The sequence below is a fragment of the Apis florea genome, unplaced genomic scaffold (assembly GCF_048593485.1).
Source record: "Apis florea isolate Af1SG1 unplaced genomic scaffold, ASM4859348v1 contig_3360_pilon, whole genome shotgun sequence".
Lineage (NCBI taxonomy): Eukaryota > Metazoa > Arthropoda > Insecta > Hymenoptera > Apidae > Apis > Apis florea.
The window spans coordinates 1-116,311 of NW_028256742.1; the positions used below are offsets into that span (position 1 = coordinate 1).

Sequence of the window (116,311 nt, forward strand, 5' to 3'; positions counted from 1 at the left end):
TTTTGTCCAAAAATGCGACTTTGTATTAGGAGAACATGATACGATAGGAGGTCGTTCGAAAAATTTTTCCAAGAAATGACGTCAAATTCTTGGAAGGTTTAACTTTCTCGGTTGTGACGTCTAATTCCGAGAATTTCTAATCTTCCTGGAACTGACGTCAAGTTCTCGGAATTATTTACCGAATGAGTGGAATTTTCGGTCCTCTTTTCTTAATCGGGGGATTATAATTTAAAAGGAGTTTTTTCATATTTATGGGACATTTACGGTTCTTCCACTTTCTTTTTTATCATTTCTCGTTTTTGTCATTTTTTTAGGCCTTTAAATCATTTTTTTTCGCAATTTATATAAGTTTCGATATCTCCTCTTTGCACACATTTCTTTTTATCATGAAAACTGATATCTTTGTGCGTTTTTTATCATTTTTTTATTTTTTTGATAATTCACGCAATATATCGTTATCACTTGGAAAATCTCGATTGTTTTTATTATGGTATTGAGTAATATACTATACTCAGCATCCGAATAGTATTATCTGCTGTATCACGCTTTTTTGTGGAAATATTAAAAAATGTTTTAAACAAAATTTGAATGATTTCGAGGACGGTACATCTTGATGTTATTCATTTTTTTATATTTATAATGGATTTACAAATGTTATTTTTGTTTTTTTAATTGGAAGTACATACTTTTTAGTGCTTCTATTGACGTGTCTTGTAAAAAAGTATTAAGCCGTAAATAGCAAAAAACATATAGTTAAAATGTTGTTAAATATCTTTTAAACTAATGATTTTTTACTATATCTGGTTTAATAATTTTTTACGGACAATACCATGGTGCTTCGATTGATGCATTTAAAATTATATGATTCTATTTAAAAAAATAAAGTTGAGGTAGATAAGTTTTTTATGAATGCATCTGAGAAAATACTGAGGCCTCTAGAATGTAGCCCTTTCGAAACCATACTACTTTTATTACAAACATTTCTCAATACAATGAAAAATAAAAGAGATATTTAAGAAAAAAGGATAAAATGAAAAATCGATTAGTGATAGAAAAATATTTGTCCAAAAATGCGACTTTGTATTAGGAGAACATGATACGATAGGAGGTCGATCGAGAAATTTTTCCAAGAAATGATGTCAATTTCTCGGAATCTCTAGAATCCTTGGAAATGACGTCAAGTTCTGAGAATTTCTTAAATTCTTCGAGCTGACGTCAAATTCTTGGAAATTTCCGAATGGATTTCGACCGTACAATACCTTCGTCTAAAAATTCGATTTTCTATTAGGAGAAAATACTTCAAAAGTAGTTTTTTTACTTTTAACATATACTTACCTTTCTCGTATTTACTTTTTACCATTTTTCTTAGTATTGCAATTTTTTTAGGGTTTTAAAACGTTTTTTTTTTCAATTTAAATAAGTTTTGACATCTCCTTGTCACACTTACCTTTTTACCATCATGAAAGCTGTCATTCCTAGTGCGTTTTTTTTATCATTTTTTTAATTTTTTGAGAATTCACGCATTTTACTTTTTTCATTTGGAGAATCTCGATTGTTTTTACTAATCTTTTATATAATATATTATACCGGATTTCCGAATAGTACAATCAGTTACATATTTCTCTTGTTTTTAAGAATTTTGAAGAATATTTCTAATAAAAATTTAGTTGTATCATAAAATGCATAATTTTTTATAATTTTCTTTCTCGTATAGTATCCTACAGAGTTGTATGAAACTTAACTCTCTGTATTTGTATATATTTATATATTTTTTAGTATATATATATATATATATACAAATAACATGTTATTTTTTATAAACAATATATATATTTTTTAAAAAAATCTTTTAAAATTTTACAGCAAATATTTATCAGATAATGAAGTATTGAATTATTATTTATTGCTCGAACTAATTATTTTTTCAACTTTCTATGGTGTTTCCCTTTCGTACGACGAAAGATATCGTACTGAAAGATTCTCTCAAAAACCCAGAATCGTTCACCAAGTCTCAAACAACTCGGCAACATTTTCGAGTACACCTTTCCAGGAACAATCCCGTACCACGAATCGAATGTCAATGCGGAGGATGACGATTAACTCGACCGGAAGAGAAAAACGCGTGGTTAGCATGGTTCCCGAAGATTAAAGGATCCCGCTCCTCTGACCTGTGAGCAATACCGCGAGCATTAAACGCCATGTGTTTGACAACGTAACGCTCCGCGTCGAGATCTGAGGAGAAAGGCCGGCTTCGAATATGGAACACATGTAGGTTCGCAACTACGATCGTTGCCTGTCTCTCCCTCTCCCTCTCTTTCTTTCTCTTTCTCATTCTTATCCCCCTTGACTCTGGCTACCGACGAGAAGATACTTGTGTGTCGGATGCACCGAAAATAAAGCTGGCTAAAATTAGGCTGGCGCATCGCAATAAAACGGGCAGAAGACCGGTTCGGTAACGATGCAGGCCTGCTCTCCTCTGTATGCGCCTAATAATTGGACACCTTGAGTGGATGTTCGGATGAAGATACCGGGAATTCGTTGCCATCCTTCCTCCTCGCTCGTTCGAGAAACGCCCGGTGCGTGTATACTCGCGTGTTAGAAGGCGATACACGGGAGGATGTAGCCACTTGAGGCCTGCTTGCTCTTGGCAAGTTTCACTTCGAACCATTTGGAAGAGTGTTAAATGGACGGGAGGGCTGTGGATTTTGATCTAGATGGGTTGGGGGGTGGATGATGATCGATTTCGTGAATGGGGCGTATAGGGGGACCACGATGGAAACGCGAGAGTGTGGTATATTATTTTCAAGAGGTCAAGAATCTTTGGTGGTTTATGGTCACATGTGTCGGAGGCTTGGAGAGCTATAAAACGACGATGTTTCAGAGAGGATGAAAAAGTTTCTCGGCAATGGGTCAGAGATGCTATAACTTATCCATATGTGGCTTGAGGTTTCTAGGAGGAAGTTTTTGGAATTCGAAAGATCGATGGGTTTTAATTATTGAAAATTCTTCTTCTTCTTTTTTTTTTTTTTATCGAAATATCTGTTGGTGCTTCGTTAATGATTTATAATTATAGAATGTGGAAATTGTAAATCTTCCATATATAGAAAATAGCGTGATAAATGCTTATTACGCACTAAGAAGTAAATAGAAAATAAAATTCACGTTGTTCAAATCAAGGAGAATTAAGTCTAAACCGATTGATTTCAGATTTATCTATCAGCGGACGTAAGAAAAGGAGCGAAGCACCAACAGATATTTCGACAATTAACCACGTGGCGCGATAAAATGATCCCATCGGATCCCCAACAGGAGAAATATAACATTTCACGTGAAATTAGACGCGTCGACGAGGCGTGACAGGATAAAATATCCAACGCATCGGACGTCCAACATTCGGCGAGCATTCGATTATGTCGCGCTGGTGGGTCGTCAATGCAGACAGCAATTACAGGATGGAGGCGTTCCCGTTCACGAAAAACGCTTCGCGTACCCCGATGACACGTCGCGGGCAAATATTTGGCAGAAAATCCATAGGCTGCCGAGCAAACATTTATCGCCCTCCCCAACCCCTTCGAACAATGAGCGAATTACCGAATAAAATTTCCTCGATATAAACGATTTTTAACATCCGGCACCGGGCGTGTGATCGAATGTAAATAAAGAACTCTCGTACCCGTAGCTCGAGCCCGTGTGTAAATTGGAGAAATGTTATTGATTTCGCTCGTCAACGTGACCAGACCCAGTTGGAATTCAATCTGCGCGTATTAAAACGGAACAATTCCAGACTCTCTGCAAATGATGCTGCCATGATTTTCACGGGTTTCCGGCGAAAACGGGTTGCGGTGTGTTTGTTTGACAAATATGCATAAACCGCGAAGGAAATAACTGCGAAATATTCGCGCCTCCCCGTTTCTATTACATTTTACGATCGTAAGACGCGTTTCTGAATTATTTACGGACGATTCTGTGATTACAGATTTTCGTATGGAAGAGAGTTTAATGCGACACGAGATATTTTTAGAGATGGAAATCCAGAGATATCGACGAGATTCAATTATCACAGCGATTTATCAAAACGGTTACTATCCAACCCACGCTATCTCCTTCCCCATCTAGTTTGAAAACGGTCCACCTGCCTTTCGGAGTCAGGTGCGGCCACGTCCCGGCGTAAATCAGAAGATATAGCCAGCCATGGGAAACTGACCTTCGAGGAAATCAATATCCTCCCCAGCCACGAAGGGACAACGGTTTCATCGAGGATATCCATTGGGAGAAGAAGAAGTAGATACATGCTACACGTATATACAAACTCACTACCGTGCATTGTTCCATGGTTCCAATTAGTATCCTCGAAATAGGTTAGTTTGTGATTGAACAGTTACAGATTGATCCAAAATATTTCATTTATTTATAATTATCCTCTTACAATAAAATTTATTTACATAAATCATTTTCGTACAATTCGTTATTTGTTACACATTTGTTTCAACAAGTTTTACAAAATAAGATAGACCAGTACTAAATTTAATAGGTTTTACAAATCTATATCCCTCAATGAACATTCAAGCCTCACAAACTCTCTAATACAATGAAGTACCAAGCGGCTGCTCGACACAAGACACCAAAATCCTCGATAAATTGAAATTCAAGAACAGGCCGCACTTAGACCACTACTACAGTCTAAGTATTCGGTGCTCGTTTCATCCCTTCTGCGGGGGTGGGATGAGTTGATCTATGACTCAGTCAGGAAGTACGCCTCGACGATGGCGGTGAAGTGAACCTGCCATCCCCCTGGTTCGAGGAAACCACCTCCTTCCCCCTTCTTTCTTTTTTTCCATCGAATCCCCAGCTTTGTTTCGAGGAAACGGAGCGCCTCGTGCCGGAAGCGCGATCCACAGGGCCACGTGCCCCCTCACGACAGCTCGCGGAATCGTGCTGCGAAGAGTGAGTGATGGGAATGGAGGCGACCAATGGGGGATGATACACGGACTGTCGCAGAAACTGCACGGTCCAACGGCCGATGAAATAAAGTATCCATTAAGAGCCCGTTCGATGAAAGATAGGAGTTCTTCTTCCTTGGTTTCGGTGATCGATGCCGCGCTTCCTCGACGAATTGGATGTTTTTCCGGGGATCGTTGATGGAACAATTAGAACTCGTTTGGCAGAGCGTAAAAAGGGTGATTCTAGGGGAAAGAAGGAAAAATTGAAATCAATTCTTTCTATTGTTAACTGTTGAGCAGCAGAATTCTAATTTTAATTTTAGCCTCGAATACTATGAGCTGCTCTTTTCCGTAAAAAGAATATACGTTTTTTTTTTTTTTAGATAAACTCAGAATTTCAAATGATAATCATTTACAAATCTATGACGTTCATCTTATTCGTGACTATATACAATACTTGATTAAAACTCCATTTTAGAATAATTTCCGCTCTAACCAAACGAGAAACAACAACTCAAGAGATATTAGATATTCCCTGTCGTAGTCTGGTGATCTAATTCCTTTGAATATTAAATCGTATTTACAGAGACCGAATTATGTTTCAAACAACCGGTACAAATACACGTGCAAGCGAAAATATCGTAAGTGAACGAAGGAGAGTTTCTCGGTTGGAGATTTTCCAGGTATGGTGAATCGTGAGCCGTGTGGGGAGGGGAGGAGGGGGAGGGAGGAAGCGAAATTATTTTCTATCTTTTCCCGACATCTGAGCACAGGGAACGAGAAAAACAGGGAGGAAAGCGAAACCGGCGAAAGGGCGAGAGTGAGTGACGAGCGTGGAGAAGCCAATTTAACTTTTTTCAAGGAGAGAGAGAGAGAGAGAGAGTGATAGGCGAGCACGTTCGCGACACGCGAAACACCAGATCCCGGATAACCGTAATTGAATAACTGTCAAATTAAACTAGCATCCTTTTAAATCAGCAATATTCGAGGAAAACCGATTCAGATTCTGTAACTTCGTTTGGACGTAATTTATCAGGACGACGTTAGGTTCGTGTACCTCTGATTTGGAAATCAGGCTCGAGGGGTGTTTTTTCATATTGCTTAAGAAAAATTTACAAAATAGAAATCAAGTATAAATATTTTTTTACTTTTTTATTATTCGTAAAAATTAGACGAAAGATAGAATTTAAATATATTAATTCCTTATATTAATTACTCCTTTTTGAACGTATTTAATAAAAATACAATATAAAAATATACAGCAAAATTAGAATTTGCAGGAAAATAGAAAGGTTCTTTGCAAAAGTCACTTACTGACCTGATTTTATTTCCCTGCTTCTTGCATCGTAACTCTCCATCGATCGTGAAAATCGTGCCACGAGAACCAATAAGAATTTACGATCAGTAGGACCTTCAAAGATCAACGAATCGTTCTTCCTGGATACAAGTAGACCGCGTAGAACGTCCTCGTTGACAGGGAGGGTTCACTGAGCCAGAACCGAGGGGTGGTAAACGGAATCGGTGCCACTTTACATCGCTGACATTCCACGGTGACAATCTATACGTTGATACACGTTATATTATCGCTTATTGCCCTTTCTCGCGGCTACGAGGGTGTTCACTGTTCCATTGAGAGGGCAAATTGAAAAGCTCACAGCGATCTCTCGCGATGTTGTTTGATGAAATTGCAGTCGACTATCGTCGACGTTAAATTACAGAGCGATTAATTAAAACGGACGTGAATATTAACTTTCGCGAAAATTTGGTGAGTATATTCGTTCACGAGTATGATTTTAATAAAAAATAATCAGGCACCGGAGAACGTTGAATAATGAATTTTCCTCTTTTTGGAATAATTGTAATCGTACGTTTGATATTTCATAATAACTCTAGAAAACTAGATTTTCTATTTTTGCGATTATTTAAAACGTACGTAAGTTTTGGAAAAGTTTTTAAGGATTCCTTTATCACTTTAATTTTAAATCATTCATTCATTCTAATAATTGAAAAAAATTTAAATTCTATTCAAATTCCGCACCCGAATACCTTGTTCAAAATAATTCAGCCAAATTTGTTATTCCATCTACTTTATCAAAATTCTAGGTGCATAAAGAGCGTAGATCCGCACGTGCAGAGCTCAGAGGCAAAAATTATTCAATTTAACCCAGAGCCCGGTGCAACGGCGTCTAATAAACCCGGTGATCCCCTAATGTCGTCGTCATTACCGTCCAGCTGGCGTGGATCCTTCTCGCGGCAAACTAGCCGCCGCCTGCGAGGCGGAAGTGAGAGGACAATTTCTGGCCTACGCGCGTCGGCCCACCTCCGCCAGGAATCAATTCTTCTATTCTGCATTCATTACCAACCGGCTTAATGACCCTTCCTTCTTCCTTAATGACCGCCCCACGTTACACGGAAATGATGCGAGGAAACCCTGAAACCCTGTGATTTATTATCAACGGGGGAGGAAAAAAAAAAAGGCGAAAAGAATTAAAAAAAAAAAAAAGGAAAAGAAAAAGTAGAGAACCCTCTCTACTGACGAGAGACGGGTGACGAGGCGAAAAACGAGGACAGGAGAAGGGAAAGAGCGCGGGGCGAAACTGTGGAATTTTTCGAGACGTGACGACGCCAAGTTTGGGGGATTCGCAACCCCTCGAAATCTGCCGACGACGACTAGTGGCGAACAACGGGGTGGAGGAAACTCCCTACGGGGGTCTGTAAACGCGACATTAAAATCAGCTTACAAATCGCTTCGTCTCCGGTCCGCTCGCGAAACGGATTGAGACCCGCGAGAGCGGTGGACCGATACTCTATCTCTCCTCTCCTCGATCGATCTTACCGATTTCTTCCGGAACCTTTACGGGAAAAGAAGAGGAAAGATTCGCTTTCAAAGTTGGAAGAGGCTGAAGAATAGGGAGAGAGGGAGAGAGAGAGGGGGGGAGGGTTTCTGCAACCATAGCGTTTTCTTTTCTTGCGAATCGACTGTGTTGGAAAATTCCAGGCCGCGAACATTGCCTCCTTTGTGCATATAATGATCTTCCCCGACTGCTTCGCTAGGCTTATTTCAACGACCTCCTTTGACGACCCTCCCATCGCGCGCCCTCGATTCTTTTCGATTGATCCTCGCGGCCCGGCCTCATTGTCCCTCCGTTTTCAGCTGTTTGTACTTTTCCTCGATTTTGTTGCTGGCCCTCGGGATATACAAGGTATATTGAATCAGTTTCGTGGAACGAGGTCTTAGGATTCTTGGAAGAGGCGATCGATTTTAATCGAGAAGGAAGTTTAATCGTGGAATTTTTTTCTTTTGTATAATGTGCAACGTGACGAATAAGAATGGACAATGTATATTTACTGCATGTCTTTTGGGAATATTTGTAGCATTTTCTTCAATTTTTTTTAATCTTAAGATTTTAAAATACAGGAAAAATCGTTTAATATTTACAAAGTTAAATTTGGCAAATCTGAAAATTACTCCATTACAGAATTCTAAAAGAAAAGACTATCTTACGTTTGAAACTTGAAATCAAACTATCGCAATATTTTCCAAAATTCTCCATCTATTTTTGTTCGAAAATAATTCCAGATCCACTCATCTCGATTACAATCTCTTTAACAGTCCCCTTACCATCCACCAAAGAACCATTCGGTGTGGCAAGATGTCTATACTAAAGTTTCGCGGCCGGTTTCAGGGAAGGAAAAAGATACCAGTGGCCATTGAAAAGACGCGGTAAGAAGGCAGCGCGTACGCTCGAGCAACGAGGAATCGAGATAAGTAACAGTACGTAATCCTCGGTTACGTGATCCCGCGCCTCTTCCATTCACCATGGATCCGCCACTCTCTTTCATTCCACCTTTTCGACGCAAGGTCTCTGCTCCCTGGTCCGCGTGGGGTTACGGTGAATACCAAAGTAACCAGCCCTGTCTATTGACCAGTCTCGAAGGGATACAAGCGAGGATCGAGATGCTTATCGAGCCAGGAACGTAGGAGCCATTAGTAAACGACTTTGTACATGTTTGGCAAAAACAGAGATATAATATACGTGTATTATATATAATCCCGAAATTCAATTTCATCTGAAATTAAAATTAAATAAAAATTTATTTAATTGTTAATGGTTTGCATTGAGTTTGAGCCAATCTGTGAAAACAATAAAAAATTATTAAAATGATTGTAGTTTTTGAAATATAATTTTTAAATCAATTTTTAAATAAATAGAAAAAGGATAATGAGTTTTTTTTTTTCACTAGTGAAAAAGCAGAATGTGTGATTAATAATTTCAACACCCATAAAAGCAGTTATATGTGAACGACATAAAATATTCTAAAAATAACACTGTATATCTTTATGAATTCATATAATAATAATGAATATTTTTTCCGGGACTTTTATTAGCCGAATATTTTTTTCAACAACCATTTCCTTTTTCCCCTTTCATGATATACAAAAATATATATTTTCTTCACTGTATTTCATTCTGACTCAACATTCTCACATATTTATATCGTAATATTTTAATATTTAAAAAATTTCATTTTGCTGAAAAACTTTTTAGAATTAGTAGTGGACAGAAGGAGACAAAGAATCGGAAAATTAAAAGATCCACGATTTTAGAATACAGGCTGATAAACACTATGGCTACGCGAATGCATGTGACTACGTGCCGGCAAAGAGATCTCTTGTATCTCTTTCTTTTATTCTCTTCTATTTCTTGGTCGGACAGGATCGTCTAGAGTCTAGAGAGTTTCGAGTGGAACGTGAGGAAGAAGAGGCAAAGGAGAGGACGGAAGAAGGAAAGCCGCAATCCTCTCGAAGAGATGGCAGACTCGAACTTGTACGAGTGCGCGTGTCTATGAAAAAGGATCCTCGACGAACACGCGACTCTCTTAAGACTACGCGCGTAAGGAAGCTTAAGAAGAGCTGAGCCGTAAGCCAAACGACCAATCGGTGAGCATTCGTGGATTGCGTATATGACGGACTTCCTCTTCCTCCTAGCTCTGGATTCGGAGGAGTTACCCCGTAAAGTCGAATAAGGCTGATGCGATTTGTAGTTTCGGTTGGATTGCATGGACGCTTCTCCTTTTCGGTGTTTTGTCGGATGTAATAAAACGTGGCATTGAGAAAGAAGACGAATTGAATTTTGAGATTTTTATTTTTCGGCTTGTGTTTGAAATAGGCAGAAAATTTTACCGTTTCTATCCCGTCATTATTCTCTGAATTCGACAAACGATAAATTTTATTATCGAAATAAAAAGTAATTTCGTTTTGCACGTTATCAGTATATATGTAGACCATTATGAATTATTCACGATTCTTTTATTAATGAGGTATCATTCGTTATTTTCGTTTCTTAAATATAACAATATTTTAAATTATTTAAAATATTAGTTCTATTATCCTGCTGTGAAAAATATTTCCAGGCAAAATTGTTTACAAAGTGACAAATACGGAGAAATGATAAAAATTTGAACGATTTCATAAATTCAAAGAGATTTTCTACATATGCACACGAATTTTTATTAAAATTATACGAAAACTTTCATTGACTGTATTCTATTATTTATTATACGATATTTTTGAAGAGTAATTAGAATTTTTATTACAAGTGGCATTTTTACAGGAAATTTACGTGCTACATCATCTAAAATATCATAAGATATTTAACTGTATTTACTATTCTTATATTCAAAAAAAGAAAAAAAAAATACTTTTGAAATAATCAAATAACCAGACTCAATCGAGGAGATTCAGACAACTTAAAACAACATCGTTGAAAAACGATTCCGGAAATTATTTTCACCCATTTGGCGGGCCGTCCAAATCCAGTCGTTCCGAATGATTAAATTAGAATTCGTCCTACGAATCAGGATCGGATCGCAACCAAGAACTGTTCCACGGTTCGTTATCTCGATCACAGTGTTTCGTTCGGTTCACGAGCGAGGATCGAGGAGAGTAGGAAACCTTGAAGACCGGCCGATTCGTTTCTTCCCCGGCGTAATAAGTTAGTTTCCCCGAGGATATACCGACTTCCATTTAGCCTTGGAACGGGTCTTCGCTCGCTGCGACTCGGAGGTCGACTCGAAACGAAGGCAATTACGCGGCATGGCACTCGACATTATCGCCTCTTGGGGGCCGCTCGATTTCCTGTTCTCCCCTCCACCCTTCTTCGAAACTCCACCCTTCATTCTTCGTTGCTTTCGCTTTCGCACAATCGATACAAAGCCGAAGGTCTCTCTCGTTCATTAAAGTGTCAATCCAGTCTCGAGGGGACGGGGCAACCAAGCCCACCCTGCCACGATCGAGGCCGTGAAATAAAGCGAAAACTGCGTCTCAGCCTACCCATTCTACTTAACTCTTGTTCTTCCTCGACTGAACTTTGTATCGACGAATAAAGTGGGAAGGGCGCCGTCTTAATTCGCGCTTATCGCCGTCTGAATTGATGTCCTCGCGATGCAACCCGGCCAACCGTTAACGGCCAACCACCCCCATCAGGCTCGGTGGCACCCGATGGCAGAGAGAATTTTCAGGGGAAGTTTCAAGCGGAGAAGGATAATAGAATGCGTGGAACGGGTTGATTGGGAGTTTCGTCTCGAATTTCGTTTGAAATTGGAACGACTTGAATTGATATTAATTAAAATTTATACGATATGATGAATTATATTATTTTTTCTTGTTAAGATGTTAATTAGCGAGTGCATTGGTTCCAAAGTATATAAAAATTGCTCGACTTTGATCGATCAGTATAGAGCGTGAAAAACTTGATAGATATACGATCTACATTCCTTGTTTACCGGTAAAAATATCCCAGAAAAATGTTGAAAGTATGTTGAAAGTATGTTCGTTCACATTCTCTTCTCTAATTCCGTATATTCTTTTTTCCTTGGTATAAAGAGAACGATAATACACGTAGAAACTCACCGACAATTCTAACTATATACGTTCTACAGGATGATTCTCTCGCGACTTAAAGACACTTTACTCTGATATACTCTGATCTAAAGTCTCACTTCGTTGCAACTAAGGCTAATGTGCCTTAGGGTATTACCCCGTATAACTTTAAATCCAACCTAACATTCCTGCTCTTTGAACTCCGCGTCAAACAATTACACGGGAAAAGGAAGCGTATCCGGAGATGACACGGCTTTTCAAAGTGCAGCCGGCTGCTTTAGAGACAGCCTGTATACACGTATGCAGGAAGGAGAGGAGGTAGCGCCAGCAATTACGCAATAAAGCGGCATGCATTATAGGCAGCGTCGAGTACAAGCGTGGCCCGTGACTCGAATGACAATTCCTCCGGCCTCCGCGCAATCCCACGTTAAACGGAGGACTTCCGATTAGGCTCGATTTTTATGCCGGTAAGACATCGAGTACGTCCGGTGCCATTTGCTCGAATCAACCGCGACGTGTAATTTGCCCATCATTGACATGAGAGACAACTCTAATTAAATCTGTTTCGGTATCCTTCTATCGATTATTCTTCTAGAGACGAGAATGGTAAAAATAATACTTTGGAAACGTGATTTTTGAGAAAATGAGTAACAATTTGAACGTATCGATATATGTTAATTGTTTACACGAATAATTAAATTGAAATATTCGAACAAGACTTTATAAGTAGAAAGTAATATCAAACATTTAATCAATATTATATACACGATATGTATATAAGAATTACATATATTTTTCGTAATAACATTCTCTACTTAAAAAAAATTAATTTGTCGACTGAAAATAATCACAAAATATAATGGAATATATTAAATGCTTCGGTATAATTTTGGAACTGCTTCTGTCTATGCATTATTCAAAATTTCTATGAATATTGTATGTTGTAATTAGAACTTGTACTTGAATACGATCGAATTTTTAATTATTACTATCGGCATACATGCAAAATATATGAATTATATATTTTACATAAAAATTTGTATAATTTAATTAGATAACTATCAATTTTCAGAACAAAAAAATACAGTAAAATTAAAATTAACTTTAAATCTTTGAAAAGATACAACAGAGAATAGTCTATACGCGTAGCATCCTCGAGGCCTTTCCCTCTTTTTCTATCCCGCTTCTTCCTGAGCTTATTACAGCGGAGCGCAACTTCCCTCCGAACTTTGATAAAGTTCGTCGATTAAGCGCGTTGCACGCGCCACACACAGCTTCCGTATCCCCTCGACGGACGCGTGCGCAGCTCCGCGCCGTTTCCTCGGGGCGTTGAAAGCCGCGCGGAAGACGCGGCTCGACGAGCATCGCGCGGTTCGCGCCCTGTTCATTATAACTTGGCCGTAGGACGTGGCGAGAGAGGCCTCGTTGTTTTGACGGCGTTGGCGCCCCAATTATACACGCGTTGCCGCTAACTAACCTTATTTGCAAGCCCCGAGGGCGCTACCTGGCTGCGCGCCCGCACCAACGCCCCCGCCACGCGAACCCCACCGATTTAATTGCAACTTGACCGAGGCAGCCGACCGTGGCCTCGGCTTTTCCTCTCCTCCCTCTGCGTGTCGTCGTATGAGCTTCCTTCGCCCCGAAAACTCACGGCTAAACGCGTTCCGTCCCGAGACGAGAGGACTTCCGTTCGGTGAGAAAACTCGTTGATTAGGGGAAGTTATTCTGGTGGAGGTTGAGCGAGAGAGAGAGAGAAAGGAGTTTTTAGGAATAGAGGAGAATAGATGACAAGGAGGTAAGGTTTTTCATCGATTGGAAGGGGAATTAAGTATTGTTGATTATACTTCTTTCGTTCTGATTGAGGAAACTGGTAATAGTGTAGTTGTTGGTGTAAGTGAATTGCTTGAAATTCTGTAATAATATATAAAAATGACAATATAAGGGTAAAAAATTTAATGTTGCTTATTCTGAAGAGGATGTAATTTGTAATTGAAAGGATACTATTCTTGAAAGTTAATATAGGGTAACAAGAAATTGGTTTAATAATTTATAATTATTAAAAATTATGAAATTTATCATCAATTCGTATAAACTCTGGACAAGTATTTAATATTCAAATATATTATGCGTGTTTAAAGGCAATGAGATTAATCTCAATTTTCGCAGCGTTATGCAACTGCATTTTATTACTTAAAATGTATCAATATCAATTTTGATTTGATTGGAATAACATAAATAATTTGCAATAATGAATTTTATAATACAAATAAAACAGCAATATCAAGCAACGTTATAAAAAATTTTCCAATAAAATTTGGCCAAATTTATTCCTATGGGTTTTCAATTTTCATTGATTTTTCTCTCTCTCTCTTATAACTGAAAGTATTTTCAATAAAAGTAGTATTACAAGTATAAATTTCGCCAACGTATAACTTCTCTTGAGAACTATTTCCAATATATATTTTGCATAAAAAAAATGTCTATATTTTTACAATACCATTAGTTTTTAAACACAGTTTATATTTTAAACCTAACCGAATATTAGAATTATCAAGCATGAAAAACATTAATCATTTCTTCCTCCGACAGATTAATATATCCCCAATTATTCCTTATTGCAAATACATCTAAATCATTACGATCCCTTCTCTCCAAAATAATTGATATGAATTTTTCACCGCAAACATATCTCGAAAACTGATTTCCTCCCTTCAATTTAATTTATTTTTAATCACCCTATCCAAAATACGATATATTCCAATGAAAACCGTGACGGTTACACGTCCACAGTCTCGCGTGCCTGCAATAAATCTTCCAGAACCACCGAAACATCGCGATATCCGTATCGAAAGTAATTCGGCCATCGCGCTTTATCCCCCGATATTCGAAAGGGGATCTAATAACATAACGATAACGATATTCCTCTGCTGCTAAAGGGGACTAATGACTTCTGTGCTCGCCAGGGCCGAAGGCTGCAAATTTAAACGCAATTTGAGCGAACCACCCGCCCGGGGTCGCGCAGCCGGCGAGCAGAGGCGCGAGCGGTGGTCCCCCAACAGACGTCATATTTCGCCTTCGAAATGGCCGCGTTACGGCCAACTTCGGCTTCAACCTTCCTGGACCACGAGCAACCGTGGAAAGGGGATGAATTTTTTCCCTCCTTTTCGAAATTTTCGCGCTGCTTTTATCTCTCGAACCGCTTCCGCTAGATTCGAGAACCTTCGAGTATCGAAGTTGAAAGAATTAACATTGACAAATTTTTATTGAGAAAATAAGATCGTTTCGGTATTTTAACGATGTTAATTTTGATTATTCGATAATATTTTCTTAAATATAATTACGGTACAATAATATTGACAAACGCTCGTTTCTAATATGAACTTTCAATTTATCCTTCCTTAATACCCGTTGAAGACAGTGACACTGCCGTATCAATAAAAAATTTCAAAGGAATATTTCACACACACCAATCAAGAAATCCATAAATTAAAACACGAGAGACTTCCCTCCGTATAAAAGCTACACGAAAACGACATTCTATCTAACCACGCATTAACATTCTACCCACATTCGACTCTTTTCATCCGAAACAAACCTCTGTGGACAGTTTTCCTCCATCAATCCCATTTAACTTCTTATTCACGATGGGGAACACCGCGAAAACATTCGTTCACACCCCGACGTAACGAGCTACGTAATAGCCGTTATATGCTAATAGAATGAAAACGATAATAGATATTCTATTACGAGGATATCCACCGCTCGTGACAAATAGCGTGTCCAAGGAGCGGCGGGTCTCGCGCAATTACCCCTCCCCCCTTTCGTTCACTGTCCACAGGAGCTAATGTCCGTGGGAGGATAGGAAAAAGGCGACGGTTTTATTGAATGAGAAAGAACACTTTCTGCCGCTAAATCACGCCGCGGGTAGTCCGGTTGTTCCGACCGGAAGGGGCCTCATAACTTCACGCGGCCAGCCACCCTTTCTCCGCCACCCTTTTTACCTCGAACCTGTGGCCTTGCCCTTCCTTCCCATTTTCTCAGCGCCGGAACCGTCGAGCGCATGAAATATTAACCTCCGCGCCGTTCCGGATGTCGGGCAAAAAGAAAGAGAAAAAGAGATAGAAAAGTGGTAGAGAAAGAATGGGCGCCTTGGAATCAACAATTTCATCCAAGCGGTGTCCTTTGGCCCAACTGCAAATTGAACCGTGGTTAATGGCGCATTTGCAGGCTGGCGCAAGGTCTCTGATGCAAAATTCAGAGGCAATTTGCGGATCCATCGATGGAAACGCGTTTAAACGCGTAGGGTGGTTTCAATGCGATTTCTTCTTGGATTTTTATTAAAGTGGAATGTATGTTCTTGGCCGATAGAGATATTGACTTCTTGGATATATGTGTTATATATATATATAGAAGGAAGGCTTTCAGAAAGGCTTTTAAAAATATATATATGCTACTGGTCTCTCTTCCATTTTATCCATTTTCTTGCTCTTATATTAGATCGTAAATAATACATGTATAATGTCTTTTCATATGTCTAGTATTCGGTTGCAAAGAGTCATTTATAAAAGTATAATGGAATATCGAATTGCCCTTAAAATTATCCTGGTTTAACATCAGATTATACATGTAAGGAAGGCAATGAGAGGAAAAAATAATAACTGATATTAACATATCAGGCAATTAAAATATTATACTTTTTTAATTTAAAAAATTATTCCATTCATTGATTATTAAATAATAAGTTCTTTAACAGATTAAATAACACAAATATTTAAATTGTTATTTCAATTGAGGAGATAGAATATCTTCCGAGAGGAAAATCAAAGTAAATCTCTTACAAGTTAAAAATAAATGTAAATATCATTCTTTTCCAGATAATCTTAATAATTCAATTTTTTCAATGTATATAGTTTCCTTTTTAATTTTCACAGATACAATAAACCTTATAATTACTTTGCAATCACCTCGATAAAGGATTCTTCCTCTCAAATTTCTTCGCGCTCTCTCCAATCTCATTGAATCATTTTTTTCCCCTCTTCTAGACTTTTCTATTCTCGATCATCTCGATCCAAAGATCGGAATCATACGGGAGGAAATGGTAATCTTTTCATCCTCGCAATCGAGACGCGTGATATTTCTATTCGACTCGTCGAGTGGCGGGCCGTAAAAGCTCGACGATGAGAAGGCGTCGGTTCGCAAGACCCTTGAAAGAATAATGCCGCTACGTACGAAGGACCGGCTCCTCCCACCTTTCGTCTGTGTGTCTCCTCCAGTCGGTAAAAGCTACGACCGCGTTTCCGAATCGTACCTTCCTCCACCCCCTCCTCTACTTCTCGTTTCACCATCTCTCAAGGATGTGCACTTCGCCACGAGGACGGATGTATGCCCCCTCCAGGCTGGTTTTAACGGGCCTCCATTGTCGACCAGCCGCCCCATTAGAGGAAGTTTCATCACTCGCTTTCATCGCCGATTATCGTCGCAATTATAACCGGTGAACGTCACGTGGATGCTTCATCGAGATTCACGGCTCGTTATAGTTAGATAGATATAGAGCAGAGATTTTCATCGTATGAATCACGTTAGATATCAAGATCATCAAACAGAGATAGATAATTCATTCATTTTTTTCTATGTATCCCATTTATTTATTTAAATCTAATTAAATACATCTAACTGATATATATTTTGTTTAATCTAATATAAATTATTGGGATAACATGATTGTAGAAAGATAATACAATTTTAGATAATAAAAATACATTTGAATTAATAATTTCATTAATTCACAATATTAGTATTAAATAAAAATTTTTAAAAAAGATAATTTATATGATCAAATTTCTAATAAATTAATAATTTCGAAGTGTTCGTAATAAATTGATCTTCCATTAAAAGATCATAATTTAGAGAAACTTTGCAATCTCGAGTCTCACGTTACGATGGACCATAGTTGGAATTATCACACGCAGTTCGAATTTCGAGGTTGATTTGAACACTTGTAAAGCACACGTACGAGTAACACGCGAATCTGGCTCGTTTGAATTAAAAGAGGGTCAGCATATCAACATATTCCTCGTTAATTATTTTCTTTTATACGCTGACGCAAGTTTCCCTTGTGTTTTCTATTGTTTGATTTGCAGGGTAATTAAATCCAGATCGAATCTATTGAGGCTGCCAAACACGTTTTCATTTCCCACCCCTACGTTTAAACGCACGTAGGAGTGGCCCTTTCTCCATCGACAAATGCCCCATTCCAAACCCCAATTATTTTAACACAAGCACGAAACGCGGTCTAAACTACGATCCCAATCCTCATAATCGCGTCTAAACAAGCGGTCCAAGCCGACCTCCAATCCGCAACCGTTACACGCAACAATCAACCCCCGCCGCTCACTCCCCCACGTATCGAGTTTCATCCATCCGAAATTCTCATATCGGAAACGTTATACCCCTGTTGCGTTGAACAACGTCGCACCCCTTCTTCAACAAGCACTTCTGCCGGCATTCAATTCAATAATCGAGAAAGGAACAAAGAAACGCGAAGGTTTCAATTAAAAATGTCGCTCCACCATTTCCATCCCTTCCTCGTTTAAACGTACGAAAAAGACGGAAAGATGGGCTTGAAGGCGGCCTCGCGACAATTTCAGAAGTCATTGTATACAAAATGAGCGTCAATAGAGTCGGTGGCCACGATATATCTCTTGGTCCAGCATTAAGAAAGTTGGTAGATTCTTCTCTCTTTCTTTCTCTCTCTCTCTTTTTCTCCCTCCACGGCTCTTAAATTTAATCGAAATCTCATTCGTGGCCGTGTTTGTCTTGCTGCTACTAGTCGCGGCTTCCGCCACTTCCACTCTGATTATGAGTTTCTTAACGTTCAAACTTCGTTGCTTCTCGAGAAGGTAGCCACAGCTTTATGTCCGCGAGCATAATAAACCCATTTCCCTCGCTCCGTCTTTATCTTTCCCCCTCGTCTCGGTTACCTTGGTCGCCTCGGATGCTTGGACTGCGCGAAAATTGCACCGAGGAAAACTTGAGTCCGGGAATGGAACGATTCGATGGAGAATCTCGAAGTGACCAAGTGCGGAGAAAATTTTCTTCCGGATATTTGCCGGAAAGTTTCGCATTTTTATTGTTTCCTTTGTATGTCCAGAACTTCTAATTTGTGAAAAGTGCTAATTTTAATATTGCTTTTCATATAAAGCAGTTCTTTTTTGCATTGAATATTCGAAATATTCGAGAAGGTAAAAGTAAGGATGGAAGAAAGTGCATGGTGTTTAATATTTATTTTTCTGAAGATTTTAGTTTTATTTGTTTTTATCTCGAAACAACTGATATTCATTATATTTATCATTTTATTACAATAAAATGCTTGTAGTAAAAATGTGTAATTGTTTATAACAGAGTGTTAATATACTTATTAATTTTGGAGAGAGTTATTTTTAGAATTCAAAAAAAAAACGCAAAAATTGATAAATTGATAAAAATATTTATTAATTTATTTAAACAAATTTGAAGCGAGACGACAATGGAGATAGAAGTATCTCATTCCATTTCATTTCATTTAATCTCAATTACTTATAATTAAATGAATAAATCTCATATTTTATATAAATTTTTGTGATTATATGTTATTTTTTTTATGTCTCAACTTTCCAAAAGTGTTCCATTAATACATTAACATTCCGTATATATATATATATAGATGTAAATATATTTTTGTGAAGAATTAAAAGATTTGGTTTAATCATTAATTCATAAATTAAATATCAATTTCTCGTTTATTTATTATGTATTTCATTTATAGGAACGAGATCGTGAAAAAGAGGGGAATTTTTGGGAAAAGAGAATGGCGCATTGTCAATTATACATTTGAATATAGATGAGAGTGCAGATACGGTTGGATTAAAAGGTGAAACGGAACTGGGTTGACCAACGATGGATACAGTGAAACAAGTAATTGCGTGGCGACAGTTTTTGGACCTCCCCAAATGAAACTTAAATTCAATTTCGGGCTGTCGGGCGACACCAGCCCCGGCTGAAACGTATTTATAGCGAATTATCGAAATAAAATCACTTTCCGAGGCAATTTCATCAATCTACCGACCCCGTTTTCCGCGTTATTCTCAATTCTATTACGTTACAAGCGCCTGGAAAAACCGATGCATTGTAATTGACTGGTGCTCAATATTGACACGTATCAAAATGATCCCATCGCGACAACTTTAAAATAGAAAAATCAATCGACAATCTTTATTTCAAAAATTTAACAAAAACGATTCGATATAGATCCGCACGTGTGTCGATATCAATCTACTATAAAAAAAAAGGGAGAAATAAAATTGATCGAATAATAATATCAGTCAAATATTTTTTCTCATTCTTCTATTGGTTCTACATTTTTCGACTTTTTAGATTTTAACAATCTGGTTTTTTAAAATTTATCAGACTTTATCAAATCGTAACACAATTTTCCTAACTAAACTACCTAACCTTTTGTCCTTTATTATATTATTACAAACACTCTCAGAGACTTTATATTTTCTCGACATTCTCCACACACGCATTTTAACACAGTTCATTCGTTTCTCATATATTATTAATATTCATTCGATTTCTTCACACTTTCTCACACTTTTCACTTTTCTATTTCCAATCATTACACGAATACACAGCCGAACGAATACCGTCTTAAAATTTCAATTTCAGGGTATACGCTCTAACGTACACCCATTCCCCGCACGGCTATTATCCCCCATTATCACGATCCTCGCTTCTAATCCCCAAACAAGAAATCCCATCCAGCCCAGAAATCCCCGGCATCTTAACCGTGTCGCGAGGCAACTGCAATCGTTAGCAAATTAAGCGACGATTGTCCGGAGCCTCGGCCTCGATCTCGAGCCTCGCGCAAATGAAAATATAATGCCGTGCTGGCCGCGTAGGTTGTCGCGAATTTTCGGTTAGGGGACCTTAAATCTCCCTTCTCAGCGGGTAGTCGAGACGCAATCTCTTCTCCCTTTCCCATCCCCTTCTCCTTCCTCCCCCTTCACCGATCTATCCATCTTCCTTTCTCTCCCATCCTCCCCCTCCAGATACGAACGTAAGCGTGTCTCGCGAACAAAAGATTTATTGGAAATTGCTGAGAAGAAATGGAATAGCCTCGTCGAGGACACGCGCCTCCTCCTTCGCTCATCTCCACGAGCCGTCCTCGTTTCCTCGTCACCATGACGATGCTAGGAGGCGAGAATCCGCGCGTTACACGCGGAACGATTTAAAACGTGCAGCGCGCCACTTTGCCCGTCTGAGAATTTCGTCGCATTAGAATATTACTTTCGCTGAGCGGGGATGTAATATATTATTTCTGCGAGGGGAGGGGAGGGGAGCATACGAGCCGCGGGTTACTATTGTATCCGGGGATAATTTACACGGGCGGAGGATATAGAACGAAATTAGCCGAGTCGTTTGTATTTTTCCAAACTCGTAAATTTGGGGGAAATTATTCCGGTTTAATTTTCGCGAATCCTGCGTGGGTGTAAAACTCTCTTTGTAATATCCCAGGGTTGGTATTCGTCTCTATTCTTGGTAATGTTGGGTGAAGGGGAAAGTGATTTCGTATAAATACGATAATAAATTTGGAATACCGTTTTGAATAAGTAATGGTAGGAATTCATATTTATTTGTTTCTTCTGAATTTTTTGAGTGCAAGTTCAAGGCTCGATATAACAATTCTTTTATTATGCGATGGGAATTTCTTGGGAAATTTTAAAGAATTATTTAGAAGCAATTATCTTGAATATATGTAATAAGTGATGTGAAAGTTAGTAGAAATAATGTATGCAAAGTAGTGATTCGATCGCATATGATACGTCATCAAAAAGTTGTTCTATTTTAACGACTCGATACCGAAGCCATAGAATCGCTTTTTGTGTAGGCATATCATCCTTTCTACGCCGAAGGTACGAATGCGCAAATTATCTCTCTGAATAAAGACATGATATGAATATTTCATGACACGAATATTTTAAACTACAATGGCAAAAATAGATTTTATAATGAAATTGAATTCTAAAATAAATGCTGATATGATAAAAACATATTATATAATTTATCTTCGTATCTTTATCCCAAAAATCGATTACCCCACTTGATAATCCTTTAATCAGCCCTTCTTCTCGTTTACACGGTAATTATGGATCGGCCAATTAGTATCCCTAGACTTTAATCCCCGTATCGACAATAATAAATAGATGTTTTTCTATCCTTCCTTTTTCTTTTCACTCATTTTCCTCCTCCACGAAAACGTGCCGGCAAATTATCACGAGCCGCGATGCACAGCCGGCCTTGGAAATGGCGAGAAATTACCTGCTCATCGACGCCGCGAAACTCTAGGTATAATCATGGATTCCACTTCGGATGGATCGTCGTCACGAAGTCGATAAGAAGGCAGCGACGAGCGTTGATCGTGAAATCCGCCACGCTTCGTTGCGCGATCCTCATCATCCGTGGATAGAGGAATCTTCCTCTCACACTTCCCTTCCTCATCCTCGAGGAACGTCTAATCAGCCGGATATCACTTTGTCTTTGCCGTTTTGTTGCTTGCTATTCACGCTTAGTCGCAATCTTAATTGCATAGAGAGATTAGGAATAGTGGGAAACTGGTTCTTGGGTTTTGGTGTAATTACGATCAACAAATATAGATTATTTTTTATATAAAAGATATCTGTTTATAAAAATTTTTCGTTTCGTATTTTTAAATGGATAATTTAATTAATCGTTTAAATTCTTTGTTCTTTATTAAAATTGTTTTTATCAATTTTTAGGCATTTAAACATGAATTATAAACTTTATTTTCAGTAAAGAAATATAACGATTTTTAATTTTATTACATTAAATTATATTAATTTTATTACATTAAAAAATGAGAGATAAATGAATAGTGAAATATTTTATTAATGCAATGTATAGTAGATAAAGAAACAAATCCAGAATACAAATAGATAAACGATTGAAACAAACAAAGTAAAACACCAACGTTCTATATTTCATTTGTGTACCTACCCTAAATATTCTATATGAAGCAATTCGATTTTCGAATGAATTTGAAACATGCACTGTTTATTTTGCATGATTGTGAATCGTGATTTTCATTGATTGGTAAAATATTGTCTGTACAAATTGTATACAACGATCGAAAGAAGATAGAGTTTCGCTCGTTAAGCTAAACGAGCGAATAAATATCGCGTAGCGTTTTGCTCGTTTTCCACATTTTAATAAAAAAATCATCACATCCACTTTCCTAGGTCCGTGTATCCGGCTCTTTCTATTTACGAACAGTCGGCGTCGCGCAATTACAGCGCAATTTATGCGTACACATCCCCAACATTTCACGCGGTTCCCGTACGCTCCGTCCACAGTAGTTTTTTTTTTTTCTTTCTTTTTTTTCGAAAAACGACGCGATAATACATAATTTGAAATTATTCGTGAAAACCGTGATTTCGTCGAAACTAAGTCGTGTTTTTGCTTTCGAAACGGGCGAATAACAGACTCTATTATGCGGCTACCTCGTCATTAATGACCACCGGAGCCAATAATTTGAAATTGCTTCGTCGATTGGAATTTCTACGCTGCAATAATTTTACTATCTCTATATACATGAAATGATACGGAACTATCCGAGTGGATAGAATATTTATGCAAGGTAAGTGGAAACTAAACGGTCGAAACACTTGTCGACTTATGTCTAAATAGCTCTTTTTCAATGTTTCAGAAACTCTAATCTTTGTATACCTTAATTAAGTACTTGTATTTAACATTCTATTAACTTATATTAGAAGAGTAAGATAATTGGTAAAAACGGAATGTTTTATCAAGATACAAGTCGATAGCAAAAAAAAAAAAAAAAATTTCCACAAATTTATCTATCTATAAATCTATAGAATTTATATATTTAGTGATCTATATTTAGTCATCTATGATGAAGCTCTTAGAATTGCCTTCACGACTTAGATTCTAAATAAAAGAAATATGTCAATATTGATCCTCAACCGATTTAAATCATTCGACGTGTTAGAAACGTGCCGCTCGATATATATCTATCCAAAACAATCAAAGTTATACAATGTTTCGGATAGAAATTCATATATTTCTATATTCAATATAATACAAAACATTGCAGTCATCTAAATCTCTGTCACCATCAAAATCTCTATAACTCTTTTCCAAAGCCATTCTATCATCACCAGAATTTCTGTTAATAATTCCAAAACCTCATTCGAGAACGAAATCAGAGGAAGAAATAGCAATACGAACTAGTAGTACACGGAACAAGTTTCCAACAAAAATCAATATTCAATTTGAAAAGCATTTGAAAAACATCGACGATCCAAAAGATTATCGTGCATCAAAAAGAAGAGACAAAAACTTACGATCCCCGCGCGCATTCCAAGCATTCCTCCACTCCGTGAAACGCACCACCCTCGATCACGCATCGTCGTTGCCACGGAGGAGATCCGTGTCCAATAATATAAATCCCTCCTTCGTTTCCTTCAAACGATTCACCGCGAGGCGTCCGGCCTCGGTGTTCCGGCGGGCACCGTGGAATTTTTATGAGGTCCATCGGCAATTTACACGAGATTCTGATGACAAGCCATGAAGACATTTCACGGAGCCGGCCTCCGCTTCCAGCTCACGTACGGATAACGACCATAGATGACAATAACTACCAGCCCCGTACACGCGGCATATCAATTTCCCCCTACCCTCCTCTCCTCTCGCCTCTCATATACTCGAAGTGTATGAAATGAAGCGAGAGAGAGAGAGAGAGAGAGAGAGATGAAGAGAAGATTGGTAATCATAGCGCGGCTACCTGGCCGTATAACGGTGAAAAATCACCGATCGCGCCATTAACGAGCCGTAATTTCAATACAGCCGGGCTTCCTGTGTTACGATGCCTTGGACAAGCTCTCTCGAGGCGACCGACGATTAACTTAATTGGGATAAACGAATAACAGAGCACACTCCCTCGTTCCGCGATTCCCTCGCGCGAGGAATTAGCGTAATTGTGGCCCGGCTACGAGCGGGTCGTTTGTAGGTTTCACGGCTGCTTCATTAATTTACCTCTTTTGCCGCGCCGAATTCCGAGTTTCGTTTTTTCGACACGAGCGGCTCTTGTTTCTTGGCTTCGCGGGAAATGGTGATATAACGGCGGGGATTTTTGAGACACCTGTTGAGCGCGGCCGCTTACCAATCTCGAAGATCTCTCGATGATTCGAAGTGAAATTTTATTTTCTCTTAGGATGTCACAGGATGATTTAAGCGGTATTATTTATTTGTCGAATAAAATACGAAAGAGGAGAATCTAGGGAAGGAAGAAATTCGTCGATGGTTTTAATTTTTATTCTTTCAAGTTTGACGTTAATTTTGGATATAGGAGAAAAGAATTCAAATTAAAATTAAAGTTGAGTAACAATGTTTCATACATACTGCTATACAGTTTTTTATATTTTTAACGACGATGAGAGAGGAGAACGTTGATCCATAGCTGACATTTACAGAAAGTAATTGCATATATCTTTTTTTTCTAATAAAATGTTTCTTTAATCACGTTTTACATTTCATTTACTTAAATAATAATTAATTTTTATAATCGTATGAGATTAAAGTTGAACGAAAATAGTTAATTAATATTTAAATGCCAAGAAAATTTAGTAATTCTGATACAATTAAAAATCATAATTTTCTTAAACATCAATCATATCACTCAGGAAGAAAGTTCATACATCCTCTGGTTAAAAGAAACTCTTTTGTAAATTTCATTACACTATTTTCATTATCTTCTTTTATCGCCTTCCTCCACAAGCAAGTTTTTCAGGAGAAACAATTTATTTTCCCGTCGATGTACGGACTTTTTATTCCCCCGCGTTATTTTTAGTCCCAAGCTATTCAAGCCCAAAGAATAAGAAATATAATTGCAAATTGCAAACGATTAATTCGTTTCCCCAACTTTTGCCGGTATACCTCTTACTATTCAACTACGATCAATCGGCAACGAAGAACACCGAAGAAACGAAACAAGAGACGCGAAACAATACCAATTCACGCGAATAACAGTCGGCTCGCACGAGTTTCGAGAGAGACGATTAATCAACCGACTATTCGGCGGTTCGTTTATGATAAATCGGCGGTGGATAATCGACAGGACACCTTAACGCGCCAACGTATCCTTATTCGGTAGATTAACGTCGAGACTTTAGCGGTTCCGAATGCTTGGCGATATATCGCAGCGGCGAGTTCATACGTAAGCGACCCTAATGCCTCACGGGACTGTCGGCACACGTTGACTTCGGCTTATCGCGATTGAACAGAATTAATGGTGATACCCGTGCTAATGTCTGCGTTCCATTTGCCCGCGCGCATTTCCTCGATTCGCACGGGTATTAAATCCGTTGCCGACTCAGCAACCGAGAGCAACCCCCTCCCCTCCTACTTCCACTCTTTTCGGTTAATTAAAATTCGTTTCGCGTGCCGTCGAAAATTACTGAAAGGGGAATAATAGAGAAGAGGAATAATAGGTATGTCGTTGGGCCGAGTGAATCATCGCGTCGAGTTTTTAAATAGACGCCGTTTCTGGCGCCGTTCGCGTGACTTGGAGGTGACGAGTTTGTTCTTTGTGACTTCTTCTGGGGAGGGAGTTTATGTAGGATGTTTACAAGGTGGGAAAGTGGGACAACAGGTTTGTATTTTTTGGCTTTGCTTGATTTATTAATCGTTCGGTGACTCTGTTGAATTTGAGTTATCTGATTAGGGGTTTGATATCGTGATCGATTGAAAAAGTGTTAGGGAAATAACTCTGCGTACAACTCTGTTCAAAAGTTTTATTTATGGTATATTGATTGTTAAAATTAAAAGGAATCGATTATTAATAGATTATACGTTAGTAGGAAATATTAAAAATTATAGTTAAGAATCTGTTATAGAACCTGAGAAGCGAATCTAATATATTTTTGTAGCAAAAAGAAGACAAGGCTAGAAATCTTAGATGGACTTTAGAAACTGAAAATAAAATTCTCTGACTTTAAATATAGAGAAAATGAAAATTAAATTTTTATGTAAGCAAACTTAAGTATTCCAAACATAAGAACAAAATTTTTTTAAATTAGATAAATATATTATATAAACTTTTAACAGAAAGAATTACAAATAAAACACCTCCTAAAACTTTCGACTAAGAGTGTACAACGAGCGTTTATAAATTGCAGGATATCAAGAATTCAATAACTCAACGAATTTCGCGAATACGATTTGCGATATCGAAATCGAAAAACAAAGAAAAGAAACGCGTAGAGAATGCAAATTCAAAAAAGAATTCAATAAAGAAAAAATACAATTCTAAATAATCTCGAAATCCCAAAACTAACTTCACGCTCCAATTTTCTTTTCTCCCATCCTGTACTTCTGCCAAACTCGAACTTTCTTCGGATGACGAATCGACAGGATTCGCGCCCGGGGCGGCGAATCACGCGTGCGTCTACCGCGTGAAAAGCCGATCGAGCGCGCGCCACTGAAATTGGTACAATTTGCTCCGGTCACGTAGTATGTAGAGAGTGCACAGGGTGGGACGCACACGTGTCGGGCGCCACGCGTCAGTGGCGCCGTCCCTGGCGCGACTTCGACCCTCTCGAAAAACTCGTCGACGAGTTTCGATGCGATTTGACGCAAATTAGTCTTAATGATCGTGGCGCGATAAAGAGACAGACAGAGAGAGAGAGAGAGAGTCGCTTCTTTTTCTCTCGCTTCTTCTCGCCACATTCTCTCTCTTTCTCTCTCTTCCTTCGTTCCTGTCTCACCGCTCGTTCCAGTCTCCCATCGCCGTGATCGGCCCCCTGGGGCCCCGAAATCCCCCACGTTCCGCCGCTGTCGACCGATTACGAAAGAATCTCGAGGATTCGGCCGGCACGACTTAATAGCAGGCCGCGGGGCGTCCCGTAAATCGCGTGGCTGAAGAGCGGTTAGGTGGGATTTAATTCGTTTTAATTGGATGTCTTCAGCGGCGAGCATTCCTCCCGGACCAATTTTCGATCGCGGGGAAACAGGTTGAGGAGAGGATCTCGCGTGAAAGGGCGCTTCTTGAGGGTAAGTGGTTTCTTTGGCCGGTTCAGATTTTTTTCTCCCGTTGAATGTTGTGCATTTGCTAATTGCGAACGCAAGGAAGAGAGTTTTATTGAAGAAATATACCGAATAAATGATCTGTTTGTAAAAATCCGTATAATAATTTTGGAAATGATTGCGAGTTTTAAGAAAATTGATAGATCAGAATATTTCGTGTGCAGGTATTTTACAGGTGGATATTTTTATAAAATAATTCGAGGGAATTTTGGAATTTGTGTAAAAAAAAAAAAATATTGTGAAAAAGTTCACACGAGAGCAGTGTACAGTAACTGTCAGCTTTCGGCCATACTATACTTTTATTATACGTCGTTGAGGTAACGAGTTTTTGAAAATAATAGGTTATTGCACAAGAACGGTATGCGCCGTAGTTCAAAAAGCTGCAATGTTATTAAATTTTTTTGGGAAAGAATTGTATTAAGCCGTACATAAAACGTCGCTTCAATTTATTTGCACATCGATGCATATATATATCCTTGATCATATTACACGATATCGAATTTTTCTTCGACAACTTTTACATCCAAGCCTCGTAATTTAAGAATATATCGAGTATTTTAATGTACCTTCAACAAGGTAGATAGTAACGTGATAACTTTCGCTCAACTGAAAAGAAGATTTTCTTAGACATTGACAATATCGACCTGAAAATCGTCTTACTAAACATTAAAGAAGAATGCTAACAACTCTTTAACCTGAAAGTGAAAGCTTTGCCGATCGAAGGTTTAAGAAGAGATTACATTTTTCCAATATTTTTTTTTCTTCGTTTTTACAAGCACACTTTTTCATCTCCACCACTAAACTTTCCTAACTATTTCAAGGATTACAAACTCATAATATATAATTCAGAATACGATAGAGAAGATGGTATAAGAAGTAAATCTTACATTCACGTTCATTTATATGTATTTTTAAATATTCCTTTCATAAATCAATCGTGAAAGAAATATTTATATTTATGAATATTTATAAGTGTAATATCAAAATCACAATATTGTCGATTTATTTTTCAGATCTATAATAACAGAGATAGATTAAAGATGATTTGCTGCAATAGGTTTATTCTCAATTCAGATGTTCAATCTTTAAAATGAATACACAGAAATCAATTTTATTAAAGATTATAATTTAAAGATTAAAATATTTTGAAATCGATAATATTCTATCTCACTTTTTACACGATAATATTTGAAAATAATCAAAATAAGAATTCTTCAACGTAAATACATATTGTAAGAATCAAGACGACATTCATAAATTTAAATTGAAAACTTGACCAAAATACCAGACGATTCATATATTTGAATAAATCCTTGTTCAGATAGAAAATTAACCAGGAAAAACATTTCACAAAAAATTTTGAGAAACTGTTCGATGTCGAAGAAATTCGATCATTATATTACACCATGTCGATATAACTGGACACGTATGACCGTCTTGGACAGACTTCATCTTCCAAACAACTCAAAAAATATTCAAACTTGCCGAGCCATCTTAGACACGGTTCCAGGGTGGTCGAAGCACCGATACTCGACGATATAACGTCACGCACGAGGTAAATGAAAAATTCGTAAACGAGACTCGCGACCCCCATGAATACTGCATCGCGAATGCTGGTCACTAAACAGGATAACACAAGTGGAGGGAGGGGCCTTGCTGAATTATTCTCATCGTGTCCCGTTCGAAAGCGTCGTCGTCGTCCTGGCTCCAATCTCGCGACGCCGCGTTTACCTCGCGGAGATTTTTATGGCTATCGCCTTTTTCGACGATATTCGCCGATAGGGCGCGCCTCGGCCCGGCCTATGCACGGCACGTTTCGGAACTATGCATCCTATGGATTTTTAATGAGTCTTTGGCTATCTTTTTCCCCGGATCGTTACCGAGAAACGGGAAGAAAAATAGCCGCGCCCTGGGGCCCGATGTGGCTGATTTACGAGAGACGGAGAGAATATTGGGGGTTGGGCCGTTTTCGCATGAAACGACCGTTTTGTGGCTTTCAGGTTTGTTCTCTTTGTTCTCGTGAAACATCGAGATGTTTCTTTTTAGCGTCATTTGTGTATCCGTTTCGAGGATATAATCGATTGGTGGAATCGGACAGGTTGCATCTTCTTTTATTATATCGTATTATATTGTACAAGAACGATTTCATGAAATCCGCGATGTTATATATTTTGATAAAAGAATTTAAAAAAAATTTTGTAACAGGTATATAATGAATCCTCGAATTTCGAGTAAAAGAGACAAAGTCACTTCTCGTTAGATAAACTCTGATCAATTTAATGATAATGTAATGGAACAAAACATTTTAATCTCGATTAATGGAAAATTATTAATTAATTGATATTATAAATTATTTTTTTTCGAATTAGATAGTTAAAATATTTTATATTGAGTAAATTTTGTATGGAACAAATTAATTGAATTATTTGAAATGGGAGAATGGATTGAATTGTATTGAATATTCGAGAGTAAAATAATATTATGAATAAAAAATAAACTGCAATGTATTATTATTATATTTTTGATATATATATGTCTCTATTGATTTTTAAATGCTTTGTATTCTCTTAATAGAATTGTATTATTTGCATGAATAATTTGTAATAATTCTATTCATATTTGAAAATGTGTTATACGTTCATCTTTTGCATGAAGAAAGAATTCGATTCTTCTTTCATATTTTCCAAGTATCATATAAATAAATTACCTTCCCTTAATATGACGCTTCTTCAAATTACAATTGTAATCTTTTCTTCCCCCCCCCCCCAAAATAAATAAACAAATAAAGAACGAAACAGATCAAATCATTGCTTACATTGTACAATACTTATTTTTCAATATAAAAAATTCAATTCAAGGTTCAACAAAAGTAATATCTCTTGCTAACAACTTCACTCGAAAGCCGTACTTCGAGTCCACCAATCTCGCCCTAAATGGAAAGAGCGTGCAACAAAATCGATCAAAATAGACAAATCGCGGCAAGAAACGCTTCCTTTCTTCCACGAAGCGAACTAACAGATAGCCAAAGTTGAAGAGGTCAGTTACGAAAGTTCCTATTGTCTCCGCCAAACTTCTCCTACCGTATCGAAAATCGCAAGGGGGCTCACCGTATCGCGCCAACTTTCCGTTTTAAGACCTCTCCCGCTGTTCATCCGGCCGCATTGTCGGCAAGTTAAACAATGGCAGTTTTGTCATCGGTCGCGTTATTGCAGATGGAAGTTTCCCATCGGCCGTTCTTGCACCGTTCTCCACCGGCCCTCCACCGAACTTTGGGAACCGGCCGTTGATTTCCGGGTTAATGAGTTCACCGAGGGATCTCATCGAGGGAAGGAGCACCGCGCTGAATGAGAAAACGAGACGAGGAGGATCCGAGAAGTTCGCGAATTAATGCTCTTACGAGGATCCTCCCCACGATGTCTCGTGATTTTCCACACCAGTGTCACAGTGTCGTTTCCTACGAACTCGTATTTCTTCGTCCATTCGTTTTCGTTCACCTTTCCCTTGTTTTACAGGAGAAAATGCATCGAGTGATTATTTTAAGTCGAGGAGAAGAAGTTTCCATTCGTTCCTTCTTCTTTCATTCTTTTCTGCAAAGTTAAACGTTTATAAAATTTTGTACATCGAATCTCGTGATTTTCGACACCAGTTTCACAATGTTTGTTTTCTACGAACAGTCCATTTGTTCAACTTTTGGTTTCCCTTGTTTTACAGAAGAAAACGTGATCAAGTGATTATTTTAACTCGAGGAGAATAAGTCAAGTTTCCGTTCGTTCCTTTCTACAAAGTTAAACATGTTTCGTTAGATTTATTCATTCATCACAAAATCATTTTGTAAATCTTTCGATCAGAGTATTCAATTCTGAAGAATGAAACTCAAAGTTCAGAATAATATTCTGGAAATCTTCATCAGTATCAAATGTGTACATAAATTGAAACGATGTCTTCATAACAATTCAAAAAAAATTACGACTCCATCTCTCGAAGAAGAAAAAGAAGAAGAAGAAGAAGAGCATCGTGATGTTACAAGAGCTCGAGGCATTGCAATTTTTACAACCGCGTCATTCCTAATAAGCTTCATCGAGCAGATTCCTCCGCTTCCTCGAGGAAGCGTAATTCACGATGATTCGGAAGGGGGGAAGGTTGGAGAGAAAGGACAACGAGCGAGCACGTTCGCGAGGACAGGCGGCAAGGCGTTTCTTTGTTCCCGGGGAACGTTACATTTATCTCCGTTCGAAATTTTTATAGCCGGCCACCGCTCGACGAATACATTCATAACGCATAAAAGACAATGGCCCCCGTAAAAGTCGATGTCCGTTACCGGTGATCGCTTACTGGAGCAGAAACAAGAGCCGCAGTCGCCGCCGGGACCAAACTTCCATCCCGGGATGGGAAATGGAGTGTATGGAGCAACCAAGGGGCGGGGAGGGTAAGACTCTAATTTTATAACAGCCATTATTCGACGAAGAAGAAATGTGCGCGGCGTGTATACTCGGCGTGTTGTCCCAAGACGAGAGATAAGAAGATAATTATATTTACATATACGTCGTTATCGATCAGTGTTCTGTTTTGGCGGAGATATGGTCGAGACTGATGTTTGTAAACGTCGGTGGATGAATGTTTGTCTCGATAAAAGGCAATTCGATCGAGCGTTTTGATACGAAGGCACACTGCTGTTTTGATAGAAATTGCTTTAACCGGCGAGTTTCGAAAGTTTTCAAATCAGAGGATACGAAATTTATATACGAAGTACACTGTTCTGGATGGATAAAAGAACGAAGAAGATGATGGACGAGAAATTTTTGAGAAATAAGATTCAATTTCGTTAAAAGTTTCACTTTCTTTCACACTGGCTAAAAACAAAAAAATAATGTTGTTTTAAAACTTTAAATTTTACTCGAAATGATATTTCATCGACGATCGATAGATTTTCCGATTTTCCGAGCGGTGATTGCGCTCTATTCTCAACTAGAATTTTACAAAAAGCCGTAATCCCGTATAAAAGAGAGAAATAAAACGGGCGGACCACGTTCGGGATCACGTTTTCATCACGAATAACGTTTAATGACTTTCACTTGCATGGTTTACGCTACTAGATTAAGCTAGATACATGGCAGAGATCGCGTCACGGAAGCCCACGCGTTATCACGTCACGCGGAACAAATCCGGCGCCGCTATTTCGTTCATTCGCTTTGAAATTCGCGACGACCTCACGTGACGCGGGCAATAGGTCATGCCTCGCGATACGGCCACGCGTCTATGAAATCTGCGACTCCTCTTTGTCATCGTTATTGATTTTACGGACAAAGAAATGACAAAAACAAGAACGAAACGAAAATCGATTCGATTCCAATCTCTATGCTTTTATTTTCGTGTCTATCAAAAATTGCCTTGTCTCATTTTTCGTAGCATAGAGCTTTACGTAGCAGTTGATATAAAAAGAAGAATATATATATATATATTTTTATACGAAAACTTGGAGTTTAGATTGGTTAAGTTGAGTAAGATGAATGAAAGGAATATTCGATCAGCGATCGATTATTGAATCGATCATTGAAACTATAATTTTATAATGGCAAGGAAAATAGGAATGAGATAGAAATAATTCTATTTTTGAGACAATTTCTCTAAACTATCGAATCTCAACCCATTCGATCTATTCGTTTATCGTGGAAAAGGAAAGCGGAGCAAGAGCTGTAAGAACATTGTGTTCCCATCGCCGTCTCATCTAAGAACGTATTTCCGCGCGAGAAGCGAGCGGTGTTTCACCGACTATCGTGGGGCAACGGTATCGAGGGACGATCGAGCGAGAAACTTGGATGAATAATCGATGGCTATCGGTGACTGGCGCACGGAGAGTAGCGGACAGAAGTCCGCGATAATTAATTCAAGGGACGTGGAAATAGAAATAGAGGCTGGCTGGCGCAAGTGGCCATAGGAATACCTGGGCTGTCGTCTGCGCCGATGCAGCGTCGTTCAATGATGCATTAACGTCGAACCGTTCGATATGAACGGGGTATCTCGCCACGGTATAATTCCGGCCGGAATAATGGCGTGTGTAAAATTAGAATCCGATTTCCCTTTATCCCCGTCTCGGTTACTCCAATCCTATCAAAGATCGCTGTCCCCCGCACGCCCCTCTCGTGGAGCGCATAATGCATCGTGCGGCGGCTATAAATGAAATTTTCCTCGAATTAAATCGAGCCGATGATAAAATAATAACAGTTCGATATTGCATGAATAAGGGATGGCTTGGGCGGGCAATCGGGCTCTCCGAAGTGAAAGAAATCTTCTTTCTCCTCGAAACGATCGAAATATGGAAATTGGAACGGATCGATCCATTCGTCACCGATAATTGTATCTTTTTCTCTCCGCTTTTTCTTCCCCCTCTCCATCTTTCTTTATTCCTTCCGCAATTCCGTTGAATATTCATCGCGACCGTAACGATTGACCTCGTTGAGAAGTTCCTACTCCGTCTAATCTGAACGCTTACGGGGAATGATAGCATCGTCTGGCACGAACGATCGCTCATAGCGATCGCGTTACCGTGCCACCGCCGATCTGATTCGCCCCCCTTTTTTTTTTCTTCGCCGGATGCAAATGAAGATGGGGCCGGGTACGAGTCGAGCGATCCATCTTGCCGTTGCTCTCCACCTGAACTTTCTCGTCTATTATCTAATTTCATAGAGAACGGAACGCGCGCTACCGTGTCCGATCCATTTGTCAAAATTCATTTGTGCACGCTCAAAAGAGGCCGATATCGAATATTTATCTCTAACTTTTTAATTCAAATCATACGAATCGGATTAGAAAGAAATTGTTGTCTTGGAATATGCAACCCGTTCTCAGAGATATAAGCTTTCAAAAATGTCGATTTAGAATGTTCGACCTACTTTTTTGAAATGCGTAGTAAATAGTAAGAAAGAAAGCTGACTCAGCGTCTGCCGTTGACCTGTGCATCGGTCTGCCGCTTGGGATAGGTCAGTGACGTGCGAGCGAGAAGGCAAAGTAAATCATCGAAAATTATGATTTACTTCAACTTGCGATATCTCGAGAACGGAAGCTCGTATCTGGATAAAAGGAAAAACATTTTAAAGAAGGAATATCAAGGCTCGTTACGGCATCGACGAAATAAACGTTGCCGTACGAGAATATTTTCTGCGATACTTTGAACTTTTTGATAAATATAATATACGTATTCGATTTTATCGCTTAAATCTTAAACGTATTGTGGATTATGAACGATTGAAAAAAATTTGTATCGACCTATCGAAAGGAAGGAGATAAAACAATTTCGTATGAAAGGAAAATTGAAAATTGTAGAATCAAGCAAGACAGGTAAATTATCGAGAAAAGAATATACGAGGTAAGATTTTACGATACGAGGACTAATTCCCGGGGATAATTAAACACTTTCAAGGCGGTTATTATAAATTAATGACTTTGCCTAAAGGTATTAGCTTTAGGTTTCAAGCATGAAATGCGAACCGACAAGTAGAATGTGCACGCGAGCTGCCATTCCTTATACCAGTTCCACCGCAGATCCTGACATTTTGATAAACATTTATCACGGTTTGAAGGTTTTACGTCAATTAAACATTCCGTTAATTATACCCGCAACCTGTACTCTCTATTCTTAATATATCATACGATACTTCAACAAGTATCGGTTTCTTAATTCAAATAAAAATTTTATGAGTAATAACTATATTATAAAACTATGTGAAAGTAATGGAACAGGAATCAATAATAATAATAATAATAATAATAATTACAATAACAAACTACGATCTTATCTTTCCTCTAAAAATTCTCATTATTTATATTTTATTTGTTTCCGTTCCACACCAAAATATCCCGTATATTATACCGGTATCTAACTAAATACTACACTTTATTGCTTTCGAATCATTTTACTTTTACTTTTACTTCACGAAAGTAATCTATATACGCTCGACAGTTGCACAACTCAAAATGCAAATTTGTTTTAATGCTATTTACATTTTTCAAAGTATCAAGTACAAGCGTTATTAATTATCGTAATTTTATAATAAAAAAATCTGAAATTTTTCAAGTCGTATCTCGACACGTTTTTGAACTGACTCGTGAAAAGGAAATCTTAATCGCGTCGACACGCGGCGATTCGTATACGCAAACGATTCCGTTAAAACCGTGAAAGGCCGACGCGATCGTTCTTCATTCGCGAGCAAGGGTTCGAGAGCATTCTTCGACAAAGACGGGAGGCGGCTTTTAGGAGGAGCTGTAAGTGGGGCTTGCATAAGTAATGATGTCGTCGCAACAGAAACGCTGCCACGGCTGGGATTCCGGGAGGACGACAGGCAGAATTTCCGCCACGGAACGACAGCTGCGACCAGGCTCACGGTGGCTCAGGTTAAGCCGATCGGCAAAATCCGTTCGCTCGTTGTTACCCTTCGCGATACAGCCGCAGAATCCGCACATCCACGAAAGAATCAACGTTTTCGCTTTCTACGAACAGAGTTTCTACTCCTCGTTCCCCTTCAACGAAAAATCGTGAAAGATTTCTTCTCGCACGTATTATACATCCACTCGTATAATGAAGAATATAGATTCGAGAATGGATAACTGGAATTTTCGTCGAACGAAACCGAAACTATTCGTTCGAATGAGCAAAACATCGAGACGGTATAATCTTCTGATATATGTAACTCTCTTCAATTGACTGATCTCGAAACTCTCTTACTCGATCAAGGGAACGATTATTTGTTGTCGGTAGACGATTAGTTTTTGTATGGAAGCAAGAAGTTATGAATTAAGAGAAACCAGATACATATGTGATATATTTAACTTGTGTTGTATCGTTTATTTATAGCCTTAACTTTTATTAAATTTAATACTTATTTGTATAAAATGTATAAATTTTGATCGCGTTAAGAAAGTTATTTTTACAATTGTATTGTTATTATTATTAATTCTTAAGCTTTGGAACACGGCTACTCTCCTTGGCAAATTATTCAGTCCATTACTTAATCCTTATCCTTTATCGCGATGCGATTTCGTGAAAAAGAATAACTTTGAAATATGATCGTTCCCTACGATTCAATTTTGATAAGAAACCCAACTTCCCCGTGACGTAGAAAACATCACATATAGGGTGTAACACGGATCACTTAGTGAGCCAATATGACTTGGAATTGAAAATATTTATTATTACACGTAACATTATCATTTTCATTCGCTAACAACGTGTCTAACGTTTTCACTCTTAATATTCAAAGATTAAAATCCATACAATACGATAGTAAGGTTAATTTTTTTAAGCAAACGTTCCTTTATAAAACCACCGAGTAGAATCCACCACAAAGGAATTATAAGAGAACATTTTGTTACGCATCCATCTTCAAGATCTCTCTCGTTCTTTTTCAAAGGAAACGCTCGTCGTTAATACTATCGGTCGCACACGTTTCCTAAAAGGGTTTCGCCGAGTCACGCGACGAACGCGTGAACGAGTCACCGGCCAGTAAATCATCAGCGCCCGTCATTAATCACGGAAAGCGAGCGGATCCGACGCGGTCGTTACAAATTGTGTTACGCGAGATGGGCGAGAGATAATCGCGCCGATTGCCATGGACGCTGCTTTATGACTCGTCGTTTGGACGGTTTCTGGTATCGCACCTCGATTTTTCTCCCTTCTTTTTTTTCCATCGATTTTCGAAGCGTTTTAATCGTGCATTTCGCATTCGCGATCGCTATGGGAATGGGAAATATTTATGAAGAGCGGCTGGTGGCGTCGAGGATGCGAGAAACACTCGAGATCGAAAAAGTGCGTGGCCACCCAAGATTTCGAGCGAATGCTGTTGAATGGTTCTGAGAATGATTACGTAGTTTGGATTTTGCAAAAAGATCGAGAGCGCGTATAAGTTTCTCGCAAGAACAGCTCTAAATGAAACTGTATTTTTCTTTTTTTTTTTTTTTTTTTTTAGTAAATCGTTTTATTGTTAAATGAGAGATAATAAATATAATAAATTTTGAAAAATGAAAATATAATGTTACAATAGGAATGGAAAGGAAGAAATTTTGAAATTGATTGACAATTTGATTTAATCTGACGATTCGATTATAATTTTTCGGACCATTCAGAGATGAAGCTTATATATTAACTGTTGCTTTCTCCTAATTTTTCTTATCAAACTTTCCTCGCCATGCAATCCAGCAGTTGAAATGTCGACAAGATTCTCATAATGACGTACACGTAATTAATATGTTATTCCCACGTATGGCTTTATAATAAATCATACAAGGCATTAGGAGAAAGAAAAAGAAAATGATAATGATAATTTAAAATAATTAGAAAAACTTTTCATTCCCAAACAAAGTTTATCACACATTGAATATCTCATAAATTACCGATACGTCGCGACGCGACCAACGTGTCTGTCAACTTTCTCCACCATGAATTATCGCGACTTTCTTCTAAATCAACATGCACACCCGACAAGGGATTAAAACTCTTAATCCGAGCAAATGTGCCCTACAGCTGTTCGCTTTTTCACGTCACAAACTAACGTTCGAATCTGCTCGAATCTGCTCGAATTCCACGACATTTAAAATACCATTTCCACCCGAAAATGGAAATTGCTCGTGACGATTTATCGACTTTCCCACCCGCTTATCGATAAAATTCACATCTATTTCCAAATTCTCAGTATCCGGTAAAAATCGAGCCATTTCCCGAGATTTACCATTTCATAATTCCCGAATGAGGCCGATATCGAGCCGATGTTCCACCATCTGTGCACCGTCCAGCACGCTTTTCCATTCCCTTTTTGGTCAGAATCCCCCGCCCTCCCCCAACAGGAATCCTTTTCTCCCTTTTTCTCTCTCTTTCGAGCCTACGGATTACGTAAAGTCCGTGGCGAGCGTGCACCACGGGGGCTAAAGGGTAAAAAACACCGGAGGTGGCGAGGTAAGCACGAGAAATCGTGGGACAGGGGGGGAAAGAAGGGAGGTAAGGGGCACGTAAAGAACTGTACGTCCGCATACATTAGTCCTGCGACCTCTGGGGTCATCCTTGCAATTTCGCGCGCTGCGGTGGGAACCAGGACGACGATGGCTTCCTCTTTTCCCTTTCTTTTTTTTTTTTTTTTTCTTTCCTTGGAGGGGGGAGGAGTTTTGTTTTTTCCTCCCTTTGTCTATCCATCTCTTTCTTTCGCTCGATCTCACGGACGGTTTTTTGACGGGAAGCGCGACAAGGCGTTTCTAATGCGACCGTGGAACGAGTTATTAGCTGTTACGTGGGAGAAGCAGAAAAACGTTGTAATTAGCGTGGCCACGGATTTGAGAAATCACCCGCAGCGATGAGAGCTGTGGAAAGGGTTGGATGTTTAATCCATCGTGCTGAGATCTCTCTTTCCTTTCTCTCTCTCTCTCTCTCTCTCTCTTTCTCTGTGTCTCGCTGTCTGTGCTATCCTCGGCGATGACAGGAGACGAGCGAAATCGTAAATAGAGAAGCTTAGTCGGGAATGAATCATACGATGTAAATATTTTAATAGCAATTCGTAAATAATCTTAACGCAAGAGTTGGCAACTTAATTCGAAACGAAGCTTGTTTGAAGTTAAATTTATGAACGATTATTTTCCTAGAGTTTTTAATTTTTATCTTCGAGCGTGTCTCTATAATTGCAGATTTTTCTCCGCTGTTCGACAAATTGACGAAATTCGAAGGGAAAAAGATTTTAATAACGAGAAACGGAAACTCCTTGTCTGGATTCTTTCCAAATACCGCGAATAAACTATAACGGAGCACGTTATAGTCAATGCTCGACCGAATTATTGATCGATCGACTTTTATTTTCACAAAACAGATCTTCGTGGTCTTCGACGTGGTTTATGATCCGACGAGGCGCAGAAATTTCCAAGGTTCAGATCGATTCAATCGCACGGAAGTTCGAGAGCACAGGCGCGCGAACTCCGTTTCCACGGAGGTCGGCCGGTGCATATTCATAAATCTCGGCCGACGTAAATTTCCCGGCCGTTACGTTCTCTTCGAGGCTTCCACGGTACGCCACAATACGAGGGCATTTTTCAACGGCGGAATATAAACTTCCTTTCTTCGCCCACCGGTGGAAGGACGTTGCAGGTGGCTCGTATCAACCCCCTTCTCCTCCTCTCGATGTTTTTCTCGCTTCTCTCTCGCGAGAACTAACTGGAAGGAAATCTCCTTTCCTTAAGGAGGACGAACGGGAGGGAGGGAAAGAAGAGAAAGCCCTCCTAATCGAGGAACTCTCGATCAACGTCTACACCCGGAAGGGAATCATATTTTCCGCGAGACGAACGACCGATTCTACCCCTCCTACGCTACGTTGTTCTCCTCTTCTTATTTCTCTGTTTCGTCCGTCCCTCTTTTCATTGGGAAAACTTGGAAGGTTTTTGCCCTCGATTCTCTTGCGCCGCGGTTGTTAATCGTTCCTGATGCTGGGATTGATAACGCGGGGGCGGTTGGTATACGGATGTCGATTATTTCGCCCGGGGCGAATTCGTATGGCCGAGGATGGGATTTCGAGGGTTGAAAAACGGCGGGCAATTATTCATTCGGAAATGGTGGTCGTTGAAAATTGTTTAATTCGAGCTTGAAATATCGTTTTAGATTTTTCGTTGAACGTGAACACCGACCGTTTCAACTTTATTTATATTCATTCGTCATTTTTTTCAATTTAATTTTCTTTCTTTCTTTTTTTTTTTTTTTTTTTTTTTTTTTGCTTTTTCAGTTATCGCAACGATAAATTTAGATTCGTTTTCGCCGCAACGATAAAAACGTCTCGTTCCTACATTTTCCTTTCGAATCTTAAAAATCCGAGAAGAAATATCACATTTCGACTACTACTAATTTTCAAACATTTTCAAAAGTTATACCACGAGTTGTGAAGTTTGGGTTCACGAAGAATCGAGCAACACCGGTGACCTCCCTCCCTCGAATCATGCAACAATCTTTCTCCCAACCAAGCAGCAGGAAGAAGCAGGGTACGTGCGCAACAACAAACTGGCGAAACAACACGAAGGGTACAGGAAGGGTACACAGAAGTAAGGATCGAGGGAAAGAGGGGTTGGTACGATCGAGAAAGAGGAGGAAAATAAAAAGAGGAGAGCGCTGGTTGGAAGCGGCCACGAGCGTACCACTAAGCCGAAAAAGATTCCGGGAGGGAGGATGACAAGGAGCGGGAGTCACGAGCAGGCCGGATTAAAAGTTCGCCGAACATCGGCCAGCCCGATCGCCATGGTCGAGAGCTAATTAATTGCAGGAGGTCGGGGACAGGGTGCAAATAGTCGGTGAAAGAGGATGGAAAGGAAGAGGAGGAGGAGGAGGAGGAGGAAGAAGAAGACGACGAGGATGGCGAGGAGGAAGCCGGTGAATGCTTGAAGTTAGTCAATAGGACTAGGAGGAGAGAGAGCCACGGTAGTCGGTTTACTTTTTGCCTGGACCTTCGCGACGTTGCCCGGCCCCCTCTCGTATTCCTTCTGCTTGTCCTCGGTACTCTCCTCTTTCGTTCGCCTCTTCCTTCCAAGACAGCCCTCCACCCCCAGACTACGTGGCTCCGACAATGGAGAGCTCGCATTGTCTTCGTGGTTTATCGCTTCCTTCGATTGCCAAGTACACGCCGCCGAGCCGGTCCACCCACCCTCTCCTCCTCGACCTCCGCGCTTCTCTCCTTCTCGCTCTCCCTTCCTCCCGCCGCTCGCCGTGTTGTCGTCTACCGTTGTTCCCCTTTTCTCGTGTCCTCCGGGAGACTGGTAGCCCGTGGATCCTCCCGGGTGGAAGCTACGGTGGTCCTTGCTCGTGATCGTTCCACCAGCCTGGATGGCAGCCACACGCTGTTTCCAACGTTTCTTCGACGTCGATGCTCCCCCTATTCGCGAGTTACGTGGTCATCTTTCCGCGGTAAAAAGCATCCCTCGATCCCGGGTGTTCCTGAATTGCAGGCAGCGTTACGACGTGACACGTCCACGTGGTACGACTTCGTTTTTTATTCGGAAGGGGGGATTGACTGGATTAGTATTGAGGAAAGGAGGGGAAAGTAATTGAATGGTAATGTTGGAGAACGCGGTGCTCGAGTTTTGCGCTTTGGGATGGAAGAAGGGTTCGAGGATTTCGACTCTTCTCGCAGGATTGAATGGAAATTGTACAGAGCGTTTTCGATATTTCGTTGAATATTCTTCCTATTATGCGTGGAATATTATGTTGGTTAAATATAGTTGGTTCTAATAAAATTGAAAGGTTTACTGCTTAATTAATAATTAAATGAATGAAAAGGAAGTAAGACAAAATAATAAAGGATTTTTGATTCTGACTTTTTTCAATAAATATTTTCCGTATGGAACATTTTAAATAAATTGTTTTGTGAAAATTTTATTAGTAATTGAGAATATTCAAAAGATTTTTCTTACCTAACATTAAAAATTTAACTTGAGTTAATGTTATAAAGTCAACTGAATTAATTAATTTACTTATTATTTCCGTACGAAACTTTTCATTATTGATTTCGTTCCAAAAAAAAAAACCATTAAATTCTATTCCACGAATTTTCGATTATCACGGTATGAATCGAGGGATTTTTTCAAGGGATTCGACAGGGTCAAAGTGGAAGATGTCATCGTCCCAGCTGATCCCACAAGCGTCGCGGTTTTTTCGCCGCTCGTGACATGTGTTGCGGGCGAACCGATTCCGGGATTTCGAGAATCAGTATCGCGTTTTTCTGGCGCCCGAGAAACGAAACGCTCGTTCACAGTGGTGAGTCTGGATGGCAGCCACACGCTGTTGGAGACCGAGTTTTTCGACAGGTTCCGACCGGCCGACGATGCTGATAAAAACGAGCCCGACGATCTCTTCCCTCCCTCGACGAAGGAACGTAAGCGTACAACAATGTCGGCCTCGTCAGATTTCGCCATTCGTCTTCTGATTCGGGGAACGGTGGAGAAAAAGTGCACGTATATAAGCTACGAATCGTCTGGAGCTCGTAATAAATTCAGTTTTGCTAGTGATGATCGGTAGATTCGTTTCTTTTTTTTTTTTTTTTTATAATAGAACGTCTGATCTTGTTATTTCGTCGGTTTTTAATTATGAATATTCATGACAGATCTGCAAATATTTGTCGAATTTATGTTAATCAATTATTATATTCGAATATTCATTTTGTTTCTATTGGATTCTCCAGCCCATTCGAGCATAAACGAAATTTCCCTTTTAATAATCTTAAATGTAATTTCGGTTATTATTAGGAAACTTGGCGATTAGATAGGAAAAATTTTATATTAAAATAATCAATTCTTTTTCTAAATTTTCAAAAGTGCACGTATTTCCTTCTAAACTCTTTTATAAAGTAACTCAACTGATTATATTATCAAATTATTAATTTTTATAATTTTTAACTCAAATCGATGATTCTCCAGATTAATTATTTCAAATGTAAAGATAAAATATCATCAAAAATAATATAAATATCAATACTCGATAAAAAGAACGAGAAGGAGTTTCAAGACAATCTAATAAAATAAATAATACACAGATATCGAATAAAAATAAATATTCATTCGCCAAAGATTTATACTAATTTATCGATCGATCAACAAATTTCTCTCCCTCAAAAATCTACCTTTTAATCACTCGACAGCAAAATTAATTAAAAAATCCGCGGAGAAGAAAACGGATCCCCACGCGCATTTCCATACGCTCGAGACGAGCCGTCCATAAATTGGCTCGTGCCCTGAAACACCTCAACCTCACCGTGCCCGAACGAGAGCAGATATGGGCGAGCGATATTTCTCTCAAGGGGGACAAACGATTCCAAAACGAATCGTCGAAACGTCCGCTCCTGTCCGCGTCTAATCCTCCTTACTTTCGCGGCGTGGCGAAAGGAAGTTGGCCGATTAATTGAAACGGGAGAACTTTTTGAAGTGCGAGCCGGATACGCCTCGCCGTATCGTTTCCGAAAGTCGTTAACGAGCCGCCCGAATCCAATGTCTCTCTCGGCGGCAATCCGCTTAATGAACCGTGGTCACACCACGCGAACGATCTTTTATTTCCGTCGGCCATCCTCCCTGCCGTTTCGTTTTTTGCGCATCCACTGCCTCCCACCGCTTCCTCGCAATTTGTATTTTCGGCGTCGTAAACACGTCCGTCGCGTATCGCGCACCGCGTCCCGCCGCGTATTTCAGTCCCCGTATATAAATCCGTTATTCAACACGCCATTAAGTGCTCGACTCGTTGGAAAGTAGGGGGAGGGGGAGGGGGGGGTGCGAGAGGGAGAGAGGTGGAAAGGGGGTTGGCCGCGAGAGGAGGAAGAGAGAAGGACAACGGTCGTAAATCGCAATTACGAAGCGGCGCGCTTGAGAATTTGTCGCGCGGGATCTAAGCGTTGCTGCGAGGGAGGGAAGAGCACGAGGAATCGTCCGAGACGTGGACGCCCTGGACCACCGTCGAGAGTACAGTGCACCACGTTTTTGCCGCCTCCTTTTCTCTTACGTGTATATATATATGCATATATACATTTGGTCGAGCTCCTTTTCCACCGAATATCAAATTTCTCGAACCGATACGTGATCAATGATATTATTTAGCAAAAGTATGTTGATGTTTCTGTCTTGGATATTTCATAAAAGTGACGTTGGGAAATGTTGTTATTCTACTTGTATTCTTGAACGTGTTACAAGGAACGAAGGGGAGGATGAAAGACACGAGGATGACGTAATAAAGGGGTAATATACGTCGTGAAGCTGGGTGATGGGCGACAAAGAGGCACGAATCACCTTCAATTCCATTTCCATCGTTAGAAATGCAAATTAATAGGGAATGTTAACGATGATATAGAGCACTCGTGCGCACAAGCCGCGGAAACAGGCTCTTATAACTGTCTGGGACCACAAAGGGAATGCATTAAGTGCAACTGACTGTGAAGCTTTGACAAAAGAATAAAAGATCACGCGTGTATATCGGTGAGACCTGTATTTCCGTTTCTCCTGTTATTTGCTCAATGTTGAGATAAGCACATCAACCGTACGTATCATAACATGCGATTTGCTGGCGCTATCTTCGTGTCTCCGTGAAGAAAGAACGCGGAGAAAAGATACGCATCGTTAAGCGCCACGATATCACACCTTTCGCGGTGTGAATTTTTCTAAATATATTCGAAACGATATTTGAAATCATTCTATTTGATCTTTTATTTAATATTCTTTAATAAAGCTATTTAATAGAATCGTAGAATTAATCTAGAAAACCATTTGGAGACTATCGAAAAGGAATTATATTGGAAATATTCTAAATACAAAAATGAGTAATCCCTCGACGATTTTTTCCTTTTAAAATCTACTGAAAATTCTTACATAATAGCTAACTTACTCACATTCCTAATAAATTTCTCTCTACCTTTCGATTCGTTACCTGGAACCAATCAAACCGGTCCCTCCAAAGAGGAAAAAAATTGAAACGCTCCTTCTCCTGCTCTTCCAAAATAATCACACTAAGAAAATACAGTAAAATTCATCACGAATCACGGAGACATTCCTTTTTAATCGCTAATTTACTCGTGGCCGTAATAAATCTCTTCCCCTTCATCGATTGGGGACGGTTCCGAGTGGTCCCTCCGATAAACATTTCAATTAGAAACGTATTAGGGCCCGGCACGCGAGAGCCACCCACGTGGAAAGGTCCGCCCCCTGGGGGCAGTTCGCGGGCCAGTGCCCGTGTATTTTCGTGCCGCCACCGTTCGAAAAATAAAAGAGGAGATCGCGTAGACGTCGAGGGACCACCCGCGAGTCGGCTTCCAGAATCGATAAGATAGAGCCGGATCGTGGCTTCGTTTCCTCCTCGTCCGGATCCATTCGTCTTTTTCTTTCTGGGACCCTCCCATCAAGTTCAGTCCACGTTCTCCTTTCCCGCATGGCCGACTTCGAGGATCGTGGCTGCGTGATATGGGGGATAAAAAAAAATTTCAAGATGGAATTTCGTGGACGAGGAAGGTTTTACGAGAAAATTACAGATTTAGAAAGTTGGGGGAGGGGAGGGGAAGCTTGACCGTGCAACGATCTCCTTTAAAATTAGTGGGTTGTTGCATTGTTCGTAACGGCGAGGGTGGAAGTTCCGATGGAATTATGTGAATCGTATTATATACGGGGCTCGATGGATGGGAGCGGGACAATAATTTGGAAGATCGTGCACCGTTGCCTGTTTGCTCGTAATAAATAACTGAACGAGCTTTTTGTTGTCCGGCGAATTACTTCCATCCCGATCGATTATCGCGGCCAGATAGATTCTCCCCGAGTCTGAAAGAGAGCAGATACAACAATAGCCGGCGGGGGAAGCGGGGAGGAGGGTGGTTCTTTCAACGTTTTGCTCCAACCATCCCCCTCGTGTTTCCTCGCGGTTATTATTTGCTACAGCGCTGTGTACGGTGGAAACAAGTGGCCGCCACGACGCGAATCTTTCTTCCGGCAACGCGTGCCTTCTTTTTCGGATGGAACTACGTTTGTTGCTGATTTATACGCTTTATGCCGGTAAGGAGATACATCTGGGGAACATATGTCAGCTTGTTGTTAGTATATATATATCTTGTATATTCTTAAAATTTATTAATATCTGATATTTGATAAAAGAAGAAAGAGAATATATATTGTAAGAGTAAATGTTGCAATAAGACGTGTATTTTATTACAAATATTATTTTATATACGGAGTAATGTTGATATATTGGTGGAACATTTTTGAAAAGGTTAATTTTAGAGAGTAAAACAAAAATAATAATTAGTATACAAAAAATCTAGACCTTTCAAAAATGTTTCACGAAAATATATCATTATTGTAATAATCAAGGATAATCTATTTGGCTATAATGTATAATAGGAAAAAGCAAAGATTATAGAGAAATTACTTTTAAAAACGTATTTATAAATAAAGAAACGTTTAATTTTTATGAAATTAAATAATATCCTGCAATTCTATATAATTTCTGGCGATAAAGATTGGAAAATATCTAGATTACGTCATCGATGATATATCGCGAGCTTCGACGTGAATTTTCGACGGATGACAGCGAGGAACTCATCGATATCGGAGAAATATTAAGGCGATACGCTCGAGTGATCCCATTGTACCAACTGCCTCGGTGTCGAGAGCAACGAAAATAGGTAGGTCGTAGATCGATGACGAAAATGGTCCTGAAAAGATCGACCTATTTCCACGAACGGAGCTATGAATATCCTTCGATCAAACTTTGCTTCCATATCGCGACGTTGGTTGAAAACTTCTTTGATCTTTTCTCAATATTGTTTTCTTTTTGTGCGAGGATCAATGAATGAAGGAAAAAAAAAAAAAAAACTTCGTTCTATTTTCATAAAATTTTGAAATTGATCCTAAATATTCCATTATTCCTGACATTAAGATAAATTTATCAAATAAATGAAGATTTATTTAAATATAGAAATTTTATTGATAAATAGATAAATAAAATAAAAAAATAAAATAATAAATAAAAGAATTGAAGATATTTTTGAAAAAAGAAAAACTCAAAATCGAGTAAATCGTTTTAGTTTTATTTTTTTTTACTATATTACTTCGTTGTATTAATTGTTAATTGTGTGATTTTTAAAAACATTGATATTCTCGTATAAAAGAATATATCATGTAAAATTATCACGTACAATAACATCATTTTGAAAATGAATTATATTAATATATTTTAATAATGTGGGTTCTTTTTAAATCAAGAAAAAAAAAACGAATTTCAATAATAATAGTAAATAATTATACTATTAAAAATAGACATATGTAAAAGAAATACATTTATATTACTTATTTACAAATGAAAATTTTATAATAATAATTTAACTGTTTCGTTATATAACAAAAAGAAAGAGAATAGATTATTAATTATAAAATAATTTGAAGATATAATATTTTCGTAAAATACGTGCAAATAATCTTTGCTTTTTTAAAATAAATCTATCATTTCTAATATATTCTTTCTTTTGTTCTATTTTTTTTTTTAAACTATTATTATTCAAAAATCACTGTCGACTTCTGAATAATTAATTAAAAACAAGTATAATATAAATATTTGATATATACGAAATCTTATCAATTGTTGATATATCGAAACAAAATTTTACGAGAACATTTTACCAAACATATTTGGAAATTTGTTAATAAAAATTTAATAAGAAACAATTATTATAGACAGATCAATTACCCCTGAGAAATAATGCTCAATTTTTAATTTCCTTTTTCTCGACAATGGAAATATCGGGAAAATTTTTAAATACAGCAATTTTATTAACTAATCAACTATTATATCCCCAAACCATTTATAATTCCCGATACAACTGCCGATACAACAAAGCATTCAATTCACCGCAAGGATTTCACTCTACAACGGTAATCACGAATGTCGATCGAGCCATCGAATGCTGTAGCAATTCTCCTCCCCCGGTGGTTAATTTTTTCCATCATTCCCGTGCATTAACGCGACACAATGGTTATAATGCGGATCTTTAATTCCAGTTTCCGAGCTCGGTTTCCGTCCCACTTGTCTGCGATCATCGAGCCTCCTCTGCATTGTCAGTTTCTCTTGCCAATTATTCCACTCCATTCCCCGCCGCGGCTCTCTCCGTTAATTCGCAAGCGGGAAAAGCAACGAGAGGCGAAAAAAGAGAGAGAGAGAGAGAGAGAGGGGCAGCAGAGAGAAGGAAGGAAGAGGGGAGCAATTTCCACCGGTGAAATCCATGAAAAGAATGGTGTTTGCCCACGATTCACGATCATATCGAGAAGCGGCGTTCGAGCCGAAAGAAAGGACGAACACAAGAGGCTTGTTTGGTTACAAGGAGGGAAGTCAAAGGGAAGTGTAGAGAAGCAGCGGGAGGGGATATGCGCGCGTAACTTGTGTCCGACTAAAGCCGGGTGACTCCTATCGATCGTTCCATTTGATATTCCGCGTTGAAACTCGGTTAAATATTTGACATACCGTGAGTGAAGGGAGGCGTTGCGGGGTGCACTGAGGGAAACGAGAGGGGTGGCTCGTAATATGTACTGAGCAAACGGCGGCTCGGCCCGGTAATCTGCAGCGTCAATGTAATATCCGCGAGATTCGGCTTGACACGGGAGAGTTAGCGGGCGAGGCAAAGTTTTCAGAAGCCGCGCCAACCATCCTCGAGCCGGTACCAGCTCCGTTTGTTCCCTTGTTTGCTACAAAGGATCGCGAGAAGGTGCATGAGAATGAATTTCGTTAATAGGGGACGAATGGCATAATGGGGAACGTTTTTCCTTTTGCGAGGTTACCATGTGCTCAAGTGTATACAAATGTGTAGATCTAGATTTTTTTCGATATTCCGTCGACGAGAAAAAAAAGTTTGAAATTTATTTCGGGGAGAAGAAGAATTGTTGGAATTATTTAGAAGAGATAATTTATTGAGATATAATGTGAATAGGCCTTGTTGCAATTGTTAGACTGTGACAATTACTAAATCATTTTTGTTCAATTTAATCTTTACGAATAAGTAATTTGTAATAATATAAATTTCATCTAGATTTACACGATAAAATTACTTTTGCAAATACAATATAATTCGATAATTGTAATAATTGTGATCAGAATTTTGTTTCTAAAGAAAAAGTTACAATATGAAATTCAATTATTAATAATTATAACGAATAATAAACTGCTCGACAGTGGTGAAAACTTGTAACGATGTAGAGTGACGAGCAAACGAAACATAAAATTTCAGGCGTACACACGTAAAGTATGTAATTTCCAATTTAACAGTGGAATTACAAAATGATTTAATAACCGAATCTAAAAACTGAAACAACATTTTTGTTCTCAGCTACGTTACACGGCCAAATAGGCGTGGAATCAATTCTTTCATCGAAAAACAATTTTTCGAAACGGCCTCGCGAAATACACCATCGATATAACGATATTTTATTCATTTTTTCGCGCGGAATTATCAACTGTCCGGATCGCGACACGCTTGTGAAAAGCGTTCAATCGGCGAGGAAGCACGGAAAACGAGCGCAATCACGATCTTTCGATTTTTGAAATCGAATTTACGGCCAGCCATCAAATATTTTCGCCGCCACATTTACCCCCGTGTTATAATATACGATTATTATAATTTATAAATTGCGCGGGAGGAGGAGGAGGGGGCGCGACTCGCCGTATTTCATTGGATCCATAGTGAAATTTCGTCGGAGTTGTCGCGGCCGTGGCAATTAACGCGTGAAATATATTTTCACGGGTAACGCCCGTTAATTGGGCCTCGATACACGGCAGTGCACGAAACCGTTTACCGTGGCCGCAAAATATGGACGATAAAAATCGAGAGACTAGATTGAGCGTAATCCTGGCTTCATTCGATTCTATAGTCGGGATGAATCACCGACCGAGTGTATCCCGAATGAAATTAGTTAGTGTCGTTCACCTTTTAATTATTGAGATTTTGTGTATAATGCGAAAATAATGTACAGGCAATTTTAAATATCGTCGAGATATTGAAAGAAATTTATTCATTGAAATGTTATATTTCAAAATAAGCTTTACGATTTAATTGTGTATAAAAACAATTATAAAAGCAAGACAATATACACAATTGATCAAATAATGAGGAATGTGAAATATTGTAAGATTTAAGAAATTTTTACGATATTTTAATCTTTTTGTAATATAATAAGGATATAATTTATAATGTTTTCCAACAGTGTATGTATAAATCAATTTTTTTGTAAGTGGAATATCATTTTGAGGGGATGAAATTAATTTCTAACAATATCAAAAATACAATTACATAGATTATAAATATTTAAATAAAAAAAATTTCCAAAATTGATAAAAATTTATCTTCCAAAACTAAATTATATATAATTCATTCCATAATAAATCGCGCAAACTTTCGTTAAAATCAGATTTTTCGAGGTAGTCATAAATTTCCTTCTGAAATAAAAAAAAAAAGGAAGCGTCACGAAGCAAACAGACGTTTCCTCATCAATTCCGGAGACGAGGAAAACATTTCCGTTTTTACCGAACGTGACACGCGAGGGGAGAGGCCTCGTCGCTTCTCCCTTGCGTCACCGGAAGGAAGTCAGTGTGGTTGAAGAAGACGGTAGCGTATGGCTATAGCAAAACGCGAATTATGTCTCTTACTCGCTCCCCGTAATCCCCTTCCCGTATCACCGACGGGGATGCGCTTAACTTCTCGTGAGGCCTCCAACGTGTTACGTGGCTGTTTGTTAATTCACGCGACGGTGTCATTGTAAAGCATCGTCTTCGCCAAGTGAAATACACGGCCCCAACTCGTAAAGTGTATCGCATCGCTTATGAAGTTTATATTGCTTATGAATATACTCGCTCGACCGCGCGATACCCCGAAGTGCGCTCCTCGAATCCACGTATTTTCAAGCGAGGTTTAGGTCGAAATTGTTGCGCGGTCGTTATTTATACGAAGGGGGAAGATTTTCTCCTTGGGCTTGAAATGGAGAATTGTAACGGCCTTTTGTTACATTTGGTTCGGAACGGATGTTGAGAAGATTTGTTGGGTCGTGTGGGTCAGTTGTGGTCAGTAGTTGGGAAATTAGAAGGTAGGGTAGCTCAGTGTTTGTAGCTCGTGGATGCGAGGAACCAAAAGTAATTGTATCTAGAGATTTTGTTGATGCAATGAGTACAAAAAATAAGAGGTAACTTCAATTGTAACAGTTAACAAGTTGAATCCTCTACTGTATGAAATTAATTTGTTTAGAAAAAAGTATATTGTCAAAAAATGTTATTTAACGAAAAGAATATTTTTATTGAATCAATATATTTGATTTTATCTCTATTAATTTCTAAATTAAGTTATTAGTTATATGATTTATCGATGAATGGAATAGTATAATGCATATCACATTTACTCCAAACAAACGAGTCAAATAAAATTAATTGTATGTATGAATATAAACATACGAGGATGAGATAAATTTACTTAGATTCCTTTCAAAGTATAAAAGAAACTAGAAATCATATTGAATTAAGCGAATGTAATGGAACTGGTTCAAAGCTTTAATTTCTTTAAAATATACATATGTGTTTATTAGTCTGTATTTAAAGCAAACAAAATATTTTACATATTTACGAAAGGAAAATACATCCGTTCTTTGAATCAAGCGTGTATTATTTCATGTAGTTTAAGTTGTTCAAACGAAAGTTGCTGATAATTTGAATCAATACAAGATATATATGATGACGGTTGCACTTTGATATATCAAAAAAGTTGTATCACGTTCAAGAATTCTCGAGCATGTGCAAAGAAGAATCGAACTGAAAGAGACCAAGTGGCGCGTTTACGTAGCACGCTCCTCTCTTCAGGTGTGTACGAACTCCTGCAAATATTTGCCGAATCTTCCCGCACTATTTATTTATCTGACCTGTAGCGGTAGGATTGCACGTGACGGTGGACGAGTGTGCGGGATCTCGTGTTTGTGAACCGTGGAGGAAAAGAGACACGAAAAGGGGACAGAAATCTAACCAGCGTGGCCAGAAAATCAGCTTTTTGAGGGAATACTTGGAAATCTAACCCTCTGAAACAACAAAGACACGCCACTTTTGCAAGCCCACCTGGAAAACCTTTCTCGCAATATTTATTCTGAAGAATGACTATCGATTGAATGCTTATGACCCTCGATTCCAAATCCGTCTTCTCAGATCTTGACTTCTCCAATCCCATACAAAAGATCTCGATATTTCACTCACAATTCTCTATAACGTTTATTTCAATATTTTAGACTTTCTGTAAGTTTCTACGTTCTTTCTAAAAAAATTTACTCGATGTTTTTCGGATAATCTTTACGCTCTCCTTTACAATTTCACTTCGCTCTCATCGTTGATATTTTGAGTAGAATTTATTCCAACTTTCAAATTCTTAGAGATCGCTCAACAACAAAAAGAAGAGCACAGAATCATCTGATCGAGAATAAGATCCATAAGACGGACGCGGTAGAAAGACATAATCTCCCTCCCTGGAAAGAGAAATTCTTCGCGCTCGCAAAAAGCAAGAGTTTCGCCTATAACCCACGTCACTCCGCGAAATCGTAACTCTTTCGCCCCGTTATTTGACTTGGCCTGTTATACACCGACTAATACATCCTCGAACGAAACTTTCCGCCGGCGCCACGGGCGAATCAAAATTATACCCGGATAATCCAAACTTCTCTCGTCCGTGTAAAAAACTCACGAGGCGAGGGGACGAGGCGAAAGGAAGGAGAGAGCGTGGTGGAAACAGGCGCCAAAACTGTTCGACGCGACGAATGATCCTCGTGAAACGCGTGTCCTCGTGCAGGGCTGCCAACCGACGACACCGCTGGCCGCCGAGCATTTGATCATGGAACGGGACACCTCTTCTAATGAACACCCCACCCTATTGTTGCCGCGGTATCTCTCCATTATTTTTGCAGCGTTATTAAAAATCCAGTCCCGGGACAAAGAATTCGACAGCCATTGTACCCTCGTCGAGTCCGCGCTTTTTGTGCTCGCCACGCTAAATGTCAATGAATCTTTCTTTCTCCCTCTCTCTCACTTTGTATTCTCTCGTCGTTTCCATTCTTTCGTGTATCCAGAACGTCCCATCGTTCCCGCCTCCAGCTTCGTCTCCTCTCGATGTCCTCTGGGCATCGCGGAAACCGGGTGCTCGACTACGAGGAATCAATTCGTAAGGGGTGTCGTCACCCCTATCGTCGATTCTGCAACCGAACGGTCGTTTCGTTTCGCTTTTCCTCGAACCGCGGACCCTTTGTGGATTGGGAGGTTGTAATAAGAACGGAGAGTATGGGGGTATGGAAAGTCGGGGACGATATGGTTCGATATGGTGCTCCCTTTTTTTTTCTTTTTTTTTAGGGAATTGTCGTCGTGGATGCAGACCACACGATTCCTCCTGCGTATCAAGAAATATGGTAGGGGGGGGGGGTTTAATTTTCGTTTCTGGGATAATTGACGTATAGAGCGAGGGTGAGTTTAATGAACAGAAGAGGAGATATGTAGATTTGTTATTTCGCGGAGTGACAGGTTTTTCGGGGGGCAACACGGAGAGCGAGCCTTTAATCTCCCGTTCCCGGAATAATTGGAATATTTCGAACGAGTCGGAGGGAATGTACATATCCGTTTTAGAAAATTATCTGTCCCTTGTCGTTCGCGATAACAACGGCCTTTAATCTTTTCTCGTCGAATATACCGCCTTCACAAACATTTGGCCAGTTATAAGATCCGAATGGACGCAACTGGTGTATATACACGGGAAAAAAGAAAAAAACGAAACGAAACAGATGGTACGCGTCGAGCACAATCGAGAGGGATTAACCGATAACGAATTTAATTTCATCGCACGTATCGAAATTCTCCATCAAGAGAGAGAGAGAGAGAGAGAGGTTCGAAATTTCCCAACGAATTTCATGAATTTCCCACGAAATTTCAAATCGGCGTTAAAACGATTACCCTGCCCATCCAATCCTTCCCGAATTCGAGGATCGGAATCATAGTGACTCCACTTTGAACCTCCGATTTTCATCGCATCAATTATTAATACATCCGTGTTATCGTGGCCGTTTTCAGGCAAATCGAACGAACAACACGGGTCGGCAACAAGCGTGGACCAGGTGCGCGACGAAGATATCCTGAAACCGGGCTCGCTCGAGAAAGAAGAGAAACGACGAGAGGGGGAGGATCGTTGTTCGAGGAGAGGGGGTGGTTTCGGGGCATGGATACCACGGGTCTCTACGGCCACGGTAATGGTTATAGCGCCATCGCGTGCAATCCCATTAGCACCGATGCAATTTACCCGATCTATCACACCCTATTAAGCGGTGCGCTTTCCACCCCCGCGGCCGCCCTCGATCGCTTAACGCTCGTTTTAATCGAGTTTGCGCAACGTGGTGTGGCGCTGCGCGCTTTTCGCCCGACAATGTTTTTCCCGATCCGGGGCGGGTGGAGGGGAGGGAAAGGCTGGCGACGACCACGACGAGGAGGATGTTCGACGACCCGCGTCACGGGAGGAGAGCCGGCCAGGATTCTTGGGCGCGGCGCGGACGAACGAGAGCGGGATCGTGGCACCGATGGATAAAAGGGCGAACCGAGTCAGCGAAACCGAAAAGGTTTCCGATAATTAAACCCGGACCCGATCCCCGGCTTGGCTCGGTTCGCTGACCTTTTTAGCCGACTCCGTCGAGCGTATCACGATTTTTCCCGGCAGAATTCCTCCACGCCGTAATCGATGCTGCAAGTATGTATAGGTTAGCTTGGAGAGGTTGGGCAGATTGTTGTAGAATTCGATACGGGGAATTTCCGTTTTTTGACTGATTTGATTAGGTTAATTTGTTCGGGTCGATTAGTTGGAGAGAAGTGAAAACTAGGAATACTTTTTTTAATTTTATCGTTCAATTGATCGAAAGAAATGTCTTGTGCCAAGATGTATAGAAGAGGAAATTGTGTTGATAAACAATTGATGAAGCAAACTAACGACAATACTTGATTATACTTGAAGTATAAAATAAATGTCTATTTAAGTTTCGAGTAGCATAGAATCGTGGACAATTACTATTATCGTTGCTTCTAATAAAATTCCTAGGAATCTGAAAAAAGATACTATTCGTTCTTAAATTAAAACGTAGGTAACGATCTCTCTAATCTCGCCAATTTCTCCATTTTATTTTCATCGAAATAGAGGAAGAGAACGCGTGTCTTTGATGGTAAAATCGTCGAAGCGGGATACTTTGGTTTTTAGAGGTTTTCAAACGGTGAAATCGTGGATTCAAACGCGGTTATCCGGATGTGGAACTCGATCCGCTAATGTACAATGGAACCGTGCCTATTGCCGGAAGCGTTATCATCGGGTTACCAGGGGAGATGCTCGCAATTACGGAATGGAATCGATGTATGGAATCGTGATGCTCGAAACCTCTCGACCGATGCTCACGGAATGGCTCTTTGCCGCCTGATACGAGATTAACTTGCCCGGACGTGGATTAAAGAGACAATAAATTCGGCCAGTCGACGATGCGTGATCGTTCTTTGAAAGGATTTCGTCGTTCGTTGGAGCGATGGAGCTAGTAATCCATTCGAGATTTTTTTTTAATTAATATTCTAGAGCAGTTGGAATTTATGAATTTCTGAAGGATTTTTATTTATTTTCTCTTTTTTTTTTATTTTTTATTTTCTCTGTCGTTTAATCTTCTTCTTCTTTTCTTTTTTCTTTTTTTTTTTTTGCAAAGGGAAGAGATTTGAAGATTTGAGAATTAAAGTGTCGGGATTAATAAGAGAGGAATTTAAACGTTTCGAGAGTTCTTTGAATTCACGATCAGTTCGAAAACTTAAAGATTCAATATAGTTTAATTTCCTTTCGTGTTACAAAGGTGATACGAAAACTTCAAAAGTGGAGTTACGAAAGGGTAAAAGATTGAATCCATGTAAAAAGGAATTTCATGATTTAAAGATAGACTTAATTTAAATATCTTGCTTTGTGTCCTCTCCTCATTCAGAGATCTTCAAAACGTCAAAGCTTCGCATTATTCAATCTTCCACTAACCATAGCTGGTGATTTAATTTTAAAAACAAAATGTTATAAACAGTTCTTCACAAGTGAACTTTTAAGACGACATTTGCATAACTTACTCAACTTGTCGAAATCTTCGATGAGATAAACTTCTAACAAATCCCGACACTTCTCCAAACGAAATCCATAGAAATTATAAAGGCGTTAGAAGCCACCTCACCTCACCCCTTCGAGGAGGAAGTTTAAACCCATGGCGCGCAGGATGTTGTTTGGAAAACAGTCTTTCGGCACTTAGCACCGCCGGCTGCTCGAAAGACGAGGGTGGCCTTGAAGGGAGAGTGGGTGTATCCGACTCCTCCTCGTAACGTCAGCTGGTCGGTGAGTGAGTTGCGACGATCCTCGCCTCCCTGACGTCGATTCCGTCGAAACTCGAACGACGTGAACGGAAGGGGCTTATGGGAGGAGGAGGGACGTTCACGCCAGCTGTTGCTATTCGAAAACGGTGGTTCTTCCTTTCATCCCTCAACCATGCCTCCTTTGACCCGGTTGTCGATCGTGGAACGTGACTGGGGTTGACTATCACGACTCGCGAAATATTGATAGCAATTTGGCAGATTCGATATTGATTCGATTACGAAAGGTAAAAGTGGATAAATTTGAATGAAATTCGCGTGTCGAGCTGGTCCTTGACAACCTTTCGGAATGGATTTACGAGGAATTTTCAACTTAATATTTTTAACGTTGGAAAGAAAGAAAGAAGGAAAGAAGTATTGGAGAAAAGTCTATTATTTTTGTGTCAGCTGTTTCTTAAAGCTTCAAAAATGGGAAAACGGAGGGAGGTATGTTTGACAGTTACCCAATTTTTACTGGATCCTTATTGTAATTTTTCCCGAAAGAGTTTGATTTTTCGATAAACGGATTAATAATATCAATGTATTATAGCTTGATTAAACCAATAATTCTATTTCCATTGCATGAGTAATTGTCGTGCAATAATTGTTCCATAATATAAAGGAAAAAAGAATAATTATTAAAATTCGATCTCTCAAAATTTCTTCAAACTGTCGCGATATTCCCCCCCGCAACATCGTAAAAAGTTCTACTCCACATTCCAAAATCTTTCGCGTCTCGCTCAATCTCCGCACGGTAATAAAAGCCGAAATCAAATTTCGCGGCGAGATTCCGTGGCCCGGTTTCCCAACTTCACGTACACAAATGCCTGCGACTTACCCCGAGGATCTAGGCCGGTTTACGGTCTTCGACTCGAGCGCGCAGCCTTGAATACAAATCGCCACCGATCCTTCGGGACAAATCCCGGGGAGGGCGTTTACGCGAGTCCACTTAAAGCGAAACTCCTGGACGCACGGTTATTTTCCACGGGCGTCCATAGGCCCAGGCCCTCGAAAACGGTTCCTGGCTGTAATCATCTCGTTACGCGCGCATTGTGCGCCTTTGGTAAAATCAGAGTCAACCCCCTCCCCTCCCTCTCCTCCACCATGGACTGTGCCGCTTTTCGACTCGCCAACCCCCCCCCCCCCTCCCGCCACCATGGCGCCCGAAGCGTCGTCGATGATTACACGGGGTGCAGATGAGGACGCGGTGTCTAATCAGCTGGCGCATTGTGAGCACGCGAAATTACAGGAGATGCGGATGGATCACGTGCCATCACGTGAGGAAGGTAACGACGAGTGGTGGTCGGTAATTAGTAGGTTGTGACAGTTCAATGATAATCCGGGGGCCACCGATCCTCTCTTCTCGCGGACAGGTGTGGGACGTTATTTCACGCGGGAAGATGGTTTAGTCTTCCTGGATGAGACGCGTGTGGGGGATAAGGAACGTCATCAAGGATCGATGCGTGATTTATCACTCAACGTCACTTGGACGTTGGCGGCTGTTGGACGGCCGTCGTTTCGTGACACAGATCATTGAGATCGATATTGTCGAGGTATCGAGTCGTAAAACTTTCGTGATGCGGGGATAAGGGATGCATTGTGCGGAATTGATATTCGGAATGCATATTTTGTTTTTTAGAAACAAAATTTTTGGTCCAAATTTATTTCTTTGATTTTTAATGCCTTGAACGATATACTCGTAGTCATTCAATAATTTAAAAAAAATAAAGTAATTCTTATTTGAAATTAACAATGATTAAATTCGTAAGATAGAAATTTACAAATATCAGAAACTAATTTGATGTAATTTTACATTTTACATTTGTTACAAAAATTCTTGAATTTTATTTAAATTTCAATTTCCGCAATTCTCCGGAAATTTGAGCACAGTCCTTTTCTTTGACAAATTATACACATCTCGTTTTAAACTTTATTATTTTTTATTATGCCAAAGACTCTACTAATCTTGAAAATTATTAGTATAGAGAATAATACGAAAAATTGTTATTGTAATTAATTAAAAAAAGAAAATTTGGATTGTTTAATAACGATCGTTCACACGACATCACATCGCTGTAAGAGTCCTGTAGAAAAGATCCAGCTCGTGAGTCGAGTCGAAGAATCGACGAACGATTAACTCTCGTAATCCCTGTATCTGAGGGTGGCGCGCGGTTCGATCGGAATAAAAAGGCGGAGGAGCTCGAGCCCCTTGGCTTCTGCGAGTCTATCTCGCAACAATCGAGTGAAAGAAATCGGTTGCGGGGGAGGATTCGAGGGATGAAAGGAGGCGCGGCAGGTCTGGCCGATCAACTCGATGCGTAAGCCGTGCTATTAAGGGCGGCAAGTGGGTGCATCTGTCTGGGCAAACGCGGGCTTAGTTCCAAAATCCGAGTGCAAACAGAGAGGCTGGGTTTCTCCGTCGATGAGTCTTTCTACACGAGCGAAACCGCTCGAATTTCAGAGCCGCGGGATCGCTCTGTTAGAATCGGCTCGAAACGTGTGTGCGAGATCAGCGCAGGAGAAGGTGGTTCGGCATTTTCAACCGGCATCGCGATCACCGGCTGGATTTTCAAACGGAGATACTGTCTCAAAGGAGTGGATTTCAGGTTGAGGAGTTTCTTTTAAAGAGGAGATTTGTTGCTGGAAAGCGGGCATGTTCCGCAGATAAAATCGAGGGCGTTGGTCGTCGAACGTCGCTTGAACGTTCGAGCCGATAACGAGGACGGATAGCTCGTAAAGTGGTTGACATCGAGGCGGAGGCGAATTCGCGATCTGATTTCGGATAACGTCTGGTTTTGATAAGTAAATAGCGACGGGTGTAAGTTGTCGCGGATAGGCGGGTACTCGAAGATCGGTTGACACACTCTGTATCTGTTCCCCCTTGATTTTTTTTCCCTGATCTAGATGGAGAATTCTTTTGGGGCCACGTGCGAATGCAACTCGTAACGTGTCTTTATTGGAGATTAAATTCGAAGGATAAATCTAAATGCCCGAGGTATGCATGAAATATTCATAGGTAGCTTTGAATTTTAATATAATTTATCGTAAATATTAATTCACTTTGAAAATATTAAATCTGTTGGGTTGTTTAGAAAATAACATAGTATCAAATCCACGAGTATTGAAAAAAAAAGAAAAATTATATTTCTTGATATCGAAACGACGTTCTAAAATTATTAAACTTTATACTACTTAGAAATTACGATAGTATCGAAGCCATAAGTGTTGCAGAAAATAAAAAAAGGAAAAAAAAATGACTTCGACGTTTTATTATATAGTTTTTAAGTAGAATAAAATTCAATACTTTTAAACAACAGTTTATTTTATATTCACTGTAAATTGCGATAAAATTGAAATTGGAATAGCGTCCATAAGAGGAAAAGAATAATATTTTCTGTTATATTCCACGCAGATTATCAGATTGTGATAACCGAGGTGGAATTTGTAGCGGCATAATAACACGTCTACGTAACCTTAACTAAAAGTAACGAGACTTGTAAGGGGGAAAAGGAAACATTAAGCTCACGTGTTTCGAACTCTAAAGCGGTTTTCAACCCCTGGCGAGGAGGGAAGGGCCGAAAGCAAAGATGTTATTCTTCTTCCTTAACTCATACATATTTCGCGGCGAAGACGTCCCCTCCACGCCACGAATTACAAATCATCTTGTACAATAATGGAAGGGGATTCCCCTTGTTCTTCAAGAAATCACAAGCCCGGTGAATATCTTCAGTCAAGTATACAACCGTCTTGCGTCGACCAGAGAGCTCGAAAACTGTGCGCTTGATTGCGTCGATAATTCTTCGTATCGGGGAGATTGAAGTATTTATTCACATAGAATGAACTCTCGATTGTTTATATAAAAAAAATATTAATCTATATATAATTATTAATTTAAATTATTAATTTAACAAATATTCCAATTTAAATTTTATAAAAATTATTGCACGACAGAAAGAAGAGTATGAAATATATACATATATATGACTCACGAAAAAAATAATATATAAATACCATAATACCAATCTCCTCGATAATATCGAAAAAAATCAAGACATCAAACGAGACACAATCGCAGACACAAGTCAAAAAGGTACACCTGTCTTCCTAATAACGAAATAATTATCAACGGTTAAAAAAAAAGAACACTCACCTAACAACTCTCAATATCTCCATCTCCCTAATCCTTCCCCTTCAACTGTCATCGATACACCTTTCCTCTCGCCGCTCGATTCGACGTGTCCTGGTAATTGGAGTGTGTTGGAAATAGGTTTGTTAAAGTTCAGGAGAGGAGAGCCTCGATCAGTTGCCTCTGGCCGGGAGGGATCAGCTTGGAGACCTTGGGGACGATAAAGTCTAGGCACACACCGAGATCTCGTAGATTCTGTCTTGTCGTCCCTCGCCGATCCCCCGATCGCGTCTGAATCCTCCCCCACCCCTCGCACCGCCCCCCTCCCCCCGCATGGCGGGAGTTTAATTAGGCCCCGCTTCGAGATATCGCGAGATCAGCAGCTCGTTAGCATGTTTTAATTGGCGGCTGTCAGTGAGATCGTTGCTCGCGATAAGCGCCTCCTCTCTAACCAGTCCTCCGGCCCGGTGACAAGACTCTACGTGTAGCCAGGCTGCTGCTTACCACTCGCGAGACACACGGCGGACAGGCAAAGAGGTAGGAGGGGGGGGGGGGGAGAGGGAGCGTGTACAGTGTGCGGCTGGCGTCCAGGGGGCATCTAGGAAGCTCGAGCCGTGTGTGTTTGTACCGTGACTTTTTGCCGCTTAATTCCACGGCAAAACAAAGCTGAAAGATAGATGCCCAGGTTTTATCAATGTATTTTTTTTTTTTTTTTTTTTTTTTTGCCTGTCTGGCGTGGTGGATGAAGACGCGTAAGGGAGGGATTAAATTGAATCGAGACGGGGTAATATTGAATTATTTATGAAAATAAACCAAGTATCCGATGTAAAACGAAATGGATCCGATTGAATCTATAAAGTGTGTTATTTTATTTCGATTACTTTTCTTTTTTTAATTATCTCTTATGATATGATAGCGATCGAAGCTTGTTTCAATAGCAACTGGAAATCAGCGGATTTTTCTTCTTATAACGTATCGAAATAAGAATTTTCATCAAATTTTCTTTGCTACGCAATTTATGAATTATTCGCGCGAATTCAAGTTTTTAATTTTGGCGTGATAAAATATTACTTCGATCGATATCTTTGAAATCGCGAGAAGACGAAAGATCGTAAAGAGGATCAAGTAAACGAAGAAACAAGTTTTCAGAGACGAGTCGAAAGAGAAATTTTTCATGCATGTGTGCTTCATATCCCCGATGATGACCAGCAGGGATAGAAACGTGACCAGGGGCAAGATTAACAAGGTGTCTCGGCCTCATTGATCCAACGTGTACTTTTTAACGAGGCCAGTCGGTAATGACTGCCGTAGAGTACACACGTGCCGAATGATGAAACGTCTCTTCTCCCTCAGAGAGTCCCTTTTACCTTCTTTCAGAGACCAGCCGGGACTATTACTCTCCATATGGAAGATACGCTTGTCGGAATCATTCCCTTGAATCATCGAAAAACGAAGAATCTTCTCTAATCCTAAGTCTAGAACATGGAAAAATATTCTTTAAGATGTACACCTTGATTATAATATATGTAAATATATCTTGTATTTTTTAATTTTTTTCTAGAAATTTCAGTTTTGCTTCAAAAAGAAAATTCTCGAAATTCCGCACGAAATTTATAGGTCAACGTAAGGGAGAATTTGATAATTTACCTGTATTAAATCACTTGCTACAGTAATATATAAGTGTTGGAGGATGGCGCGTCGGTGCAAACCTGTCTAGATATCTGAAACTGATACTTCGAAAGAGACACGAAATATATCCAAGTTTGATAGAATCTTTAAGCAGATACAATTCTCTGCTCTCGTTAAATTTTTAAACTTTAAAAATTCGAAACACTTAATTGAATCACTTAATCAAATTTATACCGATATTTCAAAGAAAACAAAACAGTTTATACATATTACTGTGTGTGTATACATACATATATACCTAAGTAAATTTCATCTCATTTAACGCTCGATCAATCTTCAAATTTGGAGCCAAAACGATTTTCCAGTCAAACAAGCTGACACACAAACAAACAAATGTCCACCATACGAATAAACTTTCAATTTATTCGCTCGACGATAATCACATTTCCCTCTTTTCCAAACTCCAATGGAGCACTCTCCTCCCCCCATTGTCGAGATAGAACAACAAATCCATTTAACGATCGATCCCCGGAAACGACCGCAATTTTTTTTTCCCCCCACCCCCGGGTTACAATCGACCCCCTTAATCGCTCGATTTCATCCGTATAAATATGCATCCACGCGCAACTCCACTATCCAAACGATTTTTAAACTAGGTGGAGCGGACACCTAGCCAAGTTTCGCGGTGTTTCGCACGATCCACCTGCGCGTGCTCGCTCTTAAGCCCCAGAACGTGACGACTGGTATTTGCGGCCGCCTTCCTACTTTGCGAGCGCGTGATCAGATTACGCGCCACGCGGATTTTATCAACGAGAGCGAATAACATCGATCGATTAATTAATCTTATTCCAGGAATCAAGCTTTTGAGATTCTATCGGTTTCTAACTGTTCGTCGATAGCGAAAGCTGATATTTGTTCTCGGGCGATCGTTGGATGTTGGATGTTGTGAGAATGAAATTATGAAGTTCTGATCAAAGGTATTTGATCGATTTTGTGGAAAATTTTCTGGGGATGTGAGAATTTTTACGTGTCAAATAACAATGATTCAGCTAGGATTAAAGTCAGTTACAGAGATATTCATCTTATCTGAATATGATTTTATTGAAAGTTTACGCGTGTGTAGGGCATAATATGTTATACACGAAGCAACTTTTTTGGAACGGGAGATGAAATTAATTTCGAAAATAATTCAGATAAAGCATTAAAAATTAAACATTTTAATATTTAAAATGACGAAAAAAATATTGAAACTTTGATGATTTCAAAGTGATATTAAAAAAATTGTACTTACATTGCTGAATCCAGCTTGGCACTCGTTCTTCCATTAATGTATTTCCATTAATGTATTTCCACAGAATTTTTATCACTGGTCACAATAATTAATTAATTTATAACTATATTTATATTACACGAAACGACGCGATAAACGATACAATATTCACGCGAGAAGCAAAGAGAAACACGTGCGTTTTGTTCCGCGTTCGGGAAATGACTCATTTAAATCGATATTTTGGATATCAATGACAGCCTATGTTGTCGTTTCGTGTAGCGCGGTTTATATGCCATTCCGCAGTAGTTCGTGGAATCACGTTGTAAACAATCGTAGCACGATATGACTCATTCTATTCTATGTATTCTACACAAATATTAAATTTTTGTAACGTACGAATATTTCAGTGATCGACTGTTGCTTCCTATCAGTTATAGCTTTGATAAATAATTTTCCCACGAAATCTATTTCTACATAAAAGCAAATTAAATATATTAATACTTCTTCAAAATATAAAATGATAAAATAACAAGTCTCAAATTATTCAATCAACAGAAAAGTAAATTTTTAAAAATCCACAAAATTCTCAAAATTATAAATTTACGAAATTTAACGCTCTCTCAACAAACGAAAATCACAGGGGAACGCGAAGGATAATCTAATACGCGAGAGGCGTGGAAGGCAAAAGTTTACCAACCCGATGTATTTTATTCGTAAAATGGTATCACGTCGAAAAACAACGGTAGCCGTTTCGCACGGCGGGGACGGCTGGTAGTTTTAACGATGGCGGGGAAGAGGGGCGGGGAGCGGCTCGAATTTTATTAAGGGGGCACCCGTCAGTGGACAACGAGGGGATGGATGCATATGCATGAGTCGCATTCGCGCATACGAACATGTTTATTGTAATACTGACACAGAGCGCGCGAAATTAGCGCGGGTTAAGGCGACAGTTTCCATCCCCCTCCCCTCCCCCTCCCCTACGCCCCTCCTCCGCGCGGAATATGCACGAGAAAATACATCTGCGCGCATTGTTGCACTGGGTCATTGCAACTACAGAAATATTTTATTGCAGCCTCGAGCTTGGGACTTTCGAGCTTGTGGTTATGACCCGTGAACGTAACTGTTTTCGCTTATGCACTTCCCCCCGGACTTTGGAATGAAAAGTTGCCGCGATGAAGTATTCAAAGAAAACCGGAAGTTTGTCTCGGTTCCCGCATTTCGTGAAAATTGGATCAGCAGAGGTATGTTTCTATTAAAACGTGCATAGTTCTGCGTTTTCGTTCTTCGTGGATTCCTTTTTCGTCCATTCGAGTGAATCAGGTGAATGAACGAAAATAATAATAATAATAAAACGTAGAATTTGGCTTTTTGTTTCGAACTTGGATAAATAATTCGTGAAAACCGTCCATTATGGAACTTTAAAGTAAAGTTTCTCTTTTTACTTTGAGCAGAAATTCCTTTATGTATTATACATTTATTATTAAATGGAATTCCGGCTCATTTGCATTTCTTCAACGCGAGAATCTTATCTGGATGCCATTTAGAATCCAGAAGTCTATAGCGGAAAATTACAGGGTTTTCGCTATTGCTTTGCCATACTTACGACCTGTTCGTTTGAGATTAAAAAAATAATTTAAACAACACGAATGCAAATTTGATAATTTGTAAATAAACATCCAATCTTTACTGCGATTGTTAGATTGTTTCCTTATATACGCTGTTCTACGATAAAAATAATCTTCGATAAATCAAAAAACCTAAAGAAAAATTTTACATTATACATTTACATATTTCACGTTAGAATACGATGAAAAATATACCACTCATTCTGGCTGGAACAAATAGAAATAAAAAAAAAGAAAAATTATAAACACAGAAAATATTCTAAAATATTTCGCATTTATTAGAATAGAAAGCCTGAGTGATCGAACTCGTTCCATCCTCGATCCAGGATATCGTTATTTGCTTATATCCACGGCAGATGCGCCCGGTCGAATCTAGACGGAGAGAACAACGGCGGAGGAAGGGGCCACTTCGTATGCAAATCCAACTCCGCCCTGAATAAAATATTAACCGACCAATCGAGGTACGTGGCGGGGGTAGAAGCACGCGATTCTTCCTCGGCGGGTTCGTTTCCTCGAGGTCGCCTCCTCTTTTTCATTATTTCTCGCGTAGGCATCATGCGTGAAAATATACACCTAGACATGAACCAGCGCTTACGTTCTAGCAAAATTCTCTTTGCATCTTATTTTCTGAGATGGTGGCTCGCATCTCGTTTCCTCATCATCGTCGAGGAAACTAGTCGCTAACCTTCGTGACGATGCCTCTTCCTTGGTCCGTTCCCCGAGGTCTCTTTAAATCGAAGACCTCGTTATCTCACCGACCAACGGATTCTCGTTAGCGTAGCTTTAATTATAACCACTCCACAGTCCAGATAATCGGTGCCCGAATGGAGGAAAGTTGACGGATGGAGAAAACGAAATTCGCATCTAATAATTAACGTTGATATTTTTTTTCTTTCTTCAAATTAGGATTATTGAAATATTGTTCTGAATATTTGAAAAAAAAAAAAGTAAGATACTTTGATTCATTATCTATATGGATTCTATATGGATACATTTTTCTAGAATTTATTATCGAATAATTATCATTTAAATTTCATTCTATAATAATAAGAAAATAAGGGAAATTACTCTATTCGAGAAAATGAAATTTTACCATATAATGTTAAAAATAACAATCGAGGATAAGAATACGGAAAATTATATGCATATTTTATATTCATTATCACGTCTCCAATAAGTAAAATCCATCCATTTTCATTTTATTTATTTCTTTCGATCCTTTTAACGATCTGTTATATCTGGAAATGTTTTCATCCATCACGTCTTATTAACACAACTAATTACTATTCTTAATCAATTCTCTCTTCATTTGTTTTGTTTCGAAATCTCTCAATGTATGATAGCAATAGAAGAAAATCTCTATCTTTCGTTTAATTTAACTCTTTACATCATGACTTCCTTGTTAAATTCGAATAGTCGAAAAATATTCAGACTTAGTACTATTTCTTCCTTTTAATTATGAAAAAACAAAAATAATATGAGAATGAATCTGCTAATATCGTTAATATAAATTTTAAACAAATCTCTTCTGTTCTCGATCATTTCTTTCTCAAAAATATTTAATTTCTTTTTGAAAAATCGGCCAATCGTATCACAAAATGATGGCAACGGGTTTCTTGATCGTTAACAAGCATGAATCGTAGTCGATTTTTCTTCCGCTTGAAATATCCTCCTTTTATTTCACGGCGATTGTTCGTTTCGCGTTTTAGATCGAGTTCTTATAAAGAAATTCGTGAGAAACGGCCGGAAAAATAATAAGAAACGGATGAACGGATAACGAGTTGTTTCGCTCTTTCTACTTTGTATCGCTTCCTTCTTTTTTCTTCCATCGAATTTCGTTTTTTTTTTTCTCTCTTTTTGAAACAAAAACTACAAATTTTCAACGAAAAGATCGATGGAATCAATAAAATCATATATCTCGGCCCAACAATGCGTTGGTTTTTGCTGATTTTTGAAATATTTTCAAATGCAAGAAGTAAGGATTAAATAGCGATAGAAACGAGTGTAATTAAGAAAGTTTCTTTGAGAAACCGCGTTCCCCATCTCTTTATTAGTTCCTCCTCTTTGTAAATCTCTGGCGCGAACTGTGTCAGAAACCGGTTTTCGCAGACGTCTTTGAAAATCCCCGCATCGAAATTCCATCTTTGATTAAACCCAATGCCGGGTCATTAAGACGATCAATTATCTTGGAATGAGAAGCTGGTGTAACTTGGAAATCGTGTATTCATCTTGTTGGATAGTTTAGAAAAATCATCATTTCCTTTTTTTTTTTTCATTAATAATTTAAACTCGCAATCTAAATGAAAAATACGCGTTTGTACAACAATTTTCTGTAATAAATGATTTGTTGCCATATACTGTTGTATCATTAAGTCCAGGCGAGATAAAAAATGTTCACGGATTTTCTCTGATGATGTATGGACAAATTTCAATGTATCTTTCAATTTTTTAACAATAATTCCAATTTATTTGTTTCGAATTTTTTAGAATTTTATTACACTATCAAAAAATTAAATCATCTCATTAATCATACAATTTCGGAAATTTACATTTGAATCAATATGTCCCTTTATTATCATAGGTTGAATATCATTCAATAATTATTTACAGATTTCTCTGTTTAAATTTTGATAACAGAAGAATAATTATTCTACTTATTTTACTTGTTATTATATCGCAATTATTGCAAGAATAATTACAATTTCCTGAACTTCATCACGCAAATTGCAACGCTTGGAAAATAACACAGTACATATATATCCATAATAATAATATCAATTCTTATAAAAATTCAACAATAATTATTTTCCAACTTGTCCATTTCGAATTTCTTGCAATTTTGTTCCATTGATCGATTCAAAGAAAATATTCTTACCAGCCGTTTCTTACTTCCCGGAATCATGGATGAAAAATGGAGGAGCCAGGAGCGAGAAAAAGCGTGAGAAAAGCGAAGACGACGGACGATGGCACACCGTCCGTTGACGAGAGATAAGCGACGTGACCGGACCGGTCACGTCGGTTCGCGATACCGCCACGTTGCTTTTCACCTTTTATCCAAGAGGCGCGGTCGGATCCCCTGCTTAGCCAGCCGCGAAATTACGTAGCTTCGTAGCCGCGATACACTCTGTTCCGTGGAAACAAAATTCTGGCGAGGCGCGATTCTAACGAGGGTGCATTGCGCCGGTGAGGGGTGAGAAGGGAGTTCGGCATGGTTTGTTCGAAGCTGGACCCGAACAGAAAAAAAGAGCCAGAGATCTCGTTAGGGGGGGAATTTCTGCTCGACGCATCGTTATTTCGATTAATTATTAGGCAAGCGCGCTCGTTGGTCGGCCATATTGTTCGCGGTCCGATGATCGCGTCCTCGTGCAGGGGGGAGGGAGGGAGGGAGAAAAAAATATGTCGACCACCCGCTAGACACGTCGATTCTCTCATTTCTCTTTCTCTTTTTTCCGCAATTAACGTGAATTAACGCTACCATATAATAGATGCGATCGGTAATTCTCGTAAATGAGAATTGTAACTAACAAACTGTGTGCCAATGAAAATTCTGTTTCACGAGAGAGAAGTATTCGACGGGGATTAGGGGAGATATTTTAATATTTAACGAGGAAGATGACTGTGTAATATAGGTATACGCGCGTGTGTATATATACATATATATATATGAGAACGATGAATTAATCAGCGTTCCATCATCGAATCAATTTTCGAGGATCCCGAAATTAAGCGCTCTTAAACGTCGCCATCATTGTATGTTAAATTCTGCGTGGGAGGTTCTATTAGCATGACGTACGTATAATTTCCGGGCTCAATTAAGTCGTCTCGATGTTAAACAGACCGCCGAGGTTACAAGCCTTGGCATTACCAAGCTTTTTCATCCGATCTGCTACGGAGTCTAATCGTAATAACGATTAACAGGACGAGTCGTAATTAAAGGTTCAAAGTGAGAGAGCGAGAGGGGCTGAGAAACTACGATACACGGGACTCGATAACATCTCGAACGATAATCTAATGAGCGGCGACTCGCGCTATTCATTTCCAAACCAGTTAACCTATTCGTTAGACTCGTAATAAGATTTAAAATGCTACCAACCTAAAAAAATTCACCATCTGATACGAAGTCTAAAAATTCTGTAATTCTTGATCATTTTCACGATTCTTTGATTATATTACATTCGCGATAGCGAATCTTTAAATAAGAGCAAGAGAAATAAAGTAAACGGAATGAAAATTTCAATCAAAATCATTTCACGATCTTTGAAGATTTTCGAAGATTTCTACGCTTGAAAAATCGATTCGAATGTATCGTTTGATAATCATCAGACTCGAAATTGTTCCAAATCGCATCACCACTCGTAATTCCAGGATAATCGAGCCACTCGAGTTGTGAACGGAAAGAAATTGCGTCGCACGGGGGAACGGTTAAAAGGGAACTCTTCCTTGATCCGTTTCCTCTCAGGAGGGACCGGTCGGGGTGTGGGTGCATCGTGGAATCGTTTTCGGTGGCTCTTGGGACCGATGACGAAGGCAAATTCCCGGGGAGATTTCCTAGGAACGAACCTAATCCTCCTGCGCCCGGTGAATTGGGTAGTAAAGCGGCCGGTAACGGAAAGGGGTGAATTAGTGTAAGAGTGGCGGGTTTCCGCTCTTGCGGATCGCTAATAGAAAAGCTTCGGGGCTGTTCCGAATTTTTTTCTCTCTCCCTCTCTCTCTCTCTCTCCACCTTTTTCCAAGCTTTCTGCCGAATTATACGAGCCGAATCTACGGGGTGGATTTAGTGCAAGGGAGATTAATGGAAAATATATGTGAAGGACGTAGTATCTCTGCCCGCGTTTCACGTCGTATTGGTTCTGTGACAAAGTTTACAGAATCCTTTGCCGAATAATTGGATAAATAATTACATTGATGAATCGAAACGCGTCCGTAAATTAAAATTTTCTCTATCGTGATTCTATAATTTTATGACAAATATAATAATCAAATTGATTTGATACTAAATATCAAATATTATTATTATTAACGTTAAATCAATTGTGCAAGAAAGTCTAGAAAAATGATTATGCTACTTTTTATATATTCTTTTGTTTATAACTCATATTATTTTTTCAGAAGAATAATCAAATTACAATAAATATTGCCCGCAATTAACGTATTGAACGACCAATAAATGTAAATTCGTTGATGAAATTGCTCAACGTTAATTATTAAACCGAACGTTTGTCACCTATTTATTTATAAGAATTGCAAACGAATAGACGAATTTCGTTTTTCTTTTTCCTCGCGCGCTTGAACTGGCGGTAATAGGAAAGATAATATGCGCGTACGTAATGAATTTTCTTGATCGTTCCACCAATTTACACGCAACTCCGCAATTCAAAGGAGCGGAACCACCACCAACGCGTTTCATAAATTATCCTCCGGTTTTCATAGGCCGTGTATCGGGCCACGACGATAAATATTTATAGTAACTCGCGATGTTCAAATAAATATTTATGAACGTCCTGATCGCGACTATAAATATTTATTCGAGCCTTCCCCCCCGCAGAAACGCAACTCGCCTTTTCACGCGCGTTCTCCAACTTTCGACTCACCGTTTCACCAAAAGGAATGAGAGAGAGAGAAAGAGGGGAAAAGGAAAAAGAATTCCACTCTGATTTTCCACGGTCTCTTTCCTCCAATTAGAGACGGCCGCGCGTGGACACTCTCCTCGATTTCCCACGATTGATATTCAATTCACAGGCCAAAGCAAATATCCATTCGCCGAATAGGTCAACAATCTCGCGGATCCCTTTTGGATTACGATCCCTTCTCGATGGAAGGTAAGAGGTATGGTCGAATTTTTACAGAGAGCATGTCGTGTCGCACGAGACCGCACGAGGGAAACTGGCGCGAGCATAGGAATTACTGTCGACGCCGGTGTAATAATATCCAACCGATCGTGTCTGGCCGGGCCGCGAGCACGCGCGATCTACTTTTTTGCACGGCAGGATCGTTAATGAGAGAGTCACGCGACACACGCGATCGAAAGCCCCCTCCTTTTCGGGGGACCACGCGTTTTTTTATCGTATCCTCTCGTTATGTCGTGATGCGATGGATGAGTCATACTTATGAGGAATCATAAGTGTATATTTGGGGGAGTAAATCGTTCGTGTTTCTGAAATATTTCATCCCATTCGAAATGAAAAATTCGATCAATTTTTAATCGGAGAGAATTTCGATAGATAGATCTATTTTATCTATTTATTTAGATAGATAGATATTTTGGAATAATTTTAATTCACGTGTATCTTTCTTGTTCAACATTTCACTCGATTCTAGCTCTATTCTATTTCAATTGGAAAATCCAGATTCGATTCTGATTAATCGAGTTGACGAGAATTCAAGTTTTATCTGGAAATTTGAAATTTAAATTACTCACTTTCTGTACGTAAGTAGCAACAATAAAAATAGCACAAAAGAAAATCGAGCGTAATATAAAATCACGTGAGCAAATAAATATCTATCTAATCTACAATCGACACTGCACTAATCAACAGACTATAAATCATCTACCCTTGCTTCTCTCCCTTTTCGCGTTTTCTTCAAACCACAGAGACTCGCCTTCATCCCCCAAAGCTTTCCGCGTAGCTCGTTTGATTAATTACAAACCGGATCGGGCTGAATGTAAATCGCGATATCCACCCGTATTTTTGCGCGTGTTGGAAGCGAATCCACGGGCGCGGAAGAGATCTATGGCGGCCGATCACGAAACGTTTTACGTGCGCCTACATGAAGGACAAGCGCGATCGACACGGTGTATTAATACTTGTTAATGCTTTGGAACCGCGTCACTATTTATCGCCACCGTGCGGCTACCATGTCCGATCTCCTCTGGAGAACACACACGTGGGCGTCGTCCGTGTCTCTTTTGACCGGTTCCACTAATTTTTTTTTAAATCTCTTCTCTTTTCTCTCCATCCACGTTCTCCGTGGCAAGCAGCAACTTTCCTCTCCCGCAATCGTGCAATCGATTCGTTTAAATAATTCAAGATTAAAGATAATCGAAACCTCACGAGATAAAATTTCGTGAATGAAGAATAATAGGAGATAAATTATTTATTTAGACGTGGCTGATCATCTGTTATGACGAATTGTGATAAGTGATGTATTATTATATTATTGTATAAATTGGAAGACATTAAAATATTCTATATATATCTACAGTGCGTAAGTATTTGGAGAAAAGAACTGTTTGTTGAAGGAAATTCATCTGACATTCTATTATAAGAAATAAGAGATTTACAAAAAATTTTTTGACTTATATCGTGGATGATTGTTTTGTTGATTACAGAAAAGTAATAAGACGAGGATGAAAGTTGTATAACATTAATTGCTGATGGATTTTTTATGTTTATAGAAATAAGTGAGATTTATGGAAATTATTCTTTCTAGAATTGAAATAATCGATTCTTGTTTGCATCAAGCTTCAATTATTATAGTCATTGAAAAAGAATTTCTTTTTTTCTAATAAATTTTAATTTAAATTTTTCGAAATTATTTTATAAAAATTCTCAAATATTCTGACAAAAAATTTTCAGCTGAATTTCCATTTAATTAAAAAAAATTTTTGCATCTTTTTATACTCGATTAAAAATAAATTTAAATATAAAAAAATTAGATCTCAAAGTACGTTTCTATCATTAATTGTATATAAATAATGGCGCAACGATTGAAATAAAAGATCGAGTAACCGAATCTATTTCGATAACCAATTTCGATGAGAAACCAGAAACGAAAAAATAGAAAAAAGCCCGGAAGACAGATAAGATCGTTACAGCGGAAGGCTTCTTTCGCGTCTTCTTTCGCTGTAAACTCGAGCGATTTTCCAAACTACCTCATGAAAGTAACGCGGTACCACGGCTATCGCGTCGCGTGTATACGTAATAAGTCGAACGCCTAGATTCCACGGATGTGGAGAAAGAGCGAGACCCATTAAAACCGGAAGTTGAAGGTGCTTTGCATGGGAACGACGTCGTGGAGGCGGAAGAGTAACACGGAAGAGTGTCGATTCAATATCCATCGAAGTCAGGATGGGATGCGGCTCAAGGAACGAATACCAGTCAGGTGAAACGACCCTCCCCTAGAGTATTCCGTAGATACAGGGGAATCGAAGGAGAAGAAAGGAGAGAGGGATCGAAGTAACTAGGGAAAAAGGGTGGTGGCTCATTTTCCGTGGGGAGCGACGAAATCTGGCTACGATTACCCAAGAACGGAAGGAAGGGATAGGGAGGTGATTCCCTACCCTTCGAACTTTCTCATGAATCTGCAGAGAAAGAGAGAGAGAGAGAGAGAGAGAGAGACGATATTGAAAAGCTATAAAACAGCGTAATTCGGTCGGTGGCGCGGTCCATTGCAGTTTAACCGGGAACGCAATTTAAACAAATTGGTGGAGCGAACACGGTGGCGCCACCATCCCTTTCTCTCCTCCATCTCTGTCCATCTCTGCTCTATGTCTCTATCTGTTCATCCATCTCCGATTCGGTCCTCGTCCCTCCTGGAGCACGACGTGCCGCTGCCTAGGCGCCTTGCTCGATTAATCGAAATCGAAACGAGCGCGCCGTTCCAACGGACGTTTATCGCCCGTAGGGCAATAATTCGATTTTCGGCGGTGCCCGGCATCCCCCTTTCTCTCGGCGCGAGCACACCCGCCTCGTTGTTCATCCGCCGACACACGCGGCGAAACTGGCGATCAGAACTGCGGGAGTTTATGGATTTTCAGTTGGCGAACCGCCATCCCCGACTCGATCGAATTAAAAACTCGGTGACGCTGCACTGGCTTCGAATCGCTCTCGACTTCTCCTCTGGTTACTTCGTTCCCATTTCCTTTGTTTTCGTTTCTATTTCTTCTTTTTTCCAATTTCGTTTTTTTGTATTTTTTCTTTGTCGCGTTGGCTTGCAGATTCGGTTTTTGGTTCGGTTTGGTTCTTCGCTCGTTTTGTTTGCTTTTCTCGTTCAACCGTGATAGAAAAAAAAAAAAAAGAAATAAAAATTTGCAGGAAAACATTCCACTTGCCGCCAGAATTTACCATGACGTGAATACAATCCCCTTTTTGTGATATACTTTTACTAGCTTAGAGAATAGTTGAACTCGTCCATTCGTGGAACTCGGTTTTTTTAAATATTGTCCTGGTTTCTTACTTTATTTCCCTCCGCGTTTTTCAACCGGACCTTCCTGTGTATATGTAACACAGCATGTGGCCACGAGTGAAGTGGACGTTAAAAGAGCTCGCGCATCGAGCTCACGAGTTGGGGATTAAAATGTATTGCGAACGACAGAGTTTTCCATGTTTCGAATATCGTTTCGACGTTTCGGAAAGAGTAAAGGGAAATTTTTTTATCATTTCAATTTCACGAGGAGGACTTTTCATAAAAATTTTCATAAGAATTGCTCGCGTGATTCCCATGCTCGGTGGATACTCGCTTTTCGATGTCACGAGGGCGGAAACCGACGATCCATCCGGAAATTCGACGTGTCACCGTTGCGCCGGCCAACGTTATCTGCTTTCGAATAATGTTTAGCAGCGATTAATAACCTCTGTCGCGGTACCACACGCGCACTTTCGTCGCGTACGCGAGGGTGGGGAGGGGTGGAGGGGTGGGGGAGAAAAAAGCGATTTCTAACGGGGACTGTACGACCACTGGGTGACAACGTAGTTTCCCATGTTTTATGGTCAGTTCCGCGCGCCATGGTATCTGATTGCGTCATAAATCGAACGAGAAACGGGGCGAGGGTTGCAGCGCGCGATACACGACCTACGAGATTTCGTTTTGCCGAAATTTAGCGGTCGTGTTCGCCCGTAATTTTTTTTTTTTTTTCTTTTTTTCCGCCGCATCCCTTCCCTCCAACCATCAACGATATATTTTTTGCTCGCTGCGAATAGCGCGAGCTAGGCATAATTCTTCGACGCGGCGCGGAGTCTCGTTAATGTCACGTCCTCGTGGATTTGATCTAGATGATCTCGTATGTTTTATGTCTTTCCTTTCTTTCTTTCTTTCGTTTGTTAACGTTTCGGATCTGAAGCGTTTCAGATCTTATCCGTACCGTCATCAATTTTGTTTTCAGGGCAAGATGCAATCGTCCAAGCAGCTTTAAATTAAAATGAAATTGAAATGAAATTATTTGGATGTATACGGATTGAATGTTACATTCTTCAAGGATCTTTCTCCGATAAATTATTTTTTTCTTAAATAATATAAGAATAGATATAAATAATATAAGAATAGATAAAATAAGTAAATAAAAAAACTATTTATTCCGATTCGATATAATGGATATAAAATCTTATTACATTTTACTCTATATTTATTGTTACTTAAAAAACTCTCTTTTGAAATTGAATTTCCATAGAGAAAAATGTAAAACTATTTTTAAATTCTCTTCGATCTATATTTTTAGATATTAATTGTAAAACGTATTTCTTGATACATGCACAATATTCAACATGTAAAAAAATTGAAAAATATTTTATCGAGTTATACGATTTCAAAGATGAATAAAGCAAATAAAAAATTCTTCGTCGAATCGTCAACTTCAATCTTAATAATTAATTAAAATATTAAAACAAATTATGAACGAGAATAATTTTGATCGATGGAGGAAAGGGTTGAAACCGCGACAGCATCCTCGCAGCGTGTTTCGCAGCGCGAGGTGGGAAACAATTAATACGCACGACGTATCCGGCGCGCACTTGTAAGCGAACCCCGGGTACCTGGTACACACGACACATGGCCCATTACGAATTAATGTAGCATTTCACGGCGAATTAATTACACGGAGAACGGAGTCTCTCTCGAGTGGCTCTCGAGAACGAAAGAACGTACCCGGCTCTGACTCACCGCTCCACTCGAGTACCAAATCGTTTTAATGGAACAACTGTTACCCGTTCGGTCGGCTCAGTCGCGACTAAAAGCGTACCGACTATTTTCAAACCGAGCCCTGCTATTCGATCGTGACGATATTGAGAGTGGAGGAGGATCAATTTTTTCTGAGAGAGAATGGTGTAATGCTTCGTAATTCTGCCCTCTCCGCCATTTTCCTTCGTTTTCTCTTCTTCTTTTTTTTTTCCCCCGATGATGAGTTGTAGAAAATAAATATGCCTCAACGTGATGCGAAAATCCACATTTTCTATTCAGTTTTACAAGAGAGGAATTTTGAAGCGAGACATTATTATTGATCAATCTTAGTTAAAATATTTGCTATCTTATTGGATATTTCAAAAATATGAAGAGAATGGCTTGTATCTTTGACAAAGTTCAGAGAACTTATCTTCTATTTTTCAACATGAATTGATCTGATAATGATAATTTGATTAATTTTGAAAATAGAAGGACGAGAAACGTCAGTGTTCAAACTGTTCCAATTAATTTCAATTAATTATAAATCAATTTGAAAGATTATTCCTCTTATTTCTAGTGATTAGATAAAATTGAAAAACTTATTTTTCCCATTAATATCTAATCCATTCATTTTAACGAGTACGAGAAAATTGTTTGTAATCTTCGACCTATATTTATTAAAAATTTTATCCTACAAACCTTTACGAAATCATTCTCTGTAATTAAATGCAATCAAATTGCAGACCTCTATCGATTCCCAATTTATAACGACAATAACCTCCGACGAATCGAAACGAGTGCACGAAAATCGAGAGGGCGAGTGTATAACCGGTCGCGTTGACAAAGAGACCCGACAGGAACGGATCAGGGGCATCGTGGACGTTTAAATTACCAGCCCTCGAGTTCTAAATGTCCGGAAGGAGAAAAAAAAAAAGAAAAAAGAGTTGCCAAAGTTCCTTCAATAGACTGGAGGTCGAACATTGTCCCTTGTCGTTTAATCACGTTTTTCACCGAGACCTTTTTCCTCGCAGTCAACGCGACGAGCCGAGAGAGAGAGAGAGAGAGAGAGAGAAAAGGTGCGGGTCACTCCCCAACCGAGTAAACTTTATTTCCTTCAGCGGGGCGAATCGAGTGGTGCTCGCGAGGATGGACGGATTTCCTACGACGAAAGAAACTAGGAGCGCGGAGGGAGGGAGAAAAAGAGGGGGGGGGGGAGAAATGGCGAGGGATACCGGCGGGATAATCGTAACTTCCAAACGAGAGACACGCCCCCTCCTCCACCTCCGCAATTTTCCTCGAAACGAACTCGCAGAAAAGTTTGCTCGTCGTGTCGGTTGCACGCGACACGGTGGAAATCGTCCCGAGCCTGCAAAAACTCCTTCCTCGACTTCATCCACAACGATCCGCGAAGTCGACATTCTCCGCGAGTTGGTACGATTTCGTTCCAGGATCTTCATCCCCGAGGTTCCCACGAGGGGAATGAAGCCGGTTGGCACGCCCGCTCTGTTCGAGAGAGCAGCGTATACAACCGTGGAGACGAGTGGTCTCGCGAAGTCGAACCGGTTACACGAGGAGGCGGAGGTCGAAGGTCGCGGGGAGTCGGGTTGCCTCGTTTCAGCGGAACAGCATCGGCCGACTTCCAAGTAGGTCGAGTGCTGCCCTATCATTGCTGGTAGAGTTTACGAGTATTTATTGCGTCCGTGTTGTCGTGGACCGCCCGAGATCGAGCGTGTATCCCCGCCTCGATCTTGAAATATCAATTCCGTGCCTGTTTATTAGAGGCTCGATGCCTCGCCACGCGTGATAGGTCCGATATTCTTGGCCACACACGTCGATCGGACGCGATCTTGTCTTCTATTGCGTTCTCTATTTGTCATTTGTCTCGTAGTAGTAATTTGTTTTTCAAAATCCCTATCGCGTTTAATAATTTGAAGAATTGAATGAGCGAATTAATGAAATAATTACTGTCTCTAAATTATTTAATGAATTTAAATTTTTAGTTAAAATTCTAAAATTTAATTACGGGACGATAAGATCCTATAGAATTTTATTTAATTTATTATTTAATTTAAATTATTTATAAATAAATAATAAATTAAATTTGATTGGGAGGATTAATAAACTTGATAAACTTTGATTAAAAGATATAAAATGATTTATAATTTATAAATATAAGAATAAATTACCATAGGGATAACAGCGTAATATCTTTTGATAGATCTTATTGATAAAGATGATTGCGATCCTCGATGTTGAATTAAGATAAAAATTGAATGCAGGAATTTAATTATTTAAGTCTGTTCGATTTTTAAAATCTTACATGATTTGAATTCAAATCGACGTAAGTCAGATTGGTTTCTATCCATAATAAAAAATAAATTGATTGTACGAAAGGACTTTAATTTTTAAATAATTTATAGAATTTAATAATAGATATTTGTTTATTATTTTAGCATAATAGTGCATTAAATTTAGAAATTAGAATGAAATAATAATATAAACTCTTTTAAAAATAAAGTATTTATGTATATCGTAAAAGAAAAAAACAGAGAATTAACAAATAATTATATATACATTAGAAATATCTCGTTTGTTTTTTGATGTTTATATAAGTTTTAAGAAAAGAATTTTTATCTTTTATTATGACGTTATTAGTACGGTTTATTCGGAAAACACGATTGTTTTCGAATCATTACTACAATTCATTATTCATGAATTGTTCAAGTTTAATGAGAATACAAAGTATTTATTTACAATGGATGTACAAATAAAATGAATAATGGATGTACTTTAGTGAATTGATATTTGCCGCGGAAAAGACATCTTCCATTAAATCTATGCGTTTTTCAAACGATAATTTTACATTACGTCGCTATTCTCATAAAAAACTCTAAATATTCTACTTTAAAACAATTAAAACACAAAGGTAAATTTTTCCTTCACAATTTTTATAAATCAAAAATAACTTGTTTATTCCTATTATACTAAAACAATCTAGAAATTTCAATGCTTCTCCATTATCACCACTGTTTCGTTCCAAAAATTGTCCACTACGGCAATGACCGATACGAAACTTTCGAAGCAAATATGGGACAATGACGGAGCAACTCGCCTCCGGAATTCCCTCCCACACGTAGAACTAAATAATCGACTTTTATCAGTACCCATTCGCTGCTTCGAAATTCCAGTTTCCACGCGCGGCAAACTCGAAACATTTCCAACTCGCGCGCACCATTCCATCCGTGCCGAAATTCACCTCGAAATTCGGAATTATCGCGGCGATTTACGAATTCCTCGCCCTATTGTCCGCCCCCTCCTTGTGCTCCCTCCCCCCCACCCCTTCCTCGATCGACGCAGACGTTCCGCGGAGGCGAATTACGCGAAATTTTCGTCGGGACAGATTTCACGGTCTGCCTGAGACGTTCGAAAGTTTGGAGACACCGAAGCCAGGCGGAAACGCACCGTCGCTGGCAACGATAGAGGCTGCGGGGAGAAGATTCCCGTCGTCGAAGCCGCTTGTTGGAAGAAAACGAGACGATCGCAACGCTGGGGGAATCGATCAGGATGGGGTAAAATCGTGGGAGGGAAAGTTTCCCTTAATAACTATGCCGCGTAGCTTGGCAATCGAGGCGTGAACGCGAGATACGGATTAAAGGGGAGAAGTTCGCGTCTTTGGTGTTCCGGCGAACGAGCCAGATTTCCAGCCTTGTTTTTCGACGGGGCTGGAGGTTGAAGGGCGTGAAAGCGCGTCCAACTTCCGCGACGACGAACATTTTTCTCTCGCGACGTCGCATCAAGAAGATGCTGATGGTCGCTCCTTGTCGTAGGATCGTGCTTGAGTTTGCGAAATATTGGTTAGATTTTTTTTTTTTCTATTGAAAAATTATGGAAAATTATGATATGGAAAATAGAATTTTTGCAGAGGATTAATTACACAATTGTAATGTTAATTGTCTAACTGATGTCTAAGAGGATATTTTTTTTTTTATATATTTATGTGAAATATAAAGATCAACGCTAAGAATAACAAATTCGAAAGATTCGAAAAAGATATGTCATATGCGTTTCAATTTTAGATCATTTTTATTTCGATTGTACGTTTCATTAGTCAGAATATCACGTGTATTTTATTGAATAAAACGAATGGAATCACTCAGAGAGAAGTATAATTTCGTATTGCGTTTTCTGCGAACGTAAAATTTCCTTTAAATTCTTTCCTTTGAACTTATCAAAAAAATGTATCGTGTGTCTGTTTTCCATTACGTTTCTCCGTTCTTTGAAGTTTTTCAAGTACTCCCAATGGTGCTTCAAAAATCCATCCACTTAAAACAAGCGATATTTCACCTGAAATGACTTTACAAGCACCGGCCAGAATTATTATTCACACTGTTATTCAACATATAAAGAAAACTTATAATTTATATATGAAAAACTGTATTCATAATTTTAAAAGATTACAATTTTGTAATTTAGTAAAGAAAATTGTATAAATCAAACTTTATTAGATACTTTCATTCATGCACAGTATCCAATCTTCTAACAAATGGCTTTTAAATATTAATTAAAGTAAATGTAAATTTACTTGATTCGATTTTTATCTTCACTAATTTTCTGTTGTTGTTGTTTATTTTAAATTCTAAATAAGTATTACCATTAACAAGAGCACACAAAATATACCAGTTTTCGCCTCGTACAATTGTATATTTTATTTACAACTAAAAATGCGAAAACAAAAACGACGGGGGAAAAATTTGACGAAATACGATGTGAATAGATTCTCATCTATAAAAGAATCTTTGATGAACGCCTCAATATGGCGCACAAAACGAAACGGCTCGTGGGATTTCGTTTGAATTACGTTTTTTTTAAAAAAATAATTGTACAATTTGACCCAGGTTAAATAGAAATTCAGTCGATCAACGAATCCAAGTAGAATTTAATCGAGGTGGAGGGGAGGGTTAAAGTGCACGCGTATAAAAGAGCCGCCCCTTTCGCAGCCGGTTAAAATTAAAAATTTATCTGTAAATCGCGGCTGGGGAGCCGGGGCCCCTGAACGGCCCCGCCTGGATCAAGATAGCCGTGCGGTAATTCGAATTTCAAACAGTCTGGCGAATTTCCATTGTGCCCGCAACGGGCGACATGTATGTAATTGCCACGCTCGGCTATCCGTAACTGGCTTGTTGCTGCGTCGCTGATTGGACAGCTCTCGGCCGCCGCCGGCCGTTTCGCCCTATTACAACGAGACACCGTGCGATACCGCCGCGAGGAAAATCGAATTCTTCCGGTTCACCACTGGACCTCGTTACGTCTCAAACGAGATTCCTCCTCGCGAGACCACTCCACTCCCGCTAATTTCCTTAACCGACGCTAATCGACTCGCGTGCACCGTTACCGGGCATTTAATCCACTTTAACCGGAGCCTCGTGATTCCTTTAATCGATCCACCGGATTGAGTTTGTTGTGTTCGATTTCCCGTTCCAATTGTGTCCAAATATCCGCTCTTCTCGGGACGAGATACTCGGGCAAATTAACTTTCCTCCCCCTACTTTGAGTTTTACAAGCTAGGACTTCGAATATTAATCGTGATTGTTTACGCGGTATTTATTTATGTATGCATGTCATGTTTTCTCGCGAATTGCACGGAAAAGGAAAATAAAGTATCGGTGTATTTGATGTGAATAACATTTTTATTTAAATTTACAATGGTGATCTTTTTCAAATGAATTTACATTTTGTGGTAACGAGTGTTTAAACAAATTCGATTTATTAAAGAGGTGAGATTTAAAAAATAAGCGAAAAAAGTTTCGTTTCACGAATTTTTGTAAATAGTTGTAAATAAATCATTGAATTCTCAGAAGTTGGCATTGTAAAGGAAAATATATACATCAATTTAAAAAACAGTCATTGTAAATTTTATAAATTTATCCCGATCATTGCATTATATATAAAAAAAAATTGAAATTATTTCTGAAATAAACAATTTACGAAAAACGAAATATTGGAAACTAATATAAATAAAATAGAGCATAACAGTGTAAGAAGAATCTAATCGACTTCGAAATTTTTAAATTCGAAATATAAATCCGAAATGAAAACTGGTTCTCTATATTTTCTCTATATTTACTCTAAATAAGATCGAGGTTTCAAAAAGATTCTCTCATGACTCATCCTCAGAAATATCTCTCGCGCCGATATTTTATTACAATCCTCGCTCCAAGATGAAACATTCTTACAATTTATCCCCATCCCCTTTTATTTCCTCGTTTAACATCTCTTATCCTCATTCGAAGCTCTCAAAAAATCATCACGAAACACACGAGCACCTTCTCTCTCCGATCTTCTCCGATCAGGATCATTCGTTCAAACTGTATACACGTATCGGAAGATCGGAACGCGGTTCGCTCTTCGCGAGCTGTGTAACCCGTTCAATCAACCTGTCCAAGTTAAAAATCGACCCCGTATACGAGCCCTGTTCGTATTTTACGCTCGCTGTAAACTTCTGAAACGTATCGAGGATCGCCTTGAACGAAAATCGATCCCCGTTCCGCCTTTACGACGAGATTACGCTTTTTACGAGTTCACGCGAGAAATCGAATGCCCTTTTTCGTCCCATCAACGATGTCGGTTCATCGTTAGTCGTTGTAAAACGTGTCTCTATTGCCGCAATAAAAGAGCGAGCGCAAACTGGCCGCGAGTTTCAACGATCGAACGACACTGGACACCGAGTTTCTGGCGCCTCTGCCCGGAAACAACCCTGTTTATATCGGCAATTAACAAGTTGCCGTACGTTGGACAGAGAGAGAGAGAGAGAGAGAGAGAGAGGGAATGGGGACGGTTCGACCCTTGGTTCGTGGCGCGCTAACGATCGTGATCGGGGGTTGGTTACGATTTACGAAATTTCGCGAAAGTCACCGCGACGACAATGGCGGCTTGGGGCGCCACCCCTTTGGGTCGAGCGATAAAATTCGCGGACGCGTGGTTTTAATGAACGACGCTTCTAATTTATCGTGGACCACCCTCGAATTAAACTGGCGGGGATGGAAAAAAGGGATAGCGAACGTTTGGCACGGTTGATATTTAAAGTTGGTGAAATAATATGGTTTGATGGCAATGAGAGGGTGGATTGTAACTGTGGCGGAGGGTCCACGACGCGGCCTCTCTTTCATTTAATTGGAGTGCTCCACTTCGTCTATTCCCGTCTCAGAATCCTCCAGATTCTTCCGAGACCATCCACTCTACCATCCGGGTATAAGGTAATTATTAACCAGACATTGTTAGCGATCTAGTTGAGCATTCTGAAGTCGATTGTTGCTTCCTGGACGCGTTTGAATGGCTCTGTTGTTTCTCATATATCTCTCAAGAAATTCATTATCGATTAAAAATAACCTTTGATTTCAATGAATGAAATTGGAAATGAATCTGTTTGCACGATACATCTCACTTTCTGATGAAATTTCAATCCGTTTCTTTTATAAACTTTTAGTGTTTTCTTTCTATTCGTTTCGTTCATAATATTCTTCCTATTAGAAAGAAAAAAAATATAAATCATTCTGTAACATATTCAAAATATAATTAATATTTGCACGAACTAGCTTATGTAAAAACTTTTTCAAAATTTCTTTGATAAATTATTATATAAAAAATTCTATGAGATTTCGAATAATATATCTAATATATTCCTTCTTCCACAAACTATTTAAAATTTCTAAAAACTATTCAATTTTCGATATTAAATTCGATGTATAATATTCAATTATCAGATAAAACTAATATCGGAAGAAAACATATATCATTCACGTAAAATATAAAGAAAATGTACATATATGTACGAAGTACATAAAAAACCGCAGACCACTCATAATATTTCGTTATCATTCTGCCCTGCGCGAAAAAAGGCTCGATAGGGAACATTCGGTCCAGGATGTATGCGGCCAAGCGGAAAACGGTCTCAGAGAGACAACGGAGGGCCGGTTTTTCCCGGCGAGAACTCGTTACTTTTCGGCTGACTCGCGGGAAAAGCGAAGCTCGGAAACTCGGACTAAAAAGTTATGAAGTCGCGGGGATAAGGGTCCGCTCGGTATACCCGCGAGAACTATGGAGGAAAAACGAGGGCTGGGCGGAAATATAATTGCTCGGTGAATCGTTCACGCGCGAACCTTTTTGATATATCCCTGATTGCGAATGTGATTTCCCCGGGAAAAGTAGATTACTGGATTAAGTTCGTTCCTCGGAAGGGAAGCCGCCACTTCTGCTAATCGGCCGCCTGCTTTCTTTCTCACTTCCGTGCTCGATGAATCGAACTTAACTCCCTTTTCGATCACCTGAACATCCGGTTAAGGAATCGTATTAAGGACGCGTATGATATTGTGATCAGAAAGGCAGATTCGTGTTCCTCTGATGTGTCGAAAGGCGAATAGTTTCGCGTAGTTTCAAATAATTTTAGTTTCATTATGATACGTGCCATTTGAAATTAGAAAAGATAGGATCGAGCAGATTTATTGTATTTTATCTATATATCTCATTCTCATTGTATAACGATTCATCGCGTATCTTCGTCAACTTCTTACAGATCGAAACTTATTATTAAATTCTCGATCGATCGGTCAAATTGAACGAACGCGTAAATATTCGACGGTACATAGAATAATTCGCGCACGAGTATAGAACGAACTTGGAAATCCTGGGAGGCCATTGTCGCGACGACAAAGCCGCAGTCGGGTCTCCTGTGCCCGGGGATCGACGTTAAGGAGTCGAGGATGGATCGTCGCGGTGACGAAGAGGTCGGGAATTTCGCTCGTTGAATATGGAGAGGCCACAGGCCTGTCGATCGCCCCTAAACGACGTGCATTCAAGCCCGGCCGTGTCCCGTTGTCATGGAAATCGAACCACGACGACGACGATTTCCTCGTTGGGTCGGCCGTTCTCCCTCGAAAGGGATGACGATCACGGTAAAAACGATCCGTGTCGTTAAATTCTTCGATGACTGAGTCGAAACGTCACTGGAAACGTTGAATAAATCGAACAATGCCCTCCTCCCTTGCGTTATATATGCGCGCACGCGAGAAGAACGCGTTTAGTATCTGTGCAATGTCTCGTTGACGAAAAAAATGTAATTTTTTTTTGGTTCTTTTTTTTTTTTTTGCCGTTTGAAAAATGGAGACATCGAAGGACGGTTAAACGTAGGAAAATCCGGCGTTTCAGCAATTTAGAATGACTCTCTCCATGATGTATGAGCGAACGTTTGCTACTTTTTGAATTATTTTTATCGGTTACGCTCTGATTTATAGTCGGGCGGTGTATCGAAATTTATCATCGAGGGCTGTGTTTGAATAAAGATAAACTTGACAGTATGCGTGCTTTTTCCCGTGAAAAAATATTTAGATACTGTCATAAATGATTTCACGGTATATATATATATACACACGTACAACGTTCGAGAGACGGGAAAGAACGTGTAGATTTAAATCGAGAGTGTAAATACAATTCTCTTTTCTTTTTCGAGCGAGTAAATTTTGCAGGAAGATGTCGTTTTCGCGAATCTTCAGAGATATCCACGGCAAACAGCAAACATCGAATCTTTTTTTCACCGAAAGATTTACTCAACGGGGATGATTACACTTATGCCAAGAGTTGGCCGCTCCCTCGAGTAATTAACAGACTTGCCCGCCGAGTTTGATGCCTAAGGTAATAATCAAACTTTCACGACGGGCGGAATTCCGAGGTCGAAAAACTCGGCTTCCGAACGTTCTTTATGCATACTCGATAACTCGTCGTCGTCGTGGCGTTCATCGGAAATTCGCTCGTTTCCCTCCTCGAATTCGCTGACTTATCGCGCGAAATTCGTCTAAATAAATGAAAAGAAAAAAAAAAAGAGAATAAAAATCAGTCACGAATAGACAAAGAAATGGGATTGTTGGTCGTCTCGTGATAGTTCGGCGCACCACGGATATTCTTGGAGGCCCGTTGTACAACACGTAAAACGAAAACACGTGCGATGCACAAAGATATTATCGTCGGTTGGCGCCACGGTCGAGACACTTCCCGCTTGTTCTCGGCGGAAGTCCGCCCTGGGGAGGCGTAATTCGAAACACACGTCACCGTCAAGCAGCCCCGTTCATCGACACCCTGTGCGCATGGCATCGTTTTGCGTGGACGAGCCTCGTTCTAATTGTGAGACTCCTTATTTTTCCGACTGCTTGTTTTGGTTTATCTCGTTAAAGAGGCCTGGCGTTTAATTAACGCTATCCAGCGTGAATTATGAGGCAAATTTTCGAGCTTGACTTCGCCGTTTCACGAATTGATGGCTCGGTTGAGTCGTGACGAGAGCAACAGTTTCTCCGGTAGATAAATTATGTCTGATACTTTTCAAATTGCGCTTCTTCCCAATCTTGTATTCTTTCTTGACATTTTCTTAACAATCTCGAATTCTTATTTTGTTTCATGAAATCTCTTATTATTAATATAACACGTTTTAATTGTGTCGGATCTTACTTTCTTTTCCACAGCTTTCTAATTAAAATCAGCGACATTTTCATCATCGATAAAGCTTCCCCTCCTTTTACACACACGCATCGATTTCTCTTTCCAAAATTTCCAAACCAGATCCAAACAAGACTTATTCGACCCTTCCGTCGAAAACTCGAATCCTCCTGTACCATATCAATCCTCGCGATACATGGAAAATCGCGTGCGAAAGAAGAATCGATCCACAAATCACTGGAATTCAATAGCCGCGTCGCACGGAGGAGCACCGCCGCGGAAGCAGGACGACAACAGCCGCAGAAGCGGTTCCTTCCGGTCTGCGGCGCGTGTAACGTGCGTATAAGTGCGATGAATCTGGCCGGTGGCCCGGACGAAACAAACGGACGAAATCGGTGCACAGATCCCGATTCAATGCGGCTCGTTAACGCGACTCTTAATCACGATCGTCGCCACGGACAATGAGCCCGGATCGGGAGAAAAAGTGGTCGGCCCTGGCGGGAAATATAAATCTCCGGCTGTCAGAAACAATGCGACGCGGATATAGGTGGACGTGAAGAGGCGCGGGGCTCGCCCACACGACCGATCGTCCGTCCTCGCGTCGATACTCGTATCGCTTTGTCCTTCTCCCGCTCCGTGCACATTCCATGCCCGTTCGCCGCTGCCTTTCCCGTCTTTGTTTCGTGGAAACCTGTTCCCAAACCGCGGGGAGAAAAATCGACGGCGATCAATTTCGGTGTGCCGATAAAGAGTACTTGGGGCTTGCGAGAAAAATGTTTGCCCCGGGCTGCGTGTACCGATGATGGGAGAAAAATAGGAGCCCTCGGCGATGACGCATCGATGCATACCCTTTGCCAGGGAAAATATTCGAGACTTTCTTCGAGACCGGAGACGAGTAGCATCGGATATTTACTTTGGTCTTTCTTCGATCTTTTCCTTTTTTATCCTTTTATATATATATATAAGTGTTTTAAACTGAAACTACCAGTTAGAGAGGCCGCGTAGAAGATCGGCTATCCTCAAATTCACGTTTCGAGCCCAATTCCACCCCTGTTTGGCGTTTTTAACACCGATTCCAGCGTCTGTTTAAACCGTTCCGAGGGAACCGCCTCGAACAATCTACTTGTTACACGAATCCCTAATTACCGTTTAAACTTCTCTAAACTCCGGTGTATACTATAAAAGGGAAACGAATTGGATAGGGGCAAAGAGAGAGAGAGAGAGAAAAAAAAAAAGAAGTTCAGTTGGAGAGAACACCTCGTATCCGGGAGCAACGCGTTCTGAATACCGGCCAAAGTCGTTTAAAGAGCTGGTAGGGGGGGTATTAAGCCGTTACAGATCCACGAACTTCTAATAAATTGGCAGCGCGGTTAACCGCTCCCCGGTATTACTTACAATTAGCTGGAACGACGGTCCGTGCACGCCGCTCAATTACGACCTCAAACAACCCCGGTGAACTACGATACGCAGTGTACGTAGCACGGCCGCGGTATCGTTCAATTAGAAGCGGGAACAGAGGGCGCTGGTAAACTGGAACACGCAGCGTGGAACCCGGTGTGTTCGCTCGTAATCGCGATTGCTTCTCTCTTCCTCTCCCTCCCTCCCTCTCTCTCTCTCTCTCTCTGTCGAAAAGCTCGGATTAGCGATTGGTTCCTGGCCTGTATCGGGCCAGGAAATTGTCTGGAGAGTGACCGGCTCGCGGAGAGGAACGCCAGTCACGCTACATCGATCGATAATCGATACCACTGCTAGGGTTAACCTTCCCCTCCTCTTGAAATTGAATCGAGAATTACTGGTGTAATTGGCTCGAGTCCTGGAATACGTGTATACTACAAGTTTATGCGATATAGGATGGAGCGAGTGTAAGGTTAAGATGTTGGATGGGAATGAGTGAACAGGTGGAAATCGTGAATGGACATTGTTTTGTTGTTGACCGAGGAAGAGGAGATTATTATTAACACGTTTGTAATAACGTGCTTCCTTCGTGTACAAGAAATATGTTTATTACTTTACAGTGTATAATATAATCACTTTATAGTGTATTTATCTAAAGTTCAAAATAATTTTTGTGTATTTATTTGGGAACGAAATTAAGCGATGATGAAAATATAAACTGTTCCTTTTATACATACGAATTACATAAAAAATTTGAAGTATCAAGAATTGATTGATTTCTAATTTTAAGATGAGTCGATGGACTTGTGAAATATGTTATGCGAATGTTAATGATTGTTAAAGGAGAAAGATTTAAATGAAATATGAAAGAATATGTGAAGGATTGCTAGATTTTAAAATTGTTCGGATCTAGATACAAGTAGATGTTGAAGGGGAAGATTCCTTTGGTTTCTGGCAATCGATTTCTATCTTCTGACGGTTCAAAATAGTAGCAATTGGACGAGATAGGAGAGGTTGAAAAAGAAAACTTTCGAATTAAAGTGGAAAAGTAGATACTCGAACTGGAACTTCTTCCCTCGAATTTTTCTTTCTTGTAGAAACCAAAACGGTAGTTGGAAACTTTGCACGGTCGGTTACTAAGTTGGCTTCAATAGTATCAAATGATCGAGAAGAGTTTCGACCGCTTCTCAACTGAAACTTGTATAACCACATTTTCCCTCATTCTTCCAATCTCGTTCTCTAAAAGAGCACGTTTACACCGATCGAAATCGATTACAAGCGCCACGAAAATCCTCGAATATTTAAATTTTACACGACACCTGAGATGAGAAGTTGGACGAGAAAAATAAAAAGAAAGAAACGCGAGAGAAGAGGGTCACCGTTCCCAACAGGACCGGCGAGACAGGAAGAATTTCACGCTCTGCGAAGCGGCAGACTCTACCCGAGGGATTACCTTCAATTGATCCGTCCCTGTTGCCTTCTACCTCGATCCGTTCTCAAGATGGAAAAGGAACGAGAATCTCGTAGGAGGAGTGAGTACTTAGCCCTGTGTGTTTCCTCCGCGGCCACCCTTCGTCGACGATCACGGAGGCATTGTTCGCGCGAGAAACCAATAGCGGGAAATACATCGTTACGAGGCGACAGGAAGGAAGAACGAAGGACTGTAAGGACTATGGTAACGACTTCGACGTTGCCTCTTTGTGCCCGTCAACTGGCCTCGTACAGTTGAGAGAGCGAGAGAGAGAGAGAGAGAGAGAGAAGAGAGTTCTATCACGCTTGATTTCGTTCTTTCTACGGGCCGTCGAAGCTTCGGGCTCCGTGGCAGTTGCTCTCTGAAGCGTTTCCACGGGACTTCCTGTCGGGAAGTTGTCGGTGGAGAACTTGTCTGACAGAGGGATTCAAATTGTGCTTGTTCTTGGACATCGAACCGTGGAGGAACGTGACTGATGAATGCTTCAGATGTAATTTTATCCTACAAGTTTTGCACAAGATCTTTTCTGCGTCAACTCAAAACGATAATCGATTTATATCCAATGGTAATCAATGTGTGCATTCGAAATTTCGATAATTTATTTTACGTTATAATACTGAATCGAAAATCTTAATCCTAAAATTTCTTTATTATATTTTAAGTTAAAAATTGTTTCTGTAAAAATTTTTTGCTAGAATCGTATAACATGTTCCAAGTTGCATTATTAAATTCAAAATTTCATCATAAAAGTCTTATTCTAATCGTATACAAAGCTCAAAAAACGCCTGTACGCAGGCAATTAGTCAAGATATTCGATCTAAAGATTGAAAATTCTTTCTACAAAATTCTTTCGTGTTTTAATAAATTAAAAATTTGATTTTATCTCAAGTTATATAATGTTAAATCCAGAATTTCATCATGAAAACCAATTCAAGACTCGCGTTTCAAATAAAAATTCCACAACGCTTGTATAAAAATTTTTTTCAAGGATTTCGTAACAGTATCTCCAAAAGCTTAAGTAAAAACCTAACCTTACCCTTATGGAGAAAACTTATGGCCAAAAACAGAAGGGAGCTAGACTCAAGATGAAGAGCACTCCCGCTAATCCATGCCGCCGCCTCCTCGTCTTCCACGACGAATCTTCGCGTCAATTAGAAGAAGTGACTCTCTCTCACGCCCAGGAAAGCCCTCGGGCGAGGAGTAGCGCGTTGACAAAGTGACAATTACGCGGCACGCACGCACCCATAGGTCGTCGAGTGGGGGAGGGTGGCCGGCACGAACGGCACGGGCCAACCCCCCGCGTGTCTCCTAGTCACGTGCGGTCTCGTGTTACATTTTCATTCGGCTAATTGCCTTTTCATCGGATCCCCGCGGCAGCCACGCTCTTTCTACGGCGTAAACCCGTCCCCTTCCTCCTCCCCCCCCCCTCCCCTTCACGGTTCGCCGCGTGGCGTCGCGGCGGTGATCTCGTCGGCAACGAGCTTCGAATCACGGGGAATAGGAGCCGAGTTTCGAGGTTCAACGCAAATTGGAAGCTCCCCTTTGGTGCTTAAAAGAGAGCGCTCTTTGCCGCGGCAGCAAGGGTTCGGTTTATAAGCGGCGGGAAATATAAGCTTCCTCTTTCTTATTCGATTGCACAAGTGTCAATGGAGTGTTGTCTTCTTGGACCGTTTAAGCCAAGTAGTTCGTTCAAGATAAGAAGACGAACAATAAACGAAATTCTTCTTCTTTTTTTTTTTTGTGGATCGATTAGGCGAAGACTATAGCAATTTGATTTTATAGTCTATTTATATCTTGTTAACTAACTTCCTTTCCATCTGTATGTTTTCAATATTAAACGAGCAAACGTAATTTAAATCGTTAATTTAAATCCAGTAAGCAACCTCGAACGCATCCGAATGGCATTACTAAGTTCTGACGTTGCTGGCAAGTTGCAACATCTTACATATACACGAGTAGAAACTATCTACTCGATAAACCCAGAGATAAAAACCAGCTCAAGCGTTTCCCGTTCGTGTCTTCTGGATATTGCTTCATTACCAAGCTCGCGTATAATGCTTGTTTATTGGTATTTGAATACGTTGGTGGCTTACTAATTAGGCATCTTTATTCGCGTCCGAAAACACCGTTAAGCCGAGCTTCGAATTCACGGGCGGTAAATTCCCAGGAATCCCAAAAGGGAAGAGAGCCAGCATGAGACCTCGTTTACCTTTTTATTATTATTATTTCCTTTTTTTTTCTATTTCTAATTTCTCCTTTTTTCGAGTCAAACTCGACCGCTAACCGCATTATATTTTACGTAAATTATTAAAGGTTTTATCAAAAAATCCCGCAGTTGCTTGCCGAGAAGTTGTATGCGGTCTCTATGTAAATTAAAATCGCCTCGTTTCGAAACTTGTAAGCACTTGTAAGTAAGAAACTGCAATACATAGATATCGAAGTAAAGCGATTTTATCGTTTCTCTAAGCGTAGATACATTTTTCCTGATATATAGCTTGTACTTTAAGTTAAAACTTTGTGCGACTGAATTTCCTGTTTATCCGGTTGTTTGTACAGTTTAAAGAGAATATAAATATGAATATTGGTTAATAAAGTTGGATATATTTATTGGTTTTTGAAAATTTAGGTTTGCGTTATGATTTGGTAGAAAAATGAATCGAGACATTGGTTAATTGATTTGGTTACAACATTTATACTTGAGATGAAACAGAAATTTGAATATCGCGTTTCGATAAAATATTTGTTAAAAATTTCGATTAAATTTATATCCAGACAAATTTCAACAATCAAATTTTCAGAATCTGTAAGAATTTTATTTTCATCCATCGAAAGATTTCCTTCCATCATCATTCGAATCTCCATCTCGCAAGGAAAACATCATGCAATGGTCCATTTAGCGAAGACACACAGAGATCTACATGTACATGACGAGCACTCAACCCGACTTCATCTCTAATTCACTTGAACCATGGATGATCAAAGAACGAGAAAACATCCTTCCTTCCATAACAGCTTCGGTTAGATGCCCTATGCAAAGAAGGATAAAACCCACGTCGGAAAGAGAGAATCCAAACGTCACGATGAATGAAAACAAGGAACCAAGAATCAAGGTACCAAGTAGAGAAAAAAAAAAGAAGGAATGAAAGAAAGAATGAATAAAGTTTTCCACCCCTTTTCAAGAGTCATCATGCTCCTTTCGCCTTTCAACTTTTCTCTTCCTGGACTCGATTATCTTTTCGTTTTCGAGCCTCGGCTCGGTTGGATCGCCGCCAACACAATTTCAACTCAAGGAGGGGGGGGGGGTGGTTTCGAGATTCACGGGTAATAAATGCAATCTTAAGGCTCGTTTCCTTTCTGCTTCGCCGCTTAATCGACCACACGCGACCATTTCTGACTTATAACCGTGTGCCACGTCAAGTGCGACCCCCCAACTCTGGAATTTCATCGGATGTCGATGAACGATCGAGAATTTCCTCCTCTCCTTTTCTCCATTCTTTCTTTTTGTTTTCATTTCTTCTTTTTCCTCCTTCCCTCATCGAATACCGGTATCTGGCAATTTAACTGGAGGGGTCAAGAGCGTCGCGAATATCGGATACGCTGCTGGTCCCTGTCTCCAGTCACCGCACGTTTTAATTTACTATTATTACGAACACTCGGGGGATCAGCGGCCCGGATGAAATCTTATTTACGTCCAGCCAACCCCTTGCAGCTTTCTCGTTGCCCGCGACGCGAAACGAGAATTATCGAGAAATCGAGCGAAGCAGCGATCGTACCCCGGCCAACTCGTTCTGTAATTAACGGCAGTCTTTGGAATCGAACGCCAGAGAGGGAGGGGCACGAATCGATGCTCGGGGAGCAGGAAGCAGCCGGGTTCACGGGGTGGGTTAAGAACGTTTTAATACGGTTGTTTCGTGGCTTTTCTCAATAGCATTGCTGTAATTAGATAGGATGTAAATTAGCAAATGATTCTTGTGTAGATGTATAAATGGGTGTTTATGATTTTTTAAAATTGTTTCGTGATTGGATATCGTTGCATTTATTGTAACACTTGTATAACGTGTATATGCCTGATCTATTATCTCTTTGTTCTTGATTTAGTTTTATTTTATTGTTTTATTAGTTCTGAAATGTGGAAAATAATCATCATCTTTTTATTAGGAATGTATATTTTATAACATAAAACAAAACAGATTTAGATCCAGAAGATTAATTATATTTTGTAGTAATGTTTTCATATGGAAATATGAATAAACATTTCACTTAATAAAAAATAAGAAATGGATTTTGATTTTCACGAAGATTAAAAACGAATTTTTAATATAATTTATAATATTTAATATTTGATATAGAAATCTCATTGCCAACTTTCCATAATCTACCAAATATTATTGATAAATAATATACGATACGAAAAAAATTAGCAAAATATTCCAGAAAAAAGAAAAAGAATTCCAGAAATAATAATAACTCCCCTTTACGTGAATTCACCCTATTCCACCTGGTTTCTCAACATTAACGAACAAACTCCGTTCACGCGCCATCGAATCTTTAATCGTTCTTCGCTTCTTCCCCCATCCACTTCCAAACTTTCTTATCCAAACAACGAGCAATTTTCGGGCCATCGTCGATATTGGTAGCCGATGATCTCGAGCACCGGCTTATCCACGATCGAGAAACAAGAAGGAAGAAAAAGAGAAAGAGAAAGAGAGAGAGAGAGGCAGTTTTCGTAAAAAGCGTTTAACGATCCCAGACGGTTCGGTTGCCGGCGTCGTCGGCGAAACAGCGAAAGCATGGCGCTCGATAATTTGTGGCTCGCGAGCCACCGGAGTGGAACCGGCCTCGGTGTAATTACCAAGGTAAATAATGCTCGCCGGCCGTCCAATGGCGTGCCCCGGCCCGCGAATAAATTCGGCCGCCACATACGTGGCCTGGGTGCGGAATGTCGGTTTCCGGGGGCCCCCACGTTCCACGAGGAAAACGAAGAGATCGTTACGATAATCACGGATCGGTTTTTTGCCCGGCAGAGATTTGTTTCCGCGGTTGGAATACGTTTCCGCCGTTCACGGACGTTTCCTTAAAATATACGAGCGGGCCTCGCCTCGCCTTGGTGGAGAACGCACCAAGACGGGTTCGAATTCGATCGTCGATCTTCTCTCTTCTCTCTTCGTTTTTTAAGGCACGGCTTGTTCTTGGGAATAATGAGAGAACGGGGAGGGGAGGGAGAGAGGGTTAATTGGTACCGTGAATTTTGAGGAAGAACGGATGCTGGGAATCGCTGCTACTTTCTTTTAATTAAATATACCGGGAATTTGGGGAGATTCGGGTCTTCTTCTTTTGTTTGACGGTTTTAAGTAGAATTGAATGGAGATTGTGCAGGTTTCTTTTATGTAGAGATACGTGGAAATAAATACGTTTTTCTGCTTTTGGGTAGAACGTTGAATTTTACAGGTTTCTTTCATACGTCGATAGAATTTAATTAATATTATTACGATATTATTTGGCCAATGAGCCAATGAGATGTGACAAAATTTTACTGACAAAAGCTGTTCAATACAGAGGAAGCTACAATATGATAATATTTTTTTTGAAGAAATTTCGAAAATTTCAATTGCAGTTCAACATTCTAATGAATAACCGCTAAATTTGTGACTTTATTAGACGAACAATTAGAATATCTATCACTACATTATTTTTCTACTCTTAAATTATTTCTACTTTACCTCTTATCCTCGAATTTAAAAACCAATCAATTTTATTAAATTCAAACTGTTCGAGAAAATTCATTTCAAGGTTGTACGTATGATCACCTGTTCGCCAATCGAAAAGCGAATATAACCGCGATTCGTCCTCGAAAAGAAATCTCGCTGCTCGAACTGTGCAATTCCTGCAGGGAGTTCTCGTCGTCCGATTCAGTTTTCGCGTGTGATTCCGGGGGTAAGTCGGAGGCGCGCGCCACAGATGCAAAGGAAGTCTTACGAACTCGCCTTAAGCTCAACCCGTGGCTTACTTCGTCCCGCTAACGAGGCACGAACGAAGAAACTAGCTTGGCCGGTAATTGGATCGGCCGATCCTTTATACGGCTGAGGCGAAAGCGGTCTTCCTCAAAATCTTGGCGTTGCGCGCCAAGACGAAGCCAGGGGTCACGGTAACGTTATTAACCCGTAATCGAGCTTCGGGCAAACAATGAAGCAAAGCTACTCTCCCTCTCTCTCTTCCCTCTTTTCCGCGTCATCCGATTCGCGATCGTGCCCTCAGGAAGGTTAACCCTCCGCGTGGCCAAACTTCGCCACCCTCGATCAAAAGTTTCGTTTATGCAAACTCCTTGTTTCCGGTGCGGGAAACCGTCGAATGCCTTCTTAACGGTTCGACCGAGGCGGCGAACTTGGTTAGTGAATCGCGTTTGGAGGGCAACTTTTGAGGGGATACACGCTGGACAGGTTTAATTTTCGTTTCTCTTCTCCGCGCCTCGGGCGGTGATGAAGCGAACGCTTTGTTGATAATTGAGAGTGGAACGCTATGTGTAATCTTGTTTTAAATATTATTGAGTTGAGGAGAAGTAATTTTTCAATTCGATTTTTATTGTGAAATCAAGCAAGTTTGGTTGAAAACATTTGGTTGATTAGATCAGGCTCTGTTATAAATTATATTTTTTAATGCATTTGTGCTTATTTAATGAATTTTTGTTATTAATTCGATTTACTTGAAATCCTTAGGAATTCTAGTCTTGGCTAAGATAAATATCTGCATGTTATAAGAGTATACATTGTGTATGGATTATTAATTTGTTTATTTAAATTAAATGAAAGCGAACAATGTTCATCATATATTAGACAGACGACAAGTTCAGGAGATGTTAATATATGCACGTTCTTTTTTTTTTTTATATATATAATACATTCTATTTCTTAAAAACACTTAAAATTATTCATCATCCATGGCCATCTCTCTTCTTTCTTTTACCTAAAATTATTTATCTTTGTATTTCATTAAACTGATAACTAATTTCAGAATAAATTCAGAATTCTGGAAAAATTAAATTCTCACGTCATTATGCTCCTTAATCAAAAAATAATATTTTCAAATCTCGGTGAATCGTGTGCCTTTGATTCGGTCCGTGCCAATCCATTCCATACGACACCGTGTCGCTATATCGAAACGCGACATTCGAATTGCAGCCATAAAGAAGAAGGGGGATGAAAATCGCGAAACGCAACGTGTATCGCGAGCAATCAGAATGTTTCGATATTATCTGATCCGGTGAACGCGATTTTTCTCGTTATAACGGTAGATGCGATATAACGAGATTTCGCGATTGACTTTGAACAGGATTCGACGACAGGAAGCGAAACTGGCCGGTGGTACAACGGGGCGGGTGGTGATGAGCCGACGCGCCGAAGGGATTTCCATAACTGAGTCGACCGGACGCGGAGTTGCCTTGTCGGCCGAGCTGTCGCTGCAACCGGTGCAAGCGTATTCGATTTTCACGGGTCACATCGCCGGAAACTTATTATTCTCGGGCGGGGAAGAGACAGTCACAAGTCCCGCGAAAAGGTGGAAAGAGCGTGCACGATTCCGGTATACAGGGTGACCCGATTTGGATCGAATATCTTCGAAACTATTAATGGTGTTGAAAGATGTTTTCAGACAAATGGTGGGTGTAATGAAACTTTTTTTAACTGGAAAATTTTTTGGTAAGGAATAATTAAACAATTGAATATTTAAAAAATTATATTTTCTTTGCATATCGTGTGCATTCTGTAGATTTTTTTATGTATAAATTTTGTTTAATCGTGTATATATACATCTATGGTTTAAGAATAAGAAGATTTCGATTTATTTGTATTAAAATAAATATTTTAATTTGAATTTTAGAAAATCATTTACATAAGAAAAAAAAAATATACTAGTGAACACACATCTTTTCATATATACTTTTCTTTCATACGTACAACAAGTTTTATAAATTAAACTAATGATTCTTCGTCATAAATAAAATGCAACATTTTCATTTAAGAAAATAAATTTGATTTTTTACGTTGCTTATTCACCTTTTGATCGATAATTTCGAAGATATTCGAGGGAATCAAAAGTGTCACCCTGTATACATCATCAATAGGAAAACGAGCGTCACGAGAGACTGAATATTCTGCTTTCGAAAAAATAAAAGTTGCTCTTTTCGAATGGGGCTCGATTGCGAAACGAGATCACGAGTTATCTCTGCGGAATAATTATTGTTCTAGTATGCCGCAATTCTGTATACACTCGAGATTTTTTTTTTTTGTTTCATATTTTTGCACAAGAAATATAATGGGGAATTTTCTTTTGATCTCGCATCAATTTCTTTAACTTTGACGCGAAGAACGATCAATTTAAGAAATTTCATACAAACGTTAAATGATTCTGTTTAATGCGTTTAATATCGTTTCCTTTTTACTTATAATTGTAATCAATTTCATTCAATTTTATCAAAATCTCTTGCTTCTTTTTTTAAAAAATTTGGTAAGAATATATCGTGCGATTAAATTAGAAATAAGTATTCTTAATATTACAGTTAATGTATATTCTAAAAAATTATAAACGAGATAAGTTCATAATTCATATAGTTACATAAACAAACTTCATAGTTCATTAAAATAACATATAATATGGAAAGTGGCAGGATTATGTCTAATCCGGAAGCATACATTCAGGGGCACGGCTCCAATGCCTATAGAAAATCCCATTTCTAAGAAACCGATACTTCGATCATTTCAGCAAGAATCGGGGATAAGTTTTTTGTCGAGGAGAAGGTTTAAACCAGATTTAATTACCGCGGCTCGAATAGATTCGCTCCATCGAAAGCGACGAATTGAAAGGGGGAATATGGAAGGGGGAGGGGGTTACGTTGCGGAGCCGTCTCGATAGAAACGGTTTTCTGAACTTTCTTAGTCATTCCAGCGTTCACGAACGGTAGGTGGCCGTCGTATGTCCCATTGTCGACGAAGAGATCACGATTTCGTGACTTCGTGAGACTGGCTTCGTGAACGGTGGGCGTATCGATCGTTCGCTCTCGATGCCAATAAGATCCTTAGGTAAATCCTAAGCCGATGAGACGAAGTCGGAGATCAGCGAGCAAAGACCTAAAGACTCCGGCTAATCCTAATTGAGTCGCCTTATATAAGTCGAAGCATTCGCTTCTTCTCCACCCTTGACTCTGTCCTGGACCTCCCACCCATTCTCTCTTCCCCTCCTCCCAATTCCTCCTCCATCTTTGTTTTTGTTGCCTATCCCATCTCTTTTCGATTCATTTCTTTCTTAATTCTTCGCTCGTTCTTCTCTTGCTTTTTTCTTCTTTCGCCTTTAAATTCGATCTTATAATTATTTGGAACGACACGGATATTTTTTTAAGGATCATCTGGTGTCGAATGAAAGGTATGAAGGTATGAAGATTGATTGAAAGTAAATGGAAAGAGATGGCTAGATACTTAGTCTCTCTTTTTATTAGTGGAAATTTTAACTTTTTAGGGCTTGGTTCTAGATACAGTTTACTTTTAATTGAAATTTAATTCCAAAAGAAATATGGATGTATATTTATAATTATGTTATAATTGGATGAATAAATATTTTAGCTTACTAGAGATTATGATTAATGACAATTAATGGATTTATTTTTGTGTTTGCAGTTGAATATTAACGATCTATTTTAAATTTCCATTCGTTCATAACCATCAAAATATATTTCATCAAGAACATACAGCACATCTTAAATTTAAAAGAAAACGAGATAAAACTTTTAAAAGATGTAATGTCGTACATTTTCTTTTCACTTCTTCGTACCATTCATTCTTTTCACGATTTCAACCACTTATCCAGCTATACTTCCTCCGTCTATTGATCTATTTTCCAACCAGTGGCTCGGATCCACGCAAAAAGAACAAGATCCCGGTCGAGTGGCAAATACCAGCGACAGATCCCGAAATTGATTTCACGGTTGTGCAGTGAGAAACGATCCGTGGCCGTTCGTCGTACATTAAATCGTTGGAACGAGCCAATCGAATTGGTGTGCAACATCAAACTCTTATATCATCCACCACGAGCGATAGCGTCGCGACGCGTGCTTCGATTAAGGGCCAACCCGACCGTGTTATCGAGCGCCCTTTCACGCTCCCTTCACCCCCATGTGTGGACGTCGAGATTTCCGATAATACTCATTAAAGACTTTACGACGACCAGTCGGAGAATTGCGCCAGGATATTGAACGGTTTAATATCTTAGGATAGACGATGGATTCACAGTTTCCAAAGTTTTCGAATAATCTGATGAAGTCACTAATCAATAGCTTCATTAAAAGCGTCCAGTTAATCTCCATTTTCTGATGATACTGTCATTTCATGACAAATGTCTTTGTAAAAGACAAATGAGAGAAAGATAAAAAGATTTGAAAGAATTGAAAAGAATTGTCAAAAAGTAAGTGGAAATTTAATATGATATAACAATCAATTCTTTATTTCAATTTATATCTTTTTGACAGAATAGTTATTCTTGCAAAACTTGTTTACATATCTTTTTGCAATTGATTTTGATTCATTGTAATAAAACAAGTAAATATTTAATAAAAAATAGAATGGAGTGGTTTAATGAGAATATCAATTGTTCCTCTATTTTTCTCCATCTAACTTTACATTGTACCGAACGAATGTGAAATATTAATATTTAGATTGGAAATTTTTATGCAAATATATTTTTCATGTTTCGCGTATTTGCACAAACGATATGCATGTACATGTTATATATTTTTCTTCCGATATTAATTTTATTTATACAATAATTAAATAACAAATTTAATCATATTTCCAATGTAAACTTCTGATTTTACGTTATAATATTGCAAGCTGGAAAAGTTTTGAATAGTTTATTTACATACAAAATATGACATGAGGATATGTAATGTGATGTCGAAGCAATGTAAATTTTCAGCTCAACTTCTTCAGACGAACAATTCACATATAAATAAATCTACTTAATAAAATTACACGCGGTTTAACATACATTTAAATTAAATATCGTAATAATGATTCAATATCAGATTATATTTTGCAGTATCTGATCATTACTTTCCCAACCATTCATCCTCCACATATTGAAGAGAAAAATAATTCGTAAAATTAATAATCATCCCCTTCCAATTCCATCGTACTTTCGAAAAATTCCTTCCTCTTCTTTCACGATATTTATCGGCTCAAAGTATAAAGAATCGGAGATCTCGACTACCACTCTAAACGAGAGATACCCGTGTCCTGTTGATCGTTTGATCTTTCTTCGGGGATGAGTCGGTGACAATCGTGTCGCGACACAACTTCCCGCGACGTGTTCCCCAGCCGGTGTTCCTTGGGAGGGCAGCAACGATGGAATTTAAGGTCCAGGAGAGAGGCTGGTGTGTGATCCTTTGATCCATTGTCTCGACGAAGGAGAGGAGAAATGGGCACGGAGAGCGAGAGAGCCTCCGGGGAGCGTCGCCGTCGCGCCGGCGGAAAGGCGAATTCTAATTTGACGAATGAGAAAGTTTCAAGGAAGAGCGATGCCTCGAAACTCGCGCGCCTCTGATGCGCGACAAAGGGCGTCAAAGACGAGCAAGTCTGAGCTATTACGATATGTAAAACAAAAAAAAAGAAAAATGGACGAAAGAGAGAGAGAGAGAGAGGGAGAGAGGAAAATACGTTCGTCGAAGAGAAGTCTGTGTGTTGGGGCGAAAGGGATGGAAAAGGAGGAGAGGGTGGAAAGCTCGTTTTCTCTGTGCAGTCGAAACTGACTGAAAAGCAACGGGGAAGAAATTCAAAGGGATTCTTGAAAAAGTTGCTTCGAGTTTTGCGGTGATCGATGCGCGATGGAAAACTTCTCTTTTCCTTCGAGCGTTTCCAAAACGATGGAAACAAAAGGAGCGTCGTTCGAACGTGAAACGAAACCCTGATCAAGAATCTTTTTATATTATTTTCTTTTTCTTCCCTTCTTCTTTCCTCTTCTTTCCCCCTTTCCCCCTCTTTTTATTCTTTTCGTTTAAAGGGGCCAATAATCGCTTTTAGGACGGTTTGGAGTAGAGGCTTTGCAGTTTACGCGGGACGGGATGATTATAAAGCGGAATTTCATAGGTGATCACATTTGTCGAGGAATTAACGCGTAATCGTGTTCGATGTTATCGCAATTAGATGGAAAGCTTTTAATTTTAAAGGGAGGGGGCACTTGGGGAGCGAAAGGTGGCAAATTTTATAGAGGGTTTGATTTCATTCCAGCGACATTATATTCCCTTAATTGTGTACGAGTGATCGATAGTAAAACGGGGCTAAACATCGAATGTGCGTGCCCCCGCTTTGCATGTAATCGCTTTTATCCGAAATTACGGTATCGAATTTTCAAACTTTGTGCGCCCGTAATCGTGCCAGGGATCGTCCAAGTTTTGTCGGTTTATCGGTCCTCTTTGAAATTTCGTCGCGTTTTCGTTTCCACTCGTAATCTCGCTCAAACTTGAGTATGGCTAAATTCCTCTTGAATATGGTATTTCACTCAACGATCGTGCAGTGGTGTTACGCGGAATTTCGATGAAACAACTCTCTGAATATCATTAAATCTTCGAATATCAATAAAGAGCTGTACTTGAAATATTATTTACAAGGGTGAGAGAATATTAACTACTTTATCTCCATCAGAAAATCACTTGGTATTTCCTATGGGTATTCTATCTATATTATTAATTCCATTACTTATATTTTCGATTATATGTGCAGTAATTTATGAAATTGATCATTTGTTATATTATAGGGAAATTCGTCTAATCGGATAATTCTAATTTTAATTATTTTTCTTTTACAGAAAATTTAAGGATGAAATTTAAGAAAATTGCATAATAATTTTTTTTAACAGAATATTACTAAGGAAACAAAATTAATATTTCAATGCCTATCTAATCTTGTAACGATGCGAGATAAATAGAATTTTTTGTACAAAGAAATATTTAATCTTTCACTCTCTATCATCCTGTTGTAAGAGATATTCGCAAATAAAAATCGTATTTGAAACACGAGAAGAATGCTAAAGCTTAATAAAAGAAAAAAAAAATACGCAGAACATTTCTTAAAAATCAAAATTATCAGATTAGTGAGTATAATACAGATACATATTATTTTCGAACATACTGCTAAAGTAAATCCAATCTGTCTATAATTTTTCTTTTTTTTTGAATTCAAGCATTTGCAGACAATAAAGCACGTCAAAGGAGACAAAGTTATATCGAGCCATTACGATGATGTCGACGAGTGGACAAAAATAAAAATAAAAAGAGTGAAACAGTGAACGGTTCACGATGGTGGACAGAAGAGTGACGAAGGTAAGCTCGAAAACGACAATGTCGTCGTCGTCGTTGTTGTCGAAAAACCGAGGGAACACGACACGGAGCAACACGGGGGCGGAGAAGAACACGAAAACCCGCTGCCTCGTAATTAATAACCGTTCGAGCGGTATGGGCGTCGTAAAGTGGCTGTCGTTAGTCGCTCGTTGAAATGGCGCCTTGCCGCCTCGATTCGTTCGCACTTCGTACCTCTTGCGTGCAATACCCCGTCAAAAAACTGATCTCGTGATGTTTCACGGGGAACCGAGAAAAATAAATTATCCCTCAACCTGTTGTCTTCCCATTTGTGAGATACAGGAAATGATTCATTTTTAAATCTCTCGTCTTTTTACAATATAATTTGTGTTCAAAATTGTGAAATTGAACGTTATCTTCGTTAGAAATTAATCGTTGAATTCCATTTGTGAATAATCTGTACAATCGTTTAAAAAAGTCCTGACAGATGTTTAATAATAAATTTTATTATTAACTTATTTTTTTATTGATTATGTTACAGTATCATATTTTTTCCTTTATTTTTGGATCATTTTGCAAAATATCATCTAGAATTTTTTTCAATTACTTATCATACTGATATTGTTTATATATGTAAACATTCTATATTATGTAAAAAATAAAGATATCACAATATACAAATTATTATTCTGCATGTGTGAAATGTATGATTAATTATTAAAACTTGTAATTAAATTACAGGTTATTAAATTTTATTAAAAGCATAAAAGAATATTAAAAATCGAATAACTTCAAATTTTTATTTAGAAATTAATTATATTTGTACAAAATAACAAGTAATGTTTTTCTTTACTACACACAAAAATGTTGTGTTTGAGATTCAATGTGATTACAGAACAAAGATCAGAATTTAATAACAATTTATTGTTATGATATCAATAAATTTAATCCTTCAATAGTATTTTAAATGTTTCTTGATATTCTGTAATAAAGTAACAGATTAACCATATTTTGCTATTAATCACAAGTAACAAGAATTTCTTCTAGCGTAAGATATGCTCAAATTTGAAAATTTTCAAGTCGAAATGTTGAATTTCAATCGGAATCCGCAATAAAATTCTTCAATTTCAAAAAATTCACGTCAAAAGTGGATCCATCCATTCTTGAACGAAACAAGAAACGTCCCTTTCTCTTTTTCCCAAACATTGTTACAAGAGCCCAACATTTTTCAAAATGGAGGTTAAACCGCGTCATCGTAATCGAGAATGAATCTCATCTCGTTTCCCCTTTTCCACGATTTCCTCCTCGATTCTATTCGAAATCGTGAATAATACGAGCATCCCCGTAAGCGATGGAACAAAGTAACAAGAAACTCTTAAAACAAAGGGAAACGAGGTGCGATCCAATATCAAAACGTGACTCGAACAGACTTTCCCTTCCAAATATACATTCTCCTCGAGTTTTCTTCCTTTCCTTCCTTTCTACGATACTACGATATTTTCCAGATACCAGTTGTCCAGAAGAACGAATCTCATCGGTTCTCATCGGGACAACGAAACAGGGAACAGGAGAAGGCCGCAAATTGGACCGTGGACCAACCGTAAGCGGCTTCCTCGCGAAACGAGAACCGGAAGAAAAGGCGGGCGGGCAATTTCTAGTGTTGCCGAAGATCGAGACCTCGATCTCTCGATCGGATCGATGCCAATCGGCGGCGAATCGATGCCCGCCCGCCCGTAAAATTGATTCTGTTTCCATCGTTTCCCCAGGGTTGGTCGCGAGAAGCAAAATCTCGTGGGAAGCGAAAGGTGATTCCTTGCCTTTCGCCTTTTTCCTTTTCTCCTCCACTGACTTCCTTCCTTCCCTTTCAACCACGATTTGCCTTCTTCCTCTCTCTTCGTTTTGTAATACTGGACGATTCAGAAATACTGTATCAATATTGGACAGGGTGAATTTAAGATCGAAAATAAGGAAGAAATGTAAATGTAGGCATTTAGGGAAAATTTTTTGTATTTTTTCACAGAGAAAGAATTGTATGAATTTTTTCTCATTTCATTCGAAAGTCTTGAATTTAATAAAAATCGTGGTGTGTATGATATACATGGAATAATTTTTTCAGAAGAAAATATCTTTGAGGGAAAATTTATCTTCAAATAAATTCTAGTATTTTTTCGTAAATTTTAAAAATAGAATATTCCTTGAGAATATTTTTAACGGAGAGAAATCTGAACATTTTATATATTTAAAGCTTTATATATTTTATTTTATATATTTTTATATATTTTTATTTTATATATTTAAAGCTATATCTGATACTTAAGGTAAATATAATTTTCTCGTTAAATTATTAATAATATATAGCATTATCACTTGAAAATAATTGTATAGAGGCATTCTTCGAATGATCTCAAATCTATTTTGTACCTTTCCTTGTGTAAATCGTTAATTTCAATACATCATTTGTATTGAAAATAATAAAATCTCAAATATCACAAAAGGAAAAAATTAATGGTTTGAGAATAAATGATTAAGATGACAATGCAGTAAATTCACTTTACTCTATTCAAAACTTTGTGAAAAACATTATGTGTAATACTATCTATTAACATATGAAAATTTCACATTCTTCATTTATCCATAACTCGAAAACTGATAAGATATTGGATATACATAAAAATTTGGAACCGATATGGAATCAATAATAAAAATATCAAAAATATCATTATCAGTTCATTTATTAAAAAATTGAAAGCATCAAAACAAAGCTTATTTGAAATCATTCAATCTTTATTCCAACTATTTTTTAATATTATGAAATATAATATAAGTACAAGTTCAAACGAAAAATAATTGTAAATTGGAAAATATGTACCTTAAATTGAAAATTATATTCAATAAATGTCAATTTTCAATAAAAAAATGACTTTTTTATTTCAAAAACATTTATTCCTAAGACACCATTCCTTCCAATCTTTTAGATTTAAGTGAATAAAGTATAAAAATATTAAGTACAAATAATTAAGAAAATTTTTAATATATTATATTATATTGTATAAGCACAAATGTAACCAAATTAATTGTTAATTAAAAATTATGTAACAATAAATGTAAATTATATTCAATAAACGCAATTATAACAACAAATAAATGACTTATTTATTAAAAAAATATTTATTCCAACTCCTAGATTCCTTTCAGACCTTTAGATATAAGTGAAAAGTTAAAAAACATGAGAACATAGCAAAAGAGGAATCTAAAGGGTAAGTATAAGGTAAGTACTACTATCCTTCGAAATGGTATTTTTTTTTATAAAAAGTTCTATTACGAAAATTCGTATGATTCTTTACACTCTCAGATTAAGTATTTCAATCTTTCTTGAGTACATCCAATAAAAAACTGAATGCACCGAAATGTAACCCCTTCGAAACCATGAAACTTTTATTCGAAACTTTTTTCCATATTGTTAATAATAAGGGAGATATTTAACAAAAAAGACGAATATCGAAATTCCTGGGAACGAAGAAAAATTTTTGTCCAAAAATGCGACTTTGTATTAGGAGAACATGATACGATAGGAGGTCGATCGAAAAATTTTTCCAAGAAATGACGTCAAGTTCTCGGAAATTTCGTCCAATAGATCGAAACTTTTCGTTGTATCTCGCTTGTTTGTGGAGATATTAAAAAATGTTTCGAACAAAAGTTGTTCGGTTTCGAGGGAGGAACATCCTGATACCATTTATTTTTTTATAAGTAGAAGCGTGAAGGAGTTATAAAAAGGAACGTCGTTTTTTTAAATGGAACTGTACATTTTTTAACACTCTCGTTGATGTATCCTGGCATTCTCTATAAAAAATTATGGAGCTTTTTATAGCAAAAAACTAACAGTTTAAAAAATAAACAAATTTATGTAAATATCTTCTTAAAAAATAGTTTTTCGCAAAAAATGGTCTAATAGTTTTTTATAGAAAATACCAACATACATCGATTGCTGCTTTAAAAAGTTTATGATGCCACTTAAAAAAATAACGTTGTGCTTGAGAAGTTTTTTATGAGGCCACCTACGAAAAAAGTGAGTTGACCGGAACATAGCCCCTTCGAAACCATGCAACTTTTATTCGAAACTTTTTTCCATATTGTTAATAATAAGGGAGATATTTAACAAAAAAGACGAATATCGAAATTCCTGGGAACGAAGAAAAATTTTTGTCCAAAAATGCGACTTTGTATTAGGAGAACATGATACGATAGGAGGTCGATCGAAAAATTTTTCCAAGAAATGACGTCAAGTTCTCGGAAATTTCGTCCAATAGATCGAAACTTTTCGTTGTATCTCGCTTGTTTGTGGAGATATTAAAAAATGTTTCGAACAAAAGTTGTTCGGTTTCGAGGGAGGAACATCCTGATACCATTTATTTTTTTATAAGTAGAAGCGTGAAGGAGTTATAAAAAGGAACGTCGTTTTTTTAAATGGAACTGTACATTTTTTAACACTCTCGTTGATGTATCCTGGCATTCTCTATAAAAAATTATGGAGCTTTTTATAGCAAAAAACTAACAGTTTAAAAAATAAACAAATTTATGTAAATATCTTCTTAAAAAATAGTTTTTCGCAAAAAATGGTCTAATAGTTTTTTATAGAAAATACCAACATACATCGATTGCTGCTTTAAAAAGTTTATGATGCCACTTAAAAAAATAACGTTGTGCTTGAGAAGTTTTTTATGAGGCCACCTACGAAAAAAGTGAGTTGACCGGAACATAGCCCCTTCGAAACCATGCAACTTTTATTCGAAACTTTTTTCCATATTGTTAATAATAAGGGAGATATTTAACAAAAAAGACGAATATCGAAATTCCTGGGAACGAAGAAAAATTTTTGTCCAAAAATGCGACTTTGTATTAGGAGAACATGATACGATAGGAGGTCGATCGAAAAATTTTTCCAAGAAATGACGTCAAGTTCTCGGAAATTTCGTCCAATAGATCGAAACTTTTCGTTGTATCTCGCTTGTTTGTGGAGATATTAAAAAATGTTTCGAACAAAAGTTGTTCGGTTTCGAGGGAGGAACATCCTGATACCATTTATTTTTTTATAAGTAGAAGCGTGAAGGAGTTATAAAAAGGAACGTCGTTTTTTTAAATGGAACTGTACATTTTTTAACACTCTCGTTGATGTATCCTGGCATTCTCTATAAAAAATTATGGAGCTTTTTATAGCAAAAAACTAACAGTTTAAAAAATAAACAAATTTATGTAAATATCTTCTTAAAAAATAGTTTTTCGCAAAAAATGGTCTAATAGTTTTTTATAGAAAATACCAACATACATCGATTGCTGCTTTAAAAAGTTTATGATGCCACTTAAAAAAATAACGTTGTGCTTGAGAAGTTTTTTATGAGGCCACCTACGAAAAAAGTGAGTTGACCGGAACATAGCCCCTTCGAAACCATGCAACTTTTATTCGAAACTTTTTTCCATATTGTTAATAATAAGGGAGATATTTAACAAAAAAGACGAATATCGAAATTCCTGGGAACGAAGAAAAATTTTTGTCCAAAAATGCGACTTTGTATTAGGAGAACATGATACGATAGGAGGTCGATCGAAAAATTTTTCCAAGAAATGACGTCAAGTTCTCGGAAATTTCGTCCAATAGATCGAAACTTTTCGTTGTATCTCGCTTGTTTGTGGAGATATTAAAAAATGTTTCGAACAAAAGTTGTTCGGTTTCGAGGGAGGAACATCCTGATACCATTTATTTTTTTATAAGTAGAAGCGTGAAGGAGTTATAAAAAGGAACGTCGTTTTTTTAAATGGAACTGTACATTTTTTAACACTCTCGTTGATGTATCCTGGCATTCTCTATAAAAAATTATGGAGCTTTTTATAGCAAAAAACTAACAGTTTAAAAAATAAACAAATTTATGTAAATATCTTCTTAAAAAATAGTTTTTCGCAAAAAATGGTCTAATAGTTTTTTATAGAAAATACCAACATACATCGATTGCTGCTTTAAAAAGTTTATGATGCCACTTAAAAAAATAACGTTGTGCTTGAGAAGTTTTTTATGAGGCCACCTACGAAAAAAGTGAGTTGACCGGAACATAGCCCCTTCGAAACCATGCAACTTTTATTCGAAACTTTTTTCCATATTGTTAATAATAAGGGAGATATTTAACAAAAAAGACGAATATCGAAATTCCTGGGAACGAAGAAAAATTTTTGTCCAAAAATGCGACTTTGTATTAGGAGAACATGATACGATAGGAGGTCGATCGAAAAATTTTTCCAAGAAATGACGTCAAGTTCTCGGAAATTTCGTCCAATAGATCGAAACTTTTCGTTGTATCTCGCTTGTTTGTGGAGATATTAAAAAATGTTTCGAACAAAAGTTGTTCGGTTTCGAGGGAGGAACATCCTGATACCATTTATTTTTTTATAAGTAGAAGCGTGAAGGAGTTATAAAAAGGAACGTCGTTTTTTTAAATGGAACTGTACATTTTTTAACACTCTCGTTGATGTATCCTGGCATTCTCTATAAAAAATTATGGAGCTTTTTATAGCAAAAAACTAACAGTTTAAAAAATAAACAAATTTATGTAAATATCTTCTTAAAAAATAGTTTTTCGCAAAAAATGGTCTAATAGTTTTTTATAGAAAATACCAACATACATCGACTGCTGCTTTAAAAAGTTTATGATGCCACTTAAAAAAATAACGTTGTGCTTGAGAAGTTTTTTATGAGGCCACCTACGAAAAAAGTGAGTTGACCGGAACATAGCCCCTTCGAAACCATGCAACTTTTATTCGAAACTTTTTTCCATATTGTTAATAATAAGGGAGATATTTAACAAAAAAGACGAATATCGAAATTCCTGGGAACGAAGAAAAATTTTTGTCCAAAAATGCGACTTTGTATTAGGAGAACATGATACGATAGGAGGTCGATCGAAAAATTTTTCCAAGAAATGACGTCAAGTTCTCGGAAATTTCGTCCAATAGATCGAAACTTTTCGTTGTATCTCGCTTGTTTGTGGAGATATTAAAAAATGTTTCGAACAAAAGTTGTTCGGTTTCGAGGGAGGAACATCCTGATACCATTTATTTTTTTATAAGTAGAAGCGTGAAGGAGTTATAAAAAGGAACGTCGTTTTTTTAAATGGAACTGTACATTTTTTAACACTCTCGTTGATGTATCCTGGCATTCTCTATAAAAAATTATGGAGCTTTTTATAGCAAAAAACTAACAGTTTAAAAAATAAACAAATTTATGTAAATATCTTCTTAAAAAATAGTTTTTCGCAAAAAATGGTCTAATAGTTTTTTATAGAAAATACCAACATACATCGACTGCTGCTTTAAAAAGTTTATGATGCCACTTAAAAAAATAACGTTGTGCTTGAGAAGTTTTTTATGAGGCCACCTACGAAAAAAGTGAGTTGACCGGAACATAGCCCCTTCGAAACCATGCAACTTTTATTCGAAACTTTTTTCCATATTGTTAATAATAAGGGAGATATTTAACAAAAAAGACGAATATCGAAATTCCTGGGAACGAAGAAAAATTTTTGTCCAAAAATGCGACTTTGTATTAGGAGAACATGATACGATAGGAGGTCGATCGAAAAATTTTTCCAAGAAATGACGTCAAGTTCTCGGAAATTTCGTCCAATAGATCGAAACTTTTCGTTGTATCTCGCTTGTTTGTGGAGATATTAAAAAATGTTTCGAACAAAAGTTGTTCGGTTTCGAGGGAGGAACATCCTGATACCATTTATTTTTTTATAAGTAGAAGCGTGAAGGAGTTATAAAAAGGAACGTCGTTTTTTTAAATGGAACTGTACATTTTTTAACACTCTCGTTGATGTATCCTGGCATTCTCTATAAAAAATTATGGAGCTTTTTATAGCAAAAAACTAACAGTTTAAAAAATAAACAAATTTATGTAAATATCTTCTTAAAAAATAGTTTTTCGCAAAAAATGGTCTAATAGTTTTTTATAGAAAATACCAACATACATCGACTGCTGCTTTAAAAAGTTTATGATGCCACTTAAAAAAATAACGTTGTGCTTGAGAAGTTTTTTATGAGGCCACCTACGAAAAAAGTGAGTTGACCGGAACATAGCCCCTTCGAAACCATGCAACTTTTATTCGAAACTTTTTTCCATATTGTTAATAATAAGGGAGATATTTAACAAAAAAGACGAATATCGAAATTCCTGGGAACGAAGAAAAATTTTTGTCCAAAAATGCGACTTTGTATTAGGAGAACATGATACGATAGGAGGTCGATCGAAAAATTTTTCCAAGAAATGACGTCAAGTTCTCGGAAATTTCGTCCAATAGATCGAAACTTTTCGTTGTATCTCGCTTGTTTGTGGAGATATTAAAAAATGTTTCGAACAAAAGTTGTTCGGTTTCGAGGGAGGAACATCCTGATACCATTTATTTTTTTATAAGTAGAAGCGTGAAGGAGTTATAAAAAGGAACGTCGTTTTTTTAAATGGAACTGTACATTTTTTAACACTCTCGTTGATGTATCCTGGCATTCTCTATAAAAAATTATGGAGCTTTTTATAGCAAAAAACTAACAGTTTAAAAAATAAACAAATTTATGTAAATATCTTCTTAAAAAATAGTTTTTCGCAAAAAATGGTCTAATAGTTTTTTATAGAAAATACCAACATACATCGACTGCTGCTTTAAAAAGTTTATGATGCCACTTAAAAAAATAACGTTGTGCTTGAGAAGTTTTTTATGAGGCCACCTACGAAAAAAGTGAGTTGACCGGAACATAGCCCCTTCGAAACCATGCAACTTTTATTCGAAACTTTTTTCCATATTGTTAATAATAAGGGAGATATTTAACAAAAAAGACGAATATCGAAATTCCTGGGAACGAAGAAAAATTTTTGTCCAAAAATGCGACTTTGTATTAGGAGAACATGATACGATAGGAGGTCGATCGAAAAATTTTTCCAAGAAATGACGTCAAGTTCTCGGAAATTTCGTCCAATAGATCGAAACTTTTCGTTGTATCTCGCTTGTTTGTGGAGATATTAAAAAATGTTTCGAACAAAAGTTGTTCGGTTTCGAGGGAGGAACATCCTGATACCATTTATTTTTTTATAAGTAGAAGCGTGAAGGAGTTATAAAAAGGAACGTCGTTTTTTTAAATGGAACTGTACATTTTTTAACACTCTCGTTGATGTATCCTGGCATTCTCTATAAAAAATTATGGAGCTTTTTATAGCAAAAAACTAACAGTTTAAAAAATAAACAAATTTATGTAAATATCTTCTTAAAAAATAGTTTTTCGCAAAAAATGGTCTAATAGTTTTTTATAGAAAATACCAACATACATCGATTGCTGCTTTAAAAAGTTTATGATGCCACTTAAAAAAATAACGTTGTGCTTGAGAAGTTTTTTATGAGGCCACCTACGAAAAAAGTGAGTTGACCGGAACATAGCCCCTTCGAAACCATGCAACTTTTATTCGAAACTTTTTTCCATATTGTTAATAATAAGGGAGATATTTAACAAAAAAGACGAATATCGAAATTCCTGGGAACGAAGAAAAATTTTTGTCCAAAAATGCGACTTTGTATTAGGAGAACATGATACGATAGGAGGTCGATCGAAAAATTTTTCCAAGAAATGACGTCAAGTTCTCGGAAATTTCGTCCAATAGATCGAAACTTTTCGTTGTATCTCGCTTGTTTGTGGAGATATTAAAAAATGTTTCGAACAAAAGTTGTTCGGTTTCGAGGGAGGAACATCCTGATACCATTTATTTTTTTATAAGTAGAAGCGTGAAGGAGTTATAAAAAGGAACGTCGTTTTTTTAAATGGAACTGTACATTTTTTAACACTCTCGTTGATGTATCCTGGCATTCTCTATAAAAAATTATGGAGCTTTTTATAGCAAAAAACTAACAGTTTAAAAAATAAACAAATTTATGTAAATATCTTCTTAAAAAATAGTTTTTCGCAAAAAATGGTCTAATAGTTTTTTATAGAAAATACCAACATACATCGACTGCTGCTTTAAAAAGTTTATGATGCCACTTAAAAAAATAACGTTGTGCTTGAGAAGTTTTTTATGAGGCCACCTACGAAAAAAGTGAGTTGACCGGAACATAGCCCCTTCGAAACCATGCAACTTTTATTCGAAACTTTTTTCCATATTGTTAATAATAAGGGAGATATTTAACAAAAAAGACGAATATCGAAATTCCTGGGAACGAAGAAAAATTTTTGTCCAAAAATGCGACTTTGTATTAGGAGAACATGATACGATAGGAGGTCGATCGAAAAATTTTTCCAAGAAATGACGTCAAGTTCTCGGAAATTTCGTCCAATAGATCGAAACTTTTCGTTGTATCTCGCTTGTTTGTGGAGATATTAAAAAATGTTTCGAACAAAAGTTGTTCGGTTTCGAGGGAGGAACATCCTGATACCATTTATTTTTTTATAAGTAGAAGCGTGAAGGAGTTATAAAAAGGAACGTCGTTTTTTTAAATGGAACTGTACATTTTTTAACACTCTCGTTGATGTATCCTGGCATTCTCTATAAAAAATTATGGAGCTTTTTATAGCAAAAAACTAACAGTTTAAAAAATAAACAAATTTATGTAAATATCTTCTTAAAAAATAGTTTTTCGCAAAAAATGGTCTAATAGTTTTTTATAGAAAATACCAACATACATCGATTGCTGCTTTAAAAAGTTTATGATGCCACTTAAAAAAATAACGTTGTGCTTGAGAAGTTTTTTATGAGGCCACCTACGAAAAAAGTGAGTTGACCGGAACATAGCCCCTTCGAAACCATGCAACTTTTATTCGAAACTTTTTTCCATATTGTTAATAATAAGGGAGATATTTAACAAAAAAGACGAATATCGAAATTCCTGGGAACGAAGAAAAATTTTTGTCCAAAAATGCGACTTTGTATTAGGAGAACATGATACGATAGGAGGTCGATCGAAAAATTTTTCCAAGAAATGACGTCAAGTTCTCGGAAATTTCGTCCAATAGATCGAAACTTTTCGTTGTATCTCGCTTGTTTGTGGAGATATTAAAAAATGTTTCGAACAAAAGTTGTTCGGTTTCGAGGGAGGAACATCCTGATACCATTTATTTTTTTATAAGTAGAAGCGTGAAGGAGTTATAAAAAGGAACGTCGTTTTTTTAAATGGAACTGTACATTTTTTAACACTCTCGTTGATGTATCCTGGCATTCTCTATAAAAAATTATGGAGCTTTTTATAGCAAAAAACTAACAGTTTAAAAAATAAACAAATTTATGTAAATATCTTCTTAAAAAATAGTTTTTCGCAAAAAATGGTCTAATAGTTTTTTATAGAAAATACCAACATACATCGACTGCTGCTTTAAAAAGTTTATGATGCCACTTAAAAAAATAACGTTGTGCTTGAGAAGTTTTTTATGAGGCCACCTACGAAAAAAGTGAGTTGACCGGAACATAGCCCCTTCGAAACCATGCAACTTTTATTCGAAACTTTTTTCCATATTGTTAATAATAAGGGAGATATTTAACAAAAAAGACGAATATCGAAATTCCTGGGAACGAAGAAAAATTTTTGTCCAAAAATGCGACTTTGTATTAGGAGAACATGATACGATAGGAGGTCGATCGAAAAATTTTTCCAAGAAATGACGTCAAGTTCTCGGAAATTTCGTCCAATAGATCGAAACTTTTCGTTGTATCTCGCTTGTTTGTGGAGATATTAAAAAATGTTTCGAACAAAAGTTGTTCGGTTTCGAGGGAGGAACATCCTGATACCATTTATTTTTTTATAAGTAGAAGCGTGAAGGAGTTATAAAAAGGAACGTCGTTTTTTTAAATGGAACTGTACATTTTTTAACACTCTCGTTGATGTATCCTGGCATTCTCTATAAAAAATTATGGAGCTTTTTATAGCAAAAAACTAACAGTTTAAAAAATAAACAAATTTATGTAAATATCTTCTTAAAAAATAGTTTTTCGCAAAAAATGGTCTAATAGTTTTTTATAGAAAATACCAACATACATCGATTGCTGCTTTAAAAAGTTTATGATGCCACTTAAAAAAATAACGTTGTGCTTGAGAAGTTTTTTATGAGGCCACCTACGAAAAAAGTGAGTTGACCGGAACATAGCCCCTTCGAAACCATGCAACTTTTATTCGAAACTTTTTTCCATATTGTTAATAATAAGGGAGATATTTAACAAAAAAGACGAATATCGAAATTCCTGGGAACGAAGAAAAATTTTTGTCCAAAAATGCGACTTTGTATTAGGAGAACATGATACGATAGGAGGTCGATCGAAAAATTTTTCCAAGAAATGACGTCAAGTTCTCGGAAATTTCGTCCAATAGATCGAAACTTTTCGTTGTATCTCGCTTGTTTGTGGAGATATTAAAAAATGTTTCGAACAAAAGTTGTTCGGTTTCGAGGGAGGAACATCCTGATACCATTTATTTTTTTATAAGTAGAAGCGTGAAGGAGTTATAAAAAGGAACGTCGTTTTTTTAAATGGAACTGTACATTTTTTAACACTCTCGTTGATGTATCCTGGCATTCTCTATAAAAAATTATGGAGCTTTTTATAGCAAAAAACTAACAGTTTAAAAAATAAACAAATTTATGTAAATATCTTCTTAAAAAATAGTTTTTCGCAAAAAATGGTCTAATAGTTTTTTATAGAAAATACCAACATACATCGATTGCTGCTTTAAAAAGTTTATGATGCCACTTAAAAAAATAACGTTGTGCTTGAGAAGTTTTTTATGAGGCCACCTACGAAAAAAGTGAGTTGACCGGAACATAGCCCCTTCGAAACCATGCAACTTTTATTCGAAACTTTTTTCCATATTGTTAATAATAAGGGAGATATTTAACAAAAAAGACGAATATCGAAATTCCTGGGAACGAAGAAAAATTTTTGTCCAAAAATGCGACTTTGTATTAGGAGAACATGATACGATAGGAGGTCGATCGAAAAATTTTTCCAAGAAATGACGTCAAGTTCTCGGAAATTTCGTCCAATAGATCGAAACTTTTCGTTGTATCTCGCTTGTTTGTGGAGATATTAAAAAATGTTTCGAACAAAAGTTGTTCGGTTTCGAGGGAGGAACATCCTGATACCATTTATTTTTTTATAAGTAGAAGCGTGAAGGAGTTATAAAAAGGAACGTCGTT

The 116,311-nt window shown here is 38.4% G+C and overlaps 1 long non-coding RNA gene across 1 annotated transcript; it reads right to left on the reverse strand.

The window, feature by feature from the left end:
• Nucleotides 1–4,385: 4,385 nt before the first annotated feature.
• On the reverse strand, nt 4,386–61,285 carry LOC147657040 (uncharacterized). The gene is made up of 2 exons (XR_015293209.1): nt 61,053–61,285; nt 4,386–5,183 (listed from the first exon to the last, which is right to left on the reverse strand). It is a non-coding gene; the product is annotated as an uncharacterized LOC147657040 (long non-coding RNA).
• Nucleotides 61,286–116,311: the final 55,026 nt, after the last annotated feature.